This window comes from Salarias fasciatus, chromosome 2 (assembly GCF_902148845.1).
Source record: "Salarias fasciatus chromosome 2, fSalaFa1.1, whole genome shotgun sequence".
NCBI lineage: Eukaryota > Metazoa > Chordata > Actinopteri > Blenniiformes > Blenniidae > Salarias > Salarias fasciatus.
In genome coordinates, this window is record NC_043746.1 from 14,390,964 (window position 1) to 14,533,054 (window position 142,091).

The window sequence follows — 142,091 nt, forward strand, 5'->3', positions numbered from 1 at the left end:
TGCCAAAGATGTCTGATAAAAATTGTAATACCAAACTCAGCACAGACACACAGAGAGGCTGTGTGGTGTCGTCCACAGTATATGCTCAGTTTGTACAGTATACAGTACGGCCGTCTCCAATTAGATGGGTCGATTTCAGGTGTCAGACTTACTCATCACTCTCTGCCGCCACCTGACCTGCTGCTACCTGTGAAGGTCAGGCTTGTTAGTCTCAGTATTATAAAATGCATTGGAAGAGGACATGGAATTCCTGTTAGTCGTTTGGTCAAATTTAAAAGGAAATGCTGGCCTTCTCATTTATATCTGCATAAGTATTTACTGGCGGAGGACACTGAACTCAAACTGTCTCGTAACATTTAAATTCGAGGTTGTCAATGTGGTGCCACAGGCAGTTGGGAGTCCACAGGAACCCCATGAGGGCGTGTTCTGAAAGCATTGGTTTGTACAAAGAACAATAAAACTTTTAATGGTTTTCAAAGCTGGTAACAAGTAATTTTTTATTCATATGAAAATATTTCAGCTAAGGGAAGAGGCTACTTGCTGCTAAATATTTTTATTGACCGTTATTTTTTTCAAATTTCAGAGAATAAAAATGTTCCAAATATATTAGACTCTGTCTGACCTCAGTGATCCCGCCCACAGCACTCATCTGAAAGTCCGTTCTCTGGTTGTCAGGTTCAACCATTAAAAGTTTGGAAATCCCAGCTTTACTGTCAAGCTGTTATCACGCCACCGGCACCTTGTAATGCTAACTCATTAACACTTTAATTGGTGTTGTGACTGAGAGGTTGCCTGGCAACCAGCGAGGACTCCTGGAAGTCAGCACACAGGGCCGAAGAGCCGTCCTGCCTCCTGTGGCGACTCCCGCTGCGAGCAGAACATCGACTTTCTTATGTTTCATCTCCCTGTTTGGTAACAGTGAGGACCGTGGAGCACCTGAGCCCACTTATCCCAGCCAGTAAATCCGGGCCCCTCCTAATCATTTTTGGTCTACATGTGTCTCTCCTCTCAGAGATCCTCCCTGGTTATATTGCTGTTGTTTTTCTTGTTTGGTTTCATGCACTTTCACACAGCCTCCTCCTCACTTTGATTGTGCAACTGACACTTGTGACAACAGGAAGACAAACCGCACACTGTTTGAGATCATTTGTTCTGTAACTATATATTTTTCATGTTCATATCACAATTTAAGAAAATATGTAAATAACACATACTGAAACCTCCAACACAAAAACAGCAGCCTATAGAAATTAAGATACATCAGTCAGTTCATGCATGATTTTTCTGGGAGAAAAAAAACATCCTGAATCTTTGATATTAAGTATAATGCAGCATTTCCTTTGCGGTTATCTTGAGAATTGTGTTACAGCTCTTTTTTCTTTTTCTTTTTTTTGAAGATCTCTGATGTCTAGAATGACAGTGTGATTTCCTAAAATTGGCTAATAAGTCGGAGGTGTGGAATATCAATGGTGTACTGTGACGCCTGCTCCGCCGGTGCACACACTGCACTGTACCTCCAGCTTAATAGAGTTTCTTGTATGAAATTCCACCTTTGCACAAACCTATTTTCACTGATAAATGCCTCTATAGCTTTCTCACAGCTATTGTTATCCGGCTGTGGCTGAGGGGAGCGTATGGAATATATCACTTTGATAGAATTGCAAAAGACAATTTTTTCCCCCCATAACATATCGTTATCAGTTAAAAAGTGGACATGCACTGCAGTTGTTGACTTCCATTGAAGTTACTGAGATGAATGTATGCAGGGCTATATTTCAGGAATACAACTGTAAACACAGAATTACCTTTCACCTTTTCCAGTTCATTACTTTCTTATTGAGTGACACGCTCTGGCTCCTTCCTATCTGCAGTTTTAGTCGGTAAATTTGCTATACTGTGCACATACGCGCTGATGTGGCTGCAGGCACAGATTATACATCCATGCAAACTGGTGAATGATCTCTGGAAATAAAGGAACGTGAGCAGCGTGGCGTCCTTTGATGAGCTGTCAGATAAGGATTATCAGGGTAGTCCCATTAAAACCCACAGCAGTGTTCCACTTTCTGCTCCCCATCAGCTGTTTGCGAAACCTGTCAGAGAGATAGAGTTTGAGAGGGCGGGCAAAAGGAGGCTGGTGGAGGGTGAGTAGAGTGACTTTGGAGACAGAGGAAAGATTGGCAAAGCGAAAAGCTAAGCAATTACAAAAAGGCAGGAGGAGAAAAGTGAGCTGACAGTGGAGGAGTGGAGCGTGGGGAGAGGAGTAAGATGGCAGATAACTGGCAGGTTATCAGCCTTGATTCACCGTGTTGTGTAGGCCATTTAACAGCTGAGCTTCCTAATAAAACCAGCCACCTCCAACAACCACTAAACTCATCAGGGAGAATGCAGTGCACTACATTTCAATACTGACCTCCACAGGTCAGAGTGGGAAGTTCAAGTCTGAGGATTCAAGTTTGGGAGGTTTTTCTCTGATGATGTTGTGTTTTTGGAGGTTTCACACTCTTACCGTACCTCATTGACAGAACATGTAGCAGTTTCATGTTCTCCATTGTGTATTGCATGGGTTTTCTCCATTTTAGTTCCTTTTTTACAATTTGAAAATAAAAAGCAAGCCTTTTTATCTTAAATGTTGACTTTAAATCGACTGTAAAAGTCCTCTGTGATGTACTGGTAGCCTGTCCAGGGTGTAGCCTGCCTTCACCCATAGTCAGACATGATCAGCTCCTCCGCCCAGCGATCATGATTGGAATGGAGCAGCAAAGAAGATGGATGGATGATGAGATCCATCCCAGAAACCTTGAAAATATAAATCTGTGTTGGGATTCAAGTATCTTGCACTTCTCTCGGAGCTCAGGTTTTCTTGCTAGCAAAAAGCTGAATTTAAAAATACATTTTTACACTGTATTATATATACAAGAGCACAGTGCCATGTTTCAGTATTCTGGTCCTCAAACTCTAAATTAGTTCAGAATCCAGAGCTCTGAGATAACTGAAATCTACTGCGGCCTATTTATCCTATTCTTTGTCCAAAGTTAGAAATTCACGGATTAAAATGTGTGAACACGGATGAAAAAAGTTTGTCAAAGCCCTTTTCAAAACTGCTCATTTATCCCTTCAGGGCATTACTTTCATATTCTAAGTTCTGTTCAGTATATTTATAAACTATCTGATTTTCTACTTTACTCTGATTGTGTTTACTGGGATTCACATCTTTATTTTTAATAACAAGTTAGAGACCCTTGGCTCTTTCAATATTTTTATAAACAAATTTTCACAGGGTATATGGATTTTTTAGGTATCTGTACTTATGAGAGTATTTCTTCTGCTGACTATTTGCTGTTTGTTGTTTTTACTTCCACATATTCTTCAAACTTGCTCCTTTCTTCTTTTGGCTTCCACGATGATTCAGAGTAGCTTACAGTAACATTCATAATTACTGAAACTACAGAAGTTGTCAGATCAGAGATTGAGCTACATCCACTGTGGTTAAATGGCAAGACTTTTTTTTTGTTTTGTTTTATTAAAAAAAACAAAAACACTGCTCCAAGAAAAAAAAAACTTTCTAATGGAATTTGTGATATTTTGAAGTTCACTCAGGTTATGGACTGTTGTTTTCTTTATTCTAGAACTCAGTTACAAGTTGAATAATGATTTGTGTAATTATAAATAAAAAGCAGCATGCATACTGACAGCTTTGAATAACAATATTTAGAATGTGCAAACAAATACATTTATGTATGCACACATGTCCTTGCACTACCAGCAGAAACAGGTTCAACATGTCTTACAACGGCACCATAACCTATAATACAATTTTCTATACTTTTATTGAAGCAAATAACATAAGTCCTTTCTCCAACTGTAATTTCAGGGAAACTATTTGCGCTCACTTACATGAAATCTGAATCTGAACTATAAATCAACATATTTGTATTCATTTTGACCCCAGGGAGATCAGAGATTTTTTTGACCACAGACAAACTGCTCTCCTGGAATCAACTGCCCCTGTGCATGAGTTGCTTTTTCTGTGAATATAAGAATTTCAAAAAAATGAATTGGGACTGCTGCCTTCATCACCTGCTGGAGCTTTTGGGGCCAGCTTGGTGCAGGAGGTGCTTGCTCGGAGAGGTGAAGTGCAGAAAGTCCCTGCAGCTGCTGGAACATGAAGTTGTTGATGGCATGCCTCATTACTGTGAGAAAACATTCATCCTGCCTCAACAGAAAATACTTCACCTCTATGCATATGTTAAATCACTTTTTCGAAAACTTTATTACACTTCAACAAGGAAAGTTCAGCTGGTGCAAAACTTTGCTCAAACTATTTTCTACATTTCTTGGGTACTTTCCCAGGGGACTGGCAGGCAATCCGCGTCTGAGTAAACCTCAACACATTTTGGAGCAATCTTCTACTGCCCTCCAGTGGTCATTTTTGGTAACCACAGCTTTAACTACAACTACTGAACTTGAGTCTGTCATTTTCACCTAATGTAACTCTGCTCTGATTGAGAACATGTTGACAATGCTTGATAAGAACATGTCTGGTCTATGATTTCCTTAAAATTAGCTGAAAATCAGACTGCTGCCAACTGTATCAGGTGCTACTCCCACCAGTGATTTCATATTTTAACCTTCATTACTTGGTCACGAGCAGCCCATTCATTATGTATTCTGACAGAGTGGATTTGCTCGGCCATGTCCGTCTTCCTACAGTCAGACTGATACTGAGCCGAGCTGCAGCTGAACAGCCTGCAGATCTCTGCATAGCTGCACTCAGCGGGGAGATGTTAAAAAGCCCAGCCTCCATCTATAATTCAACGTGCATCCTAAATAAATTAAAGACATTTTCATGTTCAAATGTGTTTAAATCACACGCCCTAGGAGAAAAAGCTTTCAACTAATACACGGATTTATCTAAACGTGTTGATTTTTGGTTTTTATTGCCGATATATCTATAAACATATTCATTTCCCATGACATAGCCTTTGTAGACCTTTCACTCGTCCATTTGCATGTCTCCTGAGGCATGAGCCGCATTGCACTCCATTAGACATAAGTAAAAAAGCTTTGCTATGAATGGATTAATTTAATATAAGCTGATGCAAGCAACTGATAGATCACATTTTCAGCAAGAACCACTAGTGATTTTGTGATTAACATTGATATCTCCAGTTCATTTCAGGCACTGAGCGCCTTGAGGGTTGGTTTTACCTTGGTTTTGGGAATATATGTAAACTCTAGGTGGTCAACATGTAAACTATGTTTTCTTCCATGAAACCCATGAGTAGCTGTACCATGGTTCTATTGTTATTGGACAGAATTCAGCTATGTTTTATTAATACAACATGAATAACATAGACGAGCTATCCATCCATCCATAGCACCGAGCAGCCCTTACAGAAAATAATAACAAAAAAATCCCCTGCATGTTGCTGCTTGTTGTTTGGAGAAAAACTTCACTGAAAAGTTGCCTCAAAAAAAAAAAAAAAAACTGCTGTTTTCTCTGGGGGTTTGTATTCACAGTAAATAATTTTTTTTTCACATGCACAACAATCTGCAGTGTGCAGCTGATAACAGCGCTGCTGCATAACTTTTCCTTCTCAATAAGTATTTCATTACTTTATTTTAACTATGTTAATAAATTTAACTGCACTGTCGTGCTTCGTGAACTCCAGTAATCATATAATACTGTATAAATCACATTTCAATTACTAACAATTATGAACACACCAATTGCGTGCAATGTGACACATTCTAACATTTATTTGACACAACGCTGGTTTTCAGTCCTGCAACCACGGACGGATCACTGAAGGACAACAGACAGAACACACAGGGCTCACAGGTTAAAAACATCTGATTTTGTGAAGCAAACACTAAAAATAACAACAACAACACAGCCACCCCACAACCGGGAAAAGAAATTAACAACACGTAGAATCATTTATGTAGCTTCTCTTTAACAACACACACACACACCAGTAGAGACAGAGAAGCCATGCAAGGGTGTTGAATGTGCATCCACTGGCAGCAACTTGTGGTCTTGTGTTTTCAGTTTTTTTTTTTTTCAAGTATACCTCAGCAGACGAGCAGGTGGGACTGGAGATTACACCGGAGACTCTCGGAATGGAGGACACCCACCAGTTAGGCCTCAACCCTCACAAAGAGAAGCACAATGACTCTCAGAGAAAATCCATCAATCACAGTCATCCACTGAAGTGATGAATGCGATGTCTCTCTAAAGGAGGGTGAGGGTCATGTCACATCTTTAAAGCCTGCTTTCTCATAACGCTTTCTGTAGCCGTCTCTCTGTAACACATCATTAGTTAATCTTATCATTCACAGACCACCGTGTGAGTAACGGAGGCCGCGAGTTGAACCTGACAGACGGGATAAGTTTGTTTATTTTCAGGCTGTGGTCTTCTTGTTGACATCTATAAAACATAATTCCTAAAGCTGTAGCTGTCGTTCGTATCGCCGCAGCTGCCATGGCAAGCACTCAAAACACGGCCACCAAGATGTCAGCTGAGTTCAAAACTTTTCCAATTAATATGACATGTAAGTAATGGCTCCAACCAAAGCGACGTCTCCAATAAAAGCGTCAGCCATAATGACAGCAGTCTGGCGCGTCTTCACAGGCAACACATCTGACTTCAGGGCTCATGCATTGAAAGTGTGACAGGCTTTTCATCAGGCGGAAAGCTTAAAAAAAGAGGTCGCAAAGCAGGATCATTAACTTTAATATGAATGTGATGAATACGAGCCATTCAGTGAGCAAATATTGTTTATGCTTCAATAAAAGTCCCGAGATTTTATTGGCTAGTGTTTAAGAAAATTTGATCATCCAGCAGGCAATGCATCTTCACCGCATTTGAGGACATACTGAACAAGAGTTCTACTTTTTTTTCTGAAGGGAGGTTATGCAGGTTATGTCTGTGTGCTGAAACCACTTTTCATCATAAAAATAGTTGAATTGGAAAATTAACACATTAAAGTGTTTCAATATGAAGGTTAAAAAAAAAAAACAGTGAAAGAGGAGACAAGGCCCTGAGGGGCTGTTCAGTCTGCATTCCTGTCATATGTTATGGTAATCAATACTGGCAATCAAACAATTGGAAAATATACATTTCCTATAGCAGAGTGCATAATGGTTTAGTGGTTAATACTCTTGCCTCAGAGTGAGGCTTTCTGGGCAATTTCACACTCTATAAATCATGCATTTGAAGTTGTTTAGTCACTAATAGTCTGAATGTGTGAATGTGAGTCAGCCTCTCTCTGGACTAGTTATCTATCTAATACACCTGTCTGTCGAACATGCACTGTGCTCTTGCCATTCATCAGCTTGGATCAGCTCATGCCGCCCCCCGCGACACCGTTATTTCATAAATACAGATAAAACAGTTTAGTGAGAAAATCTGCACTCCAGACTGAAGCGTTGAGGTATGAAGTCTTCGCACGGATTTCACTTAAACGGCCTGCGACTTTAAATTGGCTGTGGAGAAATGTGGTGGTCAGTGTGGCATTAAATAATGGCTGTATTAACGAGGGAGGGGAGAAATGTCTCAGCTGGTCTTAATCACCTTCGGAGTACGTGCACACTCAACGTGAAGACGCAGGAAAGAATGAGGATATTAAGACCAGCAGTGGGGCAAGAGTGATATATTCACTCACCTCTACAAACCATTAAAACTGCCTTATTTTTAAATATATGTTTAACATAATGACCTTTAACTATTGCGGCACAGGGGAGCCATTTTCTTCCTATTTAACTACATGGGCTGTTAATTTATTTTCATTAAAGCCTGTTGGATTTTTGTAGCAATTGTAAGAAATCACTAAATCAATTAAGAAAGTGAGACTTAAGCTAATATCCCGCCTGCTCACAAGAACGAAAACAAAAACTAAGGGTCCAAAATAGGTCTGAACGCTGCAGTGTTCCTTTGACTTCAAGGGAAATTCTGCCTGCCACCCAAAGAGCTTGTTATTCTATTTTTTTTTTTTTTTTTTTTACTCTGTCCATCTACTCACCCGACCATTTTCAATAGCCGTTATATCTAAACTATGGTCTCGGGGAGCTGGAGTCTATCCCAGCAGACATGTTTGTCCCCCGGCCCATCACAATACCTCAGAGCCAGGATGTTGTACAGACACCATTCTTACAAACACGGTTTATCCTCGGCTGTTCTTTCATTATTTACGCTCCCTCGCACTCAGAGGACAAATTCTTTTGGAGCAGCAACTGCTGCACAGAATACAAATCACACAGTGGTCTCTAATGCTGAAAATTACCTTACAGCTGGAGTTGCAGTTTCTGTAGTTGCAATGTGTACTCTATGGCATCATGCCACCTCTCCAGCAGGCTGTAAAGAGCTATTCTTCCCCTGTGGCTTGGTGGGATGGCGTCATGGAGCTGCAGCCAGGAGTCTATGAACTCAATTTAGCAGGCAGGCTCGAGGCATCGGAGCAGCGGCCTCCCCGCCTCTATCAACCATGATTATTTTATAAATTGCTCAACATGTATAGTGATGGCCTGATGTTTTTGTATTTTTGTTACATTTTATAGTGCAGCCAGAGGCACAGTGACATTCCGGTATCTTCATGCTGTTTTGAATTGTATCAAGTTGCAAATATATTCGATTCTTGTCAAGAGCAATCCAACATCATCAATGAGCACTTGAGACCAAACACATCGTGCTGTTTAATAGGTCAAACAAATCTGATATAACAGCACATTCAAGCTTTAGGGAGAACCAATATTGATCGAGCTCTAGACGGACTACAGCACAGACACATTATGTTTGTGTCCCTTGAATTGAAATTGGTTTGGTTTACGTTCACTGCTTGCAGACTTACAGTCAGAGCAATCATGACTTCACAATGATTTCACAGGACTGCAACGTTAAGGACCAAAAGAGCTGGTTTTACCCACTCCTTCTGTGGAGCCGCAAAACATTTTTCGCAGTCAATCTGATGGTAAAAGTCCATAAAGTTGTGTTAAGTTTTGCTGTTGTTAACAAAACTGTATCTTGTGCTGCATTTATAAAATGTACAACTCCTCTTTCAAATCCTATCGATTTAAGGATTTTTTGTTTAATTTGTTTGCCAAATTATTTTTACTTTAGTAATTTTTAACAGTTTTAAGCCATTTTATAATTTTTTGGCATTTTAACTATTTCAGCTACTAAAGACATTTTAGCTTTTTAGGCAGCTTTACCTTCTCAATCAGTTTGAATTTTTCTTTTTACAGTTTTAGGCCGTCTTAGTTGTACTTGTCATCTTAATCATTTTTAAGATGTTTCAGCTTGTTTTAGCCATTTTATCTTACACCAGTTCAAGTCATGTTTTTCGAGATGAGCAGCAAGATAATGGTGTCTGAAAAAATGTCTGTGCAGCAACATAAAAAAAGTACCGTAATATGTTTATTTAAAGGTTACTTCCTGGAGGCTGTGGAGAGGCTAAAGACTCACATGTGGCTGAAGAGGCAAGAGTTGCAGAACATTGCCTTAACTTAATAGAGGAGAGCGAAGCTGGGTGTTTGCATGGTCAAAAAAAAAGGAAGGAAAGAAAAAACATCTTAACCTCAAAACATGGGAGTGTGTGGTGCTTCATTTTTGGTTTAACAAGGTGCTCAGTTTTCAGGCACCAATGAAATAGAATAATGCACACTCACAAACTTCAATGGAAAAAACACAAAACCCAATGAAGTGTGTGTACACACAGCTCTGATGCTGCGCTTGTACAAACAGCCCCACTGTTGACCCTGAATTTATTAGTCTTTTTTTTTGCTTTTTGTATCAAAGCCAAAGCGTTTTGGCGGTGGGTCTAAGTTTAAAGTCTTTTGGGAGGACACAGTAACCATTTGAGCTTAATCAGATTATTTTTCTCTCATCATCGTCTCACAGCAATGCTGAAAAACCGCATGATAACAAGCTTTTCAATCAAGCGGGTCACTACAGTGGTTTGTATTTGCTCATTCTTGTAGAAGCGGAATTGATTGAAAAGCTGTAAGGTGGCATTTAGCTTCAGTGGGAATCATTTAAATCACCAGGAAAAAAGGTCACTCAACAAAAATAGCCTTTATTGATAGGTGAAATCAATTATATTAAAGCAACAGGAGTGGAGACTGACAGGCCAGCTCAGTGAGTGATGGGCTGCATAATTTTGGTTTCTGGCAGCAGGTTTCGATCCTTTAGCAAAACAAATGTAAAGCACGTTGAAGGGATTAGAAATTAAATGAAGGATCTTAGAAGTGGTCTTTGGCTGAATCACCCGGTTTGACATCCTCAGATCTGGAGCCCTGTTGAAACAGACACAAATAATTGATACTTGAAGATGTAGATTAAATAATAAATTACACAGCAACATAATGTGAGACTTTATTCATCCCACGTGGTGAAAATCAATCAGCACAGCAGCTTTGCATTTGCACAAAAGATTTAAAACAGCAAGAGCCCCATGAGAGTGAAAAGATGTAGACAGTAACAATTACAATGATGAAAATAGTCAACAAACTGCTGACTCTTAAAATGCACATTTTCATAAGTTCACACTGCTCAGAATGATCTAAATAATAGTAATGTGATAAATCTGCAGTGCTCTCTCTGCTAGTAGGACAAAAGCTTTGAAATCTTTGTAAAAAAAAAAAAAATGTTGCGCTCTCAGTCACAAGTAAAAATGCTGATACTGCTTACATCTGCTAATAAATTCAGACCTGAGCTCAGTGTAAAATGCGCGCACCATGAAGATTACAGATTTAAGCGGTAATTAGAGAACCTCAGAGGTGCTTTTAGATGCCTTTATCTTCTGCTTTTGAGATAATCACGTCCTGCCTGTAGCTTCGCTCAGACATTATGAGTGTAAGACGAGCATTAATGTCATCCTCCAAAATGATGTAGTACCTGTTTATGAGTGTGTGTGTGTATGTGTGTGTGTATGTGTGTACTGAACATAACTCTTTCTCTACCTTGGACTTGAAGAGCAGGTTGATGACGCCTTTGGAGCGTCTGTCCGCCGTTCTGTCAGAGGTCACACAGACAGACATGCTCTTGCTGTCTCTTCTGGCTCTGGAGGACTCCACTTCCTCCAGACCTCCAACTACCGCTAAGGACAAACCTACGGACGACGACAACAACAAGAGGATTCAGTGTAGGCGTCACACTGATTACAACAAACAACATGGTCCTCTTCCTGAAACCAGACAGTTTTTTTGGGTGAGTAATTGCAGCTTTGCAGCTGTTTTGCTGATGAGCCGTGAGCTCTGGGAACACTGGCAGAGATGTGTGTTTGCTCAGGAAGTGCAGCTTGTATTCAAGCTGTGCTAATCAGACGGAGTGTATTAACACCACAGTGAGTGCTGGCTCAGCTTGTCCAGTCATGGCAGACCGCCAGTGAAGCGTCAGTGGAATGTGGTCAGATGAAACTGGAGGGTCATGTAAGTAAAAGTAGAAAATGTAAACTGGATGAAACTGCTGCATGATGCAGGAAAAAAAATTACAATATTATAACATTAATGACTCAATATGTGAAGGTTTAGTTATTATTGTAGTTTTTGCTGCTGTTTTTCAGAAACACACACACAAACAGACACACATAAAGACATGACCTTGCTCTTTTCTGATAGTCAGCTTTTTTTGGAATATGACAAAAAAAACAAAAAGAACATCCGGTTCTTTTTCAGAGGTTCTGAACTTTTATCTTGACTTTGTTGTGTGTGTGTGTGTGTGTGTCACCTGTGATTGCAGGCAGAGATCTGGAGTTGGCATTGGTCAGCGGCACATTTCCTTCATTTGGCTCAGACAAGTTGGTGTCACTGCGGAACTCCTGTTTCTTTGACAGCTAGAGGGAGACAAAGATCACATAAAACTCTTCATCACTTAACCTCATTTTGCATATGACCATACAGTCCCGTCAGCGTTCTTTTCCTCGTTCTTCTAATTGTCTGCCGCTCACCCGTTTGCAGTCCAGAGTGTTTGTCCGGTCTCTTTCTTCTGTGATGAAGATCATGCTGCTCCTCTTCTTCTTCTTTTTACTCTTCCTCAGTTTGACCTCTGTGTCTCCCACGGTCACCACGCCCTCCTCCACCACACTGGCACTGACGCTGCCGCTGGAGCGCTGCAGACTGGAGGTCCAGGAGGTTGGGGATTCTGGCGGGAGCTCCCTAGAGAGGAAAGTGGGAAGAGTGTAAAGCAACTTTTTACGGGTATCCTGAAGATATTTTCATTGCAGCTTCATATCAGTGCTGCTTGCTGGGAAAGAAAAAAAAAAAAAGCAGGCTCATTCTTCCAGCACTGACAAACCCTCAGGTCAGTAGTGAAGGTCACTTGAATGCTACCTGTCAGGATGCAGCTTGGTGGGAGTCATGCATTCAGATCCCTGCAGGGAGGAGGTTGAGATGATGGACTGACGGAAGGAGTGCAGCATGGAACGAGGACGAGTGGACTTCCTTTCATCCAAGTCTGGCTGCAGAGATAAACAGAAATTTGAACAGCATGTAGATGACACTGATTCATTTCACTTGTTCACTCTGTCACTTCTCGTGTGGTGGTGACAGTAAAAGAGAAAGTCAGAAAATAGTGTTTTTTTTCACCCTCCATTAGTTTGTGAAGTGCAGAACAAATTCAGAAGTTAATAACTCTCTGCTCTGGTTTAACCTAACCTTAACCCCATCACCACTTTGGAGGATTCATTTTTAACGGTGAATTTGCCGAGGTCAGCTGATTTCAAACTTAATTAGTGAAGCTTCATCGCTGTATATCTGAGCAGCAATGCAAAAAAAAGGCATTTTGGTTTAAACAGAATAATGACCCTGCTCAGCATTTCATGTCTTTTTTCTGCCGCTCTGCCATTTCTTACCAACTCTCTCACTCCGTACTCTTTCTCCACTTTCTTCTTCAGCTGCTTGAAACACTCCTCCATGCGGTCATGGAAAGGACGCAGGTCGTCCGTCACTCTCTTGCCATGGAGGAAAATTCCTCCACCCAGTAATGGGGTCTATAAATACAAATGTCACGGTGTCAAAAGAACAGTTCACATGAAAGCGACGCGGCCGTATGACGAGCGTAGGTGTTAAATGAAAATGTGTGTTTGGTACCTGCCATGCGATGAGGTCTTTGAGCCACAGCAGTTTGTCTCTGTCCTCTGGGTGCTGCTGAGTGTACTCTTCAGTAAAGAAAGCCTGGAAATAAAGAGGAAATATTCAACGCTCATAGAAAGCAAAGGGCTACACAGTTCAAGGGAGCGGGTACTTTGTAAATTATCAACTGGGTTTTCCACACACACCTTCACGCTATCATAGCACGCTGATATTACATTGCAGAGGACGTTACAAAACCGAACATTGTTTAACAGGGAACATTAATATATTTCAAAATAATGAATAGACCACGCTCAAAATAATAATTTGAGGTCGCCTGGAATACTGAAGCTCACCTTGATCATTTTCAAACCCACAGGAGATGATTTTTGATAGAAAATTGATTAAAGTCAATCTATCACGAAGCTGAATCTTGCTGAGACGCCATCTCTTATGCTCAGACAAGATTTTAAAGTTTTGCTCAAGGACAAAGATTTACCACCTCAAAGATGAAATATCTATTTGCCTCAGTTAACATGGAAGCCAGAAGAAATAAGTCTTAGCTGTGATATTTATTTCATGATATGACAGAATAGTCATTATCCACAGTTAAATTTTTACTATTAAAATTATTCAACAGTGAAAATGTCCTTGATAAATAAATGGTTTTTAGGTCTGAATTCTCACTCTTAAGAGTTTTGGAGTCTTACAAAAATACAGAGAGCTGAACGTAAATACATGCCCCATGCTTCAAAATGATGAATTAAATCTTACTAAGATGGATTAATGCTGACTGAAATTGCATCGACTGAAACTACAGACTGTTTCATCATTTCGAATTTGATTTAGAAGGTAGAACAATGAAGCTACACTTTTTTTGAGCCAGTGTTTTTTAATTCTTTCAGACTGATGGATCAGACTTGCACCAAAGCCCGATAAAGTGATCATACTGAAGTGCAGGTTTATATTATGAACAGAGACCATCAGATTCAGACCACTGATCAATTCCATCATGTAACGAAGATGGACAAGTTAGCTACAGAGTTTCTGATGAATCTATTAAGGGTCTTGCATTCGACTGAATGAAAATCCAGCATGATCCACTTGCTCTGCCAAATACTATCATGGTTCTTGCAGAATTCAGTCTCTAACAATTAACATAAGGATCAAGCCTGCAGGGATCATATGAGGGAGCACTGCTCAAAGTCCTGACAAAAAAAAAACCTTAATTTCATCTTTCAAATTTGTGTCGGCTTTATTCAAAGGTGTGGAAGAATGTGTGTTATAATCGTCGAGGCTAAATCAGTGAGTGGGTTTATTTTTCACTTGGCATTCGTTTATATTTATTTCTGTTTCACAAAATGTACCTTTTCATACTTGGCAAAGCCTCCCATCACAGCTGGATCCACAATGCCATTGAGCAGCATGGACAGGGGGTTGATGGGAAGACTCCAGTCAGCCTGGTACTGGTTGATCATGGTCCGAATCTTCTCATTGGTTGACTCCATTGTCTCAATGGCGTTCTCCAAGGGGGACAAGGTGGTCTGGAGAGGTGGGAAGATTATTAGAAAGAGAGCAAGATACATGTCAAAGAACAGGAAACATTTAGTTAACTATTGCAATTGCAGTATACTTAGGTGTATTTGTATTTTTGGGGAATTTTAGTCACTGATTATTATATTATTTTAACTCAAGCACAAAGTACATTTTTATTTTCGTTTGAAGATTTATTGTTATCTGTTGCAATTTGTAACTTGTGAACACCATTATTGTGAATCAAAATGGTTTCGATGGACGTTAATTGGAGAATTTAGACTATATTGAAGATATTGAGACAACACGCTCGCAGTCAAAACACCCAATGACACTCAACCTATTTGTTTTGTGGTTGTTAAGCATGATATTACAGTTAGAAGAAATTGAATGTGACACAATCAGAAATGAGTACTGCACGAGTGGTAAACTTTTCATCTGTGACTCGGTTACTTTTTCAATTTCACAGTATGCAACGAAAAACAAAAAGAACGATGAAAATAGCGATTTATTGAGTGGCGGGGAGTTATTAGATACTGTCTCAAGCTTCACTAGAGACAGTATCTTCCAGAAAACATGAAAGGTAGACACGGAGTAAAAACATCCCCAACAGACTTACATGTTTCATGTCAGTAGCCTCAAACCAGCGGAGGATCCCGGGCAGCTTGTACACGGTGGTGAAGGTTGTGCGCTCGATCCACATTGACTGAAGAAAATGAGAGGCGGTGCAGCTCTTGGATGAATCTCAGCCACTTCTGAATACTTAAAACCCCCAAATCCCTTCTTGCATTAAAACCTGGACTCTTACCCAACACTTGGTGAAAATCTGATCTAATCTAATCGAATCATTCGTCACTGCATTACCTGCATCTGATGCTGAATCATAACTGCTCATTTCAAACCCCGAAAACATTTTATCATGTAATTTTACTGTAGGCAGGGTACGGAGTAAGGTGTTTTTTTTTTTTTCTTTCATCTTGCGGGGAAAGTGCACTTTTCAGACTCATAACAATGCAAGCACCAAATAGCTTCTGCAAGGTTTCATAGTCCCTGCGGTCATAAATCTTTCCATTTCAAAAAAGTAACTCACAGCAAACTCATTGTTGGGGTCCACGGGTCCCTTTCTCACAGGTCTTGAGTAGTGGAATCGCTGGACGTAGTTGGACTTGTAGAAGCTTCATTGCGAGTCAGGGTGGGTGTAGAATTTTAGTAAAATAAAGAGGAGAACTCATTAACAGGGAAGGCAAATGTTGACAATGTACATAATCAGAGGTGCTAAAGGAAAAGCTAAGTTGTTAGCTTTTCATTTTGCAGACAATTTCATTTCAGATGATGAAAATTTCAAGAGATGAACAACACTGACTTGATGATCTGGTCAGGGACGGGTTTGTTCTTCAAGCGAGGCGGGATCTCCAGGACAGGCTGCACTGTGAAACACTGGATATCTGGTTCGAATCGTTCAGGAAACAACCGTCAGAACATGACAGACAGAATCCTAATATCTTTGTGTAGGAATACACTGAGTGATATGTGATGGATGGGTCCGACCTTCACTGCTGAGATTTAATAAACAGGTGAAACTGAATAAAACCAATGTCAAGCTGAGATTTGGGCTAAAGCTCACAGAATGAAACAATGATGCACAGAAGTATTCTATTGAGTTAGGTTTTAAAATGTTTCTAGAAGTTAAAAAAAAAATAAAACAGTGGACCTTTACCTTCAGCAGCTTGAATACTTACCTGCCTTCTTTTGACCACAAAGCATGGCATTACAGAAACCCTATGGTCAACTGTAATGACTAATAAATACATTTCTTTGATGACAGACTAAAAAAAAGGAGAAATTCCTTCGTTTGCTAAATGCGGTAATTGGTACGAAGGATTTATTGATGACCCCTTGATGGTGGACACCGTCTGTACCCAAAGCGAGCTTAGATCAGCTGCACTGCCCTGCAACCTTGAGTTGCTTAAAAGAGTTATAGTAGATCGATACATGGATTCGATGGCCCACAGTAGGCCGGGGGAAAGTGATGGTCTTCACTTCCCCTGCTGAAATCCATTACCGGTCCAAACCAGCAACCTTCCTAATAATCAACAGTTCAGGTTGTGCATTAGCGAACCTGCAAAGACATGCAAGCAAGTCTTACTCGTAAATGTTCTGATTTCCACTTTAGACTTTAAATTAAATGATATTTGTCTATATGTGTGTGTGAGAGTGTGTGTCCACCCTAAGGATACACTGAAGAGGGGAGTTTTTGATCTCATCTCCTGGCATGGTGGTGATGTTGAGGCGCACAGAGCTGGGGAACTGGCTCATCAGCTGGTTCTGGAAGTCCTCTCTGCGCTCGTACTCTTTCCCCCGGTGAATAAACACCTTGTTCTGTAGTCAGGGGAAATTAACTGGCGTTAATAAAGCTAATGAAAATCTTCAGAGCCAACTTTCAATTGTCCTAGGAATATTCTCAGTTTGTTCGGACCCCCTTTAGTCAGACGGCCCATCCAGGAATCCATTGCATTTTTTTTTCTTAAAGGCAAATACATGTGCTTCTAGGTAGTCTGTTTTCACAGTTTCACTGGATTTGTCATACTCCTTACCACAGCAGAACAGTACATCTAATGAATACAGCAGCAATAAACAATGCAATTTTTTTTTCTGCAGTTTGCTGAAATCCACAGATCCATAGCGTTCCCAGAGAGCCATTTTTGCCCATTCTGTTAGATATCTTCTGTGTGCATTTAAAAACGTGTCCACTGCTGCAGTTTTGAAGAAGTTCGTGAAGTTTCAGAAGTTAACATGATCATTTCAGCGGTGAGTTTTTTGCACCATCAGTGAACAGTCACACTGATACAAACCCTGAGGAATGGTGGGTAGCCCTGTCCGTAGTAGCCCACTGCGAAGTAGTCTGGCTTGGGCCTCAGGATCTTCATAATATTCTCGTAGAACTTGGCTTGTTTTTCCTGCAGAGAGGCGAGGAGAGAGAAACAGGGCATGTGTGCAGGGCAGCGTTTTAGATGTGCAGCTGGGGCAGTTTTATCAGCTCACGCCAATGACAAAGCCACCCTCAGCAAAATACCGCCCCTGTTAGGGTGATAGATGTAGAAAAAAAAAAAAGTGCACACCATCCAAGGGCATTGTCCGTCATTTATATAACCACATAAATTCAGTATTAGCTCAGAGAGCCATCGCTGCAGTCATACGAGAGAAGTGAGAGATATAGTGCAAGAGGGATTTTATCCATTGTTGGAAAAGAGTAATTCTGTTTGGGGAGGGGTGGGGGGGGTGGGGGGGGGGGGGGGGTGGGGGGGGGGAATGAAGACCTGAGTGAAGGGGAAACGGAGTCGGTGGTGTTAAAACACGAGTCGGGGGCTGGCTAAGGGAGGATTTACTTCTGCTGCTGTGTTGAAACAAGAGATAAAAGGAGCTAAAGAGTGACTGGAAGTTGAAGAGCGAAGGGTTAGCTGGGGGTTGAGGTGTTTGTGGACAGACAATAAGACATCTCCTTTTTGGGTCATATGGTCGTGATTACAGAATCACACAGCAGAGTGCTCCAGAAAAATGATCGATTACAGGATTTCTCAAGTGTCAAGTTGGATTTAAACACAGAGGGAGGGATGTTACATCTTCGGTAAGACTGTCTGTAGATAAAGGTATTAGACTGAGAGGCAGTCCATTTTCTTAAGATTTATTTACTTTTTTCATACATTTCAACAAAAAGCTAAACTTTGATTATTTTTTTTTTCAACTGAAGAGAAATAAAACTATTTCTGTTTTTACAACAATTCAGAAGGAACTGAGCTTAAAGATAACTGCTATCAGAAACATGTCGAAATGGCTTTTCTTCTCTTCTTGAGAAGTCCCCTTAAATCCAGGAAATATCTAAAACGTCTCTGAAGGGAATTCAGCAGCGGGGGCTGAGGGAAAGAGAAACAGCAACAATGCGTGATCATGATTGTTGTGCAGAATACAGGAAGATTGGGGGTTGTAGTGTTTTACCAGTCTTTTGCTGAGCAGCTCGTAGTCAAAGATCTCATTTTCATACTGCTCGGCAAGTTCCTTACACAGAGTGATGGCCTCCTCCCACATCTAAACACACACACACACACACGCACAAAAAAAGACAAGTGTCCTTCATTACACCATCTGCTAATAAACAAGAAGCATCTGTCGCACTGGGATTTCATTTCATGAAGTCTACGTTTTCAGGTCTCGGTAGAGTCTCTATATCCCTGCTTCAAAGAACATGGGGTACTCTGGTAGAATACAGAATGAATGCGACGCCAGCGAGTTCCACAGAGGCTATGACTGCATGATTGCAACATTGTCTCATCTGTAAAAGAGGCCAAAGGTGTGACATCTGAAAGTGACTTTATTTTTTTTAAATCATAAAAGTACCGCAGCGTCTTTAGCTGCTGTAACAGAAAGTTCAATATGTTTCTAATAATGAACAGTGTCACGGTCTTCCCACAGACCGCGCTTTGTGATTTCAGGGCGCTGTTCAGCTCTGACATTGGTTACATTATTGCATTGGTCTGAAAAGACACAGTTAAGAGGTTAAGAGTGAATAATTTAAGTGAGTCATGAGACCCTGAAACAATACAAACCTTGCCCTTGTCAAAGTAGTCAATGATGGTGTCGTAGAGGGTTTCCTTGAGCTGCCTCTGAGTTTGGGAGCCGACAAACTCAAACTGGGGGCTGCACATCTCATCCGACCACTGAGACAAAAGTCAGCAACGCACAGGAGAAAAGGAGCGAGAGAGATATTTATAAAGGGAGGTGCAAAAGCATATTCCTGATATAAACTCTGATTTCTGCCATCCCATTCATCACCACTATGAAAAAAGAGGAGAGAACACATTTTGAGCTTGGAGTGGTCATAATAAATCAATATTAGTTCAAAAGAGAGCACGTGGAAACACAGCAGCAGTTTATTGTGTACACAAGACAGTAGTTCATCCTTCGGTGCAGACTTTACACCGACACTAATTTAGAAACTGACCAATCTCAAAGTGCATCGTGACTTTAAAAAAGAATGTAATCGGCTGAGAACACTCATCAACATGGTGACATGTGTGTTACAGCTGTTTCCTTCCAATGAAGTGAAACAGGAATGACAAGAAAGACACAACGGACACACGGAGGTTAAAGACACTAATGACAGCAGAGAGACAGAGGAGGAGATACAGAGACGGAAAGGGAGACCCCCCCCCCACTCCTCTATGTGGGCTTCTAAGTGTCCCATAAAAGAAATGAAAAGATAAAAGAGGTCGCAAACTGTCACACACATGCACACACACACATGCACGTGCCCAGAATCAATCACCATAGTGATCCAGCTGCGGTGGCCGACGACGTGCCATAAACCAACCTTGGGACTTCATCATTTGGAGGCCACAGACGTGGCAACCATTTATCAGCTCATAAAAAATTGCCTCATTTGTAGCAGGCAGACAAGTGATTAGGAAGAGCAAGACGGTGAGGTCAAGCATAAAACGACAAAATATGTCTTTATATCTGAGTGCCTGCATGTCGATGTGTTTGTTTGTGTGTGACTTGTTTTGACACTCAGTGAGGTTAAGGGGAAAGTACGGATCCATCATGAGGGCGTTGCTGCAGTCAGAAGAAAACAAGCTTCAGTAACTTTAAGAAAGCTTTACGGTAAAACCACGAAAAACACACTAGTTTTATGCCACAGTTAACGTCATATACGGGATAGCCAAAGTTATTAATATGCAAAAAGAGATGTTAATCAAAGCATCGTCCCCAGAATGCGTGTGTGTTCTTGTTGCGTTCTACCTTGAGCAGACGGGAGTGGAGCAGCAGTGTGTATGCAGCCTCTGTGTAGTTTTCACCCTCCAGGTGAAGGTCCCTCAGTTTGTGGAGGTACCTGAACACACACGGATGCAAACACCACTGTCACAATCCAACAAATCAAGTCAATTTAATGAGCAGCCGACACACCGATCCACTAGGTGCCACTGTTGGGCAGCCTGGATGAGGCATTAATCACAGTGTTGGACTGTGACACTGTCTCAGTCTGCCTCTCAAACACACACCATGTATGCTCTGAAATACACAAAACGCAAGGTCATGGAGACATACAGGCACACACACACACACACACACACACACACACACACAAAACACACACACACACACACACACACACACACACAAAAAACACACACACACACACAGCCAGTTTAGCATATGTCTCAATGGTTTGACATATGTTTCTGCTCAATGTTTTTTTTTTCTTTTGAAAACCTGATGAGGAAAATGGGACACTCACACCCAGATTTCCCCTTTACTGCCACTGCCTTCAGTTTTCATCTTTTTGTCGTATCCATCTCCTTCTGTCTAGAAAAAAAACATGTTGCCACATGGCCGGAGGCTGGACTTTGTTGCTAAGGCATTGATGACAAAGCAGGGGAGCGATGGCTTGTGGATGTTTTTAAATGAACAATTCTCTGTCTGCCTGCGCTGTTTAAACGCACTCTCAGGTCAGTTGCTCGTTTCTTTCTGTCTAAATGTGCACCAACTCTCTTTTTGTTATAGCTTATCTTTTTTTATTTATTTATATATTTATTGGTTTCTTTTTCTGTTGGCTTGGATGAGTTTCTGCTTGAACATTGTTTGCCTGCTGGATATGACCAGTTGTAGTATGTTGAAAAAAAAAAAACTCAGACCATCTCTGTTACTGGATCCACAAACAGATTATATATATGTAATTTCTGAACTTGTTTGTGTGACCAACCCCTCACAGTAGTTTATTCCTCTCATTCGTTCCTCTCTCTATCCTTCCCACATTGCTTTCCTCCCTCTTTTTACATGGAATGGTGGCGGCGTAGCTTCTGTCAAACAAACTTATTGCAAGATGCTTTTCATTCTTTGGGTGTCAGAAACCTATTGTTGGTTTTGTTCAGGATTGTGGCTTTTTTTTTTCATGGTAAATCAATCCACTTTTGCCTTTCATGTGTTTGGCTGGTATGAAGTTCCAGTGAAGACTGCCGAATAACTGCCAGTCTGAATCGTTGCCCCTTAAATGGACATGACATGCAGAATGACCCAGTTCCACAGCCAAATAAGCTTGTCCACTTTAAACAGTGACAAGGTCAAATGTCACTTCACAACCTAAAAATACTTTCAATGGACTATTTGCAGAAAATGTAATGATGATCTTGTAAATCACAAAAAAAAAAATCACAATGGATTAAAAAAAAAAATTTAGTTTGCACAATATATCGTTTGAGCATCGCAATGGCAATTCATGTGTGTGCGATAGTCACATCACAGGTCCCTGTGATGTTGGAGGCAAATTAACTCAACCTCTGCACAATAAAAGCAAGCAATAAAGATAAAAAAAAAAAAAAAGAATAAGTCAAATACACACAAAAACCATCTGGCATTGCATTGTCAAGTTGCATTAACAGCATAAAAAAAACAAAAACTATTAAGAAGTATTGGGTGGAAAAATTATACAGTTGCAATTTTTCTTTGCTGTGTCTCTAAATGTCTGTATTTGAGAATGGAGTCAACAATGTGTACCAAGGGATTTTGAAGACTTCAGTGAAAGATATTTCTCATTTTTCACTGTTATTTGACTCTAATGATGCAGAATTCTGCTCGACTCATCGTGAACAACTGTTTCTTCACAAATATAATACTTTTGGTTCGTATTGTGAACAGAAGCGCAAAGGGAATTTTAATACATGTGCAATGATGATGATGATGATGATGCTTTATCAATCATTATCAGGTTGCAAGATGGGACAAGATTCTGCAGTGAAATGAGCATTAACATCTAATTATCGATTATATTATTAGAACATGTGTTCGATGTGCAAATGAAATTTCTAATAAATCTCACACTGGGCTGTGGCATAATTAGTTTTTGCTTTTATTGTCCACTATTGTGGACTTGTTATATAACAGGAGAATAAAATCCTACATAACCATCTTGGCCAGCGTCGGAAGCTTGCTCGCCACCGTGGTCTCCAGAAGAGGACAGTGGCAGCTGATCAACTCCTGGCGGGCCTGGCATTCATACATATGGAGCACTAATACATCTAAAAGCCATACATCCAACGGGGATCTGTATTCCCGGCTCTCCTCTGCGCTCTCTCACTAACAGCCTGTCGCTCTCTGTCTCTCCACCTCGCCCTCCCTTGTGCTCATCATCTGCCTCTCTCTCCTCTCTGTACAGCCTCCAGTCAGACCAAAGGCTGATCCTGTGGATTTTGACATTAATTCAGTGGAACTCGTATAATCCCTTGTCAGATTATGAAGCCCCCCCCCCCCCCCCCCCCACACACACACACACACACACACACATACACACACACACACTACACGCGCATGCGCGCATACAGACATCATCTACACATATTTTGTGAAACTCAATATTGAACTACCTGATGTACATCCTTTCGCGATTGATGTCTTTGTAAAAGTTCTGCAAAAACAAAAGCAGAGGTTGAGTTAGTGTAGCTCTCAGGAGCTGCAGTGGCTGCAAGTTTGTTATTCTGTTTGCTGCTTAACATTTGTGTCTGTTACGTTGCGTACTTTTAATTGCTCGCCCAAGTTAAGAGTGCGGGAGTGGATGCATGCGCATTTGTTAGTTGAACTGCACAATCTCCCAGAGTAATGAAGTTTAATGACATCTACAGAGAGTAGAGCAAACTTATGTAACCTCAAAACACCCCTCACCAGCACGAGCAGCACAATAAAACAGGTTCAAATAAAGTGACAAATGCACAAAGAAAAACAAACTCACACACACACACACACACACTTTCATGCAGTGTGAGATGTGGCTGTTGCTACAAAGAGGGGGATCATAATAATTTAATAAAAAAAAAAAATACTGCAGAAAAGTTGTACAGACTGATTTTCAGTGAGTTTGGAAGAGATGCACGTTTAAATCTGCTAGCTTGATATTACAAGGGGAACATTCATCATTGATTGCACTGAAGCAATTTATAGTTAATGATCCAACATCTCTGCTGTAGAATGTCCCTAATTTAGAGGTTCAGCTACTTTTATTCACAGCAGCCAACAAATCTTTAAAACACTAAATAATTTACCAGACATAGTGGCATCTGTAAAAAAATAAAAATAAAAAAATAAAAAGTAATCTAATATGTAAATGTAAAAGTGTAAATTAAATTGATTGACGGCTCACAAAGATACATGAGAAAAAGTAGAGGTTACATCTGGCTGAGTGTGTTTCTCAATGTGTAAAAATATATTTGTGTTCCTTTCAGAGTGCATCTGCATGAAGGAGCATGAAAAATATGTGTGTGATTGTGTGTGTAATTCCTCGGTGAACTTAGCCCGGAGCAGCATGGATAGGAGGGTGCAGCGGTGCCTGTTTGCCTGCAGAAAGGATTTTTCAGCTGGCCAAACAAATGAAATAGAATAGCTAATGGGCAGTTGCCAGAGGCTACCGGCTAAACACCTCTACCACGTGCCAGCAGCCGCAACCTTCAGGAGGAAAATAACACGTCAGAAGATTTGAGCACAAGACTCTAAATGTTTCTATCTCTGAAGTACGTTAAAAATGAAAATTACAGAAAGAGACGGAGAAGACACGTTTTGGAAGAGGAAAGATTTCATCTGCTTAAAAGGTGATCATACAAGAGATGGGATCTATTACTGAACCTGAGAATACTATGGGGGAGAATCTGATTATGAGATCATTTGCAAGAAAGGACGAAGAACAGAAAGGAGCTGATGCAATGTGCTGCAAAGAGACGGTGACCAGACACAGAGATTAATATTTTGTAGTAGATCAATCAGCACACAAATGTATTGTGAAAAAGGAGTAGAATGACTTTAAATCGAAAGACAAAACAAAAAATCTGTCTCCCCCCCCCCGAAAAAAGAAAATTATCTGGATTCCTTGGCATCAGTGAGATTTGTGGGGAACAAATTTTCCACTGACAATACTCTTTCAATTAGTAATGGGTGTATTGATGTGAGAGCCAGCGTGTCTGAGATCAGCAAATCTTTGTTGTGAGGTTCAATGAATCAGCTACAAAGTACAGCGCGAGAATCACAAGGTTAATGTCAATAAATGCAAATCTGTGATGACGCATGGCGGATTCGCAGCATGAAGGGACTCCTCAAACATTCAGTTAACATCAAAAAACATCAAATACATGGAAAACACAAAAAAAGAAATGTTTAAAAAGCTCACACCACCATGAAAAAAAACCCAAGAGTCAACTTTCAAAATGATCCTGAGCAGTATTATCTATTGGAGAGCGGGATAACACTGTTCACGTGGAAGGCATGACACTCATAAAGACGTTAAGACGCAGGACAAAGGGAACCGAGCCAGCTGACTGCCCGTGTCAAGCAGGGTCAGACTCACCAGGAGGTTGACGGTGCAGCTCATGCGGTTGTTGCGGCTGTCATCGCTCATCACAGCGCGGTAGTCAAGGAGACGGATGAGGAGTCCCTTCACCAAGGATACAAAGTGCTGCACCTGTGCCCTCAGCGTGGGTTTCTCGGCAGAACAGTCAAGCAGGCTGGCAGACAGGCATAGATAAGTTAATCATCGGAGACGTCTGAATGTGGCTCTGCTGATGATTTAATGTATTAAGTGAGCGACCGGTGACAGGTGTCAAAGGTTCAAATCTGTGGCTGTTAGGACCGACACTCCTAAATCTTTTCAAGGAAATAGCAGAGTCATGGAATGGTATTTTTTTTTCATTTATGTGCTATGTTATAGTTTTAAAATGTGTGACTTGGGTATACCTGAGGCTAAACCTAAATGGACTCTAAATTACCAGTCAGGCTGAAGGTGAATGTTTGACTGTCCATGAGTATTAAATGTGATGGACTGCTGACCAGGGTGTACCAGGGATTGGCTAGAGCCCTCAAAACCCCAAGCTGGACACAGCAGTACAGAAGATAGCTGGACGGATATAAATCTGTAGCTCTGAAGAGAGAGCATGCATCCAAAACATCTGTGGATAGACCAAACCGCTCAACTTGATGTGACTCTGGCAGGGTGTTGACCGAATGAATTTGGAGTTCGTGGTGTGCAATCCTCATCATCTAAAGCGCAAGTTTTTCCCCTCCTCTCACGATCTTTTTGGAGGTGAAAAAAATGTTAAACCTTCCCAATAAAGATAACATACGATATGAATCTTCCCGTATGAAACTAAACTTCATTTTTGGCTTCAAAATTTAATGAGAGATTATTACCGTCAAAAAATACAATTATCATTTGTAATACAATATACAGGATGCGGGACAGGAATTGTAGGATATAATGCAAATTGTAGTTGAATAAAATTGAATGAATGAATTAAATGAATTAATTCATTTATAAATAATACTCAAATGTTTCAAACTGTAAAGTGAGAGACTCTTTGCTAAAATAACTTAGTTGCATGTAATTACTAGGTTTTTCTGAGTAGAAGCTTCATCACTGTCGATGAATTCTATTTTCATGAAAATATTCAGGTTGTTTTTTTTTTTTTTTTAATAAACTTACAATATGAACTTAAACAGCTGTTAGATAGTACTGAATGGAAAAGCCCATATGGTCGGACATGCGTAAGTCTGCGTGGACATGTGAGCTGCAGTGTAACTCCTGAGGAATGAGGAAACATCTTGTCAGACGTTCCATACGCAGCAGTCTCCTTGCATAGTTTCCGTCCTGCTATCATTGCTCTCACGTTCCCCGGCTCCTCCCACAGCGCTCGTCATCATCACTTCCATCTGAGATGCAGCATTTTATGGGAAACAGTGCGCTCACCAAATCGCAGGTCACTGTGTGCACCTGACGTTTCACTGGCTCAGTGAGGTGTCTGCATCCTCTTTTCTTTCTGAGACTCAAGCGTTTGTCATGCAGAACTCAAAAATTATAGAACAACATTTATCAGACCTATTTTTAGGGAGAAAAGAGCCTGACTTAGATATATACCAATACAATATATTAAAGCGAAATGGAACCACTAAAGATGGTCTAGGAGCTGCAGGTTGCAAACCTCTGATTTAGGGTAATAGTTCTGGGATGTGGAGACTGTGTCCAAACCGACTTTAGTGTTCAGGCCTAAACTTGATTTAATATTGAGCAGCACCTAGTTTTTTTTTTGAAGCTGTAACCTTGTTTGCACGGTTTTAAATTACATAGTGTTTATCACCACTGGCTTGTATCTGACAGCGTGTGTGTGTGTTGTCATATTAAGGTAACGGCAGGAAAGCCGTGCAGTCTTCTCCGTTGGTTGCATTTACATGGCACATTGTGTGGTGCGTAAATCTGCTTAAGTCTACTTAGGCCTACATGGTCTCCAGCAGCTGCATGTATCTTTCGTCTCCGCCTCCACCTTCCACCTCGTGGTCCAACTTCAGAATAATTTCATTCTCAAACTGCAAAGGAAAAAAGGAGGAGGGGGTGGAAAGCAAAGGAGGAGGCACAAGAGAGATGATGAGGCAAAAGGAGAAAAGTGATAGTGGAAGAAATCAATTATGCAAGCATAATTAAGGTGTCTCTTTTACTTTTATGTGCAGTGTCACAGAAAATCAATACAGGAAGCCAACAGGAGGATGCCAGCATTTCTTTTAAAGCTAGTAGCTTGTGATGTTTTGCCTTGTGAACAAATATGAATCTTGTTATGCGTTTCTGTACTTGAACTTGAGTCATCTGTTCCCGTTTGCCTCCTTGGCGCATGTACCTTGTGGAAGTTGCCACAGTGCGCATGCTCACAGATGATCATGTCAAAGAAAATGGGAATGGTGGCCCGTCGCAACTCCTCCTCTGGAATTAAAGTCATCTCCAGGATTGGGCCCACCATCTCGGGAATGAAACGGATCTTGTGACTGCCTGAAACACACAGACACATGAGTGTATTCAAAAAAAAAGAAGGTCAAAGCAAAATTTTATCTGCGCCGTCACCCAATGCTCGCACAGCTTCCTCACACCCGAAGGCGCCTCTGTGGGTCTCTATCTACTAAACTCAAGAAGCTCTCTCCCTTCTGTGATAAGGACTTTGAACTTTGTTTCCTATCCGCAGAATAAACCATTACATTCTAGTACATGCAGCTCTCTCAGGCTACCAGGCAACTGTGAGAATTTCAATGAAACACGGCCATGTTATACAGTATTGATGCGCGTCCATGCGAAATCGCGTTGGAATAGTCGATCGATGCTACAATGTATGGATACAACATTCTCAGACATTACAGTTTTTGCTGCTCGACTCAAGAGAAGCAAGTCAATCGTAGTGGAAGCACTTCAACCTTCACGTTCTTACCGAGCTTGTACCAGATGTCACGTATAGCGAAGCCGATAAGCCGTCTCATATCTCCATACCTGCAATGAGGCGTGAGTGAGAAGCGGTAGGAAAGTACACGGTGAAAGAAACAGAATGAGAAATTAGCCAATTAGTTTAGAACAACGTCTTAATCAATATTGCTATTTTCACCTGCAGAAATGGAACAGCCCAGTGGGAGAGATAATGCTGCGCTCCTCTACCCCAACATGAACCAAATTGAATATCCATTCACAGGTAATACACGGTTTTAATGGGCAGTGGGAGTGTAAATGCAGGCTCCAAAATAGATCGCAAATCACCGTGTTTCATTAGAGCGGGGGAGAGTAGGTGAGGTAAATAAGGAAATTAAATGGCCTTTCTCTCACTTGGCCAGAATCTTGTTCCTCTTGGTTGGCGAGAAATGCTGAAGCTGCAAGGACTCCTGGGTAATAAACGCCACCGCCAAGTGGAAGTAGTTATTCCACAACTAGACAGGAAGGAAGATTAAGAGATGAGATGTAGAGGGAGACAGCGGAAAGCTTTGTTAAAATGGGAACAATCACAAAGCTGGTTGTGCAGTCAAAATGAAAAAAAAAAAAAAGAAAAGAAAGAAAATATCAAAGACTGACCTGCACTTCAAAGTCATCGTTAGTGAGGAACTTTTGGTTCATAGTGTTGGCGTAGGTATTGATGGCTCTCAGGAACACTCTAATTGAAAGAAGAACATACAAAATGTGGCACAAGATTCCTATCACTGATTATGAATTCAAATCACACATCTATTAATTTAAAAAATCAGCTTTGACAGTTACTGAAGCAGAAAGCTTTAAACTGCTGTCAATATGGCTTAAAATCCAAACCTTCTGTCACGGTGATGGATCATGATCGTGGCTTAACCGTGTGCAGGTGTTTCAGTGAGATATGACTTTATGCATTCCTGAAGTTAAGTAGCAAAAACAGCTCCTAGATCTGTTCATGCACCAACTCTTTCTATCTATCATCATTATCCAGAGCCGACCGCGGTTCTCCATCTCTCCGCTGATTCTATTTTCACTATTCAGTGAGACTGACTCTGAGGCAAGAGATGTGCGGATGAACAGACTCCTTGCTACCTGGTTCTGTCCTCCACCTCACTTTTACTTTTATTTGCTTTTCCCTCTGACACAGCTTTAGCCTTCACTCGAGCTTACATGACAAAAATACACTGATAGCTTTGACTCCATCAGCTCATACTCGTAGAATCATTTGACACATCAGCTGTTTTCATCATTGCAGCCTTGATCCAGCTTTACTGCCTCTACCTTATCCCACTCCGGGTTTGTGAGAACGAAAAAGCCACTGTGGATGTTGAAAATCTTTCAAAATGCACAGCTAAGCTGCATGAGCCCCATCGCAGGCTAGGGCAGCTAATTTTACCAGGAAAAAAAAAAAAAAATTGACATGAAACCATGTTGAGTGAACTGCTCAAACGTCAGTTTACCTGTTTTGAACCATGATCATCGCCATCCAGTCTGATGGATACACCACTTGTTTCCCAATCAGGTCTTTGAAGAGTAGGAACGATTCCATCAGGAAATCCTGCAGCAAATTGACATGAGACGAACGAATAAAGCTGGTTTCTACTGACGAAGCAGAGTATTATTAAGACAAAGAGTGATCCGGGATGTTCACAGTCTATATTCCAGGCCTCATCTATCATGACTAAGTTAAGTGTTCAGTATCGCACCTTAATTGTGCGGTTAAGCAGACATCCCTGTTATGTGTGCACTTACCACTAGATCAGAGGTTCCAGTGAAGGTTTCTATGTACGTAGCATAGTGATGATCATCCATCTGACTGAGGATGGCAGTCATGCAGGCGACAACTCTTGACTGCAAGAAAAAAAAAGTGTATGTGGGAGGGAGAAGATAGAGACAGAGAGAAAAACATCATTGCTTTTATGCCCAGTGCAAGTGCCCTCAGACCTTATGATTTCAACATGTGAAATAAGGAAAATTGTTATATGTCTATAAAAACGATGACCAGGTCTATCACTTGGTAATTCGTGCCTTTATTGTAACAGAGCAAACGACATCAACATCATCGCAAACTGCCCACAGGGCCGGGAACAAAAGGCCAGCGCTCTAAGCAAGAGAAATGCTTTTTTAAGTGTTATTTTTTCAAAATGCCACATGTGAAGTAAAAGTCATTAGTACAATGCTCTTCAAAAATTAGCATAATTACTATAAACAAGCACGACCACTGCCAGGAAGAGCAGCAAACGCTGCAGTTTATAAATTATGTTCCAGCGTTTACATTATGGTGTTCTGCCAAAGGGAAAGATCTACAAAATATATTCTAAATTGTTCCACAGCCGCAATTACAAATAAAAGAAATAAAATTAATGGAAACGTGCTTTATCTTTTCTGTAAAAAACAAAACAAAACAAAACAATATAGAATAGAAACAATAGAAGGAACAAAGGAAAAAGTGATTTGGGCAAGAGATGGGATCGTTATTATATGACAAAAAAAAACATGATTTGATTAAAGTATCTTAAACTATGATTACTGTCTCATGGATGTCAGTCTTCTTTTCACATTAGCGGGGAGTGAAAACTGATAAGTATGTTCTGGCCTTAATGCTCTATATTGATTTTCTGCTTCTCCCTGTTTTCTGCTCTCATGTTTTGTATTCCCTTGTCTTTCCTGATGCCTTTGTCCTTGTTTTGTGTTGTTTAGGTTTTAGTTTCTAGTGATGGTTCATGTCCTGGTTTCATGTTCCCTCTCACCTCTCGGGCCTTATTGCTCCGCCCGCCTCTCCTCTTCTGTGCTTCCCCATCTCCCCTGATTACCCTCGATTGTTGTCCAAATGTGCCTTGTTGTCTCCCTTGTTGCCTTGCTGTGTGTGCGTGCGTGCGTGCGTGCGTGCGTGCATGCGTGCGTGCGTGCGTGCGTGTGTGTGTGTGTGAAGTCCCAGGTCTTGTCAGTTGTCAGTTTGTCTGCTGATCCTTACTTGTGTTTTAGATGTTTTTCCTTGTCACTCACTCCACTCACCAAAAAAAGTTGAATTATTGCATTAGTCCCACTGAAACTGGACTTTAAAAATTGGAAAAAAAAAAAAAACCCATAAAGACAGAGGAATGAAAAGTCTAACTCCATGTATACAGACCATTTGTACTAGAACAGGATGACATGTTCAGCACACAAGCTCGAACGCCACAATGAATCCCAACCCGAAAGTCAAACAGAACGTAAAATGGAAAACAGGAGCTCAAAAACAGTGACTTGGCTGACTGCTAACTGTAAATATAGAGGAAGCTGCTGGAGCTCATTTTCAGACCGAAACAGAGACACAGTTGTTAACTTGCTTGATGTCATACGGCAGCTGAAAATGTCTTAGTGCGACAGGGTGAAAGACTGCATATCGTCAACCACCACAGCGAAGGTGACATCATTTCAGTGATAAATGAGACAGGCAGAGACAGAAGTCTTCTGTTTTATAATACTGAAAAATATGTACCTCCTGATTCCATGTCATCCACTTGGATCCTTTTCATCAAACTCCCCACTGTAATAAGCGCAGGCTTTCCAGAGAGACATTTATATTTACAGAAACTACATAAATATTAGGTCGCAGCAACCTTGACATTCGACGGCAAAAGCCTAATGAGTTTATTCTTCTCAGAGAGCGAACAAGTGAGACAAACTATTAAAATATATCCTCAAGACATTTTTAAATCCCACGCCGACAAGAATGGAACAGATGGATGGAAGAGCATGTAAACTTCATGTCCTCAGCCGACGCTCGTCGTGAGCTCGAAGGGAGAGAAAAATCAGACAATAAAAATCATGACAGCCAAAAGATATAATGCTCCCAATTTAACAGAAAATTTAAGCAGCATCTTTATTATTACCGTCATGACGGTAAATTTACAAGCAGCAGGTTTTTTACCGTTTAGTTTTTAATGAGGTATTAACTCCTCATTACGCACACTTAACAATGAATATGGCCCAAGGTGGGAAGACAAAAGCACACAGAGATACTAGTAATGAGGAGAAGATGAACAGAATAGGGGGTCAAGAGACAGAACAAGCAACAGTGGCGGCGAGCATTTCTGTAAAAGCAGAGTTCTGCATTTGCTTTGTTTGTTTTTTTTTTTTCTATGTGAAATCATTATGTGCTGTGAAGAACTGTCTGAGCTGGACCGAGCAGAATTCATGGTGCAAGTACTTCCACAACCGATAGTCGAAAGAGGTAGCGGTCTAATAAGAAGAGAAGAAAGCGAAACGGGGATTATCTGAGCTTCACAAACTTAAGATGACATAAATAATCAATGATATAAATGAAAGAAAGAAAATAGTTTGCACTCAGGGCAAACACACAGTCCATACAGAGTGCTGAAATGTTTTGGTTTCTATAGGTGAGCCTGACGCTGCAGTCTTGATCATTTTGAACCTCACTGCCCTTTGTTTATTCAGCCGGGAACATAAAATCACCCACCGAAAACCTAAAATGAAAGATAGGTCAGTTTATGAAGTTTTCATTGGAAGTGAAGAAATATATTGATAATATTAATAATAAAAAAAGGAACTGAAAAATAAACAGAGTGAAGGGAAAAAAATAGAACGGTTTTCTTTCCCGTTTCCATTTCCTCCCCTCTATCTGCCAGATAAAGTTGTGTGTGTTGGCTCGACCGAGGCATGATCATCAAAGCAGTGAGCCTAAAAGGCTCGGGGTCTTCCTGTATGTCTCCAACAGGCTGTGTGATCGTATACGAGCCCGTTGGACTGCACAACATGGGGCTCACACGCTTGTAGTCAAACGAGAAATCGGCGAATCAAAGGGTGACGGCCTCTGCCACGTTTGCCCATACAGGAGAAAGACGTCATCTCATACGTCACCAGTTCGCTGCTGAGGAGGAAAAGGAGTGTATCTTGGCTTCAACTTTTGTTTACTTCATACCTAATCTACTATAACAGTCGCTAATCCTCCCCTCTGCAGCACCTCATTGTAAAAATCTACAGTAAGCCAAAAGATTAGTCTGAATGCCGCAGCGTGAGTGCAGGTATTCCTGCAGTCGCAATTTTGGGTGAAGCTGCTCTCCGAGTTGGTGGCAGAAAAGGGGAAAATGAGACAAAGATGAAAGATGATGACTGATTAATTGAAGATGAACGTTAAACGGCATCTAATGTGGCGACAAGCTTTCATCTGAGTTCACTTGTTGGGTTTGTTTTTATGCTTCCGCTGCGTTCAAACAGGCAGATACACTCTTTCATTCATGTATGCAAATGAAAACATATTTTCCCTGACTACTGCTAAAAGGAATATAAAAGCAGGCAGATACGAAAACAGAAAGGGTTTCAGTTACATTTAAGACTCAGCTCAATAAATATAAATAAGTATTTGGATGGGAATGGGCGCTGTGCGTTTCGTTCTGCAGTGTACTGACACCAGAGTCCCTGTCACCAATTTCCTTCCTCACTTTAATCTCTGTCTTCCCTCCCTCTCTCTCTCGTTCTCTTCTTCGTCCCACTCATGTTTCCCCTTTAAATGTGTGAGGGGACCATTTTAAAGTGATACCATAGCCAGTGCAGGAAAGACAGTTACTAACTAGAATAAAGAAACAATATTCAAACTGTCGTTTTTGACAGTTCTCCTGATATTAAAGCAGCTATTTAAATTATGTAATTAAAACTGCTCGACAGTACTGACAGCAAAGGACCAACTTATTACAATTAACCCATTTCTTCCTCTCAGCTTCCTTTGCCTCTTTAGAATGCAATGAGTGATCAGTAATAGGATTAGGAACACACACACACACACACACACACACACACACACACACACACACACACACACACACACACACACACACACACACACACACACACACACTTGTTAAACTAGCTGCTCCACAGCACAGTAGTTTGATGATTGTGTGTGTTTGTGTTTTGAAGTGCGGGTCACGTGCCTTATTGCCCTACTTCACTGTAATTGGTGTTCTCCGAGGGCCTACACTCTCAATCTCTGCTAACACCATCTCGACGCTACGCTAATGCTCCGGGGGCCAAATATCCAATCATCAGCTGCTTGTGTCGCCACGCACGGATGTGTTTCATCAACACATCCCACGGCGTTGAAAGACATATGGAGAGCTTGTTCATCTTGAGTATATAAATAAGACCACAGACAACCCTTAGTGACACACAGAGAGACATACGGAGTGAGAGAATGGCAGAAAAAGAGAGAGCGAGAGAGCAGAGAGAGAGAGAGAGAGAGAGCTCTCAGGGCTGGCTGAGGTAAAGGCCTTACACAACAGTGAAGAGATTACCGACAAAACAGGACACTGCTGCTGGCCAGGTATGGGACCTCTCTCCTTCCTCCACCCACCCACTCTCTCACTCTGGCCACTCTTGTTAATAATGCATTAACAGCTGTAATTTCTGACTTGCTTTAAAGCGACAGTCACCTGAAACGGCACCTGCATAATATGAAATAAATCTAATCCGAGCATCCCAACAGCAGGGGCCCACAGGAGCTGCTCATTAAAGAGGTTAGCGCACCCTTACTCATGTTTCCTGAGCGGTGCGCTGACTCATACCCCGGTGCTGTGATCAAACACATCGGTGCTGCTGTTTGTATTGTCAGTGATACTAAGATGAATAAAAATCAACATTGCCTGGATTGGATATAGCTCAACATCTCCTAAATCAAATCGAACATTTCTTGGCTGGGTCAGTCTTTTCCAGCAGAACTGTCAAACTCATTTAATCTCAATCGGGCCGCCCTGGAAAAAAATGATAACATCATAACCTCTAAATACTGACAACTACAAAGTTTCCCAAATGCTTGAGTGCAAAGAAATACAAGTGATCCAGATATTTTTTTCTGAAATTTAACCTGTCAGTAATGCTGTCGCTCGGTTTCTGTTGCCTCAGATATATAAACTGCAAGTGTTACTGCCATTTGCTGTTCAGTATAGTGTTTTCTCCTACTCTAGCTGAAATAGTGCAGCCTGCAGAGGACAAATTAGGAACACAATAACTTTTTTTTTTTTTTTTTTTGGAAAATTTGTCAGTGTTATTTGCTTTAGTACACTTCAGAAGGTCACCCTATGTTTGACCACTAGGTGATCATGTGGCAGGTGATGCTGTCATTACTGTGGAGGTTCAATCAAACTGATCGCTGACTGGAAAAGCAATCAGAAGTTAGACCCTATCACAAATGATTTTGGCACATTTGAATGTTTGGGAGCTCGTCAGTCTCAAAAAACTTGGTTGAATATATAATTTAAAAAAAAAAAAAAAAAAAAAAAAACGAAACTTGCTGTCCTGTTTTTTTCCCCACCAAAATGAAAAAAAATGCGACAGTCGAAAATGAAAAAGTCAATATTTCATCCAGCAAACACATTTAATGACTGTGAGGCACAGCTAGCAGGGGAAGAGTGGCACAACATGAGTATGAAGCTTAATAGAGTCAAAATAAAGCGGCGGTCTTCAGCAGCTCCTGGCTGCTGCATTAAAAGCATGCTGCTCGAAAAACTAAGTGTCGACTCTCACAGAGGTTTACGAGGTGAAATTAATTTAATGTGGCAGTGGCTTCTGGATTTGCCTTAGCTGGCAACAGCACGTCTGTGTGAAATATGCATTTCAGAGGCATAAACAGGTAGAAAGTCTGGTATTTTAATATGCCGTTGCATAATGTTGGAACTGAAGCACCACTGCATTAAAACCAAGCTGTATTCTTCCATCCTAAACCATCAAATCCATGTAATCAGAATGTCTGCAGCACCCCAAGATATAACCTTTCATGGACTGTGAACACGTGGACGAAAACAACTGATTGGTATCACTGTAATAATCAAACAGTCGGCAAAGTAAAGTAAGGATTTGGTTGTAAAGTCACGCTCTGTTGCAGTGAGAAAAGTTGATAAATGTTTCTTTGGAAGACGGAGGTGTTGATTTTCTTTTTATTTTAAAATATCTCCGTTGAAACTGTAACCCTCTTATTCCTGTCACCCTAACATGATCTAACATGCCTGCGTGTCAGAATCACAACTCTGAGATGGTGTATTTTATCTGGAACAGCCAAAAACTACAAAGAGAGAAATACAGGGTTTCCTCAGTATGGTGTGTCAAACTGAAGAACTGTCTGACAGAAAAGTTATTTTGGAAAAAGGGCAAATTAAGTCAATCGTTGACATGCTACAGCCATAAAATCAAATAAATTCTGTGCATCTAGTTGCAAAAGGGAATTAAGCTCCTTATTCTCATGAGATGCCTGGCAGGATAAACAATTATGTTGATGTAATGCTGATGCAATTAAATATAATTAACATATAATTAATTTTAAATTAGGCCCAGAGCATTAAAGCATTAACTGTGACAGTCCCAATTTAAATACTTAAAGAGCGAGGGTTTAATCTGTTGAATTAACACAAAGAAATGTTTCTGACAAGGACAAAGCTGTCAGTCAGTAGTGTGAAACATGACCACACCAATTCACCACGCAGCCATCGATTATTTTGGCATCTATTTGTGCATTCTCATGAGGTAAATGGCGAATAGCCTTGAGATTGACCTTATTTTGAGCATCAGTAGCCAAACAGGCATTAAACGGCAAAATAAAACTAAATTCATGGAAAAGGGAATTTCATATTTAAGCAAAGGGCAAACAAAATTGCAATTTTGTTTGCCGATAAATCCACATCCGGTCCACTGATGTCCTTCACAGCACTTTGTTCCATGCCCTGCCCGTGCTATCGTCTCTACCTTTTCCCTCTCTCCTCCTCCTCCTCCTCCGTCGTTCCCTTTGTGGCATCCCCCCAGGTGGAAAGTCATTACGTTGCTCTCAGCTGTGATTTTTCATTTTTTAAAATGGAACATCCGCCAAACACAGTTTCATTGGAAGCCTGCAGCGTTTCTCACTGTACCACCACACACATGTGCTCGTCCCCTCCTCACAACGCACACACACACGGGCTGACATGGACAGGAGACCTCATTGACACACACACACACACACACATGATTTTCCAACACCTGTGAGCTGAGGTGAAAAGAAAAAGGGGGGGATGAAAGTGGGGAAATTGATTGTGCAGAGGTGTAATTAGAGTTGTGTGTGTCGCGGTGATGAGCAAGAGGAAGAGCGAGAGGAAGAGATAGCACAGATGTCTATCTTTGAGCATGGGTGTTTGGAATTCACTGAGTACATGAACATGTACGACCGTCCGCCATCGAGGAAGCAGATCAATGTGTCCCCGACTTCACACGTCTTAGTCAAGTACACAGAGATCCAATCAGTTTACACAAATAGGGAAGATAGAACAGAAGGGTCAAGGAGAAAGTGACAAAGAGAAGAAAAAGTACACCTCGCAGGCAGTAAGAATGGAAAGAACTGTGGAAAGACACCTGCAGGTTCAGCACCGCAACCTCCTCCTTGACAACACCTATTCAATTCCATTCAATTCAAATTTGTTTATGTAGCATCATATACAACACAGTCACTGGGCACATTTACAGAGAAAAACCCAACGACACCATGCCTCTCTTCTCATCTTCCACTTCAAAATTGAATCACCGCAACCTTAGAACAAGTGTCTCGCGCATTATGAGCCTTGTACGTTCACACACACACACACACACACATGCTTTCTGAGCCTCATGTGTTGCACTGGAGCTTGGCGGCTTATGTAAGGCACACAATCACATTTACACTGTCACACACACACACACACACACACACACACATAGCGCACACACACTCTCTCTCTCACGCGCACACACTGTTTTCCCCGTCCTATCAAAGGTCAACTGAAACACAACACAAGGTGAGTCAACCACTTTGCAGTGGCGCATATATCACCAGGTATTTTCAGTAAGAGGAGGAGTCAGGGGGGACATTCACACTGATGCTGCATTAAAACCATCCCCTGAGCACACTTACCTATTGTTTTCGACTATAAATTTAACCCATTAACGTCTGAGTCAACATTTTCGCTTCAATGAATATAACTTTGCATTAATACATTTTGTTGCTCAAGATATTGTTCCATTGAACATCTATCAAATGTTTTCATTCATATCCATAATTTAAATTCGATCTAAATCAGCCTTTAAAGTGGCCACGCATGCCTTATATATGTAAGTGATCTTGTGTTGCTTTTTTGCGTAACAGCTAACCCAATTTAGTTAAGATCTATGTCTGAACTCAATCCTGTATCCTAAACTTGGCCACAAAAGACGTGAATACCATTCTTTGAGGAAATTAATTTGCAGTAACACAATTTCTGCCATGCTTGAAAGACAAAGCATTCATCATGAGGCAATAATTAAAACCTCATGTCATACAGTGTTCAATCTTATTTTCTTTTCAATTTATCTAATTGTGCCGCCCTCCATAGGAAAGGAAGCAGAGTCATGCTCAGCTGGTAAGAAAGGGAACAGAAAGAAAGACAGCGAGAACAAAAGAGGATGGGTGGTGGGACAGCCAAACGCGCACGAGGTGAGGTGACTGTGGGAAATAAAGGAACTGTGGGACTTTTAAAAAAGGGAAAAGAGGAGCAGGAAAGAGTGGTGCAAGGCTAAAATGGGGAGAAGAAGGAGGGCAGTGACAAAATAGCTCAAAGGAGAGACAGTGGGAAAGAGAGAGAGGAAGAGAGAGAGAGAGAGAGAGAGAGAGAGAGAGAGAGAAAGAGATAGGTGAAGCTGCCAGGGAGGTAAAGAAAAAAAACAAGCCAAAGAGATAGAAAAGAGGGAAAGATAGCAAGGCAATACAGTGTTTTTATATAAAAAGCAAACATATAAATAAAATGAGTGACAGTCTGTGTGTGTGTGTGTGTGTGTGTGTGTGTGTGTGTGTGTGTGTGTGTGTGTGTGTGTCCTGGCTTGACTCCCAGGAGCAGACACTCTGATGCTGCCAAAGTTTCTCTGGGTCTGCCGCTTTGCCAGGGTCAATGTAGGCACATCCTCAAACAACCAGTGAAAAAAAAAAAACCAAAAAAAAAAAAAAAACCAGGGCAAGGCGCGGGATTAACCACCAGCAGAGAGACAGAGATGTGGCAAAACATAAAGAGAAATACAATGAAGGACTTAACAAGAGAGTGACAGCAATTGAGAAATTCTTGACAGAAAATTGCAGCAGGTAGAAATAGAGACTGAAGTCGATCAATCAGGGAAAGGCAGAAAGAGAGCGAGAAATAGAGAAAGAGAGAGAGAGAGAGAATGAGAGAGAGAGGGAGGGAGAGAGGAAGAGAGGGAGGATCACTGGGCTCTGCGAGCATGCGAGGATCAGCAGCCACAGAGTGAGACGGAGAGAGAGATAGAGAGCACTGAGGAATCGGAGGGAAGCACTACTGAGGCTAAAGGACTATCAGACACAAGAGACACACCAACGAAACAAGACAGAGAAGCATGCGGACCAAAGAGAAGAACAAAATCAGGTAAGAAACTGAATGAGAAAATACAGGCAGTTGTTTGAAAACAATACTGAGTGTGTGGAGGGTTGGGATGTTCTAAAAGCCAACAGTGTTTTGTACTTGCTCTATTATGACCCTCTGAGGAATGCTTCCAGTCCGATAGCCCAGGGCTTGTACTTTTTTTTTTTTTTTCTTTCCCGAAAGAAGCTCATTCAAGATTTAAGACACACCGGCCAGGATTTTCAATGGAGCTTACTGTGATTGTATGGAGGCAGGTGCTGACCGAACTACCAGGAAAAATCCATAAATTGCCACAGACTCAACCTCTGGATTAAAGAAACACACACAGATACCTCACAGCATCTCGTTCACATCTGGGTTGGATGTCTTGTGTTCCCACAGTACTCAGCAAAAAGTGTGTACATGTCTACTTCAGGCTGTTGACTGTGCAACAACTGTGCATGGATGCCTTCATGGTAAAGAAGTAGTGCAATCACTGCATCAAAGCCAAGCACACGGAGGTATTATGCTGTGTGTATGTGTGTGTCTGTGTGTGTGGCAGGTGATAATCCCATCCATCTGTCACAGTGAGATTTGATGCATATGAATACGTCCATCCATTTGTATACAGTATCGGCGTGTGTGTTGGAACGGAGCATTCCTTTATTTCATGAAAATACAACCTTTGTTTTTATCAAATATGGCAAATGTTTCCTTCAGTGTGTGTGTGTGTGTGTGTGTGTGTGTGTGTGTGTGTGTGTGTGTGTGTGTGTGTGTGTGTGTGTATCAATGGTCAGGAAAGCTAGTGTCGCTTTAATATGGGATTATAATGCAACAACTCATCTCCTGTGCACTAATTCTGGCCCTGGGTGTATGTGTGTGTATGTGAACAAGCCCTAATGCGTGCAAAAATGTGTGCAACTGGTGTGAATATTTAACATTTATGTAACCTTGGTCAGTTGGAATCATAATTTGAAAGCTCAAGACTCTGCATCTGCATGAGTGAGTGCTGGTTTGCGTGTATCACACAGCACAGCCTTTCTCTGGCATGAACACATCAACAAGTTGAAAACGGAGCCAACTGAGCAGGAAAATAATGTGACTGATTCTTTCTGTTTGTCAAATTTCATAGTTTATTCTGCTTTGTCGCTTGGCTGGTTTTCCATCTGAAGTGGTTTCTTTTTTATTTTATTTTTTTTCACAGACACATTTATAATAGCACAAAAAGCTCTGATAAACATTTGGGGCTCTTGCCACAGAAGCACACTTGTTGAATAAATTATTAAAATTGCCAGAGTACTTGCATGTGGTGTTGTTTGCAAACATTGTGTGTGGATAATTTGAGTTATATGCACAAGCTATGCTCAAATCTGGGGACTGGAAGGACCATCCCAAAGGCTGCCAGCCATCTAAATCCAGGATTTGCAACTATTTAGTGGAATACATTCTCTACTGCATCAGTTCACGGTTCAACGTGGCGCTAGCTGTTGCACCATCCCAAAACTGAATTTCCACCTCCGTCTTTAACATTTGGCAAGATGCTCTTCTCGGTTAGTGCTGCTCGTTTTCCATACCACATGACGTTGGTGAGTGAGGCCTAGCGGCTCATTTTGAACTCCATCACTGCGCAGCACTTGCTTCCAAATTAGTCAGACTTATTCATATGTTCGTTTGCATATTTGAGACATTTAAGGCTCCTTTTGGTGCCTCTCTATGTAGATACTGTTTGTGCAATGCTGCAAAGTGGAGAGTTGCACCACTGCTTCTGTACCAGCTTCCTGCACATCTTTTCCCAGCATATGTGGGTTTTACTTTTCCTTTCTGCCCCGCAGATATCCAGTTTCATCTAAAAGTGTTCTTGATCTCTCAGATTTTGTCTTTTCATTTCTTAATGATATGTTGGAGAGTGTAAATTGCAGACTGGCAGGGCTTTGATATTGTCTAATAGCTTTTTATGCTTTGAAGGAATCAATTAGCTCAATTTAGAGATCCTTTGTTGGTTGTCCAGAGGACATTTGTTAACTCAAACTATTCAGGATCAAAAATAAAATAACAAAGTCGGTAATTTTTGAGAAATGAAGACTGGCTTTTGATTTGAGAAGAGTTTTCAAAGGATTAAAAAACTATATATATATATATATATATATATATATATATATATATATATATATATATATATATATATATATATATATATGTGTGTGGAGAACATGCAATATCCACATACAAAGGCCTGCTCACTATTAGAACCCACAACCATCTCGTTGTGAAGGAGAACACTAAACACTGTGGCACTACTGTTAGTTATACTGTTTAAAAAAAAATACACATTTGAATTCACTTGTGAGTGTTAAGGTTGTAGAAAATGCAAGCAATGCGTTTGTTCCCTTAACTTTACACTCAACCTGCCTTCATTATTTCAAACACTTGTTTGAAATCTGAAAATAACTTTCTCACTCAAAATCATCTCGGTAGGGTCAAAAACCTGGTTAGTAAATGTCTAACTTCACTTGTTTTTGTTTATTTCATAAAAGATTTGACTCTTGTCAATTACAAAGTCTGAATCTCCCGAGACAGAATCAAGTCAGGGAACTTCTTCTTGTGGCCCTGGACCGCTAACCACTGTTCCATCATGCAACAGCAGGAACTCCATTCCATCATCAACAGTCCATTGCCAAGGATGAGTCTCCCTTTCATTTCATTTAATCAAGAAAACTCTACAACACTGAGTTTTTCTAAAATCAGTCTCACATTTGGAAGGTTGTTGGTTCAATTCTCCATCTCCTCCGTCCATATGCCGTGGTGTCCTTGAACAAGACACTGAACCAGTAACTGCACTCAGGGGATGGATGGAATGAGCGCCGTGCATGGCGTTCGCCTCCGCTGGTGGCTGGATGGGTGTGAATGAGGAGAGCGCTTCGGGCTCGGCTCCAGCAGTGTAAAAAGCGCTATAATTGTCGACCACTTACCATTTTAAACTTTTAATTACACATTAAATCTTGTATAAGGCTTAATTTAAACCTGTCCATGCCACGTGAGAAAGAATACATGGTTGTTTTTTTTTTAAACAAATGCAGCACAAACGGAGACCATTCAAATGGGAGTACAATGCAAATCACAGAGCAGACAGGCCTAATCAATAGGTTATGACTTTACGGTGCTCTGACTTTCATTACCATCCTTCTCTCCGGAGTATGACAGACGAGAGGAACGAGAAGTAAAGGTTAAAGAAGACTGACAAGAGGACAGGAAGAAGAATCAAAAGAAAGTCACGCCTGTACGGCCGTATCTGGTTGTGCGTGTGCGCGCGCGCGCGCGCTTGGCACTGGCGAGTTAGCTGGTCTGCTAAGCAGACAGCCTGTGAACGAGTGTTGAGACGGAGATGAGATGCAGTGAAAGACAAAAAGACTTGAGAGTGAGAAGGGCAGGAAGATGGATGGCGGAGGGGAAGAAAGGGCAGTGGGGGCAAACGGATGGAGAGATGCGGGGAAGGAGGAAGAGATTGGGGGTTAATGATGGAGAGATTGGACGGGACGTACAGACAGGATGAGTGATACAGTGGAGGAGATAAAGATGAGATGATAGGAGAGTATAGAGAGAGGATGGAGTAGCCATGATCGGAACAGGTGAAACGGACGGATAAAAAGATTAAGCGACATAGAGAGAAAGCTAAAAGAGACAGAATACTCAGAGAGAAAAATGCAAAACCCAGACAAAATCAAACACCATTACCTACACAGATTCCGTATTTGTGTGGTCATGCATCAGCAGTGCCCTCCAGAATTCAGATGCTTTGTTTTCCTTTGTTAGCTTACTGGATCTAGTTTTCCACTTAATCATGTTTATCTTCTATTATCTGGTGGCAAATGTCTCATAAATATTCAGTCTTACATTGGTTTCTCTGCTTTGCTGCTCAACCAACAAACATTTGTCCAGCCACCAACAAAATAAATGAATTAGACCTGCAGCTTGAACTGTCAATATCCACCTTTTATCTACATTTCACTGTTCGCTGTTCCACGTACCCAAATGGCTGGAAATCAGCTCACACCATAAAATCAACAGACTGTTTATTTTTTTCTCCGAGGGCCTGCTGAATGGAATAGTGAATCACTTAGAAAGGGTGCCTTATTTATCATCTGATAAAGAAGGAGACAGGGCTTGAAAGTCTGTTAATACATTGTTTCCCTCTTAAGCATACAAAATACTTATTAATTAAACAATACAATGTTTTTTCACAGTAACAAAATGATGAGCTCTTGGATTTTGTTACCTCTAATTACTAAAATCCCTTGTTGAGAATGAATGTTTATTTATGTTTTTATTTAAATCCTGTTCATTTAGTTTTGTTAAATCTTTTCTTCCTCCACTTGACAAGCATACACTTCATAACCCTAACACCTAAAGGAGTTATAGATATAAAAACAAAAAAACAAACAGAGAACAATACAACCTTCAACAATACGACCATCAGATCACAGACGTCACACAGGAGGCTTGAATAACTTACAGGTATTGAAAATTATCTTCGAACACAAGCACTTACTCACTAAGCATTTATTTAGAAAAAAAAAAAAACAATCTGTGGTCATGAAATCCAAATAGATGAGACTTGTCACTGAAGGGTTAAAGTCTTCCGTTTTGTCTCGTGATTTGTGGTCAGCGAATTAGTCGGGTCTAAACAAGCCCTTTATCAATTAATTAGGTGAGGAGGTGAAAATTAATGTTAATTCACGTCCAGAAATGACTCTTTGGTTCCTGAGAGGTCTGTGCAGTGCAACGGTGTTTTGAAAGGAAACTGGCTCAAACTCGTGTCCAGCTGGGCCTTGAGGGGATTTCTGAGTGAGTTTGCATGTTCTCCATATGATTATATGGGATTTCTCTGGGTTCCCCGCATTTTTGCAAATAAAGAAGAACCTGAAGACTTTACCTTTCAGATGAATACATGTCCTCGCAAGGATGACCAAAATTATTTTCTTTCAATTACAAACTATTCTACTGTAACCTATTTTCATTAAGAAATGTTTGGCTTTTGTATTTTATTTATTCCTGATTTATGAAAAACAAACTGATGCAAATGCAGCAAACTAACTGAAAGCACATAGTCATTTTATTTTCACATGTTCTATTATAAAAAAAAAAAGTCCATGAACCCAAATGCAGGTCATTTGTTGCATGTTTCTTGTGTTCCTCGATCTGAAAGAGATTCAAGTGTGTTTAAGAGACACTTGATGTCAGAGACGTACAGTCAGCCCCAAAACTCATTACTCAGTGAGATGCAAACTGGAATAAATGTATTCTGCACTGGCTGAGACATTTTACTTCAGCAATAAGAACATTAACCTCTGTGACCTCTGGCTTTTTCAGATAAAATGTTTATTAATGGGCATTGTTTGAAATGTTTGATTTAAATTCAAGGCAAATTAGGCTGTGAAAAATATCTATGCATTTTCTTGGCTGTTTGAAAAATGATTACAGAAGGCAAGTATGAGGTCTAGGTATGAATGAATGAATAATGAAGCACCACAATATAAATTAGACACCAATAAGAGAAACAAAATGAAAAGAGACGTAGCATTAGGTGCATGTGTGTCATAAGTGTGTGGTTGTCGCACTCGTACTGAGAAGACAAACATCCTGGCAGAGTCGGTGGTTAACAGAGCGTCCTGCTGCACAAATGGCAAGTTATCAAAGATGATTGGAACCTCTCACCTGCCAACAGCCAATAAAAAGATGAACTACTTCGACCTAATGCTGTTATAAAGACAGGGTGCACCCAAATAATGTGACACAGAGTTCCTGTGGGGGACTGAATGGGAGTGTGAGTGCCTAGATAGACTTTCTTGCTGGCAGTATGTTGAGATTACTCTGTGAAAGTAACTTTTCTGCGGTACTTCGTTCTTCTTTTAGCATAAAACTGATAGGATAAGATTGATAGGATTTAGTAAATCTTAGATTGTACCTGTCATGAGATGATCACTCCAGCAGTCATGTCTGGCAGGAGATCAGCTAATTGGTGACTGAAAAGACTTGACTGACACGATCACTTCAAAAGCTGAATGAAAGAGAACGTCTGAATAATCTCACATAACAAGAAGATAATTGTGGCCACCTGTGCTGACATCTCCCTCCAGATTTGTCTTATAATTACTCCCTGACAAACAAATCAATAAAGAAAAACCACTTAATGGACTTAATATAGAAATATGTTGTGAATGGATTCATAAAAAATGAACTCAGTCGATAGAAAAATCCGACTGGCCTACCTGAAATGTAGCATGTGCCCGGTCTCAGAGGGCCAATAAAGCGCTGCGTTTGTTCTGTCCTGGCAGCGAGCGGGTGAGAGACGGTAACTGAGGGGAGCGTTGTGATTACAGAGCAGTAAAGCGGGCCTCGGTCTTGCTAATGCGCGCACGCACACAGAGGCCCCGTCAATCGGCGGTTGAAAAATGAGGCTCACCTTGAAACGACAGGGGACTCGATTCGCTGGAGCCTTCAGTGCTCTGTTGCCACTGCAAAGGCGTGGGCGCGCCCATTCATGCACGCCAGCACACACACGGCATGCGGACGGGCGCGGCTTTCGCCGGGACCCCCCGCGTTTCAGACGATTCTTCAACAGCTCAAACTCACCAACTGGTAAATTAAAGTCATTGCATGTACAAACAGATTTCATCAAAAGCAACAACCCGACAAGAAGCTCCCTGTGGCGTCTGAGGGCCGTGCACGTTTGTGTGTGCACAGTGACAGATGCTCAGGCACGCTTGCAGTGCGTATTGATCACTCCGGAGCAATGTGTGCAGCTCCCCAGACCTTTTTTTAACGCTTCTATTTATTTAATATGTCTCTTCACGCATCTTACCCCACAGGTCATCTATCTTTATTCTCTAATAAACTCACTCTTCTGGAGATTTGAACTTACTGTAGAAAGATAGTCCTTTGCACCTCTTCACCCGACACCCACAGACATTCATGCTTCACTTTAGCCTCGTCTGTGACTTTTCTCCCTTCGTATTTTCTCTTCCCTTCATCCCTCCACAACTTTTCGGCGCCTCCCGGAGATTCGGTCTCCCCTTTTCTCCCCGTCAGTCCCCCTGCTGACAGTGTCTCCTCCCCGTCTCCTCCCCGCTCATTTTGCACAGCCAGAGGTGCAATGTGGGCGAGGGACCGAGATTAAATATAGAGACAGAGGGAGGAAAGGCAGATGCAGAGCAAATCAAAGACAGCATGGCAGAGATTGAGAAGGTGTGGCGAGTTTGACAGCAAACACGGGTAAGGAGCAACTGGAAGATCCAGCTATCCAATCAAATTGAAAAAAAAAAAAAAAAAAAAAAGAAAAGAAAAAAGCCAGAGAGTGAGTATTTGTGTGTGTGTGAGAGAGGAGAGGGATAGAACGATTGAGACTGACACAAGGGCTAAGCTGATTTGACAGGATATGATGTCAACTCCTACTTGGTGCCATGCAGGTCAAAGGTGAAGACTGAGGCTTGAGAAAGACGCAATCAAGCACACAGGCAGTCAAACAAGTGCTGCTATCTGTGCTGAAACACTGCAGTGACTTTCATTTACTGTGGTTCACCTGGCACAAGCTGAAACCCCTCGCCTCATCCACATCCAGTTCATAAACAGTTGCAGCCTCAACATTGCTCTAACCTGAATTTAAACAGGACCTGTGACACTGGGAGCTCTGGCATGACATCCTGCCTCATTAGGACTGAGCTTTGATCCGCAGCAGGGCGAACTGTCTCAGAAAGGTCGGTGCTTACACCAGATTAGTTGCCAAAAAGTTAAAAAGAATGCACGGAGAGCATGATTGCTGTGAGTGAGAATGACAAGGAGAAACTTTGCTGCACCCGGTGTTTTGCTGTCTGCTGTGCCTGCAGATGAAAAGAAAAATGCTTGGAAATGGGCCGCAGTGAAATTACCTTCAATTGACTTAGTCTGAATCCCAAGGCAAGCCGGCTGACAACTTAGAGACACAATCAAACCCACAAACACACCTGCAGTTCTCACTTTCTTCATAGCATGCATAAACACGGCCTCTCCCTCCTTTTCCCTTTCTCCCCCATCTGTTTGTCTCCAGAAAAATATTATCATCATCTGCAATTTCTTATATTTTGTTTGCAAACAACACATCTTCACTGTTTCCTCATCCATCCAGCTGTGGCAGCCTGCTTTGTGACTGGACAAGAAACCGCACACACATCTGAGGAGATATGTGAACTCTGGGGTCAAATCCTCTGTGGTGACCTGCTGGACATTGATTACCTCCGTTGTCATGGCAACCAATCATAAACCCTCCAGGCTGTCACTTAAAAGTGACTCGTTGCTAGCTCCAAGGCAACGTAGGAGCCCTAAAGCCAAATAGGCTGTCAAGATATTTATATAAATAGGGGCAATGTGCCACTGAGGCACAAATCCTCAGAGCTGTAGCATCTTATGTAAAATTCTTACATTTCAAAGCACTGCTGTCATTGAAGCTCTGGAGCCAAACTAGTGAACGCTGAGTGTGAAGCGCTGCGTGACACCGAATGTTCTCTCAAATATGTGCAGGATGTTGCAGATTCTGAAAACGTAGAGAATATAGCTTCGGATTTTTATGAATTTTGTCTTGCAGGTCCTGGACAGGGCCAAAAGCAACATAACTTATAGGGCTGCACGATATTGGAAAAAACTGACATTGCGATTTTTTGGGGGCTTGCAATATATTGCAATATATATTGCGATATTAAAAATAGAAGAATTTTCACCAGATGACCTGAATAGCTCTATTTGGGGAGATGGCCACTTGAGAGAAATACGTGGTGTTTCATACCGCTTGTCGAGCGTGCGGATCATTTTTTTATATCCCTCTTTAACGATCCACTGTGTTCAATGACACCATGGCCCAATCCCAATTCTCTGCTTAATCCTCACTCCTCAACCTTGATCCTCAATCTCAAATTAAGTGCCTCCTCAAAACAAGTGTTAAGGAATGTAAAGTCACTTGGAAATGGGACAACCCTTAAAGACAGTTACCACAGGGGGCAGCACTGCGCAAGAGGGTAGAAGAAAGCTGGAAGTGCAGTGTTTCCTGCAGGAAAAAAGTTTCGGGGAGGGGGGTTCGGACCGTCGGGAGGGTGCTAGGGGCTCGCGCGACGCTTCTTTGGACCGTCCGAAGGAGAGAGAGAGAGAGCTCACACGCGTGGAGCGCTGTTTTTTTTTCTCTCCGCAATAATTTTGTAATAATTTTGGTCAATGATCCATAACAACGCCCTTTATAACTGTAAGTAATGCGCCCTGCTTTAGAAATGTTTAACATTTTGCATGTGTGACCTTGTTAGTAAATGCATTCAAATGAATTTTCTTGATTTCTTTCTAATAGCCTTTGTAAATATTATCTGTGATAGAAACTTAATACAATTACTCCCAAAGTATTATACAAGATTTTTTATTAATAAAATAACAGCAAAACGAACTATTTAACAAGCATTCTGGATTATCCTTAACTCCAAGGTAGGTCTGGTAGAATCTCAAAATTAAGGGAGATAACGTCCCTTAGTCTTGCTCCTTTCCTCAACTTGTTAAGGAATGGGACAGCACTTAACTTCACGGGAGCGCGCATTTTGAGGAATGAGGAGTAAGATTGAGGATTAAGCAGAGAATTGGGATTCGCCCCATGTCTTTTGCTAGGTAAAAAGTTATTGCATCCATGATTTGTCGATGCTGTTTGGAGTTCCTATCATACGGTGTTATGCCGGCAAAGGCTTCTGTAATTGTCCTGGAAATACAGGAGCTTGTGATGGCGTTTCAAATGGTCCAACAGGTTTGACGTATTACTTCGTGTTGAGGCAACCACGACGAGGCACTGTCGGCAGAGAACGTTTTTTTGTTCTGTATCATCTTTTTTTACAGTCGAAATACATCCAAATTTTGGATGTTGACCTTCTTTTGAGGACTAAATCCTTCGTCGCTTCCTCCTGCATGTCGCCTGTGTTCAGAGTGTACCTGAGAGCGGCCCCTCCCCTCTCCTCTCTGCTGTGGAGGAGGGAGGGGGGCGGTGAGTGCCGAGCAGGAGGGAGGAAGAGAGTGCAGCTGTGCAGAGCATGGAGCACCTTGCTGCTTTTACGAAGCAAAACAAAAGTTAAAAATAATAATAATAATAAAAAAATATTGCACATCCTGCGATGTGACTATTGCACATGTGCACATTGCGATGGCGATGTTCAAACGATATATTGTGCAGGCCTAATAACTTATATTAATTAAGCTTGAATTTTTTAGGATCTTGGATGAAAACTGAAATTCCAAACAGTCTTAATCTTATTCACTGTCGGGGAAAATAAAATAGAAGTGTAAAAAATGCCAGTTTTGATTCTGCTCATGCTGTCAAACAGTCTGGGACATCTGGCTTCAGAATTAGTCAGTGTAGGTCAGGACAGACCACTGGTATGAGTGAATGTGCATGACTGATTCTGAGAACATTTGAATTATCAGAAAATCAGCCGGGCTGGGTTACCTGTCCAATGACTTCTTTTCAGCACTACATTCCCTCTGTTAACAAGCACATTGTTAAATCATTGCAAAAAAAAAAAAAAAATAGAGCTTAAGGTTAAAGCTTGAAATGTAATTTAACTTTTTTTTTTTTTTAAGATGTTTTTTTGGTTTTTCTCAGAGGATCAACAAAAGCCAATCATAGCAATACTTTATTTATTCTGGGAAAATGCTGCTTTGTTACACTCTTGACTGTATACAGGCAAGCATCTGCGCTGTAACGCTGCACCAGCTGGCATACAATAAGCTTTATTTCCTTGTGTGTGTGTGTGTGTGTGTGTGTGTGTGTGTGTGTGTGTGTGTGTGTGTGTGTGTGTGTGTGTGTGTGTGTGTGTGTGTGTGTGTGTGTGTGTGTGTGTCGGCCACCTGGTGGCAACAATGTCATAATGAATGAAAAAAGAACAACAAACAAATAATTCATGATCAGCATAACGAAGACAGTTTTCAACAGCACCGTTGGACTGTTAGCACTTTACTGTTTTCTTGTGTGGCGCTCAGTGATCGCTGTTCACGGGGTCTATTTAGACGCTGGCAAAACCAGATTTGTTCGAATGTGTTACCTGAATCTGCAAATGTCTGAAACATTTAATGAATTCTGTGCAGAGTCACACAACAAATGACCTGCTCCTCCAATTATCCTCTGGAGGCCAACATGTGTGTTTACCTGATTCAATTAGCCTGAATGAAAGCTACATTCTAACCCAGCAAATGTGACTCCAGCCACTTTTCCAGGCAGCTAAATTCAGTACAAATTGTACATGTATATTTAAATAACCCCCTTTTTTTCTATGGCCTTTTTTCTTTGATGTTCATTGCCAACATTGGCTGCTGCAATGGCCCCATTTCCTGATAGGGAAAAAAGCAAATATAATAATATCTCGCCCCAATTTTATCAGGGAATCACAGTGTCACAGCGCGACACCAAAGTACTCCCAGTCAGTTCTCACTGATATGACTTAATTAAAATCAAATAGCTAATTTGTCTTCACTGTCAAACAATTCAAAACTTTTCCCTTGGCTCGATGACACAAGCTTAAACGTAATTAAGCAGTGGATAAAAATTTAATTTTCTGCATCCAAAACGATTAGGCAAAAAAGTTAAAGAGCCATTATCGCTGACTTTAAGTCAACATGCCTGAAAAACACAAGAGAACGGACAGGAACAGTATTGGTCGCACAGAGCTTATTATACTGCTAACTCATAAAACAGATGTCCAAACTGCTTCCACGACAAACGTCCAAACATAAGGCATCATCAGTTTACATACTGCTGTGGGAGGCAAACATAATGCCATTTTGAATGTGCCCCTGTGTAATGAGAGACTGTAACAACATCTGCAGCCCCAAAATTCAGCAATTTAGTGTTCGACACAGCTCCTGAGCCATGCGGTTAAGTTGCAACTTCATAAAGACATTTGTCTAATACCCTTCAATATAACAACATTCTCTGTTCCTTCACCTTGATGAGATTGAAAGCTTTGCCATTGTAAGTCTCACCTCCTTGCCATTATAATAAGAAGGTGATAGACTTCTATTGATCCGGTCAGTATGTGCATTCAGTCGAGGTCGAGGCTTTTATACGCCGCTTTACGTGCCTAATGTCTGTGTCTTCTTGCCAGTATGATCATTTATTGCCAGTGGCTCCATTTTCTTCTGGGGTTTCTCTCGTTCACTGCTGCTCTCTCTCTCTCTCTCTCTCTCTCTCTCTCTCTCTCTCTCGTTTCCTCTCTCTCTCTCCTTCTATAGAACAAGCCGGCAATGCCCAGAGAAGCTGTGCGACTCATCATCTGTGGGCCATTGGTCAGAAACTGAGGGGAGCTTTGCTGGTGATGTCCAATCGGAAGTAGCTAAACTAGGAAGGAGGTCATTAGTGGAAGAACACTGAGCGTTCACAAACTGATTGGATATTGAATTCCCGTCCTGAGATTCCACGTCCAAACTCTTCCATCAGCCTCTCAAATTAATTTGGATAAACAAAACCCTGGAAACCCTTCAGTTATTTCTTGGATATAATCCCACTGAAGTTGGCTGATGTTGTCAGTTGCTTCAGTCCCGTTCAGCTCCTCGGGGGGCTGAGCCACCCTGCAGAGGAGCATGGGCAGGAGGGTGGCTAACCACACCAATCCAGTGCCTGCACTGGGGATTCCTCTGGCAGGGGGGCGATGGGGCCCGCTCTGCAGTGTCGGGGTGCAGACATCTCCCAGACTGCGGACTCTTCCCTCCATCAAGCGACACAGCAGCCAGCCAACCAACGCGCATCAGCCACTCGCAATGGCAACAGAAAAAACTGCGACAGCAGAGACAGGGGGAGTGATCAGAAGTGACAGCAAGAGTCTGCCGGTGTCCAAAGAGACGTCTCAGAACGAGATCAACAGCCTGACACAGGACGACATGGGGTCACAGGGGTCTGGGAGTGGAGTTTACTGCCAGATCAAAACAGTAAGAGCAAACACCCAGGACACGAAAGGTAAAAGGACAGCGCGATACACCAATGGCAGTGTGGTGGCCTCAGATGTTGTGGGAGGGGTTTGCAGCGAAGCCACAGAGAGTAAGGAGCCCCCTCAGGAGAGGCGGAGGGTGCAGTCTCTACGAGGAGAGGGCCACCGCTCTGTTTTAAAGACGGGGAGCGTCTGTACAACAGTACACGCCACCCCACCTCGGCCCTGCAGAATGATGACTACCTCCCCGACTCGCCTCTGTGGTACATGTGGGAGGAGGCGATCGCAAATCGCTCCGTGCACAGGTGCGTGTCGCAGACGGGCGGTCAATCAAATCACAGCGAGCCAGACTTTACCTAATCCAGCGCGAAAGCCGTCTGTGACAGCCAACCAGTCGAGAAAAAACTCTGCCGCTCTGAACTCGCAGCCCCACACCAAAAACACAGAAACAGCCAACACGCAGCAAGCGTCTGTAAAAACTGCTCAAACACCACAGCAGTCACACACCATGCCCAAAACCCACAGCTCACATTCAAACCACACTCAGACACACACTCAGAACAAAGCAAAAAATTCAAAGCAGCAGACAAGGCCACGTTCTGCAGAATTTGCTCATTACAAGGACTCAGCCACACAAACATCAGAGAGACACGTGCACAATGACCCAGACCGGACCGCAGCTCAGCCACATGGACAACAAAGGCACACACCAACAGCAGAGGTGACAGAATCACATCCAGCACATTCAACTGACAAACACAGTTTGGCCCAAGCCCAGGAAGCAGATGAACATCCACACCAACACACGCCGCTCCACAGGACATCGAAGCCTCGAACTCCTTCCTTTCACAGTGAAACAAAATTCAGCAGCACGCCACCTCTTCCGCCCAAAAACTCCCCCAAACCCTCTCTCTCCAAACCAGCCACACCTGTAGCGCAAACCAAAAACCAGGAGGCCGCAAACACACCCGAACCGTCGTCAGATCGGATCAGGCTCAAGGACTTCACAAAGCTGAAGAGCAAATCGTTGGACGACCACACTCTGCCTTGTAAAACTCATCTGAAAGCACAATGTAACGGGGCTCCAGGGGGACTGCTGGAGGGACACACCGTCAAGGTGCCACGCAAGCTGGAGAAGCAGCTACAAAACGTGGAGGAGAACCTTCTGTCCAATCAGGAGAAGATCAAAGTGCTCCTCAACGTGATCCAAGATCTGGAGAAGAGCAAAGCCTTCAGCGAAGGGTGAGAAAAGTGACTGGGGAGGACAAAAGCTGCAATAAAGAAGAGGGCAGGTAGGGGAGAGGGACGAGGTAAGAGGTGAAAATGGAGTGGAAATAGAATTAGGAGTGAAATCAAGACTTTTAAACCTTAGAGAAGAAAGAAGGTAGCAATGAAAACAAAAATAATGAAAAAAGAAAGATGAGATAATTGAGAAGGAGAGCTATATATTGCAAGGCAAAGTCTTTAAGGGGGAGAGGGAATAGAGAGCAATACAGAGTTTTTTGAGGAAAAGACAGACACTTTTCTATTCTCTGTAATTGATTTTTAATTGTTAGGCCTGTGTTGAGTGTGGGCAGGTGTGTGATCTGCTCTTGAGGGGATATAGGAAAGCTTTTGGCCTGTGGTTGGTGTTAAAATCCTGACATTTCACTGGTATTTCCCTCTGATTCAGTGCATGGAGTACAAAGAACACACTACGCTGCCCGGTGAAGAAAGCTAATCAGCCTCTCCTCTCCACTGTTAATTACTGTATTCCTAATTCCTCCCTTCACTGCCACGCGTGTTTAGTTTTTCTTTTCTTCTTCCATCCCAGCTGAATCTCCATACTCATTTAATTTCAATGAAAGCCCCCTCCCCACCCCCCAACTCTCCTAGTTGCTCTTTACCTGCTTTGAGCAATTCATCCTTGTCTCCACGTCCACCCCCCTCCTTTCCTTTGCTCCAACTCTCAATTAATGCCTTTTTTATTTTTCACCATCTTTCTCTCTGCACCTCACATTATGAATCACCTCAGCAGCAAACCCCGTGAATCACTCCTTCGCCCTTTCTACATCTCATTTCCATCTTCCCTCTCTCTCTCCACTTAGACAACTTGTCCATCTTGCATCCCTGCTGTCACATGTTTGCTGTCAGTCTGTGTTGGTTTTCCCTACAAATAAAATGCCTTCCATTCTCCTTCTCTTCACCAATCCACCTTTCCACTAAGTTGTTCTTCACCTTGGGTTTACGTTGTATTCCTTACCCCATGTCCTAAACTTCCACCTCCTTTGCTAATGCCCATCACCTCCCAAGCACCCTTAAACTGATGAGGAGCTTACATCACCTCTTGAATTCTATCTCTGCATAATTTACTTCCTCTTATCCCTCCTTTCTGGCCAATGTTAACAGATGTCTCTACTGCCAGACTAATCCCTATCAGATTACCTTGCAATTAATGTTTAAGCCGCACAATAAAACGCCTAAACTCAGCATTTAAGCCATCTTGACCTATTTATGTGTTTGTATTATACGCTGTCATGCTGTTGGGTGCCCCGGCTTTGCTTGTTGTGACGATGTCTATATGTTTCATGCTCGGCGCATGAGAAAAAAAGTCAACTAAGAGTAAGACACCGGGCAGGACAGCAAGAGAGGGATTGAACAATGCAGAGAGAAAGCCATAAAAACGAGTGAGCGGTTGAGGGGGCCAGCAAGTAAAAGGGATTGCATGTATCAGATGCTGTGCCAGGAATGAAAGCACTTTAAGTGGGCTGCTGTGCTAAAAGTGTCAGCTGAGCTAAAAGGTTGTCGCTGTGCTCAGCTCCTTGTTTTCGTTTCTCTCCTAAAGCAAAACACTCGTTTCTGTTCACTGCTGTTGACTTTGATAATGATCGGAGAAGAAAAAAATGTGTTGGGATCAAGGCTCAAGGGGTTTATTTGTCATTGTCATGTTTTACATGCAAAAGGACAATCGCTTTTCAAGACCAGCAGCTTACATGGGAATAAGGAGATGTGAAATATTGGTTTTTAAACAGACAGTAAAAAACATTAAACATTACATATTAAAACTGTTACCATATATACTTTCTACAGTGATAGAAATAAATAGTGCAGGCATGACGGCGAGGGGAAGCATTAGGGCTGGCCACTTGTCATCTAATTAAAATGTCTATTTTGCGAACATGAATCAGTTAATCTTTCCGATGAACAGTTCAGTCAGAGGCCAGCCCAAAATCTTCTCAGAAAAAAAAGAGGGGGAGGGGGTGTTAAATGACATTGCACTCACCATGCGTTTCACCGTGATTTAAAAAACAATTTAGCTTTGTGTTTTCTCTGTTGCCTGTGTTTTGTTTTTTTTTAAACGTAATTCCATAGTTTTCATTATCTTTTTGGAAAAAACTAAATATGATCACTTTCACCGAATCTGATGCTAATAATATCTGTGTCATGAATTATGTGGGTTGAAAACAGATCTACCGAGACAGCTGCTGCAAACAACGTGTTTACCAACCTGGAATGGAAAGCAGGCAGAGTTTTACCCACTGGGACGATTCAGGCTTTTTTCTTGATTAGCTTTGCAGGGGCTCATAGTATGCATGCACTAAACATCACAAACGACCCTGTGTCCTTTGACCACCACCGCCGGGCACGCCTGATGTTGCCGTTTGTGTTGGAGGAGGGAGGAATAACTAATGTGAGATCAGCAGTGCGAGGAGCGAGGCCCTTTACAGTTATGAAAGGCTCGACATGTTGTCTGAACAGCCTTATTTGATTCAGAGCATTTTATTGAAGCGAGATTTTGAAGTACTTGGTAGTTTAAGAACCAACACAACGTTAAGAAGACTAATTTGTAAAGATGCAGATAAAATCACACTGTCAGTTGGAGCTAATACTATATTAGAATTACATTTGTTGCTTGGCTATCTGCAGTGTTGAGTCTCACCGTCCTTTATCTGATTGTTACTGAATGTTTTACATCTGTTGTATCTGCAGCCGCAGCTCATACAGAACTGGCCAGGACATAAACAACTGCCCCACCTGCCAAAAGACAGCCTGCATCATCTACAGGTAACCTGATTAACATAATGAGCTTACTGTGTTACATAATCCACCAGTGACAACTCATTCTCACCCAAGGCATCATAAATAGCCCTTAAACATCGACTGGAAAACTCTACTGTACCCTTGGAAATGTTCCTCTTTCCATTGTTGTTTATGTTTCAGCAATCCAGCTTTTCCCATTTTTATCTCTTGTCCAGCAAATCCTTTGTTTTATTTTATTTAATCAGGCGATCTTTCTTGTGTTGTTTCTGAACATGCCGATAACTGTCAAACCCATTCACTGTTTCCTTATTTCTTCAAAAATTCAAGCACAATCCCTCCTATTAGTATTGAAAAAAAACATGATCCTTTTTCTACAGATCAGATATTAATATTTATCCCGGAGAAGTGATTACACAGAGCGGAATCTTCTCCACCAACAACAAAATTCATTCACAACCTAAATGATGCGTCTTTCCCTGTTGCACTCGTCTATTGTGTGACCTAAATAAGTAATTGCATTCTTAGATCCTCTGCATCTTACAGAATTGCACCACCAGAATCTGCTACAACGCAGTGCGATCTAATCCTCCCTCTACACTCTTCACCTCTATCCAATCCGGCTATCATTCACATATTTTCATTATGTAAATAAATCCATCTTTCCATCTTGCGTCTGCACAATCTCTGCCATCACTGAGTTTCAATCAAACTGGTTTGGTCTGGACATCCACGCCTGCTTCTGCCTGTCATTTCCCAGACCTACAATCATCTGTGCTGCACCACTAACCATCGTCCGAGGCCCTGCTCTTTCTCTGCCAGGAATGCAGGTCATGTCATAAGCCAGAAATGTGTTTCCATGAACCTTGGTGGACAGCACTAAAAATAAGAAATATAGATTCAAACCAGGCCACTTTCTTATTGTTGATAATTGTATAAAAATCTGTTTTGCCAGCATCAGAGAACAGAGGCACACTTTGAAAGTTTTTGGTTCCTTTTTATTCTTAAAACCTACTTGCATCAAAGAAGACCCACCTCTACATCCCTCCTTTAACTTTCTATCCCACTGTCACTTCACAGCTCTCTGCATTTATCTCACACACTTCCCTCTTTCCGTTCTTCTTCTCCTTGATCTTAATTAACACAGCAGGATCCTTATTCCAGGAAGTGATAATGAGCACCAAAGGGACATGACTGTCACACGACAACAAACTAATCCACCTACATATATATATATATATATATATATATATACATATATATATACATATATATATATATATATATATATATATATATATATATATATATATATACACATACATATATATATATATATACATACATATATATATACATATATATATATATATATATATACACACACAACTCCATCTATTTAGACCTGAAACAAAAATATGTTTAATGAAGTCATAAATATATTATTTGGTAAAGATTTTAAAAGGTATTTAAAGGTTTTTTTTTCAATAATCTGGTTCCAGCTCATTTAAAATGATTTTGGTATCGTGACATTCAACGGTTACTCTTCAATGTAAAACAGCATTTATGACAGCAACACAACTTGCATTATCAAAACATTGCAGTGAATAGGCCAATCTGATCAGTTACTTCAGAGGGTTAAATAGGTTAATTTGGTTTGATTGAGATATTGCACTGACAGGGAAAAAGGCACATCTGAATAGTCTGAACCAACAGCTTAGGTATCATAGAAAATGTAAATGGATAAATGAAAAATTAAAGGTCTATTATTTTATACAAAAGGCCAAAAATTACATGCAAAACTTGATGCAGAGGGCAAAAAAATGAGGCAGATGATCTACTAATTGGGTGCGCTGCATATGAAAGACGGGCAAAATAGCATGCACTATCCACTCAATATGTTTGCTTCAATGAACAAAGACTAGCAGGCATTTCCACCAGAATACATAAAATACAGGATGGAATTAGAAGAAATAACTGACAGACTATCAGATGGAATGTGATTCACAATTCCAGCACCGCATGTCAATCAGATGGCTCCTGGGTCAAAACCACCAGCTGGTCAAATGGTCCAGTCCAGTCTGTTGGACAGTTTTTGGTTTGTTTTGTTTAGATTTTGTCAGAAATAATCTATTTAATTTCTACTTTAACACCATTTATAATGGAGAGAAACTTTTGGGAGTTGTCTTTAGAGGTTATGTTATCGTTTCACTGATTCAACTCACTTGAGATCTGTCTGACTTACTGCAGCCCGTGAACTTAAATCCATCCATCCATCTTCTGCGCCACTTATTCCTGTTCAGGGGCGTGGGGCGCTGGAGCATATCCCAGCTATCTATGGGTGAGGGCAGGGTACACTCTGGACAGCCCACTTCTTTTCTTTTTGCAATAAATCTTTGTTTTTCTTGCTCACTTTCAAATATCGTCATACATATACATGTGTGGGACTTACTCCACCTTGTTTACATACATCTATGAATACATTCCAGAGGTATACATCCATGCATGCATGGGTTCATACATAAAAACAAAGAGATGATTACATTTTGCTCTGTGGGGAAGATGTTAATGACTTGAATAGAAGTGTATAATCTGCCTCATTGTCATTTTTTCTCACGTAGGTTTTATAATAAAAGAGAAAAGTGCATTTTCAGCACTTTGATTCAGACAAACATACAAATTAGTGAAAAGTACAAAAGCCTTTTATCAAACCCCAAGAGGATTCTAGGTAAAACAAGGGGCGATAGGAAAATTGAGGCGAGGAGGGGGTGAAGCGAGCGTGGGGCGTAAGCATCCATCCTAATGATTTGTGGTGAGAAAAAGAGAATTTGACGTGGGCTGGCTGGCTGAAGATGTTATGCCATTGCCAGTTCGAATTAATCTTTATGACAAGACAAGGGGAAGAGGAATTTTTGACAGACCGACTGTTTTTTTTCCCCCCATAAAGCTCAACCACACATACTGTATGCACACATCCTCTCCTCACAGCTCGACGTGTCCCGTCACTTTCCTCTCCTCGTGCGTACACCTTTCCAGTGAAACTTTATGACGTAGCGCAGCCATACATACAAGGCAACATTTCTAAATTCGTCCACCACATGTTCAATCTCACTGTAACCAAGGTATAAATGTTTAAAGATGTAACCGTTTCCTACAAGCTTGAAAGCAACCAGAGCGGCCATGCATACGCTTACAAGCACAAATTAAGAGCATTAGCTTTTCCCGCTGTGCCATAATGCCACGAACAACAGGGAGCGAGAAAGTTGGATGGATAGAGAACGGTAAAGCATTAGCTACAGAAGAAGCTGCAGTCTAAGTATGTTAGTGGAGAAAGAAGCCGTGTAAAACAGGATATCTGGTAAATGGAGTGAATCTGGGACGGCCGAGGCACTTTATCTTCTCTTATATGCGCGTTGTGCAGGCTTGTTTGTGAACAATATGTGTGTATGTACACGTAGTCTGAGCGCATCTCTTTCATAATTTATTAATGGGAGCTATCTCCCTTCCTCTGAGCCCAAAAGAGTTTTAGCATCCTCTGTTCACTCTTTCCTTCACTGCCTGCATCACCGTGTTTCTCTCTCTCTCTCTCGAGAGAGAGAGAGATACCGCAACTTTTCTGCTCTCCTCTTCCTCTGATGGGACTTTTTTTTCCTGTCCTCCACATTGCTGTTGTCATGATTTCCATTGTTGATCTGAACTGACCTCTGTGACCTGTTTACATTTTCCCCGTTTATCCATCTCTCCATCCCTCCATAAGTCTCTGGACATTCCCTCTGCCCCCCTCCACTTTCCTGTGGGCTCATTGTCGATGTACACATCAGATGTCAGGGGAGCTTATCTGTGTGTGTGTTTGTCTAGTACATGTCTGCTGGTGTGTGTGTGTGTGTGTGCGTGTGTGTGTGTGTGTGTGTGTGTGTGTGTGTGTGTGTGTGTGTGTGTGTGTGTGTGTGTGTAGGGATGCTGGGAACTAGGAGGAGGGAAGCTGTCTCTTCTCTGTTTGCCTCATCATGTGCCTCATTAACTCCAGATGCCAGGCCCTATATGCAGCTCCACCCCTGTAATCCAGCTCAACACACACAAACACACACACCGAACACACTGCATGTCCATAAGAAGGAGAAAATCTCACAGTCTAGTACGCTGTGACCTGTGATACTTCAGAGAGGTGAGGAGAAAACGAGCTGGAGAGAGATGAGAGTGGAAGGGGGCGGGTGGAGGGGGGGAGTATAGAAAAGGAAAATGAAGAGGGTCTGCTTTGAAGAGCAAAAAAGTTCCTCCCTCTCTCCTTCCTTTAGCTCCTCCATTGTGCAAACGCTTCTCTCCTCTCCATCCTGCTCTCTTTTTCATTCTCCTCCCACTCCTCTCATCTCAGCAGCCTGTGATCTACTGGTGCATGAAGCGCAGAAGAATACTATGGACGTGAAATGAGTGCTGAGTCGAGACCTGTGTGTGCGTATGCGAGTGTGTGTGCATGTGTGCTCAGGTTGCATGCATCAAAACTGAAAATATAACATGAATCTCCTGATAAAAATCTATATTGTGTCAGTGAACTTTTTTTTTTTCATGGTGTTGTCAGCTTTTTGTGACACGTTGTAATGAAGACTCTCCTTCCTCTTCCTCAGTCCTTTTCCCTAATCTCTTTTTCTGCTCACCAGGCTTCCGCTTGTCCTCACATCGGTCTCCTCATCCTTCGTTCTACCCCAACATTTCATCTTTTTCTTTGAAAAATGACCCACAAAAATAAATATGACTTAATCTGACAACATCTTGACCTCCAAATCACACTTGTGTTTCCCCCCCTCATCTTTGTCTGCTTGCCTTTCAACGGCTCTGTACTTTTTCTTTCCTCTCTCCAGCGTGGAGCACGATTTTCGACAGCAGGAGGGACGCTTCCAGGGGGTTATAGAAGCCCTTGAAGGGGAATATGATGTGCCTGCACAAACTCTGACCAAGCCTGTGACGGCCCCTTCTTCTTCTTCTACTTCCTCCAGTCGGCCCAGTACCAAGACGCGGGTCAAGAAACTGCGTAAAAAGTGTTTCTGGTGGCTCTGAAGTTGAAACAGACTTCCCTGTGAGGCAGGTGTGGATTATATTTCTGGGCATCCATGTGAGTTTGATCTGGGGAGATTGTTTTTTTTTTTTTTTTTCCAAGCACCATCCCTGTAAATGGCACATTATCAACAGCAACCTATCGTAATTCCTGACAAAATACACTGGTGACAGAAGAGAAACAAAAGAACGAAAGGAAACCCAAAGGATCTACGGATGTTTCTCATCAAATCTGCCTGGGAGGAAGATTAAGGAAACTTCCTTCTCTTTTTCTGCTGGAGCCGGTGTTTAGCAGCGACATAAGTTGTGATTAGCTCCTGGGAGTGAGGACACACTGTTTCTATAACAAGCATCAACACAGGATATCAGAGAAGCGCGCTCTGGGTGACTGTCAACACAGACGGAAAGATTTATGAATAGTTTCAGACGACTCTGAGCAATAACCTGATTAAACCTAAAGGTGTGGAACGCAACAAATTCAAACACTGTGTCTCTGTTTTGTCAACTAAAAGTTTTATGTAGCAGCAATTGCGGGACATCAATGGGGAAATAAACAAGACGAAGAGAACGGTGGAAAGAAGGCATCCCAGTGGATCCTCGGGATTTTGGAAAAAAGAAAGAATGAATTTCATATTCGGAATACATCCAGAGACGGTGTGATCGGCAGTTGATGAAAGACTGACAGCGCGTGTCAGAAAATTAAAATATTCTGTCGATGCTGACCGACAGTGATTGAATCTCTCCTTTATTACCATCAAAGATTGAAGTGTTTTGGTGTAAGTTCAGTCTTGTTTTCAGGGTTTTCACAGTCACGTGCATACAAATAAGTACATGCACACAGACGCACTTGAAAGCTTGGATTTACACTTAGTGAAGCAACCCACGGGCACACGTGCATACAGTGAACTTTCATTTGTGAATTAGTGCAAAACTAGGGGTAGGCCATTAATCAGTTCACTGTTAATAATTGGCTTGTATTAATGTTGTATGAGTGCATAAATATTTACAAATTATAGTCAACAGTTCAATGAACTGGTGAAGACTGGAGTTTAGTTATTCTTTTTTTTTTTTTTTTTTCAAATTCAGCATCATGCAAATTATGCAGAAAAGTACTCTGTTGACATTCTGCGATGCAGAGAGCATCACGAGAGAACAAACAGTGAGCAACACTTCTGAATGTAACAGAAAATCTAAAAATGTCAAGTTGCTTTTTCAACAAACAAGATTTATCTCACGAAAATTTCAGTTATCCCCGTCTTTATTCAGGCATTCAGGCCATTCTGCCCCGATTGGTCCATTAAACCGAGAAACATCTGGACTAAAACATTAGATCTACACGTCTTTATTTCCTTTTTCAGGTTTCAATTTTGTCAATCAAGCAAAAGTGAGAAAAAATTAATCAATAAAGTTCATGTAAAATTACATCACAGTTTTTAAACCGTCATAACCAAGTCAGACAAGTTTACTATTTGTCAGTTATGAAAATTCTCTCTGGGTCTATCCCTGTTGCCAAGACACACACACACACACACGCGCGCGCACACACACGCTGACACACATGCACCCAGCATCATTATGTACACAGACACATCGTTCTGCACAGTGCTATTCATGGCAGCTTAGAGCATAACCAATAATCTCGCGGGGGCCCACTTCAACTGCTGTTGGCACAAAAGTTGCTGCCAATTAGAAAGCTGGATGACACAACATTTCCTAATTAACCAATCTATATCAAAAATGCCATGTCCCTGCATTTTATAAGCTGTCCCACGATGAGCCTCCACAAAGCCCTTCTTATCCTGATTCTCCTCTTGTATGTGCAATAAAAATGTGTATTTTAAACAAAATACATTGTTGTGGAGGTATTTTTTTTACTCTATAATGTCTCTTAAATAAAAAAAATTCTTTACTTTTCTTTTTACTGGGGCCTCAATGTAAAGTTGTATGTACTCACCATCAGAGCGTGCTCTCGACCCATCATGATGACCGTCCCGTTGATGATCCTCAGCAGAGACGCCACAATGTCCTGGATGTGTTTGGATGTGTCCCCCTGACAGAAATAGAGAAGATAAGTATGGCAGGAAAGTAAAGAGAGAAGAAACAGAAAAAAAATATATATATATATAAAAAGTGAAAGACCAATTGTTGATATTACAGAATAAAAAAGACAGCATCTGTACGTGATGCTTCCAGATACCTCTTAAAATGTGTCTCTGATAAAATTTGAGACTCATGAGTTTGTATTTATGTAACTATATGAGTCACACACAAACTGAACTCTGTGTGAAGACAGCCAAGTCTGTACAGTCTGAAGCTTCATTCTAAATCCAAACGGATGGTAGATCAAATAAAATAAGGAAGAGAAAAAAAAAAACCCTAAAGATTTCAGTAGTCAAGAATTTAAAGTTCTTTCATGTTTGAGAGAACGAGTCTGAGCAAAAGATTCCCATCATCTTCACTGTGTTCATGACTTACAGTTTGTATTATTTCTGTATTTTAATTCAGGTGGGATCAGCTCTGCCTCTCCCCAAAGAGGGTTTAAAAGATGATTAACATAATGTCACTGCATGTTCTTCATGCTTGAACTAACTGACTGCTCTGTCTACAGTTCGTACATCACTAAGATGCAGAGTTTCCGCTCATTTCAAACCACATGTTGCTTTGTGCAATCTTGTCTGCCTTTTTGGTAGTTTAGAAAAACAGTGCTGGGCAATTATTTACAGAATGTGTTGACATTAATGTTAAAAAGATAAATTATATCTCTCTTGCACAAAGTGATTCTCAGTAGATTTTCAGTTTGTTTTAAAGCATTTAATATGAGGAGAAAATATTCTGGCCTTACTGGAAATATGTCCAAGGCCTCAAAAAGAAAGTTGTTACTTAAACCTAACATCATATTCAAATTCACCTTTTTGTTATGAATAAAAATGTACACAACATATATTCAAAAATGATTGAGTGCTCCTGTTTGCCAAAATATGTGTTGTTGCTGCAGGAGACAGCAGGTAAAGTCAAATGTGCTCTAAAAATGAAAGAAAGGGTCTTCAAACAACCAATATGCAAAAACAAAATTTTCACCATTACAAATGTATACCGTGTTACCATGTAATGCATGGGTGCAGGAAATGATATAGACGTGCAAAGACACTGTGCAATAGAAGCCGGGTTGTATATGTCTCAGGGCAGTATCTCAACAGAGGCATCTGTTACAGCAAACACACCTTTGCATTTGCTGCAGGGGGGTGGTGGTGGTGGTGGTGGTGGGGGGTGTCTGACTGTTGTGGGGACATTAATCTGTTTACACAGTCAGTCACATTACAGCAACCTGTACTTGTTCTGCCATGTTTTCAGAATTACTACACTGAGTTTGTTTAGCATGGTTTGGGATTTGTAAGTGGATAAATCGAGGTTAAAGAAAATCTGGAGGAATCGGTCAAAGCAGTAACCCTAGACAGCTACGAATACACAATCCACATCGGGTGAGAGAAAAACAAGAGAATATTTTCTTATTAAAATGGTAGAATTTCTTATTTTCAGCTATTCTTGCATTGCTTATGCTCAATTGACAATGCAACGGTGGTGTGTGTGTGTGTATGTGTGTGCCCTTGTATGAGACATATCAGGAATACACAACAAAATCCAAAAAGTGTGGCGCTCTTGGTGGTTGTGAGTTCAGGGGCCTGACGAGAATCAGGTAGACATGCTTAAACCAAGCTAAAGGCACGGACTCTCAGTAACAAACAGGAAAATGAAGCCCTACAGACTCTCACCCACACTCCCGTGGTTAACTTGACGAGCAGCTGTTAACTGTAGATACATTTATATCTTTTCAGATCTGTAAAGATATTTTGGTCTCCTGGAAAGAGTTCCTCAGACAGCCGTCTCTGAACAAAAACATGAAAACAAAACTTTATCTGTCCTGAAGTTTGTGCTCCACTCGTTCATTCCAAAAGGCAGCCAGGCTGCGCTATCTTCTCCCAACAATAAAAACAACAAAAACAAGTTACATAAAAAGAATATCAAAGGATGAAAAGTAAGAAATCTCTAGTGCGCAATGTCTTTGTCTTTCTTTTATTACACCTATGCACAAAGGCATGGCATACGCACAAAAGTTATAAGATTACGAACACACAGACACACAGTGTGCATCTGCCCATCACACCGTCTTCTTTTCCGTTTCTCTCTCCAGATTCCTCTCACTCGCTTTGTGTTTGAGACATGTGTGGTGTGACAATTTAATCGGATACCACCCAGAGCAATCAAAAATAAAAGACAATGATAAAAAAAAAAGACAACAGAGAATGGGTGCAACAAAATAGGAGGTGCGTGGGGTGAAGGGATCAACTTTTATCCCTTTCTCCCCCCTCGGCTTTTGTTGTTTTCCATTCCCTCTGTGCCAGTTTTTTCTCTCCCTTCGTGTTTTATTGTGCAATCCTTCCACCTTAAGGTCAAGAAAATAACATTTCTAACCTTTGTCTGTTAAGCTGTTCTCTCTACATCTTGTATCCTCTCTGCAGAGGCATGAGCAGCTTTCATTTCTCCTGCGTCTTCTTTCTTTATGTTGAGAAATGTAAAATAAAAACTCCTACATCGATTTGGTCTTTAATCTATGCAGCAAAACTCATTGTGTAGATTTCTAAGAACAACTATTTAAGTTGGAGTTGAGATCATTAAATAATATTCAGTCACCTTTGATAGAAATACTCAATACAGCACCTATTTGTTCGTACCTATTTGTCTCTGCATCTGTCACGTCCTCTTAATACCACCTGCTTTGTTTCGTCTCAGTCAATTCAAATTCATCTCATCAAATGCACTCCACTCACTCATTCATCACTTTGCTCTCTCCCCTCACTCACTGTCTTCTCTCGGCTCACGCTTCATTAGCGCATCCAAATCAAACTAACCAAAAACAAGTCATACCTGCACTTCAAAAGGCTCCGCAGGCTGTCAACACCTCGCAGAAGCAATTAAAAAGCCCTCAGCTGGATGCTGCTGATGTATTTGTTGAGCATGTGTGTTGAAGGTGTTTGAGAGTTTACTGGATTTTTGTTTCAATCAAGGAACACGCAACAACACGCGTGAAACAAAATCAATGAGAGTGTAATTGGTGGAGGCTGGCTTTATGGCACGAATGGATGACTGGGGAAAAACAGCTTAAGGCTATCTGCTTGTGAGGAGACAAACTCCGCTGGGTTCGCAGGGAGCGCAGAGACTCTTCGCATTCATGCACTGGTGAAGAGGATGAAATAAAGACGACACAGTTTGTGCCTTCTTTAAGGTCTGGGCCATTTTTACACTTTTGCACTATGGGATGGAGTCATATTCAGAACAGGGATGGTCTACAGTTGAATGATTCAACATTTTCTTACCTGCTATAAGTTAGCCCTGAAAGCTGAATCATTCATTAGTTTGGTTAGCCAAAAATATTTTTCTCCCCAGTGAAAACGTTATACATGCAGACTGCATCCACATGAACTCTGATGCTGCTGCTCAGCGCTGGGATGAGGTTGAGTCACTTGAATGAGGTCCCAAGTGACCACAGAGCATCTGTTTTTGTTTACCACTGACATTTTACTCCATCTTTGGGACACTGGAAGCATTGCTGTGTTGTGTATCATGTCAGATGTACAGCTGCTGCTATTTGCATCATGGCTAAAAGTATGCAAGATATCAAGCTGAGTGACATTAGAGAGCTGTGCAAATCATGGAGAGATAAGTTTGTGTCCTTTTTTGTTATTTTTTTAATATTAAATAAATTATCCTAGCTTAAATGTTGCGTAGCTTTAATTTGAAATTCCTATAAGACTGTTGCTTTTGTTTCAAAAGCTTTAACCTGTATAGAACATTTTGGGTAAAGTAAACTCTTGACAGTTAACATGACACTCAAATATATTTTTAGGTGTTGTAGAGTATTAAACATTTTAATATATGTGCAGCACAGCATATACTCACAATAACCGAAGATTGTTTACACTGGTAATTAATATTTATTTACAAAGCAGTTGATTTAAATTTCCTTCATGTGCATTAAAATCCAGCGCATCTGATTACTTTAGAAAGTTTATATTTTTCTCTTTTCTTCTATTTTTGTGCTGTAACTCAGGAATTTTACTACTAACGCTCAATAAAATACATCTGTTTGTTGATCTGTGAATTATTGTTACCTGTAATGCTATGGTTCAGTTAGCTACGGATGATTTTTTGAAAATTATTTTCAATTGTAATTCATTAATGTTTTAATGAAAGAAAAAATAAAATGACTTCGACAGATTGCACAGAGAAGAAAGAAGACCTTTGTTCTGGCTACAGAGAAAGGCGGTGCTGTGTGGTCGAAGATGTGCTGCATAGATACTAACCTCATATCAAAAATTAATTCCAGCACTAATCATATGCCCAAGTGGCCTGAGGGATCAAACCTCAGCGTCTCAGTGCAGAGCGGATGTGTCCACACTGTGCTCTGAATTGCGGTCTCACCACATTATCCCTGCTGAGGACCTCCAGGATGTTGTTGAGAAGCTCCAAACAGTTCTTCCTCTCATCGTGAGGCCCATCGGTCTTGGTCGCTAGTGTCCCGCTCAACTCTCTCAGCATCATGGGTAACAACACGTCTCGGCATTCTGTGGAAACAAAAGAACACATGATGGTGGACGATATGGAAGACAAGCAGCAGTAAACATACACTCAGGTGGCAGATTCCTCTAAGGATATACTGACTCATCTGAACAGCATAACAGGAAAGGTCTGAAGAGGATACAGAACAAACTTTGTCACGCTTTCATTTTCAGCAGGCTGGACGACTGTAACGCTGTCCTCACAGGTCTGAGTATAAAATCTATTACACAGCTGCAGCCGGAGTCCTGGCCGAGACCGAAGCCGCGCAGCACATTATACCGGTGCTCCAGTCACTGAACTGGCTTTCGGTGTGTCCGTCGAAGGATTGACTCTTGCTACTTGTCTATAAAGCACTAAATGGACTCAGTACAACTCATTTACAACCGTATGAAGCAGCCAGACTCTCCAGCTCATCTGGATCAGGTTTGCTCAGAGCTCCCAGGATCAAAATCAAAGCAAGCTGAAGCAGCACTTTGTTTCTCTGCTCTCAACCAATGAAATAAACTCCCTGGGTAACTAAAGTTTGCTGAAGCTGTAAACTTGTGAATCTGACCTTTATCCCACTTTTCCACTATTGGACAGTATCCAAAGTACTTCTCAGTGTTCTTCACATTCATCCATCATGCTCAACACTCAACCCCAAACTCTTCATTGACACTTTAACATATGGACAGATAGGAAATGAATTGGCAATCTTCTAACTGAGATGTAAACAAGATCAGACCAAATTGTAAGAGAATAGAAAGGCATCTCGACACAGTGTACGACATCCCTCCGCCAACTGCACAACTCTACGGCATCAATCCTTGGTTTTACACACACCCTATAGTCAATCCGTCCTCCCTCTGCCCTCTTTACAGTCAGTCCTCAAGCACTACAAGAACACTCTGCCAGCATCCGCCAGTGAGTGTGTCAGTGCACAAACACAACTTCCTTTTTTTTTTTGGTCTTTTGTGATGAAAAATCGCTCCTCATACAACTTTGTACCATCCCATACTGAAGTCCGCAGTGATCCGCAGACCTTGGCCTCAGATTCAGTATGTCTGTGTGAAAGTGGAGGTAAATGGTTTTATTTGCTAAGTTGTTTTGGGCTGCAGCGAGTTCGTTTACAGATGTGCAACACTGCAAGCACAGCTAAGATCCTACCGTGACACAAATTTTCCCGATTTATGCAGCTCAGTCTCTCTGCTGCTCTCAAAACTTGGCATACTCATTTCAAATGTTGCCACGCCTTAATACTCCCATGCGTCTCTTGCGTTGGTGTGATTGTTAAGTAGTACATCCAGTAGGCCGGTATTCTCGAACAGCGATACGCCACCAAACCGATTGCTACAGTGTGGGGTGGGACGTACGTAGATTTGTGGTAAAAGTCTTTCCTCAAAGTGCGTGTTATTTTTGTCGTCTTTCAACTCACACTGTCCCCTTTGTTTTTTCGGTCATATACTGTGCAACACTGCCCCTCGGGTCGCTGTTGGTATTATTCTGCAAGCTATACATTTGCATGTCCCAAGGATCTGTACCAAATTAAGCACAAAATTAACACAGAAGTCAGACAGAAAACTGTCTGACATCAATGTGGGTATTTAGGGTTGACCACGAATGGGCCATGTTCGTGGTATGGCCCACTTTGGAGGATACCTTTGCTTGGTGTTTCCACTAAACTGTCATGTTATCCTAACTGTAATGCCATATCCAAATCAACTTGCCTTCCTTTACAGAAAAGAAGCCTATGAGAATAATATTCACTGAGAAAAATAAGGCATTTTTTTATTACTTACTGCTTTCTGTCTTCAAGACAAAAAAAAGCGTAGTCTCTGTCTCGATGGAAAGCTTTTAAAAAACTAACATCAAACCTTCACGTCAGTTGATGTAGCACCTATGGAGACACTTTCACCTGCAGAGGTATGAGTAATGATGCCACTGGACCCTGAAGTAGAAATTCAAGCCTTACCTCAGACTGCACAAAGGGGCGATATCAATCAAGTGTCTATTTACAGTTCAGTACATGTCGGCTGCTCTGTCAGGAACACAGTCAACACATCAATCATCAACGCCCAACATATTCCCCTTCCCGTCGCTCTGATTGAGGCTAATCTGCATTTAATTCATGAGTTAATTTGGTCACACATGCCATACATCAGAAGCAATGACATGAATTAAAAATATGTCAATGGGAAGAGCGCTAGTAAAAACAATTACATTATTGCCCCCAAAATAAGCTCCTCTGAAGAAACTTAATGCATTTTATGCTATTTACATCTGTGCTTAACAGCTTCGTAAATCTGTTATGGATTTTTACAGCTCCTCTCTGGGGGATGTTTAAAGCCATGAAGGCATTATTAGGAAGCCACAAAAAGAAACAAATGAACAGCAGTGGAAAATCAATCAAATGATAAGGGAGTAAATTACGGATTTATGTGAGCGTTTGGCACTTTTCACAAAGCAGCGAATATCAAAGTGCTGCTAAAATCTGTGAGGTTACAAAATTCAAGGTTCAACTTTATTGTGCACTTAATGGGGATGTGTCTTACTAGAAAACACACTTGACATTGCTGTCCTCTGATGTTTAATGAGTGAGATTAGTCATTTTGCAAGACAAGTAGCCACAATGCCTACGTCCTTCACAAGTGGTCACCGTTTCCCAAAACATACTGCAACGGTTCATTTTCTATATAAGGTCAAGTGAGTGAACTTTCTACATTGCTGGAAACAGCAATCTGTCAGAATGATGGCAAATTTGTGAAACAACTCTTATGTCTAAGTTTTGCATTCCATTCTGAGCTTTTTGACTCATTGATATATATCACTGAATGGAGAAACCCTGCTGTCAGACTTTTAATTCATCACCCAAATTCCCCACCAGGGAGCTCAAACCTCAATTTAATATCTATTAAAACAAAATTAAGGGACTTCAACAAAAGCTATTGCAGACACCTGTCTCATGATGACATATTAAGCCATTTTGAAGAAATTCCAAGTCTATGTGAATTGATCTTGATGAGACACTGACATGAATAAAAAGCAATGATCCCCAAGACGGGGAGAAGGATGGCATTGCTGCTTTTATTAATTGTGAAATGACTCTCTGTGATCTAATTTGAAAGCACAAAGAAGAACACTTGTCATGAGAAACCACTGAAAAGGTCATTCAAAGCATCCATCCAACTAGAAGTCGTATCTAACTTTGCTAAGAAGTCCTTAAAACTCACTGAACAAAGTCCTGAAACTATTGAAGGGCCAACAAAAAACAAGAACGATGCAGTTAGACATATGCGTCATAAAGGAAAACTGTGATGACAGTGTAGCTCATTATCAAAGGATCCCTCCTATTGTTCATCTTGACCTTTCCTGCTTCCCGACTTCTTGTTACTCCATCTCCGCACGCCCCTACGCCACCCCCCCACTCCACCCTGTTCTTTGTAGCCGCAGGTAGACGGAGCCCATTAAAAGCTCGTTTGGGCTGACGCTCGTTAGTTCCATTATTAACTGAGCCAAGGCTTCACGCCTGCTGAGTGGACCCTCGTCACAACACTCACTCCATCACGCAAACACGGAGAGAGGAAGGGGGTATCAGGCAGAGAGGGGGAACTCATGAGTCACTGGACGGACTTAATGACTCAGAAGTGGAGGAGGCGGCGGAGGAGGGGCTCCGACAGGTTGAACAAATCCAAAGAGGCCTAAGAGAGACAATGGAAGAGACGGAGTGATGGATGGTGTTTACCATGCAAATTAGAGAAAATATATGAACTGAAATTTCAAATTAAAATGTTTATCCGTCAAAGCGCATCACAGGGTAGAGAAGGGCTCGCTTGCCGTTGCCTTTCAGAAAGGTAGAGGATGGTGTTTTGGATCCTGCCAGCATTGTGTATAAGCAGGAACCTTGATAAATCTGTTTAATCCATCAAAGCAGAAACTCATCATCTTTTGTCCTCTCAGAGAGAGAAAACAATGGCTCGTGTTTTATAGCCGCATTGTTGTGTGCGCAAGCTTGAAAATTAATCCATCTGCTCCGGCTGGATGTACCATTAAACCTGTGGACCTGTGAACTCCATTCCCCTTCTGGAAAAAAGAAGAAAAAAAAACCCCACAAAGCCACCTGTTTCCTTTATTTATATTGATCTGACAAATAAATCAAGCTGATACTTTTGGGCACAACTGTTCAGAAGAGAGAAAGTGGAGCGGAGGACAAGGCTTGCTGAAAACCTATGCTGCAGCGTAGCACATTCAAGAATCCATACCAATCGGTGAGAGGACAGAAAGACAGAAAAGGGTAGAACGACGGAGAGCAACAAGCAAACAGAAAGGTTAGAAAGAAAAAGACGTCCTTTGAAAAATATTCTTGTTTTCACGCTGATTATTCTAAAATATCATTCAAACCCGTTTATTACATGTCTATAATGGGATTTGTACGGAGGACATGTCTCTTTTGAAATTCACATAACTTGGGTAAACAAAGCTTAGAAAAAAAAGTTCAATGAAACTTAAAAAGGTCAACAAAGCAGATGATTTATTCCAAAGTGACATTATTGTGCAAATCGAAATGAAAGTCATGATCCAGTTTCTGGAGTGATCGGATTTTTCAAATGTTTAGATGAATGTCGTGACGTGATATGCTTGATCAAATTATATGCATGTTTCTCATACTGAGCAACAGTGTGACTGACTTAACACACCAATTTCCTTCTAATAAATACATTTAAGAATAATTTAAATAATTGAAAAAATTTAAATAAAAAAGGAATAAATCACCTATGGAAACATAGAAGGAAGTGTAAAAAGCATGTAAACATTTAAGAGTAAATATAATATATAAGTATCTGTTTATTATAAATATTTATTGCCTTTTCAAGCAAATCAGATTAATGAGAAAAAAAAAATCTACTTTTTCAAACGGCCAGGCAGCAGGAGTCCTCAGATATTATGAACAGCTGCAATTTTACAATCCACAATGACACAATCTCCACAACTAGAATTGACCTTCTCCTAGTGCCTGCTGACACCGGAAAAATGTATATTTTCCCCAATTTCAACAGTGATGAAAAAACAACCACAGTGTCAAATCCAGGCGCTCTCTGAACACCTTGTGCTGAGCTTGTGAACGCAGCACAAAATATCTTTACTTTAGTCAGCAGCTGCCTTTCATCTTAAAATTCAAAGAGCCAATAAAATTCTGAGCACCTTAATAGCTTACTCATCTCTGGCATCTTTTGGCGGATCTGTCAGAATGCGCATTGTCTGTTTTCATTTGACTTAAATCCATCTTTCCTTTCGGAGCACGTCCAGCCAACTCTGGAATATGAGCATTAGAAATGAATGCAGGCTCCTTTGGTGATGCTTCTCCAGACTCTGGCTGATCGTCTTCAATCACTGATGCAGAACAGTGCCTCTAACATCGCAGATATTTCTTATTACCCTGCCTGGCCTGAAATAACATTGAGAATGTTAATATCAGCGACTCCAGTCTGAATGGCGGCTCTCTTGGAAACTCCTTAGAAGTGCAGTGCGGTCCTCTGGGATTTAGTCTTGTAAGAACATCAACAATGCAGCTCCCAGGTGTGAGCCCCTCTCCAGGAAGACATTTGAAATGACTGCCTAATAAAATAAATAAAAACACTTCCTCTAGGTCATTATGGATGGTACACAGCAACCCCTTGGAAAGAACGTGCGCTCTTAAACGTAAACAAGACTGTACATAAAAACTGCTTTTCCCACTAATGAGCACCTGTGCTGAAGAACCAACTCATAAGTATTTGTCCACAAAGCTTTTCTTTTGCTTTGTTTTATTCAGCTGAAATCTTCTGACAGAGAACCTATTTGTTGAAGAAAAAAAAACACACAAGGTTAAATCTCTTGCTATTAATATTGATCTGCCCTTATTGAAGTGCTGAAACATTCACTGGCATTTCCGATCATTTTTCCTTCACACATCTCATTTTACTTTAATCTGTTCTGGGTGTGTGTGTGTGTGTGTGTGTGTGTGTGTGTGTGTGTGTGTGTGTTCTCTATAAAAACAATTTCACATAAGAGGGTTCGGTCGCTGCCCTGCCGGGAGTCTAACATGATCACACCTGTGTGGATATTCAGTACAACCCCAGCGCTAATGTGGCAGCTGTAAAAGCATTTGGTTTTTAAGCAAACTGATCTATTCTTTTATTTTATCGTTTGTGCTGTTTCTGAAAAGTAATCGATTCGCTACACAAAGTCATTGCTATGCGTCGTTTCCACATTACAGTTCCGTATCGCTTTTTTAAGTCAAGTATGTTCCACATTCAACCAGATATTATAAATTACATTTCCATAAACCAATCTTTTCCTTTTTTTATGTTCTATTGGGAATTATTTGCTCTCTATTTTTATATTGATTGAACAAAGTGCCCAGACTTGATATGCCATCAACTTCATTTGCTTATTACCATTTTGCAATTACTTTGAAAAGCAAAAAAAATGATTTTGGCAACATTCAGGCAGAAGTTGCTCCTAATAGTTGATTACTCATCTCTTTAGTCCTGATGCAGGTCCTGAATTGTAGTTGTTCAGTAAACATGCTGCAGTGTGATATGGCTGTTTTCACTTCCTTATGTTGTTCCAAAACATGATTAGAGTGTAACTGATCAACGACACCATCTGGCCACTATAAATTGATAGAGTGAAATAAAAGATGTATGGGTGGAGTAACATACAGGCAAGTTCTGTTACGGTATTGTTGCTGAAAGTCTTATTCATTATACAATACCATCAAGAAGTGTCTCGCCGGCCGTGGCTCTGCTTCACAGCATGACGGCAGGCTCAAACACACAACCAGAGCGGAAAAGAAAGAAGTGGCTTCAGAAAGTAGAAGAACAAGGAGTCCTGCAGCAGATGGCATCGCTTCTAAAGTGCCCCAATCTCCACATCAATGGATCAAATATTACACAAAACAGAAATGAGCAGAGTGTCCCAAATCCTCAGAACAACTATGGAAATTTCTCTGAGGTGTTTGAAACAAAATGAAAAGAACATGAAAACAGGATGGAAACATCACTTCTTAAAAAAGTGGGAACATTGAGCAGAAACTATTAAAGCTCTGATTTGAACAACATGACACGGTCACTTATTTAATGCATTCTCTCTCTTCTTTTTTTTTTATGTGTTTACAGCTTTTTATTGGAAAATGATCACAACAACAACAAATAACTCAGGTGTAAAACAGAACCATCACGCTGAGGCTCATCTTCACTGAGTTAAATTTATCAGAGCAGAACTAAAGAACCATCACAGTCCCAACCAAAAAATTATCCTCAAGCTTGTATATACAACTGTTGATATTATTTAGCATTTTTTGTACATGCTTTATAACAGAAGCTACAAGCTCTTGATCTGTTTTCCCATGAGTCTCTGATACAGAACCTCTTCGCAGGGTTCTCCACATCCATCGCTGGGATTGGCAGAGTCTAACTCCTAATCCTATAACCTGAAACCATTTCTGCAGATGCCTGCTAGCAGCTGCTTTGCAACGAAGCCGTCTTAAAAAAAAAAAAAGAAAAAGAAGAAGAAGAAGACAGAGACGCTGCCTCAGGGGCTCAACCAGGGGCGAGAGAGAAGTGAGCAGGGGAGAGTTGCGAGTGGAGAAACTATAAGAGACACCAGTGAAATGGAGAGGAAGAAGAAATCCGAACTGATGCTGCAACCTCCCAGTTAGTATAAATCACATGCATTTGAAGCGGTCTGATAGTGCATGTAAGTACACGTAAAATAAACAAATATAAAATTTCAAGCCACATTACAATTGAAAATGCAGCACAACACACACACACACACACATCTGTGCCTGAAGTGAACACTGGTGAAAGCACTGATTTCCGACAAACCTGCGTTTCCATGAGACCCCTGCCTGCACGGCATTGTTGCATGCGGTAGGTTGTAGCCAGCGGTGCGGCAATACCATAAATCGATTCGGGCATGTCATGGGAAGCAATCTTGGCTGACGGGCAATCACAAACAAATGGAAATCAGGGTCTTGCAGCAATGATTGGGATGCATTCAACTATTTTTCAGCTCTCATTCGAGAAAGTGTGTTCACACACACACACAGACACAGACACACACACGCAGGAGTCGTGTGCATGCAATAATGCTGATTCACAACACACCGTATTCAGAACACCTTCAAGTACTCATCTATATTCAGTTTAAAATGTCTGTTTATTCTATCTCTAATCTCACACTTTGATCATTAATACCAGTGCGAGTCTGCGTGCCCGTGTGTGATTTGACTTTCTTGTTTCCGACTTGGTGCCTTTGCTGCTGTGCGATGTGTCGTTATGTGTTTGGGTTACCAAATTTGCGAGAGCAGAGGGCTGCCGTCGCTGGCGTGTCACCACACAGGGAGCAGCTTTGATGGCTCAGCAGCCAGCTCATCTCTTCTCTCTTCCATTTATTCATTTGACAGCCAAACACAATAAACTATAGCACATGATAATGAGATGCAATCTCAGTTTCCAAGGGGCATGTAAATCACTGTTTTCCATCTCTTCCTCTCCATCCGTTTTTTTTTTTCCTCATCCTTCAGTTGTCATTCTTAAGATGGAATGATAGAAAAAAATGTTAATGCGTGGGTTTTCAGGCACAGCATAGAGTAAATCTTCCAAGTTGAGAGCGGCCTGGGTCCAGGCCAAGTGATGACTAAATGTCTTTCTCATGTCACTGTGGGTGTTTCCTCTCATCTACTCTCCCTCCATCACTCTTTTGCGCTGACTCCCTTCCTCACATTTATCCTTGCTTCATCTTTATTAAATCCCACTCAGATTTATTGTGGTGCATGTCCTCGCTTTATATGTAGGCTGCGGCCATCCGTCTACACTTGTTTCAGTAACGGGCTCGCTGTGGTGTGGTGGTAAAAGATGTTTGACACACGTGATTTGTGAGAGCAAAAAATGTTGTCCTGCAACAGTTTAGTCGAATGTAATTTTTTCTCTGAAAGGAATGAATAAAAATGTCCTTTCTGTGTCTATTGAAATTATATGCCAGTAAATTACCATTGATGGAATGCACTCGTGCTATACAGCGCAGGAACAGCGAAGGCGAAAAATGCATTTTTGCCCGTGATTTTTGCCATCATGCTGATGAATCCTGACATAAAGCAAATGCTGTCAGCAAAACCAAAGTAAACATGTGAAGGTGTGTCACAGTGATGTACGCAGATACACACGATTCCACACGCATGCTCATCCACGCATCCTGGAGGCAATGCATTGATTTCCATTAATTTACTGTACACTTACTTTAAACTCAGCCAGAACCACTACCTTTGCTTTAATATTAGTCCAGAAAAAGTAGAACGAACAACTGACTCAGACAGTAAAACTGGAGTAATGAGCAAAATCAGCCCAATGCTGCTGTTACACATATTTTTTCAATTTCCTCAGAGAGAGTTGGGCCACTTTGTCAGGTTTACCACAAAAACAAACAGTGTGAAGATAATGAGCACAAGATACTATTGATAATCTTCAGTTAATCCCTTGAGTCTTGTTTTTGCACGTAGCTTGTGTTTTTCCCGCTGTATCTTTAACAAGATGTGAATGCTCCTCTTTCGTTCCACCACTCTCAGTCACCCTCCGTGACTCACCCACTAATTGCCTCCCCTCATCTCTGCCTTCCCCCTGCGCTCCAATCTCCACATGACAATCAAACTGACTGACCAATTACGGTGTTGGTAGCATTAGTTGCGACGATTTGATCAGTTCAAGCTCTGCAGATCAATAATACCTGGATGAACTCTTGTGAACCAGCTGACTGATTTATACCCAGCATCATATAATCACACAGTAATATATCACAAAGCCGCTGGCGCCATCTCAGCCTATATCTGATCTCAATTTATAAATCCTGCCTTGTATTTGCGTTGGATTGAATATCAGTTTGTGCGCCAACACTGGAATTTATATGTTACGGCATCTCTAATTTCTTTTGACTTTGCAACAATTTGCTGAAATGTCCTTAACACTATTCAGTTTCACAGCATCCCAATTGGGATCATTAAACCATATCGGCAATATTACAAATTATATTTTGTAGTATAACCTATCCCTTTGTAGCAGTAGAGAGGAAAACCATTTATCAACAATAGCACACTCCCCTGTCAGGCTGCATTAATATAAGCTCACATCTCAGCAATATGAATTATGGGTAAGTTTGTTAAAACATTGTGCCCCGATACTGTGAATTCAGTTTCCACTGAGATCACTTCACAGACATAAGAATCAGAATATAAATCAGAGGCAGACAGAGGCATTTCCCCAAATGATTAAATGCCTTTCGCTTTACTCCATTAGCTCTCATCCATCCCTCTTTCCTTCCTCTGCTTCATTCACAACCCCACAAACTGCAGTCTCTGCAAAGGTTGAACGACAACAACGAGCCACGCCACCCTCATTAACCTTCTCATGCCATCAACACAAAAGTTTGTAAGAAGACAAATTTGAGATAAAAAAAAACAAAAAAAAAAAAAACAACAACAAAACAAAGTCACTCAGAAACCAGATTACCTACACAGACGTGCAAATGCAAAGAAAGATGCTGCTCGTCAACCAATTTACTTTGATAACTACTTGAGAGGTTTGGGTGTCAGTTGTGGGATGTTTATGAGAAATGGCCCACCAGAGTTACTGTAATAGATGACAAAAAAAACAAAGGAATGTTGAAATGTAAAAGATTATGTAGCACAGGATAAAAATAATGAATCAGTGCAAAATACACAGGAGATAGTCAAGAAGGGAACAGAAGAGAAGAGGAGAGAAGGAAAGAGGCAGTAAACAATCAGACTTGAGTCCATAAGGAGTAGAGTGAAGCAGTATAGAGAGAAGCACTTTGAGACAGCCTGAGGGATAGCCATTACATTTTTTATGTTTCAAACACCTGTCTGAGATGCCTTTATAACTAAGGATATAGGATAAGAGCAGATGGGGGTTTATTGGGGAACCTAGAAACCTGTTCCACACACATGCATGCTCAGCAGCCATGAGCGGCTGCAAAGCTGACTGCTTAGACGCAATCATCCAGAAGCCGCTTTGCGAATGACTGAGTGAAGTATGGACCAAAAATATAGATCTTTTGTGGTGCATGCAAGCACTGACTAAACTCCCTGCATTTCCTTGCAAATATACGCAGCATGTCACCTTTATGTCAGTGAAAAGCTGCTTTTTACATAACTTTTTAAAAGGGGATTTTGTTGCAGCGCAGTATTAACACAGCCTAAAGCCTAATCTTCATCCACACACAGTGAAGAAGTTACGATGTGAAGACAGATTTTTTTTTCTATTTCACTACAATAAATGTGTTGACAAACACCTCCTCAAAACCAGGTGTAAAAAACCAAAAAAAAAAAAAACACATTCAGTATGATTGTTGACCGCAGCCGAGAGTGACCTGTCACTAATGGTGATTGGTAGAGAGTGTGGGGCCGACTGAGATCACTCAGCACTGATTAAATCCTGACGATAATAGCGGTACAGTACATCGTATTACTCATCCATATTCATCAGGCATTGACATGCATCTGTTAAGTAATCACAGCAGGGGAATATAGACACGGGCGTCAAGTGTCAACAATACTGCTTGATGTGCTGCAGAAAAATGCAAGCAATTTAGTTAATGAGATTGCTGCTGTTTACACTGATTGTTATGATATAATTTAAAACTACATACTTTTGCACCAGAGAAACAAGAGGCAGCTTTTCCGACTTGATGCATCGTTTTGTATTTTTCCACCTACCAATTAATCTGCGCAAAGACATAACATTAAAATGTTTGAGGGTTTCCTTTAATCTGTTTAGTACAAACCGCTGGACGACATGACTGCAGTCTGTTGTTGAATTGTACATTGATTGTTCAATGCTTTGTAAATTGCAGCCTGGCTAAGAAAATTTAGATGGTTAGCAGATTGAATCAGCAACTTTGGCCCGCTTTGGGAAATGATTGGATAAACAAAATGACAGACTCGTCCCTCTGTCCCTCAGCTCTTTGTTTGCCCTGATCTCTCGATCTTTTTTGCCCCCTTTATGAGTGTTGATGCTCTCAATCTGTCACAGTGATTGCCTGACGGCATCATAATTTGCCTAAATTGAGCCATAATGCGCCTTGTAAATTTAATTTTGTCTCAAAACCAGATTAACCCATATGACGGGACGCACATGTCTCTTCGTGCATGCGTGCGGGCCCGTGCGCATGAAGCGTGTTTGTGTGTGGACACACTCTGTGCTTGCCAAGACTCTTAATCCCAGGAGCGTATGCTGAATAAATCAGAGGAGTGTTTCTGAGTGGGAGAAAAAAAAAGAAAAACCCCAATCCCCTCAAACATTACCCATGGAGAAGCAAGCGGTCATGAGAAAGCCAAACAGGGCAAACTAAATCAGCCAGGCGGACGAACGCAAGCAAGAACACAGACATACCTATCTTTAACCAGGGTAGGATATACAGTATATATACACACACACACACACACATATATATATATATATATATATATATATATATGTATATCGACCTCCTTCAAAATACAGCAACAGCTCTCCAACTGAACAACAGCAGAAAAAGCCTTACATAATTATATTTCAACTTTCTAAGTAATGGTTAAAAGTATCTGGGTGTTCCTTTATTTTTTTTTCCACCAAGGTATATTCACATGTGATTCAGTACCAGACTAATTTATAACAATTTTCATTCAGATTCCATTTAAATTAAACTACATATTTTAGCTCAAAGAAGATGCTGCCCGGAGCTGGAAGTACACAATGCCTTCCTGAAATGAGCACAGCTCAAGAATCTTTCAGCAAAAGCATGTGAGAGGAGAAAATGACGGCACGAATATGCTGCTCATTATGCACCTCCGGATTTATGTAAGCATGAATAAAAATACAAGGACTGATTCAATGACGCTCAGATTAGTTCCTCCTTTATAACTAATCTGTCACCTTGACATTTGTGTTATTCGTTCCTCTGTTCAAATCAAAGTCAATGAATTTCGACGTCGCAGGAAACAAACTTAATGACATAAATAATAATGATATCAAATCCCATTCACTGTCAAACATGAACATTGGACTGAATTCCTGTCTCCCACGCACACACACACACACACAAAATCCCCCTTCCATCATCTAAGCGCTCCTACACTGAAGCGGTGTCAGTGGCTTGACATTTCTCCCTGGAGAGCGAGCTTGGCAGGTCTGCTCAGATAGACCGTCAGACAGACAGGTAGGTTTATTAAATATGTATTGCAGTGCAGTGATAGGACACCGGGGGCCATTAGCCATTATAAATATATAATTTAGGCCTGCTGCATATCTCAGCCTTCTGGACGAATGGCATCCTAACATACAAGTCAGCTGATTAGCATCCCAATGCTAAAATGCATCTCAATTAGAGTGGAGTGTCAGCCCTCATTTGGCGAGGCAGGGATCGAGATGGAATAGGCCAATGAATGGGCGAATAAAAGCAGCGAGTCGGAGGATGGAGGAGTCAGGTGTCACTGCCCGACAGCTTGCAGATTTGCTGATAGATTGACTGTGAGCAGGCTTTAAACTTTAATCACTTCAGGACAGTTTAATAGGAAAACAAGTCAAGTGACTTTCTCAAAAACCCTTTAATTTCCACACTAACCCAAGGCTATTTTTTTCCTCTTGACACCACCATTCACCTGTTTTCTCTCTCTGCTCATTTATTAACTGTGTCTAATCCAACTTTCAGTCTTTATAAACCAGTCTTTGTCTCGTCCCCAATTCTCAGCTCTCCATCTCCGCTGACCCTTAACTGTCCATGCTCCCCAGCCCATCCTTCACCATCATCATGCCAACTTCCTTTCGATTCTTTCCCGTCACACTTACTTTCTTCTTCTAAAGAATTCTTTTATTCTCCTTTTCTATTTCCTTCTCGTTTCTCATTCTTGCCTTCTAAATGCGTCTGAGCTGGCTTATTGCAAATCAAATACATTCCTACTTTTAAAAAAATATTATTTAGAAGGCAACAAATTACATGTTGCAGTTTGGCATGATGCTCCCAATTCCGTTCCTCTTTGTCCTGCCCTCTTTTTCCACCGGCTCGCCCTCAACACTTAGCTCCCTATTCTATTACTTTCATCACTTTCTCTTCTCCTCCCTCTCCGTCTGGTGACAGAGTGCGAGTCTGAGCATGGTGACAGTGAGCCACGGGGCCCAACCTGTCACCGAACCCCCGGGGAATCAATCTTGTGAGGCAGGATCAATACTAAAGAAACCATATCCTGGATCTGTTACTGAACTGCCTGGCAGCAACCGACTGGACAAAAATGTTTTTCGAGACAGTACACATCCGCACTGAGCATGCGCCACTGCACAGACACTGACGGTCATGCACACTCACTCGCCAGACATGGCATGGCGTCATCATCTACAGGAACGGGTTATGTATGAGAATGCATTTGTGTTCACGTGCGCTCACGTCTGTAATGTAATTCAACCTGACTTGTGCAGCCCAGCTTGGCTATCGCCCAACATCACTCAGGCCAATTTCTCTTATAAGCTATAAGTAATCTACCACAGTCGCTCACTCTGCCCCTGGTTTCTTCAGTTTGTGCTGCAGACGTCAGATTATGGGCTCCTTTATTGAGTCTGTGCTATACAGCAGGACAACACTAGATCGCTCTATCCATCATTGCACGAACCTCTGCAGGGAAAAACCACCACTTATCAGCCCAATACAAGCAAATTAGACAGACATAATAGGGCTGAACGGAGGTAGGGGGTGGATTCAGACTGGTGCAGTGTGTGTGCGCACTCATGTGTAGTGCACTTTAAAGGTATCGTACAGACAAAATTACATGTCCCAGGCAATTATGGCAAATACAGTGAAAATCATTTAAAAGTAGAGCAGGCACGCAGCGAAAAGTGACACATTAATGACAGTGGATGGAAAAAAAACAGAACTTTCAGTCTGCCACCAACATTTATGATATTACTTATCCTTTAATGGATAGCATGTATTGGCATTAGCAGGGCTACCATTCATCTTTCTCTTCATTCACCATTAACACCCGTTGAGGTGTAAGCTGCCAGTTCAACCTTGCAATAAGTTCTATCCACATTGTCAGACGTGGTGCAGAGGAACCATCAACCTAACAAGGACAAAGGACCAAAATGCCAAATACACATGAATGACTTGCAAATATGTGTTCAGGTTGCTGTTGTTTCAGCCTAATCTTTGTTGGCAGGAGTGACTTGAAGTCACCTTTGCCATCAGTGAGAAGCACTCGGTCCCACTCATACTGATTATAATGAGGCAGTAGGTAGCTGGGCTCCATGGCATTGATTGTAATGTTTCAGGGGTTTAAGCAAAGCAGAACTAAAACTGTAACAAGATGTAAATGTCTGTATATGGCTTTATTTGTCGAGGAAATGAAAAACTGTAAGAAAAACTGACCATTTTGAGTTTGATATATTTAGGTTGGAAAGATAAATGTTCAAAGTTCAACATGCACACTTCCACACCTTTGGTTTTAGGTTCCCTCCCGGTACAGATGTACGAAACCATGCGTGCACACACCCACTCACACCCGCCGGCGTCTCTAAATACCAACATATATTTATAGCACTAAAACCAGATAAAACCTAAAAGCATAAACACCGCTTGGTAATTTCACCATTCGACTATTATCTGAAGTGTTTTTCTGGATCGTCCTCATGGGAAACGGAGCATTACCCGTGGTGTATTACCAAGATAAAATCTTGACTGCAGAGAGCAGAGTACTGGTCATAAAATACAGTAGAAGTGATGTTGCTGAGCAGGAAATTACTCACTGTATAATAGACCTTTTAATGTGATCTTTACCTGTAAGTGGGAAGCAGCTAATGCGCTGAAAGATTTTACTGGCTTTCAAACAGAGCCAGCTGACAGTTGTTGGATAATGTGCATGTCTGTGATTGGTTGTTTGAACAGCAATACATCTGCGGAGGTTAGTGGCCCATGAGAAGAAAAAACACACACCTTGTTTCTGGAAGAGCTGGCTGCTGACGATTTCAGTCATGGAGGCCACTTTTGGGTTCTGAAGCTTCTCTGGGGGGATGCAGGAATAAAAATCGTGCAGCAGCTGACTAGAGAGAGAAAGCAATAGGAGGGGAATTAATAATCAGCAAGCTCATTACACGAGAAGAGCAACAGCACTGTTTTCTTGAGAGTTAGCACAATAAATAACAGTTTTTACAGTACATGTCTTGAATATTAACAAAAAAAAATGGCTTCGAGCTTTGGTAAATTGCACAGTGTAATAAATCCTTACATTAAAAAAGAAGAAGAAAATCAAAAAACCTCACAGAAAGTTCTGCAAACTGCATTTGCAACTGCTACGAGCAGCCGTTTTATCACACTGAAAACATGAGCAGAGCAATGTAGGCTGCAGAAAAACAAATGAGCCAAACCTTAAACACACTTTAATGAAGACACAGGTTTGACTTTTCCTCTGCCTCCAAATTCAATTTTAGAATAATTAAGCAAGCTGCTTGCAAGTCCTGATGCCACTTACAAAGATTGAATGCTCGGAGCATGTCTCCATTATTTTTTTTCTTGTCTGTATCTCACTTTGTCTCTGTCTCCTTGAATTATGCCACACAGGTTGCGATAGCACTTTCAATAATGGTGCGCAAAATTAAATGCACAACCTCGGCTTCCAACCAAAACAAAACGACAAGGTTTTTTTTTTTCTTTTCTGCTTTAGCTGGCACAGGGGCAGGCCGGGGCACGGGGCGGCCCAGTGCAGCCATAACGGGACCACTAATCATCTTAACTGAATCTAATTAAACTCCAAAATGTCAACCTATACCCTGTAGACAAAAAGAGTCAAAAAGAGTAGGCGAGCATGGCCGACAATGACTTTGCAAGAACTGATCACACTACAGGTGAGTTTACAACGGTGTGGAAATGTAACCAGACAAGACTTTGATGTCCACCTCAAACGCAGTGATTGTAATTCACACAGCCTGCTTGTGGAAACGCTGCTTGAGGCGATTTTGATCAAGAATGCAATGGGACATCGCTTTTAAGTTTAGATGGCCGGGATATGTTTGTGCGTGTTTGAGTAAAGTGGCGCCAGACGCAGAAAACAAAGGGCGACCGAATGCGTGTGAAGGAGAGTTAAAGAGAAAATGAGTGACAGAAGAGAGAACATATGCCCTGACCGGCCTGCAACACCTTCTCCTATCGGTAAATGTGTGGATATGCTCGCGCACGTCTGAGGCAGGTGCTGAAGGTAGCAGGTTTGTGACACAGCGTTGACACCGAGCCACGAGAGGGACTGAACTGCCAGATGTGGATTGTTTGCATACAAACACAAATGCACAAAAAACACACAGAGGTCGGGAAAGAGGTGAAAAATTAATGAGGGGAGTTGAAAAGAGAATAAAACAAAGATTAAACAAAAAAAAAAAAAAAAAATCAGATAAAGTCATCCAAACTCAGTGCTTAGAAGTGGGAAGTAAAATGCATCAACGAGTGCACCGATGTCATTTGCTGGGAAAAACAGTATATTGTAGGTTTGATTTTGGGTCAGAGAAGGTTAAGCGAGCTATTCCAAGACGTTTTGTTCTTCTGATCTCCAGGAATGAAGGAGAGCAGGGTGAAATGGCTTTTGTTTGATGGTTTCGCCGAAAATGTCATTTGACTCAGGGGCACATGGAGGAGCTCCTGGCTGTGGTTTGTCCTTGTGTCTATGTCAGTTTGATGAGATTTTTATCACTTGATAAAGAAGGTAAGGCTCGACTTAGATGAAGTGTGTGGGAGACAGAAGAATAAGGGTCAAGAGGAAAAAACTTGAGCTGGGCTGAAAGCTGCCATACATCCCCTCTGTCAGCGAGCGCCTGAATGTGGCCACAGATAAGATGCTCCGCGTGTGTGTGTGTGTGTGTGTGTGTGTGTGTGTGTGTGTGTGTGTGTGTGTGTGTGTGTGTGTGTGTGTGTGTGTGTGTGTCCTGTCCGGGTCGGTGTGTTGAAGGATAAGCTTACCTGAGGAGTTTGGCATCAAATACTTTCTCAACATCATGCAGGACTGTTGGCAGGTACTTCAGCGCCGCGACCTGGTGACATAAACACAATAAGTAAGCGCCGTTAAATTACTGTGTGGGGATGTGGGAAGGTGACATTGCCATCAAATACACCCCGAGCACATATGTGAGAAAGGATCTATCAGAGTGTTTTTTTGTGCAGAGCTTCCCATCTGTCTGCCTAAGTTTTTGTGACTTGATCTGTTTGTGTGCCTCCCTGAGTGTGAGGAGGGAGAATACAAAGGAAGATATTACAACGAGAATACAGATGTATTTGGACTCGGATTGAGAGCTCACGGAGAAGCAGGGATACAGAGTGAAGATGAGACGCATTCAGACAAGGGATGCAGAATAGTAGAAGTGGCAGGAGAGAAAAAAAAGAGGTCAGGATAGAGATGAAAAGAATGTGAAAAGAATATAAAAGAATGTAAAAGCACGTGATTACCCTGAGCAACAGCGTGGTGGTGTAGTCGGTTCTCATCATGTTGTTGATGGACTCAAAAAGTCTCTTGAGCGAGTCCTCGAACTCCGCCTGCTCCTTCCCCTCGTACAGCCTGAAAATGGCAGAAAATTAATAAATAATTTTTTTTTTTTCATGATTAGATAAGGAAAACATACGACGACATGAAATGATTAGCAAAGTAAGAATAAGGGGTGAAAGGTGCAAAATGCATCACACTCAGCATCAGATACCGACAAATAATGACATCCCAGCTAAAGTAGGAAAAGTGAGAGACAAGGTTGAGGTGGTGTGGTCATGTATAGCAGGATAGAGAAGCTCTCACCCCTTTAGATACTGCATTAAATGTTTTACCTCACAACAACACTGGAGTTCAAATCGGTTCTTATTTTGATTTCAGTCATGGACACACACAAAATATGCATTCTGAAACACAACTTCTGAAGTTAAATGAAACAGAAATCATTTCAAATAAATAACGATGAATTGAAAACTCAAAAGTGGTGCGTGCATATGTATTTACTCAAAGTTAAGCGCCTGCAGGGCTACATTTTGGAACAGTTATTGTTGCGAGTCTCCTGGGATTTGTCTCTGAGTTTGGTACATTTAGCCTCTGGCATTTCTGCCCATCCTTCAAAGCAAAACTTTTTTAAGCTGGAATGATACTGTTTGCATGCAGACATTTTCAAATGATACCACAAAATTTCAATTAGATCAAGGTCTGAACTTTGAATGAAATCCTCCAGGACATTTAATTACCTCTCCTCAAACCACTGGACTGTGGCCTCATAGGAGTGCTTTGGGTCGTTGTCTTTACAGAAGGTGAAGCTACGTCCCAGTCTCATTCCTTTGAAACACTCATACAAATCTCCCTCAATTTTTCAGTTTTTAACACGATCCAGTTGAAAAAACATCCCCACATCATGATGCTCTTCAGTGTGATGAGTCCTTGATCTTGATGGCCAATAACTTCTTTTTTTCATCTCATCTGAGCACAACATCTTCTCTGATTTGTTTAGAGCGTCTCCAAAATTCACTCTCAAGAAAGCCAAATGAGCCATCTTGATTCCCACTTATTTCTAATATTTAAAGCTCCACTATCTGGATGCACACAACACTTCTGTGTATCTACTGTGTTACATAAAGTCAACATAAGACTGCCTTTAATTTCCAGGTTTTGAGGTAAAAAAAAAATTTTAAAAAAAATTTAAATGATAATAATCCAAAGAGTGGGTGTGAATAATTCCATAATCCGCCGTATGTGGGAGAGGTGATAGCAATGAAAAGAAGGGAGGCCGAGCAGCGAGCTGCCAGGCAGGAAATGAAGAGGAGAGGAGGGAGTTTTCAGTCGCGAATAAATAAACAGCACTACTTTTTAAATAAGGAACTTCCTAATAATCTTTAATGACTTGCACAACCAATAATGGGGTAAAATATTTTCATGTGCACGTTCTCCTCGTGTTATGTAGCTTTTCTTCAGGTACCGCTTCCTCCGCCAGTCTAAAAAAGTGTGTTTGTTCTGTGATGCACTGGCAGCCTTATCCAGGGTACGCCTTCGTCCATAATCAGAGGTATGGACGGATGAAGTATGATGGATGGACGGATGAAAAGTCACACACTTCTAAGATAATCCATTTTACATTCAAACTTCAAGGCAAATCTGTGCCAGTTCTATGCCCCAAACAGATTTATTTTTCCTGGCTTTGAAACATGCTGTTATTTAAAAAAAAAAACATCTCCTGACTTCATACGGTTGTAAATCATCCCGTAGGACTTGTTTTCCTTCACAGTTTAAATTGGTTTCAGTTTAGTAATGACGGTTTTCAAGTTATCTTTATCAAGGCAGAGCTACATTTCTCCGTAATTTAGAGTCATCAATCGCAAAAAGTAAAATTACAACTATGTCACAGTATTTTTTTATGGCAATGGGGCACCGTCAAACTTGGCAGCCATTCCTCACAGCTTCTCTCCATAAAAAGGTTAAAAGTGCACTTAGTATGTCGGTGACACATCACGTTTCACCCTTTGGTCAATAATTCAATTTAAATCAGAAGCAGTTGGAGGCAGTAATTATAAAGCGGAGCCATGAAGTGCGCACTTGTCATTCAATGCACTACATTCAATTACAATGGTGCATAAAACCAGAGCGGAGTTATGTTGACAAGAGATTATGTTGGCAAGGTAAAACTAAACACTGAGAAGCAAAGACCGCTGCGATTGCTAGATGGTCCAAGCTCAAGAAGTGGATTAAATTTGTCGCTGCTGTTCAAAATGTCATCTCTCTGTCATCCCTTTGGTAACACTTCCTCAGCCCTAAGTTATCCTTCCCTCCATCTTTTTCCTTTTTCCCCAACGTGTATTCCGTTGTGCCGCGCAGCCATTAATTACAATGGAAGCCACGAGTGCTGGAGGGAAGGATTAGCATGTGGCACACAGCGAATTTAGCATGTGGAGGGAGGGATTAAGCAGTAACACACAGAGGTATTATCACTGGGCTCTTTGCAGAGTACAGTTCTGATTACAGAAGCATTGTCCTGCTTAATCCACCAGCCCTGTCGGCGCATAAGTGAATGTGCGTGTGCACGAGTGTCTGATCTGGAAAAATCAAGATGTTTCTGAGTAGGTGTCCCTGTGATGACACTGGATTGAACAATCACATCCCATTACTGCGCTAAAAGTCGTGTCCTCTATATTTAGTACGATGGAGAATCGCTTTAATCCGATGCATATAGAGCTAAACATTACAGCTTCTGTGACCTCTCCACTGAATTATCTAACATTAGGGTGTGCTCAAGTTTTAAATGTTGATATACGGCATAAGTACACTCAGAATTCAAAACTTTTTCTTTTTTTTTACACTTGCAAGGATGGTGCAGGGAGACGTGGACATCCTCACGAGGTGGTAAATCCTGTTTGTGCGTGTCTGTGCACAATGTTCAACAAAGCGTCTTATGACAACAAACATAACCGTGGAAAAGCTGGAATTCATGAAAATATAATTGGTTGTGTAAAGCCGGGTATTTTCTTTTCTCATGAATAGAAATGATAACTTTAATGTGCAACGTGGAGATCTTTATGTCCTAAATATTATGAAATACTTTATTCAGTGGAGGATAAAAAAAATGATCATTTTATGTAAATCTGCAGAAATAAAAAAATTAATGCATTATTATACGGATAAAATCATGAAGCCAAGCTGCTGTAAGAACATTTACACCAACAAAGTGCGTACAATTAAAATGTGAGACATTAGAGCGGATTTATGATGACCTTTAACACAACAGTTGTTGTTTTATGCTTTCATTCATCTCATAAGACAATTCTTTCATTCATATTTTGGCCAAATTGTGATATCTGTCTCAATCTTTCTTTTTTTTTCTCACCAGAAAACCTTAAATATTAATTTAGCAATTACACTATGGGGATAACGATAAACAAATTACACTAGAGAACATCCTTCATGTGTCAGATTTGAGTCAACCTGCATAACCTGCAAAGAAAAATGTATAAGAAGAAGAGAGATTTCACGTTGATGAGAAGAAAGAAAACGAGGATGAGGGCAGGATGGCATGATGAATATAGAACATAGCAGGCGCTTAGGGAAAGGAAAAAGAAACAGATACAACCGATAAAGTAGACAAGAGAGAAGCTTCAGAGCATGAAGGACAGAAAGAAGGTGAAGGAAAGTGCAAAAGCTGCTATTACGTGCCTTCCATAATTTGGGAGTAAACATCACATATTTTTTTAACAGAGTTTGCATGTATACTAAAGCTGGTTTGACAAGCGAATAAATCTTCAATGCTGCCTATTTAACCATTAATGACTGCGAGTCTGGGTGGTGATAATGATGCGGCTTCACAGATGCACCTACAGCGCCGCTGGCTCCTTTGAATGCCTGATTTTCTGTTGGCACAAGGCGCTATAAGAGGACAAAATTCATTAGGAAAACTTTGGATGCAGGGGAAGTCAAAACCCTCAGCAACAGGGACACAAAAGCAACAGAGGAGGAGAGAAGCGCAGAGAGAGAGACTACAGAGGTACTCATGGGAACCTGAGTGATGCACAGTCAAAGCAAGAGTTATGGAAGGGTAATGTGATTCACAAACATTCGAGATAAATGTGGAACTGTGGTGACAGGAATATGTGTTAGAAACGCACAGTGACCTGCGCAGAAATCCCAGCTCATGCAAATAATCCATCCATCCAGTGTGCGACACTGAGATTCACGCTTTAAGGCTTCTTCTGCAAAGATAAAACTATGTGTGCTATGGAAGATCTATACGTAATCTTAATTTAACAGTTATACTGAGACCAAGAAACTTACTCTGCCAATTTCAGGTAACCCTAATATAATAATAATAATAATCAAGTTAAGTCAAAAGTGTAAGAAAAACTGAAGTGGTTAAGGTACACTTACTTTCTAAAAACTGTACAGTCACGTAAAGTATACATGCTAAAAGAAGCAGCATTAATCAAGGTTCTACTCCAGTAAATGTGCTCTATCATCTGTGGTACTCAGTTTTTTTTTTCAGCCATGTTGCTAATACACTCAAAAGCCATCTGTACTTTATGATCCACTTACGTCTTTCACATAATTCAATTTTTGACTTTTCACATCTGTCACACATAAAATGTGCTGATGCGTGCACAAAAGAAGTTTAATGAGTGAGTTCAACATGAAAGTTCTGTACAAGCACATTCTGTCTTGGCAGTCCTTAAGAGGTTCTTTTTTTTTTTTTGCTCCTGCCATCCTCAAAGTTAAAATCAGCTGAATGTCAGTTTTGCTGTCACCAGTCCCCAGCCAATGATCTTTCTGCCTGCTTATTCAGAGGCAATCGACTCTGCTCCATCTCCTTTCAGATTCAGAGGGATTCCATTCTGCCCTCGAAAAACGGCTGAAGCACAACCACTTCCTCCCGAGTACGCCGACAACAGTCGAGCCAGCCACACTCCCTCTCCAGCCATGACTGACTCCGGGGGTCCTACTTATGAAGAACTTGTTAAGTCTGATCACCACACTCAAAAGTAAATTAAAGTGATTAACTTGATCAGTCCTCATTGAAATGTTAATTTGCATCTATCCAGCATATCAACTTCATTTAGACTCATTATTCTGGACGCTAAGAAGGTGCACAAAGATTTAAAGTAACAAACTTATGATTGCTTTATACAATAAACCATACTACAGTTGGTAATTAAATAAAAGATTTTAAAATTTCAGTAGTGCAGATATTATTTGTTAAGTGTAGTGAGTAAATACAAAAAGTTTTCAGCAAAAATACCCTACCTTGATACACCATAGTGGGTGTTTTATTATTTCCCCTGAGGTTACTACCAAAGATATTTAACACACAGTTCAGAGAATATGTTTGCAAAATTAGAATAAATAAACCATCACATTTACTTTAAGACAAGAAGAAATAACTTCTCATGCATAAAACCAAGTCATTTGACATTGTGGAGCAGTATTTTTTCGCGGAAACGCTCCAAAAACTTTTAATGTGAAATGACTCACCTTGAAACTACTGATGAAAAAAAAAAAAAAAAAACAAGAACTAAAATGTGGTCAGAATTCATTATTCACCTACGATTTTCAGTCTCATTAAGCAAAAACATCATTCTTGTCTGCAAAAAAACGAATCGACCTAAATTCATACAGTCAAAGCACTGACGTGCAGGACTGTGCTGCTCTCTTGATGGAGTGACACACACACATGCCCTTTTTCATGAAACTTTTCATACACAGTTTTTTCTTTTTCAATTGAAAAATGACATTTTTAGACACGATTGTGTGAAATTTGCATACCTGAACACAAACACACAGCATTTAACAGTTTTTGATCTGGTCAGCAGCAACTTGAACGTCCCTTATAAAAGATGCTTGCACTTATTTGCTGCATGTCAGAGCTGGCGGCGGAGCGAGCAGCCTTTGTGTAGGAGCGCTGTCTGACCGTGTCGACTGCCCATTCAGCAGTGCCGTCCTGACATTAGCTCCCATTTGCTTGCTGCACTTCATCATCAATGCTTATTAGCAACGTTAGTGCTGCAATCAGCAGCCTTTTTTCACTAAGGCTGTCAAAAATGATTACTTTGGTAATGCGGAGATGCAGGGCTGTGTGTGTGTGTGTGTGTCTTGAAGAATCTCGACTTGCATCTCTGTGGCTCCAAAAAGAAATTTGAAGCCATTACCATAATGGTCAGTCTGCAAAAGAATGACATACTTACTGCGAGTACAGCATGCGTGAACGAACGATGAACTTGAAGATGTATTCGAGGGCTTTGAGGGTTCGAAGGATAGGCTCACACTGTTCTCCACGGCTGGACACGTCCAGATATCTTTTCAACACCGACATCAGCTTTCTGTGAGCGAATGACACAGATAAAACAGGGGGAAAGTTAATACGACAGGGAAGAAAAGATATAAAAAAAAAGAGCACAGGAGGAAATCAGAATCATTCACACAGAAATGTCATTCTTTTTCTCATGTTTCACAGGTAGGAAGAGTTAATCACCAACTTCATTTTTCACATCTATAGAGCGGCGAAAGTGCAACAGAGTGACAGAGGAAGACTGGCAGGGTGGCGGCGGCGGAAAAGTCACAATATAGTATTTCACACCTCGACAGATGTACCTTTCGCACAGTTCACAGACATTTTTATTTGCCCTCAGATGAATGGTGAAAAAAAAAATCATTCTCCAACACATGCACACCCCAAAGGCGTCTTTAGACACACACATAAATATATCGGTGTGCCAGAGCAGCTGGAGAAAGGTGTGGGTGGCGCAGAGTTCAGGCTAAGTTTATGACTACACACTCACGCCGGTTCTCCTTCACAGTACGTCAACGGCATTTAAAACTGACGCAATTAGGATACACATTTTAATAGGCACACATGGGGTCAAGACTCTGACCGTGATGATGGCTCCATTTTAAATGAAACCACAGAAAAGGATCACCCACTAACCGGTTAAAACTACTAATCCTCTTGAATAATAAAGAAGAGCCCTTAAAAACTTCTCTCTAATCTGGCCTCATTGCCGTCGGGGTGGCCTCATTATATACTGTATTACCAAGGTCATTACCATTTAGTCTCAACTGGTTTTGTTTTGGTGAATGGCTCGAAGTTAAACATATGAGGATTTATTCTTTTAAAATGCAGTTTAAAGTGTGGCGAGCGGGAGTCCGACCATTTTACAAAACAGCCTGGTGGTTGACAGGCGATAAGCTGCAGTGACCCTCTTAAAGAGGGTGAATACCAACGCGCTGGCGGGGCAGCGATGGGGTGCTGATGGGGAAATAGATGAATAGCTGGAGAAAAGGGAAGGAAAACGCAGACTGAACGGCGAGATTGTCGGGGTCACTGCAAAAGGAGGCTAAGAGGAGGAGTAAAGCAACAGGAGGGAAAGGAAAACACACACTGGCAACAGGAGGAGTCTGACCTATCTTTAGAGATGCTTTTCATTTCCTAAAAGAGGGTTTGGCAAGGCAGAGAAATGTTTTCTGTTCTGTCCAACTGAATCAAGTAAAGTGAATTAACAGAGAGGGAGAAGCAGCCAGCAGTGCTCCAACACTGGCAACAAGTAAAGAAGTGCAGTCTAATCTTCAGACAAGCACTCTAAAGGCCAACACACACACACACTGACCTCCAGTGGCAACTGGGGTGTGTGCAGTTACTCCACATCGGTTGTTTAATGACTGATTCTGGACATTAAGCAACTTCTATTTGCAGCAAACACAGTCTGTATTTTGAACGCTTCGAAAACACTTAATGTTGCCTCTGATGTCGGAACGTCGTCTTGTGAAGAGATAAAACTATTCAGCTGTCTGAAATGCAAACAGGAAAATTAGAAGACCTGGTGGTGTTTTCAAACAGAAGAATTCTGCCTTTTCTGAGTTAATTAAGTCTACTGTGGATACAACATCAGGCTGTGGATACTTTTATCAATAAGAGCAAACCTGAAGTTTGAGAACATGGTGAATTTAATGTTTTTGAAACTCAAAGGAAGCCATGTTTGACCTTTTTACTACAAGCCTCACTTGATGTATTTTGATTATATGGCCCAAATGTCAAAACAAGTGTGCAATGAGTGAATGCTTTTGCCCCTCTTTTCAAGATAAACTCATCTTTGAATGACTGTCAGTGTCTGTTTTTGAGCATACTGAAAAGCTATGCGCCATTGCTTCCCATACACCTTCACACCTTTTCAAAATCCAAATGCATGAATTGCATATAGTGTAACATGAGACATGATCATGTGATCATAAAAATGGTTTCAACCACATCTTTTTATTTACACAAATCACAGTTAAAGTTGCATGAACCCATGAAACTATCCTCCGACTGCACATTGGAGGTGTTGCATGCTTATGTAATGCTGCACCGCACCTTCGAAACAGTAAACTGAATTTCACGGAGAAGCCTGTTTGCATTTGTTGAGCCGTTGTCATCATGTGTCACCATGATTAGCATAGTCACTTAAGAGAGAAGATGACGTGACTGTCCAAAAATGGAAAATTAAGCAGCAATCCTTCTGGTTTATTTTAATTTTCAACAAATCCTTTTGCATTTAGTGAAAATAGCAGGTGAGCTTGAAGAAGCCTACAAAGCCTGTACACCCAAGACCAACCGTTGCGAAATCCAGTTCTTAAAAATGTGTTCACTCAATTGGTCAGGAAAAACATGGCATCAAAAATGATTATAAAGCTTACTTGTAGGCCAGCGTGGCACTGAAATGCTGCTTGATGTAGGCCTCGAGCACCGTGTTGAAGTGCTGGAACTTTCTGTCAGCAATCAGACCAATGATGTATATCTGTCAGAGAAAATGGAAAAACGCATTTGGAGACGGTTACATGTTTACATGGCGTGACAGATACGCTGATTTGGAAGGTGAACGAGAGGCAGACACACCGATGTCACGTTACACAAGACAACCTGTCAAGAAATCACCCGTATCTGTTGACAAGGCATGCATACAGTTAGACACACACACACACACTCACCAAGGCGTCAAACACCAGGATGTCGTAATCGTCACTCTGTGAATGTTCCATCATTATGTTGAACAAAGCGTCCAGTGTGTCCTGCAGGAACTACACACACAAAAGGAGAAGGTCAGCAAAGAGCACACAAATGCTGCGTTTTTGTGAAAACACACTCATATTGGCTGAACTGACCTTGACCACCTCCTCTCCGTCGATGTTTCTGAGTTTCTCGAGGTTTTCTCTGAGCAGTTCAGGACGAGTCCTCCACTTGAGGAGTCCCAGCAGTCCCACTGAAGAGAGGAAACACACAGAGTATTTTCTGTTCAGGTACATGCATCCATGGTGTTTTTGATTTTCCACTCAGCGGAGACAGCAAAACAAGATGGTCGGTCGATAATGTGTGTGTGCATTATGGAACAAAGAACCATGACTGCTGTTCTTGTTTCCTGTCATTCTTCTACTCATCGTCTTTTGTCAACTCGAAATGCGATGCTGTGATTGTTGCTGTGAATGCATTTGTGTTTATCAAACTATGTCTGCATCAAAGTGCCTGAATTCATAAGATTTGAAAAAACAAACTCAAAAAGGTTAACCTAAAAAAATAATCACAAAAACTGAAGCCAGTCGGGAGCCATAAAGGTTCATGACAAGAACAAACCTGAGTTTATCTTCCAATTCTTTTTCAGTATCACAGCAAAGAATACTGCATGGCCACAAAATGATGGATATTGTCAATACTGGGTCAAATGTGTGCAGATAATGCACCGCTCTGATATTTTAAATGATGGAGTCAAACCTTTGTTTTCTACATCTGAATCAATAAACTGAGCACTTCTAATTTTGACTTTTAAGCCATTTTTGTCACTATTCCATTTCATATTCAAATAAATGCTTCAATATCACCATTCCTACCCTAAACAGGACTGAATAGTTAATGAGTATTTTCAAAATCATCCAAAATGACACAAAGCAATCTGTCAAATGACGGCTGGGGGATTTTTAAAACTTGACATTTTAAAGCAATGTTTCTGTCATTAATTTGGCTTCATTCCGACACGGCGCAGTTCTCCGTGTCTCTGCAGGGACGCCTGCTTAAAGCTCACTGCCATCCCCGTCCAATGAGTTCTGACTCACCAGGCCAGGCTGCACATCTGCCGGGTGGCCCTTAACAACACTGCATGAATGCATGCCTGACAGAGAGGGAAAGACTGAAACGGACAGACAGCTACAGAGAGAGAGAGACAGTGTGTGTGTGCGCGCGCGTGTGTGTGTGTGTGTTACAGGTGATTAATATGGCAGGATAATGTTCATTATAGTGATGGACTGTCTTCCTCAGCAGCAGCTGTTGCGCTGCACCTGTGTCTGATGCACCTCGGTGTCTGGAGTGTACGTGCATTTAGGCATTTGTAGATGTTGATGCGCACCGCTGTGTGTGTGTGTGTGTGTGCACCTCTTGCTTGTGCCGCTCACTACCTGAGTGCGTGGGACAAAGTGAATGTATTTACACGGCCTATCCTCCATCCTTTGCGCCCCATAGAGAATCTTTATTTTCCAGCCATTTACCGGTAATTCAAAGTCTCCACGCCACATCGAAGCAGCAGATTTTCAGACATAAAGATGGTTTCTAAGCAAGTGGATTTGTGCTCTACCAATTTCACAGCCAGCCGATGATTCATTGTCTTTGCCTGGCCTTATTACGCTGTTCAAAGAACATGTTAATTAATGTTTTCGATGTGTCAGGTTTAATTTCTGCCACCGTCCTCTTCATAACTTCTGCCCTGACCTTCTTCTGCATGTGTTTCACACACTATATATATATATATATATATACACACACATATATATATATATATATATATATATATATATATATATATATATATATATATATATATATATATATATATATATATATATATATATACACACACATATATATATATATATATATATATATATATATATATATATATATATATATATATGAAAATGTCTTTCCCTGTCAAATTGTGAGAGTAGCGTTGTCAGCCTAACTTACACATACCGTTCTGGGTGAGTTTGGTGGAGCAGACCAGGGTGGAGATGCTGAAGCTGTCCCTGGAGCTGACGGACAGACCTCCACTCCCGGACACGCTGCTGGAGCTGCGGCCCAGCCCCGCCCCCTTGTGGGGCTCGCCGTGGTGGTGTCGGGTCGAGGGCAAAGACAAGTAGCAGTTTACATCCTCCATGCGCTTGCTGTCTCCCTGAGAGGACAAAAGGAGTGTTTATTGCAATAAAAGTGCCTGACCAGTATTGCTACAACTCTGTTAATGACGGGGCAGATGTTCAGTCCCAGCTGCTCTACGACAAGAGTTATATTTCCTGTGTTTACCCAAAATGTCTTGCTGTAAATAAGGGTGCGGAAAACAAAGAGACACGGAGTTAAGGCGATTTATCAAGCTAGACATCAGGGACAAATGACAAACAATGAGTGAGGTTACCTATATCACAGTTGTAAACTTACATGATGCTGGGCCACATCTACTGTAGCCCCACTCAACTTTATCAAGTTATTTTTAAATGCAGGGTCAGACAAATTATAAAAACACATGTCCAAACAACAACACATTTTTTATACTGTTTCATATTTTAATGTCCAAACCCTAATTCTTATCTTGAAGCAATAAATAAATCCAACAAATCAGAACAGAACCCAAGCAAACAGTGAGTGATTGGATGGAAAAATTAGCGAGCAAGAGATTGAAGCTCAGAGTCCAGAGAGATGGAAAGGAATGCAGGGATAACAAGAGATAATCGAGAACGGGGGCATAGGGGAACCATCCATTTGGTCTTTGAGTGAATCAACAGTAATTAATCTTCATTGCATTTGGCATTTAATCAATAAGGGGATTCAATCTTAGCTCTGGCTCATTTAGCAGCAAATCTATTTGGCTTCATTCAACTTGTCGTGGTGACTATAATCTCCTGTCCAGACAGTCTATGTTTCTGTCCACTACTATGATTGTTGCAAATAAACAGGAGGACACTCTTCCTCTGGTCTTAGATGTGCCTTTTAATATGTATCTGCATTTTAACAACATTGATTAATAGTAAAGGCTACATGATGGGTTGTCACTATTATTGACACAAGACTAAAACATATTCAATACTTGTAGCTCAGCAGGTCAAATCAAAACTGCTGGCTTAATATGATGAAACTTATACAAAAAAATTCACTGTCATATATTAGTTGTTTATTTCTTTAAGCTTTGAGGGTTAATGTACTATTCATTTACCTCACAGCATTATTCTGCAAACCGTGCGATGAGAAAGACAGGACTTGAGTGGCAAAAAATAATTTACATTTCTGTATTCAAATAACACTGGTATTCTTTAAAGAGAACAACAACAAACGAGCATTTACTGGTCCAGACCTTGAAGACCACGAGATCGTGCAGGCCATCCTGTAGAACCGTCCCATCATCCTTCATGAGCCGCACAAAGGCCATAGCAAAGTTCTTTTCACTCTTGTCCTTGGCTGGAGATGAAAAAGAGGAAGGTAAGATGAAGCCAGGAGAGGTTAGAAGAAAAAAACACATCCGGGGAGGAGAGAAACAGAGGAGGGAAGGAGAGAAATCAGACATGAAAGGAAGAAAAGCACTCATTTGTATAATCAAGGGTATGCAGTAATGACTTGGGTCGTTTTCCAAATTGGCTGCAATCATTTGGTTCTTTTCAGTGTCACATCAGGCTCCAGCACTCCGAAGAGAGGAGTTAAGAGTGTAATGAGGAAACGGGGTGATACGCACATTCCTGGGAAGAGCGGTGTCTGAACATGAAGCGCAAGTGAATTTTGTGCATTTCTTCCAGAGGGACTGCCACCTGCAGGGGATCTTATGTTAACAATGGAATGCAATATTTCAAATATTTCAAACATACACAATATCAGTAGCAATGGCCCAACAGAATGCAAATGGAATTTAACTAACAGAATTTCTAACACACAAGCATACACACACACACACCTTGAATGTCTCCATCCAGCGGGGCTGCTTGATCTGATAATAGATGACGGACCTGTACTCACTGACCGCCTTATCCCCGGCTCCCAGACAGATGGAGTTCTGGGGGGGAGAAAAAAAATTAAGGGAGAGAGAAAAAATTATGTCTATGTGACTTTTATGTGGCTGCTAAAATCAAAATCTGTTCACACACTGATAATATGGGTACCTGTCGTCTTCCTGGGGCCAAGAAGCTAATTTCCATTCAAAAATATAATTATATTTTAATTTAATTATTAGCACTAATAGTAGTTATTGTACAGTGAAGAATAAGCTGATGCGATGTCCCTGAAAGACTGTGAGAGCGAGTGCGGGACGTGCGGGAGTTTATGAATACCATAGATTTCTGTTCAGGACTGAAGCTGTGTCTGTTTATGAGAGGGTGAGTAAATACTCAACCAGTTTGTTCAAAATCAAGTTAATCTCCTAAAACACCACTCATGCACCGGCCACCTCAAACCTCCCCTCATCGTTCAAACACATCCCTGCTAAGTTTAAAAACACACGTCGGCCTCTCTTGCATCCTCAGTCTGCTCACCTGTATGACTTTCCCCTCCTCATCACAGACCAGCATGATGACCTCCACGTTTTTCTGCGTTGTCTTGTTGTATTTGTCAAAGTCGCCGCCCTGTAAGGTGAGGTAGATGTCATTTCGGACATCTCCCGGCATGATGATCTCTGGGAACCCCAGTTTTCGGGCAACCACGGTGCTGCGGTCCACCAGGTGAGGGTATTCCTTCCGAATCTGAACGATGTCGCCGACCAGAGCCTTCATGGTGACCCACAGACCTGCAGGACAGGGTTAGAGGGGAAGATTTGCATTGAAACTTTGTTTTTTTTCTGACAAAGCCTGAAGTGTGACTCTAACTCCGACATACAGTTCCAAACAGGCAGGAGGGAGTTCATCCGAGTCCCTCACAGGACGTTGCGGGGCCAAATATGAATAATTTAAGAACATTTGTGTTCACAAACAGTGCCACTGCATTACTTAGTTTTTAGTCACCTTCCAGAGAAATGAGTTTTCATTTCTCTTGCAGGTAAGTAAATTCAAATGAAAGTCAAATGACTGTAAAAAGGTTTTTCAAGGTCCCAAAGCGCAAACTGAATTTAAAACATTTTAAGATGTTTTCAAATGCTGAAACAAGACGCCTGAGGGTTGGACTTAATGCATGCTCCACTTTGTGTAAAAATGTTATGGTTAGGGGAAACATAATCCTAAAGTGAAGTGGAGCTGCGGAAATGTCTGCTAGTGTTACAAACTCGACTGAAATTAATACAAAACTTCTGTCGCCGATTTAAGAAGAGGATGTCAAGCAGTGAATCAAAGAGGAAAATGAAAAGATGGGGGTATTATTAAAACAGACAGACATTTGAAACTGGAGAAATTCTCACAGCTTTCAGAGAAATTATGTGAAAAACACAAATAGAGGAAATAGATGGGAGAAAATACATTGTGTGTGTTGGAGAGCAAGGACAGAAAGAACAGAGAGGAGCGAGGGAGAGAGAAGTCCAAAAAGCATCTCGAAGTGAGAGGAAGGGGAGATTAGAGGTGAGTAATGTGAAGAACAGGCAACCGGCGGCCTCAGGTGTTCCGTCCATATCTCCTCGTCCGGCTGCTCCGTCCATATCTGGGTTATGCCCTGAGCTCTCAGGAGCGAGAGGGAGATAAAAACTGAACGATATGACAGAGCAGTCCGACATGTAGGTTACTCCATGTGGAACAAGACAGTGTCACCAACAGCACGGCCAAACGCACGGTGGCGGGAGAGCGAGGAAAAAATAGAGGCGCAAGCTTAATGAAAACATGAAGGCAAATGCAATCCATCAGGATAATGATCTTCATTCTCGCCTGCTGTGCAGAGGAAAAAGAGACAAGGACGCAATGAGAAATGGAAATCTTTCTAAATTTGATTGCAGTTCGCACAGTCCAGCGGTAGCCTTCAGCACATACAGGACCACCGACTCGCATGAGCTATCACACGGCGAGGAAACACGAGTGCAAAGCCTGGGAGTGTGAAAACAGTACCTTGGCCGCCACTGTCTCCTCGAGACGCTGTCACTTTGTTCAGCAAGGTGTGGAGAAAGTCATTCTCGGCCACAACCCTGGAGTCAAACACACAAACTTAAAGTGAAAAAAAAAAAGCTAAAATAGTGTTAATGTTGAATTTTTCTTGCAAACAAAATTGGAATTTTGCATCATTATATGCGAACAAGTCTTCTGGAGAACTAAATGTGTGAGCAGTGTAGATGTGGTGGTTTTACAGGAGAACAAAAACGGGACATACGGGAAGAATGGGATGAAATGCTGCTTTTCCTCATCGCATTCAGTCTTCCCTTTCATGATATCGGTGATGTCCATCACTGTCAAAGAGAGAAAGCAAATGTGTCAAAAACAGCCCCGTGCAGTGATTACAGTGAACAGCAGCTCTTAAACATCATGCGGTCGCTCCTTGTGGAGGTTACATGAGGATATGGGAAAAGTCTTTGAGCCAGTCAGAGCAACTTTAGCGAAAAAGGACAAAAAAAAAAACTATTGGATGGTCATCATCAATATTTTAGTTTTGTACAAAGGACTGCAGTTGAACTGGGCACTTTCTAGGTGTAAATATGGGCTTTAATACGTCCAGTGGCTGATGGATCAGACAAAATTAGCCTGACCTTTACAGAACAAAAGCAAAAAAAAAAAAAATGACTGAAGAGGCCATTGAAAGTCACTGCTGCTAGCCAAACTGGTGAATTTTGGTAATGGAGTAAGACACAATGGCCTTCTCTGTCATAAAACATACAAAGGCTTTCAGAAACAAGGCAAATGCGCACTGTGAGTTTTATTACACACATATAAAGTCCCTGTTTATATTAAAAAATAGATTCTAAAAACACACTGTGTGTCCTTGAGGGCTAATAATCACCGTGAATGCATTTTCTCCCTCATGAAGCATTAACACAGCCAGCATTTCTTGAAAGTTTCGAATCTGCATTATTCAGTCCAGTAGCTTGCCATATTCTTCACCTTCATTGGAGCATTTGTTAGTTTCCTAACGTGTGGATCAGCGGAGCGTGAGGCCATCTGGTAGAACATGTGTGGCACCCAAAAAAAAAAAAAATGCTTGCTTGCATTTGCGTACATGTGACCAAACAACCAACACCTAAAATACAGCTTAGAGTGTTGAAAAACTCAGAAAGGAGCCTTCAGCAATCACACAATACAAAAAAGTTTTTTTGTACGTGAGGAGTAACAATGAGGCAGAACATTTGATTCACATTCTTTAACATCGGAATGTTGAAAAGAAAGGAAAGAAAAGGAAAAGAGCGACAGGTTTCTCCCTCCCGGTGTACCTGCCACTCCAAAAGGTCGCCTCAGGCCCTGAGTGAACTTCTTGTTGTTTGCCTCTTTCAAGTCCATCCTGCCCAATCTCACTATCTGACAGATCAGATAAATCTTCTCTCTGCTCAAGTCCTTGTTCCCCAGGTCCTGGTGGGCACAGACAGGGTCAAAGAAAGAGAGAGAATCACAGGGAGTGTGACTGAAACAAGTCAGGAAAGAAATGAACAGACAACATAATCCTTGAGCCTTTTAATTCCAGGACAGTGCCACAATGTGGGAGCTATAAAACAGTACACCAGTACCCTCCTGTGGTCACTTACTGTAAAGACAACCTTCAGGTTGTTCAGCATGTCGATCTCCTTGGGGAAACCTTTGTCGCCCCAACGAACCAAGTAGTTCTCACTGTAATGCACCAAAACACATGTTATACTTTTAATTTAACTATCAAATACTAACTCAGTAATCACTGCAATATCTTCACATGCAGACATTTGCTGCAGCCACAATCAAGATTATCCCGTATCAATAGGTTTATTTCTGCCAAAAATAAAATCTTTCTGCAACACAGTGCACCGCAGCAAAAAAAAAAAAAAGGCTGGCTGATATACAAGAGCACAGTTTGTTCAGCGTAATGAAGGGACTTTAAACAATTTCAGGAAAAGCGAGGCTCAGTTGTTTGATGCCATGTCCTGACAGGCACACTGAGCCACTAATGTCACCCTGTAGAGTCGCAGAATTAAGTTGATTGAAGTGGTAAAACCGCAACCCTGCTATTCCCACTGGCATTTTTCTGGCACACAAATATGTGCGAGGCACTGACATAAGGATGAATAGAAAGATAGACAGAAAGGGAGACAAAGTAAATCTTTCTGTGGGCACAGCGGGCTGAACGAAAGCGGTAGACAAACTTAATACTTTCCTAAAAGCCACTGCTAGACACAAAAAAAAAAAACCTACAATGTGCTGGTTATTCCAGTACAGAGACGAACCGTCTGAAATGGATCAGACAAAAATTAACATAAAAGGTTGAGAATTTAAGCAGTTTAACAGACTTGGCATGAAAAGCAAGATGAAAGTTAAAAGAACCTAAAACACGAGCTAATAGCAGCAGAAATAATATCAATAATAAATAAAAACTAGATGATCGATTCAGGTCAATCTTAATACTTCCAGTAGTACTGGCTGAGACATGGATACAGCCAGTATGACACTGAGTGACAGGGCTTAACATCAACCCTGTCAGGCCCCACATAGCGCTGCCAGTCAGTATCTGCTGCCCTATAATTTGTATTTTCAGTATAATTATTTTTGTCATGCCATTGTTCTAAGTTAGCGAGGCTCAACAAAGGAGGAGAGGAGAACGAGAGGTATGTAGGCACGGAGAACTCAAGAATCTGCGTACGCTGCAGTATGTGTGCCCACATGTGTTCAGGGACAGAGAACAAAGATCAGAATGTTTTTCCAGGTGATTTAGTATTGTTTGAGCAAGCATATACAATAAGCTATACTGTCCTTTTCAACAGCTATTTTTCTGCCTCTTTGTGGAGTTAATAACACACCATAAAGTTCATCTCAATGCAGAAAAAGGGAGAAAAATAAAGGCTTCATCTAAAACATAAGCTAAATCAGACACAGACATGAAACTGGAAGGTTTAAAATCATTCGCAAACATATATAAAGCATCTTGAGGGGCTGAATTCAAAGGGAAGAGGAAGAAGTGACACCTGATGATGGTCTGTTTGATGGGATCATAGAGCGACATGAAGAGCTCAGAGTCCTCGCCGATGCGACACACAAAGTTCCTGACAAAGACGTAGAGGCTGTGGGTGGGAGACGACTGGATCCGAGCGGAGATCCCACTGTGGTCTGTCTGGATGTTGGACTGCAAGACAGGATATTACTTTTGCTGGATAACATTGAGCGAGGATTAACAGAATAAAATGCCAACCAAAAGCGTTATTTTTTGGCAAAGACCAAAAAAATCTGTTTGGCTGGTTTGAGTGTTCATAACAAGGCGTAATTTATTCTAAAATGTGCCAGCTCCAGCCTGCAAATTCTGAATTCATAAGGAAGAGAAACAAAATTGCTGTGAAGTAGCATCATAATGGACTTATTCTCTTCCTACTGGTGAAGTCTCTACTGGAATAGAAATGCAGTTACATGATGTTGAAGGTCAAGCAAACACATTTATATGAACATATGTTTCCATCAGTGTTATCTTTGAAACATTATTGGCAAATTTCATGCAGCTATAGAATTATTCAACCGTTGTTTAGTTAGTTGAAGGACATTTTAATGCAAAGAAAGATGTGGGTTTGTTACTCTCACCATCAACACCCTGCCATGTCTGAGCTGACAAACCCACCATGTAAATGGAGCCAGGATATTAATGCAGCTCTGTGTTGATCACCGGGTTAAAAAAATATCATCTTTATGTCAAAACCTGATAAGTAAGGACATTTCTGTATTTATTTTCCTAACAGCACTCAGCAATTAACTTCATATCTCTGGAAAACCAGATGATTCCTCCTCAAAGCTGTAAATAACATGCATTTGTGGGATGAGCAGCAGAGCTGCAGATGTACCTTATTATCATCTGATTGAAGTTCTGACTTCAACCCCTTTGAGCACCTGTGGGATCGATTTGAGCGTACTGCTCCAAGAAATGATTATATTGCAAATACCGAATGTCTTGTTTTGTCAGACCGCAGTCATCTAATCCCTCAAACAAAAACTGTTGGGAAAAATGATTTGCCAATTTTGTATGTGCACAGACCATAAATGCAGCTCTGCTGCTCATCCCACAAATGCACATTCCTTACAAATGTTCCCCTATTTAATTTTTTTTTTAAATCAGGCGTTTCAATTGTATGACTTGACAATTTTGTGTGTCCAGAAGAATTTTTTCAAAGAAAAGAATTAACCTACTAAACACATGTTTTTTTCTCTGTTTTGCATGAGGATTATAAGGGTACAGGCATTTCTCCATCAAGCCAGTATTGATTCCCCAGTGATCAGTTCTGAGTAGCATGTTGATATCAAATTATAAAAGATTAAAGCTGCATCTGAGAAAAACATCTTAGCGAAGAGACCAAAACAGAGTCCAACCAGCCAAATAAATTCAGCTGCGATAACAACTGGCATCACATCAATGTTTCATTAGAGACTCTGTCTGCTGGGCTCCCTCGATCCCTCCCTGCTTTCTTGTACCTGCTCCTCTTTGATGCGCTCATTGATCTTGGCCGTGGCCTCCTCGTGAGCCCGGAAGAGACTGATGACACTGGCTCGCTCTGGGTCCAAGATGTTTCCATTCTCGTCTCGAACCACCTGGTCCAGCTCCAGGATCCTGGAGTAAGAATTGGCAGCATTAAAGGAAGGCGATCACAGTTAAAGAAACAAAAGAACAGAAACAATGACGGAGGAAAATATAAAAGTGAAAAATGAAATGTACAGAATATCGGAGGAAATTATTCGTCTTGTGTGGCAAAAGTCTGATTGGCAGACAAGGTTTCAGCATTAACGATAAGTCAATACCTAATAAACGCAGACTTACTTGTTGCCATAATCAATCTTGGAAGTAACTTTCTGTTTGAGCTCCTTGAATTCATCACTTGGCAGGGTGCCAGACAGGAGCTGAGAGCGCCACTCCATCAGCTCCCACATCAGCCTCTGGATCTGCTTCACACGCACCTCTTTATTGGCCTGGTGTTGGCAGGTAAATGTAGGTTGTTAAATTAAAGAGCCGTGCACACAGAGACAAGCAGGATGTGGTGAGGTGGTTAATCAGTACCACAAACAGCTGCTTCCAGATGCTGCCCCACTCCCTCAGAGTGGTGGTCACCTCCTTCACCAGAGGCATCTCTGCAGACACCACCACTTCTTCATTTCTGCATTTAAAGACACACGCAAGTGTGAAAGTGACACAAATTCTCATACTTCAAGCTAATACTTTATTTTTTCTTTACTCACCCTCGTTTCTCAATGATGACCTCTTTGAGATGGACGAAGCTGACTGGGAAGACTCCCTGGTGAGGAATAAATGTAGACATAACACCTTCTCAATGTTCCTCAAAACTGCAACGGAAATTCTACAGACAGTAGTTTGCAAAAGTATTCATACCCTTTGGACTTTTATACAGTTTGTCAGATTACAACCACAAACGTGAATGTGTTTAAATGGGGTTTTATGTGATATAGATCAGTGGTTCTTAACCTTTTTTCAGTGATGTACCACATCGATCCATTATTTTATTCGAGCACCCTCTAACCAGGACAAATTATTTCTGGTTGAAAAAAAAAAACAGATAAAAATATAAAATACAGCACAATGTCATCAGTTTATGATTTATTAAAGTAAAAATATTGCTCATTCGTAGTGATGTTTCTCGAACTATTTGTTTCAAAGATGTAAAAACATCTAACAACTAAAACAAATAATGATTCAATTATAAATGATAAATTATACATTTCCACACATAGAAGAAATCATTAACTTAAAGCGACGTCTTTAGGATTCAAATAGAGAACCATCTGGTTTCATGAACTTAATTCTGAACATGTAGGAGATGCCAGGTAGGGTCAAACCATCATGAAGGGAAACTGGGTTTATGAACATGAAATGGACGAGCCGACTTGATATGGAATTAGGTTTATAATTGTGCATCCTTTTTTTTATTGATCACTTATTGGTGAATTGTAGGTATTTTTTTTGTAATCTCATGTACCCCCTGACATACCTCCAAGTACCCCCATTAGAGAACCACTCATATAGACCAACATAACATGCTGCCTAACTGTAGAAGGAAAATTATACATGGTTTGTTTGTTTTGTTTTGTTTTGTTATACGAGTAACATACTACAAAGTATGATTTGCAAATATCAAATACAGGACAATCTCGATGGAAAATCTGATTGAGTCTGCAGAAGACTTGAGTTTTGGAGTACTTCCAGTAATACAACGACCCTAAAACATACAGCCTGACCAGATCAGCTAACTATGTGAAACATATGACCTGCAGAGTGAAACAGGACGCTAGAGTCAGGATTACTACACAGATGTAGAAATGTCTGTACAATAAAGATAATTTGTAGAATTTAACCACTTGTTCTGATTGTAATATGAACTAGTCTGCTAGATTTTAGAGCTCCAATAACATGAAACAAAATGTTGTTGGATATGTGGTTCTTTTATTAAAATTTACAGTTTGTAGCTTTTAATGTTATATTAAAGCGACACATAAGCCCCTGTCACACTGGCCAAAAAAACCCGTTTAAACCCGCTAATTAATCGGCTCCTCATGGCCGTGGGAAAGGGTTCACTCTGCATTAGACCCAGCCGGGTCTTTCAACCCTGCAATCGACGCGGCTTTTCAGCAGTTTTTTTGTGTGCAGGGTTCCTACCACCCTCCTCACAGCTGCTTAGTCCAAGTGAAAGCAATACTGATGCCCTCAGGCCGTGACAGAGGGGTCATTCAACTAGTTATAAGTCGATGTATCATCACAAAAGATATTAAAATGTTTTATTGAGCTTGAAAAGTTATCAAGTGTCGCTTTAAAGCTTTATCACAATAAAGCAAAGAGAGAGATTTCAAGTTCTATTTATTTATTATCATACTATAATTTACTGGAGATTAAACACTGCTCTATGTTAAAATAAAACAAGTTTGACACCTTTGGATTTGATCAAAGCATGGTGGTGCAGCGGTTAATGCTGTTGCCTCACCACAAGAAGGTTCAAATACCTCCGGTTTCCTCTCACAGTCTCAACAAGACTTAAATCTGTGATTGCCGCGAAAGGAAATTGTACTCTATTTTTACTTGGGGGGGGGGGGTAAGAATTTTAAAAAAGATGACTTTTGCACACAACACTACAATATAATACAATACAAAAACATGGTGTCATTTTCCTTCCACTTCACAATTATAGAGAATGTTGTGTTCATCAATCATTTAAAATCTCAATTAAAAAACATTCTCATTGGTGTTTATAATGTGACAACATGTGGATAAGTTCAGGAAGTATGAATATATTTGCAAGCCACTACATGAGTGATGATCTTTCTTTTAATATTAGTAAGTTGCAACATGCTTGCGGGGTCGTACCTGTTGAGTTTTGTTCCGCGTCAAATAACCTCTGTACCATCCTGAAAGACAAAACCAATCCAGGCCAAGGCCATCTCAACGTGAAGCAATGATCTGAGCAGCAAACTCAAATTGCAAGTTGTGGTGATAGTTGGTGTTTGTGTACTGGTATGAATCACATACTGTTTTTCAGAATCAAATTCTATAAAATGCTTTATAAAATATGGGATTCATTTCACTTAAATTGCATTTTTTAGCTGCTTCGGCACATTGTAGGTCTCACACACACACACACTCACACACTCACACAATGTAATGTGATTCTAATTTTTACTGCAATAAAAAGTCCTACCTTCGCAGACCTCCTGGATGTGGACTGTATCTCCCACTTCCAGGGAAAGATGTTCTTCTCTTTTGCCGACAAAGTTCCATTTCACTAAAGAAATACACAGTTATGGCATATTAATGGCAGTTTCTATGAAGGTCTGTTATGCAATGCATTATGAGAACATTCATGTGGCATTATAATGTGCTCTGAAACGTGTTAGAAATGCATATTAATAAACGACCAAAACAAAATATAAGAAATGTTAATCGGACATTATTCAGAAAGTGCTGACACCGTGAGCCATAAATTAACATGTCATTTATGTTTTCACAGTATTATTTTATCTAGGCTTTTCGGTACTCCTGTTTTTTTTATTTATGGCTTAATACAGCAGTTCAAATTACAAATCACACCTACACTTTTATTGGTATTATATAACACTATAAATGATAAAGTCATATTATATATGGTGATTTTAATGCTTTATAAACCTTGTTATAAGCCATGCTAACATTTCGTTAACATCATGAATTTGACAGCAACAAATGTTGCTGAAAATTAGCAACTGCATGGCAGAGACAAAGAGTGGGCAGAACTGGTGACAGCTCCTCTCTGCCACATTCCCTTTTGTCTGCCTTACATGCAAATTGGGGTGTTTAATCTGTGTCAGAAATGGTTTGGACATTATACAATTACAACAGCTACAAAATAACACCGATCTGACTTGAATTTTACGACCGTGACGAAAGTGGCAAATCATTTTGTAAACCAATGTGTACATAACAATAACCCGACCCGACTCTGAAAACTAGAGTGACATATGATACAGATTCACTCTGTTACATTGCCAGTGTTTTTTTTGAACAAGCACTTTCTACACTACTGAACTACACAGCTTGAACCGGGCGCCCTTCCTCCTTCCTTTACTTCCTGTGTTGTAGGCTGACACAGACCAGGAAGATAATCACTTTGAATAAAATACATAATAAATGTGAATATTGTTGCAAGAAGACTCGTGCATGTTGATTTTTCTTTATTTTTTCTTTATTGTTAAGGTGTAAAGGATAAGTACCATCTCCAATGGTTACCATTTACAATCTGACACTTAAACCGTACGTAACGATTTGTTGAATGTAACTGAGGAAATGACTGACAGCAACAGATTAGGGTTTCTGTTTTCTGGTTTTTTTACAGTCCATATGTACCACAAGTCAGAAATCTGTCTCTTTGACAAGTTTGTGGCTGCACTGCATATCTAGAGGCAACAGGCTGTGATCAGCATCGCCATATTAAACCCACGTTCAGCACAGATCGGACTGAAAGGTTGTGATTGCATAGTTGAAATTTTGTTCCTGACCAAAATTAAAACTCACTTGAAAGAAGTAATTCTAAATTTCATGAAACTTCAAGACTAACTTATCTTGAAGCTTTAATATCCATGTGCTGCATAATGTTTAATGCATATAAATCGCCGACTAACGGTTTCTCTTTTTTCCCCATCAGATGGAAATTCGCTCATAATGTCATTTCACATTCAGTGGCAGCTATCGCGAGTTTCAAAGCACTGAAGTTAAATGATGGATGTGATTATAGGATACTAACGTTGTTGGAGGCCTGTAGCACCTGCTCACATCCTGTTGGGCAGGAAATGATGGGCTGCTGTTTTTCTCATTTTGATTGATGGCGCAGGCAGCTTACAATCCCACTGGAGCAGTATAGCAACATGAATGCACCAACACAGACTCACACACAGAAAAATACTAAACGCAAGCTCAACTTACCGACTCCGTACCGCGCTGACGAGGTCGTCGTCCACGGAGCCATGCCTGCATGGAGTTTCTAAGCCCACTTTCCAGTGGGGAGAACGTTATTTTTCTGACTTTGACTCTATTCTCTCTCTCTCTCTCTTACTTCTGTATTTTTACTTTAAATGAAAACTGTAAAACCACCCCCTCTGCCTCTCTTCCTCTTCTGTCTCTTCTCTCTTCCTGCCTTCAAGCGGTTAAGAGGAAGTGGGTGAGCACAGCAAGGTGGACTCCCACAGAGCCTGTGCACAGTGTAAAGTCTCTACTTTGCCTAAATAAGCACAGTGTATATCTTCACTGACTAAAATAATAATGTAAAAAAAATCATAGGTGGCATTAGTTTCAGAAGATAAAAGGGGACTGAGAGCTGTAATGTCACTGCTCCTGTACGTACATGTAACACAGAAGGCAAATTGCATGTGATTCCTACTAAAACATAAAAAAAGTGCTAAAATGTCAAAATGATTGATGCATCTTTGTGAAAACAGTCAAACATCAGTGAATTTCAATCGATAGTCTGGCTGCTCACGCTGCCATTTCTCGCAGCTCAACGTCATCCTTCCCCTTTCAGCAGCAGCTTTGAAGCCTGCGACATCAAAAGTGTTTTAAGTTGGAGGATGAAGTGTCAAAGGACAGATTTGATCTTCGATTCATTTATAGATGGCCTCAACTCACATTTTCTGTCCTTGGCAATGAAGATCAAAATGAAAATAATGATGAAACGACACCAGATGCAAGAGACATGATGAGAGAATAGCTACATATACTGCAGTGAAATGTCTTCAATCAGGCAGTAACGGTTCACACTGAGTGTCTCTATGGGCTGGACGACAGTAGCATCCATCAGTGCATGTTATATGCCTACTATGTACAAATTAGAGTTGAAGGGAGCAGCAGCCCAGCTGACATATAGTGAAGGTCAGGGTACACCCTGGAGAAATTCATTAACACACACACATGGACACCATTAACTGAACAAACATGTCTTTGGACTGTGGATCTGTCTTCTCACTGTGAGGCAAAACCAGCGAACCACAACACGACCATGCTGGTCCATCATCACACAAACCCTAAATGAGCGCTTTCTGTTATCTAACATCTCTGTGACATCCCTTGGAGCTGCTAAATACGTGTTGAAAGACACACTTAGCTTCACATATTTTTCAAGTGCAACCCTGTTTCACTTCACAGGTTATTTAAAGAAATTAATGCAGAAGAGCAATTACTGTATGTTCTAATTGATGCTTGTTCCATGCTTCAGTTAACACCCAAGTTTGTGAATAAAAAAATTCCCATTTACCTTTAAGCTGTTCTGTTTGGTCTCTCTTCCAACATCACTGGCATTCTCCACCAATACATTCTCGCCTCAATTAGCCTTGATTGTGTTTTTTTGTCTCATGTATGGGGAAAAAAAAGAGCAGGATTGTTTGGTTGTTTTTTTTTTGTAATACAAAAAGTATTTTTTCTTGCAAATTCAGACATGCAACAGTTTTCACTTTGATCTCACTTACTTTTTAATTTACAAGCAGTGAACCAGTAAATCTTCTGTGTTTATCATGATACATTATATTTAGAATATGATGATCTCGATTTAGCCCTGCAATGTCTGTTTAATTTTACAATGTTAATGGGATTGAACACATACAGTGCTGATGGGACTGAACATTATTATAATACTAATGGATTTCATTTACCACTCCAAACTGCCTGAGTTGATCGATTTTTTTTTTTTTTTTTTCCAAACTCCACTGGGATTGGACAAGTAGTCAGGATATGACGTGTCAAAGCACCAACCAACTCTGGCCCCAGTTAAAATAGATTTCATAAGGTGAGCCAAATGTCAAAAGACACCATCAAGCCAGCAGGTTTAGCCGTGTGTTCGCTGACATGTTGAAATGATCAGAAAACAGTCTGGACTCCTTGTCGTTATGGAAACACACCGGGAGACGGAGCTCATTAGCATGATGTAGATTTAACACCAAGAGAGACCTAATCATTATGTATTGTCACATCGGCATGAGGAAAGCTGTGTTTGATTGTGGGAGAAAGAGGGAGGCAGGAAAGGGGGGACAACCGAACCAGGAGATCATGAATGGTGGGGGAAAAGAAAACTGGAAGCTCCTTACTGGAACCTACAAGAAGGAGGAAAAGTGGGGATAACTAACTTCTAACTACAGACAGTTACGAAAAGTTGAGGGATGAATGAAAGTAGAAGTGATCATGATTTCTGAAAATCGGTTGAAGCGCAGGAGACTTGACGCTAAAAAGAAGCAGTAAAAAAAGGCTAAGCTCAACAGTAGCCGAAGCACACGGGGAAAAAAATTCCCAAGTAAATAAAGCATGCTAGAAATAGAAAGATGGATTTAGACATTGATCTAGCCCGTGGGGTCATCGGTATCATGTCAGCCAGACTGATGCCAATTCTGATGGATTTATCCAGCAAGGCACCTTTAAAAGGACTGTGTTATGAAACTCCATGAGGCTTTGTCAGCACGATTTATGAACAAGAAAAACTTTTTAGAGCAATAAACAATACATGCATGGCGTCTGGTGTTACTCTGGAGACAAAGAGGAAATATTGGTCTGAATCTCATTGTTAGGGCTGAATGCAGCAGGTTGATTGAATTATTGAAGTAATGTAACCACCATCAGGAATCAATCTGCTGGAGTGTGTGCTTTGTAGCGGCAGCTGGCACATGCATGTTAGACGACAAAAGCTTGGAAGAGCAATTAAAAGCATGTTTCTAATTCTCTCTCCCTCTCCCCTCCACACACCCCCCTTGCTCTCTCTCTCTCTCTCTCTCTACCTCCCTCTCTCTCTCTCTCACTGTGGAGCACAGCACAGTAGCGGACACAGTTGCCACAGAGATCGAAAGAAACAGCACTGAGGTGAGTTGATTAACTGTGTTTTATTGATGCAGTTTAATGTTATTGACTTTAAATTAACTGTTTGGAGATGCAGATCAAACAATACTTTTGTTATGAAACAGCATATTGTAGTTCTAAGCCTTTGATAAGATGATAAAATAATACATTGTGGCATGCATTGCATGAGTTAAGCCATAAAGGTACAGACTTAGCTAAACACATAACTCCCTTAATATTTGCCAATGTTAGTACAGCAAATAAATATGTAGTTTGATTCCTCTCCTTTGATTCCCATTTCATGTCTGCTTCTATTTCAACACAACCTTAAAAGGAAATCATTGATAAAGAAGCCATTTGTGTGTATCTGTTCATCAGCTTGCTGATATTTTGCATCAGGAGATCTTTGAGTCAGCTCAGTTGCTGAGAGGTGATTTCCTTCCTCAGTTGGACATGTGACAGCTTGAATTCAGATTCACAGCTTCGAGGTTTGGGAGAGTTCGGCTGAGCTCTCTGCTGAGAGCTTGTGAACTATGTACAGTGACAGAAATATACAGGTGTCGCATAAGCATTCTTAACTATCAGTGATATCAATGATGAAGCAGTGAGCGCTCCCGCCTCACACCGAGAAGGTTGGGCTTTGGCTCCTTTCATTTCTAAAGTTACTCAAGGTGTGAATGTGAGTGTGACTGTCAGGCTGGCGAATTGTCCAGAGTGTACCCTGCTTTAATGCAAGCCAGCACAGACCGGCTCCAGCACCCTGTAGAAAAGATGAATGAATGGAGAGATTCTGTCCACGTGCATAATGTTAGGTAACAAAAGCAGATTTTTGCTTTACGTGTTGTTGCACTGTCACTGTCCTTCCACCTTTAACAAATAAAAACAGATACAAGTCTAGAAAACATGATAGACACAGAGAGAGAAATAAAATTAAATGATATCCTGAAATTGTAAGAAAAAGTGACATTTCCTTGCTGAGCTGATCATAGTAGCACACAACCGGAATAATGGATGACAAAAGGGCGAGAAAGGGGGTCATTAAAATAACAATAGCCACAGCTAATAGAGAGTCTATTAACTTGCTCATTATCTGAATCTAATAAAATGACAGTCCTGTCTTCATGTAGTGGAATTCCTCATTTCTGATTATCTGCTTCCAAAACACTGATTTCAGTATCAGTTTGAAGGCATTTGATCAAAATACAGCTCAGATTTCCTGAACATTAACAGAGAACCTGGCCATGATTTTTCTTATTTTCCAATGGATTCTCACTGCCTACAGGAGAACCAACTGACATTATCACAATACACAAAAAATACCTTTCAAGGAATAAAAAAAATAATTGTTGTAGTTTAGATCAATCTTTCAGTTAAAAAATACTGATTTGTAAAATACAAAATCATTTTTTTTAAAGAAGCAAAAACAATGACTGTATGATACAAGAAGTAAAACTGATGAGCATTTTTATCAGTTACTCTAAATATGGTTGAAATTTCATAACATATATTCTTAGAGCATGAGCCTTGTTGCCTGGATGAGCTGCTGAAAAAAACCAAGATTTCTTTATCGGTGACCTTCCGCTCATCTGTATTGTAATGCAGTGTAGTTTATCTTGCTCCTGACGATGATTCTCTACAATGTGGACGTAAGGCTAATTAGCAGGCTGTTCAAACTCACAATCATGGTCAACAGAGCAGCTCTGAGATGATTTGACACTGTAGACTGATGGAAAGTCATGCAGCTCAAGGAAATCACGGCCTTCACAAAGCTTTTAGCAGACAGAAGTGTGGAGAGTTGTGAAATGTGGCAGATTGCTGCAATACAGTTGGACGCAGTACAACCAACAGGAGTGGATGATAGTCCGACTCATGGCTGACAGTAGACACTTCACACTGGAGCTGAAGCAGCTTGAATTCTTTTCCTCTTCAATTTCCCTCCAGAAGACATCTGAGATGTGAAACAAGCCCACAACCTGCAGGTGAATTGGTCCTTGTGACTGAAAGAGACACGTGTCCGCCAATTTCCTGGACTTGTCTGAGTCCTGACTCTTTCGAAGAACCTGCTTGTGGTGCCGCAGTCTGAGCAGCTACTCCTTCAGCTTACACTGACTGTGGATCTGTTTGTTTTTCATGGAGAATGTCAATGGAGTGAAGTGGAAAAAACGCAGGCAGCAAAGCCTATTTGAAGAAGATGATCCACTGTGGAAACTCCTAAAACAAACATCTGAGGACAAAGGTGATAAAACCCCATCTGCAGAAACACAACATTCATCTGTAAATTTAGACAGATTGCATACAGACACAGTCTGAATGAAAAATACAAGCTTTGCTCTTTTATCAGATTAAAAAAAAAAATAGAAGGATATTGTCTTTATCATGGAGGGTTTCGAAACAGAATGTTGAAGTATATCTTAACATCAGTGTTCTGTGGTACTATTATCCACCTGAGCCTGCAGTAAATTGGCTTCGTATCAGGAAAAAAAAAATTCCAAAACATCAGGAAAGCAGTCTTCTCCTCATTATCAGGTACAGGATGTGTGAAAGTGCCATTAGCATGAGACACCTTCACCTAACAAGCCTGAAGGAAACTATTCTCGATCCAAATCAGTAGCTGCAGACCTACGTCACATTTTTCTCCTCTGGCTAAAACTCCATCAGTGCCTTTCAGTCAAAAAACAGCAACGATACGGTTAAAGTCTTCAACGGCATGGATCTGAACCAGCGACAGTATTAGGAGGCCGTGGTTCATTGTCAAGAGGATGAAAAGGGAACAGATTGCACTGCAAAGAAGTTCAGAACAAAGTTGTCTGAGGAGCTGCTGGTAGCTCAAGTGTGAGATATGACAAGACATTTGTTGACTCTGCCTGTGAGCAAGTTTCTTTACAAACGACAGAAATGACTCTTGGTGACGCACACTTTGTGGGCTGCAATGTAAACAAAACAAAAGTGTAGTGAGGTCAAGGCTGACACTCACAAGCTAATCAATTATCCCCATGTGACCAGAGCCTGTTTGTGCATGCATGTTTCTTCATTTGTGTGTGTCTCCGCACTGCATGCTGTTATTGCCTATGCATATTTTATGTGTCTGACCCTGCTGTCTGTCTGCAGTCGTGTTTGTTGCACGCTCTTCGTTTTCACGCCTCATCAGACTTTCACAGCTTTCTTCTCGCGGTCAGGGCACGCAACTGTTACCAAGCAACCCGCCAGCTCAGACCGCGCACCTCCGTCTCCTGCCTCTTGCCCTCTGGGTTTCAAGGACAAAAGCCAAGGTCGACAAGGAGACAGATGTGCACATACTCACACACTCATATTCAGATCAGTGGAATCTTTCGGAGATGCAGAGGAAGTTGGAGAGCAGTGACAGATAGAATATATTATGCATTCAAATATGTGAATGCATTAAATAGAATGATAAATCCATAAACTAAACTTACTTTTTCTCCCTTGCCGTTGGTTAATGTGTAATTTAAAAAAAAAAGGTAGCATCAGAAAAAGACTCAGCAGATTTCGAAATCAATCGACCACCTGCCACTTACGGTTTATAAAATATTTAGAGCTCCCAGCTGCAGTTGACAAATCACTACTAAACATGTCGGATGGATCTCAGTGCAACTCACACACAGAAATTATGGTTGATTTCTCGAAAAAAAAAAAATACTGATTGCACTGTAAACATATGGTGTAGTCAAGCAACAAACACGGCTTTAAAAAGCTGCACGGGTAAATGTACCGACAGGATGTTCACGTAAGAGATGGTTTATTTAATTCAATACTACGATATGACGTGTTATTTACTACAGCTGCTACTTTGAACCAGAATTAATTCACCTCTCTTCAGGAAGTTATGGGACAATGGTTAAATTCTGACCTTCAACCAAAGTAATATTAAGTTATCTAGTTTACATAGGAGCTGGAGTCGTATCCTCCTCCTTCATTTACCTTTTTTTTTTGCTACGATGCTTGTATGTATTTAGATTTTATGGCTCAAACTGAAGTGAAAAAATGTACAATGAATTCATTATTTTGGCCCTTTTTCCAAGATACCTTCAACATCACTGCATTTGACTGAACTGAGAAACAAACTTTGCACATTTGTAACGCACAGGTGAATTTTGTCTGTGATTGGAAGGCGACGCAGAAGTCACTGGATCTTCTTTAGTGACTGTATAGATGGGAAGCTTGATTCCTCTGCATTCTGGTAGTGTTTGAATCTCTTAAACCACTTCGGAGTTCTGGCTGTGAGGTATACCGATGCAACGCGTCAGCGGCAGCAGGAAAGAAATTGAAGAGTTCACATAGCAATTACTTTGGACAACTTTTTTTTGCCTCATTCAGAATCTACTGAGATTTCTTTTATTAGTTCTTCCTTTCCTCTCGAGTTCAGCAGCAATGGCAGCACAAAACCAGTGTTGTAGTGCGTCATGACATGCAAATAGTCAAAGCCCCTGAAAATGACATGAAACGAGTTCCTCAATGAAAGGTCTCCTTCCTGTATCGCCGACTCATCTGTAATCTCCTGATAGAAAAGTTAATTTTACACCCTGTTGACATTTCAAGAGGGTGTGAAATTTAAATATGCTGCTTGGAGTTGGTAACGATAGACGTGATTAAGTTGATTGCGTCTTGGAAGTTATAAAAAAAACAGACATTGCTTATGTATTCATTTCTAATGAGACACATCTGGTGCTGGTGTAAAGAAAGATCACGGTATTTGGAGAAACTCACACTTTAGTCAGCGAGTCCCACTGAGATGTGAATAACTGCATTACTCATCTACGATGAGGCCTTGTCTGATGAAGAGCCACTGCTCCAAACACTATCCTCAACGTCCAAATTGGTCTATTTTTACTGGACCACTTTACGGAGGCATGATGGCTTTCCAGCTCATTTGCATCTTGCTTGCGCTGGAAGAAAGGTGGCAAGGAGCGAGATCGGTGTAAGAGACCTATAGAGAACATCTCGTCTCTGTTTGCTCAGTGTCTCCTCGGTTACGCACAAATATAACACTCCGCCGATGAACCCTTCAAGCATCGTCTTCCAAACCACAAATCCAAGCAATACTTTGTTTTTTTGTTTTTTAAACAAGAACCAGAGATCTTATGTGGGAAACTTCTCAAAGGAGGGCAGCCGTTCGCATCCTGCAGAAAAACATGAGCACTCAGCGGTCATTACAGTCCATTATAGTCCTCCAAATCTATTACTGAGATATGGTTTCATCATTGTAGTGAGTCCATGGAAGCCTACATGTAATCATATGAACAAGTTTTTTCCATCAGGGAAAAGAAATTTCAAATATAGAAAACAATTATCACAATGTCGCTATGAGAAGAAATTAATTTAAAGTCCCCATTAAGTTGCATTATCCTTCTCAAAATCGATGTGATGAGTGGTGGACATCAGGGATCTGCAACCTTCATGACCAAAGGAGCCATTTATGTGATTTTTGTTTTTTCACCAACTCACATTTACCTGGAGACGCAAAACAAAATGAGGCTAACACATCTTCCAAAGTTTCACGTGTAGTAGTTTTGAAACACATACAAAATTCTTTTTTTACACTGTAAAAAAAGTCTGTAAAAAATACAGTAAAAACTGTTAAAAAGCAACAGCAAGTCCCTCCTTCCCCAAACGGATTTGCCGAGTGAAATCCCAGATTGACATGTGAAGCAATTCGTTGCTGCACATGTCAATATGGGTTTTGCCAGTTTAGTAAATACACTGAATTTCTGTAAAGAGAGAAACAGTGCACAACTGTAATTTTATGGGTGTAATATGTAAAAAAAAAAAAAAAAAGAAATTTTTACTGTGATTTCTTCAAACAATTGTAAAATTTATGAGAAACTACCATAAAGACAAAAGTGTATTATAAGCCTAAAATCTACAGTATTATTCAGTATAAATCACAAATTCCATTGATGTGTACATTTATTTTTACATGAGAATACCATTGATTATTCAGCATGATATACACTGTCATTTCTACAGAAAAAGCATGTTCAAAATATGGTCCACATATTGCTCATTTAAAGAAAACCGATATTTCACAATGACATAATATCAGCCGTTATTTAATGTGATCAACTGACTGTTTGGAGCGCAAGGGGAGCGCGTGCAATGCATGAGCGTATCCTAAAACAGCTAGCTGAAATAATGAGAGGCTGCACGGTAGCACTGTGGTTAGTGGTCTTGCCTCATAACAAGAAGGTCCCGTGTTCAAATACCGGTGGGGCTCGAGGCCTTCCTGTGTGGACTTTGCATGTTCTCCCTGTGTGTGTGTGGAAAATGAACGAATATTCATTCATTAATTTTTGAAGTACATGATATAGAGTTTCTGTTGTGTTTATTACTGAGATAGACTATAATTTTGACAGATTATTATAAATATTGTAAACAGGTTTACGTTTTCACTGTTAATTTTACAGCAAACTACTGTAAACAAAAGTTCTGTACTGCAAAATTAACAGTTTTTTATTGTTAATTCTATTTCATCCCTACTGACTGCCAGAGGCAGTGCTTAAAGCACTGGAATGCTCCCTTTGCGCATGCGTAGTTCGAGTATGTATACCAACAAATGTCACTCGTGACCCCTGGGTGACCCAGGAACTGTATAAATTCGGGATCTTGATCCAGGAACGGCTCCTATTTTCTTCTCGCGTACAGTTCGTACACATTGTGGATTGCGGGACATGCCTGTGCGGCGTCATGACGCACCGTCGCTGGGAGCCTTGTGACCATGTAGGTCGGAGCTGCGGATGCCCTCCAAAGGCTGTGACGTGTTCCGGTCCCGTTCACCTGCTCTGCAACGCTGAGGCAGCGTTGCCTGCGGTGAAAGATTCATTCATGACCTCCAAGCAGAAGGTGAGGTTGCTGAATCTACTACTCTTCATGACTGATGGGGGGGTTTGCGGTAGCGCTCCCCCCGGGTTTGTTTGATGACCGCGGCCGTTGTAGCATGGTCGGTGTTGCTGGGGCTCAGGGGCGCCGCCCGCGTCCCTCACCCGGCTTCAGGAAGTGTGCGGCGGTCTGGCTGGTGTGGTACTGTGCTTCTGACTGTTGTAAAGCCGCATTTGAGCTCCCCGCCGTGCGAGGTGCCGCTGCCACGGTTGGCGAGGAGCACGGCGGGTGGCGGCATACGGCCGCTAGTTCGGCTAAGCAGCTAGCCTGTGATGTGTGTTGCAGTGTAAGAGGACAGCCGCCTCTTGCAACTGGCTGCTGCGTGTCTTTCTGGTCTGTTGCGGGTACAGCCGCTCCCGCGGGTACGCCGTCGCTAGCAGGCGGACGGGGTGCCGCTGCTGTGGCCAAGTGGTAGCATGCAGCCGCTAGCACGTAGCTCGGCTGAGCGGCTGATCAGTGATGTACGTTATGGGCGAAAGGCACAGTCTCCTCGTGCACAACCGTACTGTTACTGTTACGTGCGTTTGATCTATCATACGCACCCCCGCTCCGGCGGGTGGCAGCGGGGTGCTACGCTGTAGGCGGTACTTCCGCTGTAGGCAGTGCTACTCTGTAGGTGGTGCTCCCTCTGTAGGCGGTACCCCTGCGTACTCTCGCTGTAGGCGGTACACATGCTGTGAGCGGTATCTCCGCTGTAGCAGTTCTGATGCTGTAGCAGTGTCTCCGCTGGTGAGCGGTGTCCCCGCTGTGGCAGTGCCTACGCTGTTTGTGGTGTTTGCGTTGCCGGCGCTTATTGTGCCGCGGACCGCTCTGTGTTCTGCCTGAGAGGTGGCATATCCGTCCGTTCTTGGTGCTACTTGGCGGGCATTGCTGTGCGGCCAGCATTTCCGGCCTGCCGCCCAGTCCTTTCCCCACACCCGTTGCTCAGTGTGTGGCGCCACTCGAGCGGGAGCAGCGGGGCGATCGTTCCCCCCTGCACCCACTTTGTTTGCCGTGCACATGGTGTACGCCCCTTCCCTCAGCTTACCGCACCACCGTCCCGGGCACCTGATATTCCAACTGGTGCCACTGCAGGGCAGTGGGGAGCAGGTGGACCCGGTCGACTGTTTCTTTCATTGTGGTGCTGCCCGGCTGCTAGCTACACTCTGCGTTTGCCGTGCAGGTGGCGTATGCCCCCTTCCCTCGGCTTACTGCCCTAGCATCTCCTACCCCGGGTGCCTGTTCCTCCGACAGGCTCAGCTGTGGTTGCTGTGCAGGCGGCGTTCGCCTCCTTCCCTCGGCTTCCGTGCTGCAAAAACTCTGGCCTGCTGCGTGCACGCAGCACTGCGGTCAGGCAGGTGGTGAGAGAGAGCCGCCTGGTGGCCACTCTCTCTGTTGCTTGTGGATGGTGTCTGGTTTGTTGTGCAGGTGGCGTACGCCCCTTCCCTCAACTCAACCTCTGCAGACGGGACGTGGTGGCTCTCACAGTGGTGTTACCTGTGGAGCCCCCCCTACAGGGGCCACAACCGCTGTCCCAGTTGCCGTGGTCCTGTTCATCTCAGGGAGGCGCGGTCCAACAACCTGTGCATGGGCTGTGGCTACATGCCATATGCGTGGCGGACTACTGGGCTGGCGCAGATCTCTTCTGCTGCTGGGAGTAGCCAGCCCTTTCCACAGCTTACCGCATGACTGTTCAGTTGATTTTGCTGGTGCGCGTGCACTCCCCGCTTCTGTCGGGTGGTGCCACTATAGGGGCTGTTGAAGGAGGGGGCTGCTGGGTGGCTGTTCCCCCTCTCCAGCACGTCCCGGGCTGGCTTTCATGGACTTGGTAGTATGGCGTCCGCCATACGGGCGGTGTACACCGCCCTCCCCCGGCTTATCGCATTGCCGTTGTGTCGCCCTGTTGTGTGCACCCGCTGTTCCGGCGGGTGGCACTGTGAGGGCGGCGGACAGAGCTGGAGGCCGCTGGGCACTCCGCCTGGGGGTGGCTCTCTGAGCTGCTACCCGGTGATTTGCGTTGCACCCCCCGCTCTGGTGGGTGGCACTGCTATGGGGGCTGATGGGGGCGGGTGCTGTTGGGCAGCCATTCCCCCTCCTGGACAGTGTACTGTTCATGCGCTCCTCACGATCCTCGCTATAGCGGCATGGCTGGCGTTGGTTAGCCGTGGGTTGTAAGCCACATGTGCTGCTTCCCCTGCATTGGACCCCGCGGTGGTGGTTCCCACGCAGTGAGTGTTGGCTTCCAGCAGGTGATGTCTTGTAGGATGGAAGGGAGTTGGGGTCGCCATGTGACCGCTCCCTCTCCCGGATGTGGCTCTGCTACTTTGCTGGCATGGTGATGTTGCATTGACTGTGCGGGTGGCGTACGCCCCCTTCCCTCAGCTTCCCGCACTCGCCCGTCTTGTCCTACTGAGCCGCGCTCTTGGTGTCGGCCCGGAGCCTGTAGCTGGTGATGACCCTTCTCCAGACTTTCTACAGACCCGGCTGTTGTGGTCGGCGACCTGTTTGGCCAGCCTGCAGACTGTGTACCTGCAGGGGCCTCACGGCGCTGGCAGGTGCCCTCTCCTGTTGGACTCCTCCACCGGGGGTGTGGTGCCTCCATAGGGGAGCCGTGCATTTGCGGTGGCTTACAGAGGCGACCCACTTTCTGCGGCGTGAGCTTGGTTTCCTCTGCTCCACAGGCTGTTCCACAGTGGGCCATGGCGCTTTCTCAGCGGGAGGGTTCTGCTGTTTCAGCGCGGAGGCCAGTGGGGCACCCCCGGCTTCACTATCTCTATTTTGTCCTGGCGTCTGAGGGGCCCGACTCGCTGCTGAGCAGCTGTTCGGAGCCTGTCAGGTGGACCACCCTGAATGCTAGGGCACCATCTGCCAGGCGGCTGTATGGTAGTAGGTGGAGGTTGGTTGCACAGTGGTGCAGCGGCCATGGGGAGGACCCGGTGCTCTGCCCAGTCCCCGTGGTCCTGGACTTCTGCAGTCCTTTTGGACCGAGCCTGGTCCCCATTCACCCTGAGGGTGTATGTGGCGGTGGTATCTGCCCGCCATACATGGGTTGCAGGCGGCGCGATTTGGGGCCACACTCCAGTGTCAGTTCCCTCAGGGGGGCTTTGAAGCTCGCCCCCCTAGAGCCCCACGGGCGCCCGCCTGGGATCTGCATCTGGTACTGGAGAGCTTGTGTCAGCCTCCCTGTGAGCCCCTGGCAGCGACGGGGCTGCAGTGGGTGTTGCGCAGTACAACGTTCCTGCTGGCCATTGCCACGGCGTAGCATGTGGGGGAGCTGCACACTCTGTCTATTCTCCCTGCATGTCTCCGGTGGCATCCGGCTGGGGCGGGCATCGCGCTTTGACTGCCGCTGCCTTCCTAGAGTGCTGTCGGGCTGCGGACAGCCAACCTATGTGACTCACTATGTGGGCCCCCCGTCGGACGACCCGGGGGGCCGGCCGGGGGTCTTGTGCCTGGCTAGAACTCTGGGAAGCTGCATGGCAGCTATGCAAAAGTGCCGACATCTGGCCAGCCAGTGGTCTTCTACGGAGGCCCTAGTACGGGCTTTGCTCTCTCCAGGCAGCGCCTGTCCCACTGGGTTGTGGGCACTGTTCGCCATTCCAGGCCCCAGGCCGGCCTCTGCCCAAGGGTGTGCGTTGCCGCTCCACCAGGGCGGTGTCCACGTCTTGGGTCGCCCTGAAGGGGGTGCCCCTGGATGAGCTATGTGCTGTCGACATCTGGATGACGCCTGGCACCTTTTCCAGGTTCTCCAGGCTGGCCGTTGTGCCTCCACATGCACTGCGGGTGGTACTGAGTCCTGCAGAGGCTTCTCTGTGAGGTTGGTTTCTGTGATTCCTCGTGACTGAGTTGGCATTCGTCATTCCAGTGCTTTAAGCACCGCCTCTGGCGGTCAGTAGGGATGAAATAGAACTAGAGTTACGAATGTAACTACGGTTCTATGAATCCCGGACGACAGCCAGAGCGTTCTGTCACTCGGAATCCTTGTGATCACGCGAGAAGATTCCGTAGGAGCTGTTCCTGGGTCAAGATCCCGAATTTATACAGTTCCTGGGTCACCCAGGGGTCACGAATGACGTTTGTTGGTATACATACTCGAACTGCGCATGCGCGAAGGGAACATTCCAGTGCTGTAAGCACCGCCTCTGGCGGTCATCCGGGATTCATAGAACCGTAGTTACATTCGTAACCCTCGTTCAGCTGTGATTTCATTTCCTGTTAATCAATTTACATATTTCATCTGTAAAGTTATCTACAGTGCTGTCGTTTATTTTACAGGAATTCTCTGGTAACCACAGCTGCCAGCGTTTTCCTGTAAAAGCAACTTTTTTTTTTTTACAGTGTACAAACAACTTGGGATGGTAAGCACTTCAATATATTTACAGATATTTTTGTTGTAATTTTAGCTGCTTCATCCTTCCTTGTCAGCATTGTTCAGGCAATTAGGACATTTAGATGAGAAATACTTTATTTCCAGAGGGCTCCTTTAAGCAATGCTCCATATGAAATAAATAGAAATAAAGTTAAATATTAAAAAAAGACATGATAAAAATTAAATATTAATCAGTTTTCCTAGATTTCTTTGTTGTTTTTTAAGCTTTTATCCAGTCCAAAACATAAAAGTAATTTGGAAAATGACTCTAGTGCGTAAATAAAGTAATTATTTAATAAAACATTTATATAGGTATAATTTAGTGGAAAGCTTCAGAGAGCCACACCAAATGGGTCAAAGGGCCATGTGGTTCCAGAGTCGCAGGTTGCTGGTAAGATTAAAAAGAAAATCATTTGAATGTTGAGTCAAATAATTCTTGAACCCACTTCATTATAACTGAAGAGGAGAAAGATAGGAGACATTTAGAACGTAATTGAGAGAGAGAGCTTTTGATTTGATGATGAAAACTGTCTGCGTGTGTGTGTGTGTGTGTTTGTGTGTGAGAGTCAGGTAGTGCTCGGATGTCATGGGTGCTAACGGCACTTCCTACATCAGTGGCAGTGTGATCAGTGCTGCAGACCGAGTTCAAAGCAGTGAGTGGGCAAAAGAAAAGTGAAAGTGGGAAAAGTTAAAAGCTGACGCGGTTTCTCTGAAAGCAGGGTGAATTAAAACTCTTTATTCTGAGCTTATGCAGCTTTTCTTGTTTTAATGTGAAGCAGGGTGTCCGTCTCTGATTGCCTCACTCTCTCTTATCTGTCTCTTTCTATCTTGCTTTGAGTTGATATAAATGTGCGACCCTGAACCGAGTCGAGCGAAGCCTCCGTTTCTTTTACAGCAATCACGGACGACTTCAATGATTGTGTGGAGCTGAATAATGTAATCTTCACAACTCAAGTTCTGTATGCAAACATTTCTACCACAAGGATATGTCACAGTTTTTGCAACTGATTCAACAAAAATGTACGATTTTTTTTTCTGTTTGTCCTCTGATTTAGTTAAGCAATACAGTAATGCAGAGTAATTCCAAGTACTATCTAGCTGTACAGATGATGGCATAAGGAAAATCATTTTAACCAAACAATGGCTGCATGTACACTTAGCAATGGCTAACAGATTGAAACTGGACATATATTGCAATTCTGAGTAAAAAGACAAAGGTGAAACTATTCTCAGCTTCGAATAAAAACAACACAGCTGAATGCTTTGAGTTTGGTAACGTAATATGGTGAGATTACCTTGAAGGATAGACTTTAACATAAACTGTAAAATGTGACCCGATACAATTTCAAGCAATAAATACAAATTGAAATGTATTCATAAATTTCCTTCTCTGTGTTTTTGAATTGTTGGTTAGGTTCATCATCTGTCGACTAAAACATACAATGAAGCAGTGTTGAGAATGAAGAAGTACAAATTTAAATGAAAGGAGTTTGCAGTAAATGTAGTCGGAAAAAAATACTTGAGTAAGGCACAGATACCTGAAAAATATATTTAGAAATAATTACAGTATTTAAGGATAAGTGCTTTCTATTGCAGTGTGTGTGGGTAACATCTGTTTCATAATAATGCTATTCTGCTACTAATGCATATGCACTATGTCTACAGCGTCAGTGGGAAATATATGAGCAGCTATTTTCGGACTGTAAGCAGCATGTTTGACATCCCTGAATTAAAAACACATTTCCATATGCCTGTAATGAGTCCACAAACAACAATTAAAATGTGTGTAGTTGTTGTCTCTCTTTTTTTTTTTGTATAATTATTTTTGCTAACCAAAGCTGACAGTTTTTTTTAAACTCTTCTGTTAATGAGCTGTTGTTGCTGGAGTAAGTCCTAAAAGAACTTTTTTCACATCATGTTGGTGTTATTGTGCTGCAGATTTAAGGCAGTGCTCCATCAGCTCCAGGCTCCCCCCTGAATAAAGTGGATCTATCAATACTGTTGCCGTTCCGGTGCTCCCTTCAGGGATTGCCACAGTTGATCATGTAATTCACACGTTTCACAGGGGACGTCCATCATGAATTGTTTGAGGACCCTGTTCACTGAGTGAGAAGAACACATAAGTGGAAAACTTTTTTTTTTTTTTATCAAGTCTATAATTCTGTTCAGTGAATATTGTTTTCAAAGAGATGCATGACTAAATTCAAAAATCTAATATACAGTATTTATATACTGATGAGACCTCAACCTCAAACATAGTGGCTGCCCACACAAGTTCTGACAACACTGTGAGCAGGACTATGTAAATTTAAAACTGCAGTATTTTTGTTACTAACTGTACTCTTCATTTTCGTCCACTAGGTGGCACTGCAGCCTCGGAAAATGATGGCATGAGTCCCTGGAATCCAGCACGCCAGCGGATGCATGTCTAAAAGCACACTGCTGAGATGCAACTTTCAGTAATCATTTGTTGAAGGAAAAAAAAATCAAGCTGCTGTTGCATTTTACATTGCCGCTGACAGAAGAGCCAACCGAATAACTGCTGTGAATATCATCACAGCTTCTGTATTCAAGTCACAGGGGAGTCAGAAGATCTCCAGTTTTCAAGACTACAATACAAACACTTGGCGGCTCCACAACTGGAACTCTTGAATGAGCTGGACACAAAGGATCCTATATCACATTTGACCATGGAGATACAAAATACAAGAGGATTCTACTTAGTAAGCTGTGCATGCTGGTGTACTGGGAAGCAATGGACATCTTATGAGAGAACTTGAAGCTTATGTGCAAATACATACATTTTTATGATCACGTAACGCTCATCTATTTAAAAGAATTTAAGAAAAATATAACATTGTTTAACTTGAAGCTTTGGACATGAATTCCTGGGGCTGTCTTCAATGACCAGCAGTCAGAATGTTGGAGAAAGTAATACTTGGTGTCACTCTGTCCCTCATCATCCTCCTGACTGTTGGAGGAAATGTGCTGGTGTGCCTGGCAGTCTGCGCCTCCAGACGCCTCCGCTGCCTCACGAACTGCTTCATCGTGTCGCTGGCTGTGACGGACTTGCTGCTCGGCCTCCTGGTCCTCCCCTTCTCGGCCCTCCTGCAGTTCAGAGAGGAGTGGCCGCTGGGCCCCGTCTTCTGCAACTTCTACATCTCCATGGACGTTATGCTGTGCACTGCCTCCATCCTCACCCTGCTGGTCATCAGCCTGGACCGCTACCTGGCAGTCACCATGCCACTCAGGTACGCCTCGCTGGTGTTGCCATGGAGAGTTGCTGTAGCCATGGCGAGTGTCTGGACTGTGTCTGTGGCTGTGTCTTTCCTGCCCATCCAAATGGGCTGGAACACCGTCAATGGGACCGTGCAGAACTACGGGCCCGGGGCTTCAGAGAAGAAATGCCGTTTCGAACTGAACAGGCCGTACGTACTGACTGACTCTGTCCTTACCTTCTACCTGCCTCTGCTGACAATGTGCTGGACTTACCTCAGGATACTGCGCATTGCACGGGCGCAAGCCAAGCGCATTATCAGCGCTCGGCCTACTTGCGTCACCAGCTACAACTGCAGGAGCAATCCCCCCACCAAGACCACGGTGGTCTGCAGCGTCACGGCAGTGGCGCTGAGGGAGCACAAAGCCACAGTCACTCTGGCTGCCGTGATAGGTGCTTTTGTCGTGTGCTGGTTACCTTACTTTATCCTATTCACTGTTCTAGGCCTAAAGGAGCATCCGGACCCGAGCACAGAACCAGAATTTACCATTGTGTTGTGGCTGGGTTACGCAAACTCAGCCATCAACCCAATCCTTTATGGAGCTCTCAACAGGGACTTCAGGTCAGCCTACACACAGCTGCTGAGGTGCCGATGGTGTTCTTACAGTAGTTGGAGGAACCGACAACCCTCTCCCAACTTAAACGCAGGTAAATCTCTGTACAGTGCAAGTCAATCTGCGTAACAATATTTCATTCATGAATCCATTGCATTTTATGGATAAAGTGTATTTATGCACGACAAAAGTTTGCAAACGATGCTATCAGGAGTACGTCCAGCTGAAGCTGTTGTCTCTGCACACCTCAGGCAGGAATCAGGTCTCTGAGGCGACCCTGCTGTGTGGACACACTCCTGCCACCTGCAGGTCTGCACAAACAGATCAAAACCTCATCCTTCAAGAGGCGACCTGCAGGAAAGCCACGGCCATCCAGTTCACAAATGGCACATCTGCTGCCACAGATGCCAACGGCAATGGAAGGTAAAATAATGTGCAGCTTGAAATTGATCAGCTTTTTAAACACATTTCTTAAAGGGGTTTTTTTTTTCATTGCAGCTGATAACAATGTGGCTAACATTTCTCATAAAACTGGTTGCTAACATGGCTTTTGTTGAGCAAGTAACAAAAAAGCAATAGGAGAACAACTAGCTGTTGGAAAAGAACTATTCTTGTCACTGGTAATTGTGTGATCTTACTGTTGTATAAACAGACAGTGTTACTGTGGCGTTGCTGTGACTCACCTGAACTGTCAGCTCTGTGTGACTCAGTCTAGTGAGCAATTCACTGAAGATCAGCTGACGTTCCATCAGTTAGTTTGGGGATTGGACTTCATACACTGACATTATTTGGTAAAAAAAAAAAAAAACCCATCAGTTCTTGAAAGAAATATTTTATAAAACGTCTATGAACAAATAAAAAGATCAGCGACTAACAAATCGTACTAGACAATTTCTCCTATACAGATTGAGTGAACGCAGCCTCATGTTTATCTGACTGACAGTCTGAGTCTTCCATGTTATATGAGAAGGATTTAACATTGAGGAAAATATAGCTGAACACTTTCCAACTCAGATTTCTCCACAACAGCTGAAATTCAATTAAACAGGACTTAAACACTTCCAGAAAAAAATGATCTCTTAACAATTCACTTTGCTGCAGTTCTATGAAAAATGCTAAATGTATTGAATATAGATTGCATCTGTTGCTAATTGAACAAATGCAATTAAGCTGTTTATGTTAAGATTATTCATCATAAAAAAAAAAAAAATATTCCACTCATGTGAATTCCTCTGCTTCTTGAGCTTGAACATTAAGTTTCCCGTCTGCAAGCGACAGCACAGCAGTAGCTTTTAGGAGAGCGTCTCCGAGTCGTGCTGACAGTCGCGCTGTGAGAGACAGTGACTCTGTAACTCTGAAACTATTATCTACCTTTTGTGAGAACTGTTTGAAACCATCCCTGAATAATTAATCATACTATTGCCTGAAGTAAAATTATACATTATGGGATTTTGTAACTTTTCTCACTAGACTATGAGCGTCACATCTCAGGAAACACAGAAGACACAAGGTACAATTTGACACAACAGTTGTTTAGTAAGTTGATATTATTTTGATAAAAAATAAATCTGATATCGCTGTCATTTTAAAAACTTGTGTAATATCTGCAAATCCAACTTGAAATTACTCCTATGGTTACTAAACACAGAAGTGAATTGAGGAAGTTAATTTCAACACCACCATTCTCTAACAAATATGAAGTTATTTTAAAATCGCTGGATAACAGTGTTATCAGATTAATTTTCAATTACAAGAGGCAACATATGTAAAAACTGTAATACAATATCATGACAGCCGATCTTTATGTGAGTCTTCATCGGTGCGGCGCTTACGGTACTGTGATTAGTATGTTATTATATTTTCCTTAACTCATAAGACTGTACAATCACACTGATTTGTTTAGTCTCTTACTGTTTTCTATGATCTCAGGTCATCCTGAGCATGTGCCAAAGAGGAGTAAACCGCATTCACTACACACCCTAGAAGTAGAATACATCAGCCACAGGAACATGAGCAGCAGACAGAAAAATGACGGACAGAAACCTAGTGCCCCTATTTTGTCGTCTTTAGTGCCACAGCAGAAAGACCTATAAAACACCAAGTAAGTAGATTTACATACTAACATCCCTGTAGCCCACACACATCATGTAGTCTGGCTCAAACAAATGAAGTGTGACATGCAGATCCTCGCTGTGTCATCCACGGTGCATCAGGCCATATGGCAATATGCTTATCAGGCCAAGAAATGTGCTTTCAGCACAGCAGAGATACATTATCCAGTTCACATCCTGATTTCATTTTTTTGTTGGCATTCTGTGCACAGTACTGGCTAATCAGGTGTGTGTGTGTGTGTGTGTTCCTTCATATGAATCAAAACATTGTGTAGGATGTCCATTAAAACAGCGCTGCAGCACACTAACACCCACTCACTCTAATCAGTGTTGAGACTTGAGGTTTCCAAGTGTTTTTAATGCATTGTGTGATTAATTACCTTGAGTGGGCTTTTTTTAAATTTAATTTGCTTTCTTCTAATTATTGGAAATTAAATAAAAGTTTACCATCAAACGACACAACATATAATGTTCACCAGCATTTGTTTTTTTTTTTCCCTGTACACTAATTGTATTTCAATACTATGCTGCATGAATACAACGGTTTCCTTCCCAGCACCACTACTGCCTGCTAAAAGTCACCGGGTAGCCGTGAACCCTGTGCGACTGTTGCTGCAATAAACTGAAGAAAACTGGTCTGAAGCGAAGAGATAATCCGCACTCACTGCAGTGGAGAAGTTGTTTCACTGAGTGATTATTTCTGCTGTTGCACATTGTAAATCAAAGATGTGTGGATAGAGCCAAACACTGATGATACCTTTTAATTTGTGTCTTTCTCAGAAGTCCCTCGCCACAGTCAACCAACAGAAATCAAAGAAAGTGAGATCTCGGCAAGCCCTGCAGCTCCTCACTCTCAAGAATCAACCGCACAGCCGGCCGCTCGCCGCCCTCCACGCGATGATGCTTTTCTGTGAATGCAGATTAAGCTCCGTGTTGTCTCCCTCAATCGGATCACTGCAACCATCCAACACATTGAGCAACATATGGTGCTAAAACGCTTCGGAGCTGACTGGTGCTCTGCAGGACTGAATGACACCAGCCAGTTTGCTTGTTTCCCATCAATATCATAAACTGAAGGCCATTTTTCATGACTCAATAGCGCTCTCCAGTGGAAACAAAGTGCCACATCTTTAAGGAGAGACTATAAACCAGGCTACAGTTTTGTTTTTAATTATTATCTATGTGTTGTAACATGTGCAATCTCCAAATGTATAGCATGCCAAAAAAAATGCCATGTTTAGATTATAAAGAATGTAAAGTAGTCCTGGATGTGATTTTATTTTTAATCATTGGTAAATGTTATAGGTTGGTGTAAGATTTGAATGTATTAAATCATTACATGAATGTACCTGAGAACTTGAGAAAAATGAAGAAGAAAAAAACAAGTAGAGCAGCTTCAATAAATGATATCAAACTTTCCACCTTCGGTCGGGACTCTGTTGAGCAGATGCTTTATCGAGTGGTTTGATGAGAGAAATGAGAAACACAAGAAAGCTTGAAACAATTTCACCTGTAAACATGAACAACATAACTGATGCCACATTAACGCTTTGCTTTCTTCAAAGTTCCTTCTAATGCTTCAGAGAAATGACTGACATCTTATTTATAGATGCAGTGTAGTGGTGAACACTCTTAAAATCCAAGCAATTTATCCCATTATTATTACCATTATCACTATTGCTTTTAATATTTTACAGTATTCTCAGTTCAGGACTAGAGTCTTGTCTGTCGAAGGTTCACTGTGCATGCATGTGTTTTCTGCTGTTATATTCAGTTCAAAAATATGCATCTGAGGTTAATTGGTGCCTCAGAAACTACCTGAGGGTGTGTAATTGTCTCTTTCTCTTCATTAGTCCTGTGATAGTCTGTCTCATGTCTTACTTGGGACCATGATGGATTGAAAATTACTGACGGATGCAGATGCAACTAAAAAAAATCTGACTTTAGTCAGCCTTCACTGGATGTAAAAAACCCAGCTCTCATCTAAAAATGAAGAATAACCATTACGTTCAAGTATGGTTTTTCAATGCTGAGTCAGACAGTCCCTGTTTAGTCAGTCCTTCATGCCAAATATAAAGTATTTAATGTAAACTATTGAAAGTTACTCGTTGGCAAATCCACTAAATCCAGCAAAGAATATTAAACAACTCCAATAAATCAACAACTGTTAGAGAAGAGGGAAGATGAACTGGAGAGAGATGTCAATGTGGGCTGGCATGAAGGTCCAGTTCATATAAATATCATAAAAACAGGACCTTTAACTTGACTTTCAAGACACAGACTGTCAAAAACAGCCAGCCTCCGTTGGACAGCTGATTTCAGTCGGACTGTGGGATTTCTTTCTCATCACTTAAACTGAAGGACTGCAGGAAAAAAAGTGTCATTTACCCAGCATGCATTATATACACACACGTGCGCGGCGCGTATACATATGCAATGACTGCAGCAATGCATGTTTTTCATTATAAAAAAAAGAAAACCTCACTTAATTGCATAAACAAATAATTTCTATTCCAATCTGTGTTACTGTTTTTTATAAAAAGGACAGTTGCAGTAAAAAACGAGAGCTTCTTGTAGCTTTAGTTTGTCCTGTTTGGACTGTTTGATGCATCCTTCCCCCTCAAGAGCTCCTCATTCCTGCAGAAAACTCGAGTATCCCTTGATAACTCCGGTCACTTGCTGCCTCTCTCCATCTCCCCCTCTGCATTTTTTCTTTTTTTCTTCTTTTTTGAGCGACCAGTGACAGCTGAAACTACATGAAAACCATTCATCATTGCTTCTTTAACATCAACTTAATGTGTGGAAGGCAGAACACATAAACTCCCTTTCTCTCTTTCTGTCACTTTAATACACATCCACACACAGACACAAATACACACCTCTGACTGGGCTTGAATAAGCTATCAATCATAGATATTGTCATTATTCAACCGTGTCATCGACAAGCCCCTCTCTTTCTCTCTTTCTAGTCTGTCTTTCTGGTTCTACTGTTTTCCGGCATGAACACACACACACACACACACACACACACACACACACACACACACACAAAGACAGAAAGAATCATGAATCATAAATCATATGAATGCCATCTAAAGACTGCTCAGCGCTATGAGAAAGACCGATGATTGATAGATGTGACTGACTGTGGCGAAAGCAAAGAAGATGGTCAGGAGGTTGCAACTACAAACGCCGAGGTTAAAAACTACAGTTCAGGGGTCAAACACATCAGAGCGAGTGCAATATGGCTGAGGAGGAAGGTGAAAATAGGGGGGTAGGGAGAAAGAGAAGGAGGGCAGAGAGTGAATGGTTGAAGGGGAAGGAGGAGGAGGAGGAGGAGGAGGAAGGGGGGAGGAGGGGGATGCTGCCACAGTGAGGCTAAAGCCATAACTCATCTTTTATTAAAAATAATGAAAAAAACTTAATGAGTTAATAATATCTGGAGAAAGAGATAGGGAGTGAGGCGGAGATGGAGGAAGGGACAAGAGGACGGAGGAAAGGAAGAAAAGGAAGAAAGGAAATGAGGAAAGAGAAAAAAGGGCACAGATAGAGAGGAGAACAGGGTCAGCATGTGTCTGCTTCTGCTCTTTGGTCATTTATTCCACTTTTCAAAGTTCAACTCAAGATTCATTAGCCAGACAGGGACAATCATGGCGATCCCTCTCTTTCTGCCGACCTAAATCCCAGAGCCTGCTTGGTAATTAAAGGCACTTAACAACCAATTAACAGTGATGAGCTAAATTAGCAGGATATTGTCTCCTTTGACTATGTTACTGCATTATCAGTGTATTGAAACGGCGGCGAACAAACCTCAGTGGCCCGTGTTTGCATGTAGGCAAATGACGGATTAATTACTATTAAAACATCAGCACCTTAATGAGCTTGGAAACAATTAGAGAGGTCGTTAGCATGTGGAGAGCTGCTGAGAGCAGGAGAAGGGAGGGCAGGCACCAAACCAGAGAGAAATCTTCATTGGGAAGCAATACTGATTAAATGGACGTACAGTCGCACTCATCGCCCAATATCCATGGACTTATTAAATACATGACATCACCATTTGTCTTTTCTACCATCAAGCTACTTTTCTCTTGCCATTATCTCTCAGCTTTCTTCTCAGGCTTCCCCAACTCTGCCTTCATTTCATCTCTCATAAAAAGCCTTTTTCTTGCTCTTCTATTCCTCTCTCCACTTTCTGCTTTTTAACTCCCATTTCTTCCTTCCCTCCTTCATGCTTGGGGGGCACAGTCCTGTGAAGGAATTTAATATGCAACTTTTATATGAGAAACCAATCGCATACGTCTGGGTCTATTGGGCTCGCAATCTATCGGCCCGGACGGCTAATGCAATAGAAAGAGCCGGGGCTATTTATCACACGGGGAGCTATCTTTTCCTCTCTCTCTCTCCCACTCTGCCCTCGCTCTCTCTGTCTTTATTCAAGCCCAGATTCCTGGCTGCCACTAAATCAGGCCAACTATGAGCTATGGCTGCCCAGAGGGCATCTTCTCTTTTATAGGAGGATTTGGATTTTGTATCTACTGGTTCCTCAGTGGTCGTTGAGCCTGTGCTAACGGAAGCTATAAACATTCACCAAACAAAGGCAACAACCTAAATGTCCCTCCATCCCCACTGTAATGATCGTGAACGTGCAGAGATATATGGGAGTAGGAGGATGCATAAACCTGATGAATAAGATATCAAGGGCATTTACAATGATGCTGCAAAGATTTGTTTGTGTGCATGTCTGCAGTCTAAGAGAAAGACACACACACGCACACACAAGGATTACACATGCACAGACACATGTACACACACTGTTATGATAATAGGCTATAATTTTCACATTATCTCGAAGACTATCCGCACACAACACAGCAGCACAAGTTCAGAAGTTTCCTGCTGAAAAACAAAAGCAACAATGTGCAATAGGACGCTGCCCACCTGCAGCAATTAAAATGCCTCCGAAAACCAAATTCATTTCAACAAATTAGCCACGTTACTGGCCACTGTGTAATCGCTGATGGCAATTAATAAGAAATTAGTCACAATCAGCCCTATATTAACATCTCACCCAGGGGCCACGGCTGGAAATTAATAACCAGAGATTCATCTCTCTTACTGTCTTTCTGGCTCGCTCTCCCTCTCACACTCACACACACACACACACACACACACACAGTCACGCGTACATGCACACACACGCACACACACCTACACCCACCTATATTGTTCATGAATCACCTCTAAGACACCCTGTGTTTGTTTGTTTTTTTGGTGTGGATCATCTCATATGATCCACAATCTGCTCATGTCAGCTAGCCAGCTTCCTCTTTATCAGGGTGTGAAAACCCCCTGAAAGACATGACCGAGTGTGTGTGTGTGTGTGTGTGTGTGTGTGTGTGTGTGTGTGTGTGTGTGTGTGTGTGTGTGTGTGTGTACCCGTGCAATCAACACAAGTGTTCTGAACACTGTGGACTCACAGTGTGTATAGAGATATATGGTGATGTATGCATGTGATGTACGTTACTAGATGTGTGTGTGTGTGTGTGTGTGTGTGTGTGTGTGTGTGTGTGCATATTTGAAGAGCAAGTGTGTCCAAGGTGCTACTCAAATGGGGAGGGGGCATTGGTGCGGACTGAGCCCGCCTCTAGGGGTCCTCACACCAATCAGCAAAGCTCACCAAGAATCAATTAACACCAGTGGGAGGGGGCAGAGGCTAAGGCAGCGCGCGCACACACACACACACACACACACACACACACACACACAGTCTGCACGCACACTGCCCACACACATGGTACTGTCTGAGGAGATATCCATCAGATCGCACACTGCACAATCTGCCAGTGTGAATGTGTGTGTGTGTGTGTGTGTGTGTGTGTGTGTGTTTATACGTGTGTTTGTGTGTCTTTTAGGATGCGTATCCCTATCCCAGTGTGCCCCGGTCTCTCATGGTGTAAGGTTGGGGAACAGATTGGGGGTCAGCAGGGGGGTCAGGCCAGGGTCACCCCCATCTGAGCTGTGTGTGCTTGCATCCGTGTGTGCGTGTGTGCGTGTGTGTGTGTGTGTGTGTGTGAGTACAGTGAAGCCTGACCACCACTTCCAGGGCTCACTGGCAGGCAGAAGTGAATAAGATTGATGGTGTTGATTCAGCCTACGAATTCATTGCTCCCACTGAATCCATGGAGAATAAATACATCCACAGAAATTATGAAACAAGGGACCAAAATGAGTATCTCACATTTCATATTCTTCTTTCACTCTCTCTCTCTTTGTGTGTGTGTGTGTGTGTGTATGTGTGTATGTGTGTATGTGTGTTTTTCTTTCTCTGGTGTGGGGACAGCTGCCGGCTACATGAAAACCATTCATCATTGCATCTTTACCCTAAAATTATTGACAGAGAGGAGGACAAGGAGCTATATTGGCTACATTTTACAAGGTTGGACAAAGAGAAAAGTTGCCCATCTGTGAAAACATGACAAGAGGAATTAAGTAAAAACAAAAGCCAAGCTAAAATGGTTTTCGGATGCTGCAGAGGCCTGGATAATAATAAAAAAAAAAAAGAGTTGTGGAGAAGGAAGAGCGAGAAACAAGACAAGATATTTCCACTGCAGCAGAGAAAACCCAATGGCCAAATAAAGTGATCAAAAACCATCTACCATTTGCCCATGAACGTTCCGCTGCGAAACCCCTCCTCTCTCCTCACTCTACACATTGCCGCCTCCATCTGTTGGGCCATTGCACATGTCCGTCCACTATCTCCCCCCTCGTTTCCTCTGCTGCTCGCCTCTTTGGCTTCCTACCCTCGGGGAGGTAAGGTGATCTCCCTCTGCTGGTGTAAGTGACTGGTATTAGTCTCCTTCTCTGTCTGTCTGTTTGATCCCGGCACTAATGACTCCACGGGGACTGGGGTCTGATAATGGGAAATCAATATAGAGAATAGCGCTCTGGAGTGGCCTCACTTAGCTCTCGCTCTTTCACGCCTCACAGCAAAGTGCCTCTATGGATATCTGTGTGTGTGTGTGTGTGTGTGTGTGTGTGTGAGTGTGTGTGTGTGATGGAGGTCTGTCTGATCTTGTATCTGTGGAACACATGTTTTAATGTGACTAAAGATGACTCAGGCTGTGTTAATCCTGCAGCCACTAACATTCACACTCTTGACATTACTTTTTTTTTTTTTTTTTTTTGGGGGGGGGGTCATCTGTCATTAACATGCAGTCTTCTCTGTGTCCATCTGAGTTTGAGCGTGTGCGTGTGTGTCTAATCGTTCAGTCAATGCCCGGGGCAAGACAGGTGGGGCTGGTGGCATGAGGCTGGTGCACCCCCCTCCAGCCCGAGGGGCCAGAAGGGCCTGCAAAGCAGGGGGCTGGAGTAGCTCCCTCTGCCAGGCACCAGAGCACTATGGCTGGTGGCAGCTGGTCCCTGGTCCCCCCCCTCCCCTGCTCCCCTGCATGAGCGCCCCCGCGGGCAGGCAACAGGAGGGGTGAGGAGGTCAAGAGGCAGCAGAGAATGAGTGGAACAGCGGCGACATGCAGCATAATCGGCTTTTATGAAGTGGAGAGGACACAGACAGAGGGAGCAGGGCGACGCCGCTCTGACACAATACAGCTGACTACAAGCAGTAATGAATTAACACATTAGCGCCAAAACCAGGGGCGATCAAGAGCACTCAGCTGCTCTTAAACGCTAGCCCACACTGGCACGCTCGCTCTTCTGGACGAGCACACAATCAGTCATAAGTTATTAAAGCAATAAGAGACACACACACTTATTAATTACGTCTGTCATTCATCAGCGATGGACCCATTCGAAAGCTATTGAGCGCACTCAAAGACTTGAAAAGAACCATTTTTACTACAAAAAGAGAGGTTAACTCACCAACATGAAACCATACACACACACACACACACACAAACACACACACGACAATACGGTGGGAATCCTCTTGTCCAAACTCAGTCCATGTGCTCAATTATCATCAGCCCTAAATGATCCCCATTAATGCTTTAAGTCTTTCTCTCACATCTTAGTTTTAGCAATCCATCCATCCTGCTTTTGCTCTTGCCCACCCCTATAATTCACATCTGTGTGGTTTATTATACTTCCCTCTCTCGCTCTCTTCCTCTCTGTCCCCCACTCCTCCCCGCCTCACCCCTCCTCTCCCTCCCTGACTTTTAACCAGCGTGAAGAAGCAGCCATGCATTCAACCATCAGACAGGCTAACATGGTCTCCCCTCACACACACGCGTGTGCACACACACACACACACACAAACACACACACACACATCCTAGGCATACTGTTCTAAGCAAAACAAAAAAAAGTGATGATCACCGAACGAAATACCTACCATATCCGGGAATCGTTCTGCGGCTAAATGTGAATGTTAATACCTGCAAGACGGTGTTTTTGTAACCTTGAAACACCTCAATTAAAGATACTCTGCTTGTTGCTGCTTAACTTGAGAATACATCAAACACTCAAACTTTTTTTTTTCTTATAATCATCTGCGATAAGAGCTGAAGATCAAAATGTTCACTGCCACTTGTGTTTTAAGGAAATATAACACATCTTTTTCTTTTTCCAATAAAGAAAACCTTTTGGGATTAAAGTTTTATATGTGGTCGTTAAAATCCTTTAATATCTACCAAGCTGAGAAAGTGACATTTACAGTGACATTTTACATGGTTTATCTGCTTTTTAACTGTCTGGTAGATTAATTGTGCCCACACAGAGTGGCTACAGAGCAGTGCTCCAGTGACAGTCCGGGGATGATGATCGTGGTCCTGTCCCGGTCCCTGTTGGGGGATCCCATTGCTCTCTTCTCATCCAACAATCCCAGTGAGCATGTCAATATGAAACACTATTCCCCCCCCCCCCCCCCCCCCCCCCCCCCCACATACACACACACACACACTGGGGCCATGCTGGGCAATCCCTCCTGTTCCACACAACACAGTCTGATATGGATAGGACAGGCGAGCATAACTGTTGTATCTCAGAGAGAAGATGCATGGCCTGCGCGCAAAGAAAAGTGTAAATTAGACTAAATCGAGTCACCAAACAGTGAAACACATTTTTACCATATTGCGCTCAATGTAAGCTTGATTTACTACATGATGTTGGTTGTATGTTGGTGGAAGGAAAAGCTGGGCATGAAGCTTTGTTTACCCAACTTTAAAAAAAAAAAATCCACAGCCTTGTAAATGTTGTCAGATGGCCAATGCCAGTGTCTTTCAGCTTAATACCACCTATATTAAATAGTTTAAATATTTCATAAGGGCGGCTTTTTAAAGCGAGGGAGGGGAAATCGTTAGCTGCGGTAAAGTTTCATTAACTGGTCCCCATTTCGCTGCGAGGCAAACTCATCTCCTCTTATTGTAATAAAACAATCTCTCTCTTTCTCTGGGTTCTGCTCTCCACTCATCTCCCTCTCTCCACCGCCTCTCTCCTTCTCTTTTACATCATAATAATACACTACATCCCCTTTAAATGCACTATTACTTACCGCTGCCTTTTCATATTGTAACATCACGGGCACTTTAGCGACAATATAAAAGCGTGTCATTCATTATTCAGAGGCAGCCGGCCTCGTCCCCCTTTTAAAAAGTCAGGCGCGCTGCTGAAATTGATAACGGCGAAGAGACGCGCAATAAAAACGCAGCCCCCGGGTACCGAGCTGCAGCCCAGACCCCCCGATTATGCAGATCAAGTGGTAATTTCTCAAACAAATCGCACTCTTTCACTCTTTTGTTGTCGCTTCTTTTTGGACTTTCGGAATCAGGGTGTCAGCTTTTAAATTGCCTGTGGAAAAAAAAAAAAAAAAAAACGAGGATTGATGTGCGGAGTAATTGTTAAAAGCTGGGTGTAGGTTCTCTCAGAAGCTGCACCTCAATGTTTCTGGTCCAAACCTGGTGACCCAAGACTTCATTTTCAACGGTTTCTGTGTCATTTTTTTTTTTTTTTTTTTTTACTTCTCACTGAAGCGATGAAAATGTCCAAAGCTGACTTCAATAAATCCTTTTTTTTTTTTAAAGCAGACAGGAAGTGAGCTGTGTGTGATTTTGGATCACTGGTGTCAGTGTTATCCCGGCAGGTCAGAGATAATGTGTCATAATCACTGGATTACACCAGATTACTAACAATAACATCTGGGACCCCTTCTGCTTTGGGACCTCCTCCATCCGCCCGTGCAGGCAGGATAAATACACTTATTATTAATTTTCACGAGACTGTTATTCATTAATTATTATGACTCAAGTATGAGTCATCTGACAAATGTGTCCGTGCAATTAAATGGAGGTGACTGTGAGATAAATTGCATTCAAGGATTTCTTTTTCTCTCAAAAGTCATCAAGAGAAACATAAAAATGTCTGAAATGATGACAGCTATAACAGACCAATTCTCCCCCATCAAAAGCCACCGGTGTGCTCACATATGGCGGGCTGAGGCAGCCAACACTCCGAGTCTGTCCATATTGCCAAACAAACACCTCGGGCCTCGTCCTATCTCTTATTGCTTCATAATACTTTATTGTAAAGGGAGAAAATATGATTCATAATGAAATATACTGTATAATACCAACTCTGTGCATTTTCTGTGATTGTGTCACTTGTGACCTGACACACGAGAACTCACCTATTTAACATAATAATAACTAATCACATTTTATATGAATTCACGTGAGGTGCACGTTAAAGTTTCAACTATTTAAGTAACCGATTGGAATTTAAATTTAAAAAAAAAAAAAAACACGACATGGTTGTCAGAAACATAAGAAATCACTGCAAATATAGGCCCCCAAAAAGAGAAACTCATGAAACATGATATTTTTACAATCCAACTCTGTCGTGAAAATGTCGCCATTGGATTTTAAAAAAAAGTGTGATTAATTAGAATATTGAGCAAAAGCCTTCAGGTTGAAACGCACTGTCACTGGATGAATATACTGGTCACTAGTTTGTTAAAGCTGTGTAATGCGATCGCTTAAAAAGCCACCTGCCGCATCCAAACTCGATGCGCATTTGTCTGTCCATGAGACAAGTTAGTGGAAATGAGATTAT

At 41.8% G+C, this 142,091-nt stretch overlaps 2 protein-coding genes across 2 annotated transcripts; one reads left to right on the forward strand and one right to left on the reverse strand.

Moving 5' to 3' along the window:
* Positions 1-9,741: 9,741 nt before the first annotated feature.
* dock2 (dedicator of cytokinesis 2) lies at positions 9,742-111,154 on the reverse strand. Its single transcript, XM_030105629.1, has 51 exons — positions 110,958-111,154; positions 109,201-109,284; positions 108,870-108,910; positions 106,736-106,791; positions 106,557-106,653; positions 106,320-106,468; positions 105,977-106,112; positions 104,491-104,648; positions 103,087-103,168; positions 102,778-102,913; positions 101,727-101,802; positions 101,468-101,544; positions 99,980-100,230; positions 99,406-99,504; positions 99,190-99,262; positions 98,815-98,918; positions 97,446-97,644; positions 95,594-95,691; positions 95,420-95,509; positions 95,129-95,229; positions 92,644-92,778; positions 86,404-86,512; positions 85,921-85,991; positions 83,911-84,017; positions 67,780-67,922; positions 63,257-63,352; positions 29,643-29,741; positions 29,351-29,448; positions 28,500-28,578; positions 28,257-28,357; positions 27,871-27,929; positions 27,292-27,440; positions 26,901-26,986; positions 24,978-25,134; positions 23,014-23,054; positions 20,396-20,486; positions 19,204-19,314; positions 18,596-18,685; positions 17,455-17,559; positions 16,840-16,981; positions 15,966-16,047; positions 15,693-15,777; positions 15,222-15,308; positions 14,437-14,613; positions 13,088-13,171; positions 12,850-12,987; positions 12,329-12,456; positions 11,947-12,154; positions 11,727-11,832; positions 10,961-11,109; positions 9,742-10,294 (listed from the first exon to the last, which is right to left on the reverse strand). The coding sequence occupies exons 1-51, from the start codon at positions 110,998-111,000 to the stop codon at positions 10,241-10,243; spliced, it is 5,517 nt and encodes a 1,838-aa protein (XP_029961489.1). The 5' UTR covers positions 111,001-111,154; the 3' UTR covers positions 9,742-10,240.
* A 16,831-nt stretch (positions 111,155-127,985) lies between these two features.
* hrh2a (histamine receptor H2a) lies at positions 127,986-129,346 on the forward strand. Its single transcript, XM_030114391.1, has 2 exons — positions 127,986-129,013; positions 129,171-129,346. Exons 1-2 carry the CDS (start codon positions 128,008-128,010, stop codon positions 129,344-129,346), a joined length of 1,182 nt encoding a protein of 393 aa, XP_029970251.1. The 5' UTR covers positions 127,986-128,007.
* Positions 129,347-142,091: the final 12,745 nt, after the last annotated feature.

Bases quoted from the DNA above. Each gene is read 5' to 3' on its own strand.
- dock2 (XM_030105629.1), bottom strand. From the start codon at position 111,000: ATGGCTCCGTGGACGACGACCTCGTCAGCGCGGTACGGAGTCG. The intron at 99,505-99,979 runs GTGAGCAGACTG...TCTCCCCCCCAG, and splicing joins AGGAGGGGAAAGTCATACAG to AACTCCATCTGTCTGGGAGC. The intron at 99,263-99,405 runs GTGTGTGTGTGT...GATCCCCTGCAG, and splicing joins GCTGGATGGAGACATTCAAG to GTGGCAGTCCCTCTGGAAGA.
- hrh2a (XM_030114391.1), top strand. From the start codon at position 128,008: ATGTTGGAGAAAGTAATACTTGGTGTCACTCTGTCCCTCATCATCCTC. The intron at 129,014-129,170 runs GTAAATCTCTGT...TGCACACCTCAG, and splicing joins CTCTCCCAACTTAAACGCAG to GCAGGAATCAGGTCTCTGAG.